Source organism: Lepidochelys kempii, chromosome 3 (assembly GCF_965140265.1).
Source record: "Lepidochelys kempii isolate rLepKem1 chromosome 3, rLepKem1.hap2, whole genome shotgun sequence".
Lineage (NCBI taxonomy): Eukaryota > Metazoa > Chordata > Testudines > Cheloniidae > Lepidochelys > Lepidochelys kempii.
In genome coordinates, this window is record NC_133258.1 from 194,298,017 (window position 1) to 194,442,195 (window position 144,179).

The 144,179-nt window shown below is 42.5% G+C and overlaps 1 protein-coding gene across 3 annotated transcripts; it reads left to right on the forward strand.

Annotated features, from left to right (window-relative positions):
• Positions 1 to 33,892: 33,892 nt before the first annotated feature.
• SPRED2 (sprouty related EVH1 domain containing 2) lies at positions 33,893 to 116,171 on the forward strand. 3 transcript variants are annotated; one of them, XM_073339468.1, is made up of 6 exons: positions 33,893 to 34,329; positions 88,580 to 88,757; positions 89,741 to 89,909; positions 92,645 to 92,709; positions 113,806 to 113,955; positions 114,616 to 116,171. In XM_073339468.1, the coding sequence occupies exons 1-6, from the start codon at positions 34,283 to 34,285 to the stop codon at positions 115,267 to 115,269; spliced, it is 1,263 nt and encodes a 420-aa protein (XP_073195569.1). In that variant the 5' UTR covers positions 33,893 to 34,282; the 3' UTR covers positions 115,270 to 116,171. The 3 variants fall into 3 exon arrangements, with proteins under 3 accessions (XP_073195569.1, XP_073195570.1, XP_073195571.1); XM_073339469.1 differs by having other exon boundaries at positions 114,619 to 116,171; XM_073339470.1 differs by lacking the exon at positions 33,893 to 34,329 and adding an exon at positions 72,513 to 72,610.
• Positions 116,172 to 144,179: the final 28,008 nt, after the last annotated feature.

Here is a 144,179-nt window from a genome sequence, read left to right on the forward strand (position 1 = left end):
TGGATAGACAGACACTTGCTCAGGTGAGTAGCCTGTGCTGCCCCTCAGGCCACAACATTCAAACTGCTATTTTTAGCACGCGAGCACAAGCATAGCTAGCACGTGTCTGTTTTACCAGGCTGGGCACATTCCCAGCTGCAGTGTAGATATACCCAGAAGTTCTGTCCTTCAGATCAGATGTTAAACTGTTGCCTGTTCTAACTACCTCCAGCAGCTGTTGAGGTGGAAATTAAAAATGTCATCGTGACTTTAAAAAGAAAAAAGGATAACCTTAATCCTGATGCTTTGGCCAACGTTGGCTCTCTCAGGAAAATGGGTTCTAATTAGAGCCGTGTTAAACTTTCACAACTAAACCTGAAACCAGTTAGTTTGTTTTAGGTTTTTTTACAAACCTAAAAGTCAGACCAAGTTTGCAAGAACTGGGCTGCGTTTCAAGTGAATCCATGCCAACGTATGGTTTTGAGTGGAAACCAGGCTCAATTCAGTAGTTTCACAGTGTTTTGATCTGAAACCAGGCCCGATCTGGCAGCTGTAAGTGAGGTTTGCTTTGAGATTTCGTTTCAAACTACAGAAATTTGCATGAAGCTCTGAAAGCCAAAACCACCACATTTCCTCTAATGTCCATGACTGTGGGGACCATAGAGCAGTGGTTTTAAAAAAAAATTTCTGGCGACTCAGTTGAAGAAAATTGTTGATGCCCATGACCCAACAGAGCTGGGAATGAGGGTTTGGGATGTGGGAGGGGGCTCTGGGCTGGGGCAGGAGGTTGGGGTGTGGGAGGGGGTCAGAGCTCTGGGGTGGGGGTGGGGATGAGGGGTTTGGGATGCAGGAAGGGGCTCCAGGTTTGGGAGGGCTCTGGGGTGGGGCAGGGTTACCTCAGGCAGCTCCAAGTCAGTGGCGCAGCAGGCGTGCTAAGGCAGGCTTCCTGCCTGTCCTGGCACCGAGGACCACGCTGCACCCAAGAAGCAGCCAGCAGCAGGTCTGGCTCCTAGGCAGAGGTGCGGAAGCGGCTCCACGTGGCTCTCGCCCGCAGGCACCGCCCTCCCCCCCAAGCTTGGGGCAGGGGCAGCGTGAAGAGCCCAGTGGGCCCCACCGCCACCACCACCTAGGAGCTGAACCTACTGCTGGCTGCTTCCAGGGCACAGCGTGGTGTCAGAACAGGTAGGAATTAGCCTGCTTTAGCCAGGCAGCACTGCCAACAGGACTTTTAATGGCCCAGTCGGTAGTGAGACCAGAGCCGCCGCAATCCAGTGCCTTACATTCTGTGACCCAGTACTGGGCCGCAACCCGCACTTTGAAAACCACTGCCCTAGACGAATGAAAGGAGGGAAGGGACACACACAATGGATGCCACGATTGCATACCCAGGCACTGCACTACTAATGCCTACATGCCCGTGTAAATTGGCATGGTTCCATTTTTACACTAGCACAGCATTTGTAATAGATTTTCAGAATGTTTGAGTAAAGAAGCTGTTATACCAACCAAATTCTGCTCTATATAGTTGTCTGCTTATTTTTTCCTTTTAAAAAAATCATTAAAAGAAATCTGTTTCTGTGGGTTTAGTACAGTTGATTTTTTATCAGATTGCAAACAAAGCTATAATGGTCTGGTATCACGGGCCATAAGTTACTTTCATTCCAATGAGTTAGACTACTGTTGGAGAATAGATAGTAATACACCATTTACTTCTAAAGAGAAGGCACATGCCATAAGACACACACATTGCTGCATTCTCTTTGGATTTGATCTCATCCTGCTCAAAACAGATGTATGCATGTTTTATGTCTGTTTGTTATTTTTAAATAAAAATTTTTGAACATTTTAAAAAGTTTTGTCAATAAGATAAATTGCCATAGTTGACCACGGTGGTCAGCAGTTTGTAAAGACAACCTTCTAAGGCCAGAAAATTAAACAAGAGTAACATGCAACAGACGCTATTATATAATAATATAGCACATTGTTTCAAAAGGTTATTTCACTCTACAAAATGTGAAGCCTTCCCATACCAAAAACATCTCCAATCTCTATGTCCTCCTTAACAAGGCTACTGCTGGGCACGGTGCAGAATTGGACCTTAAAAGATTTTAGTGAAAATTCCTAGATGAATGTAGATTTTAACGTATAGCAGCAATTAGCCTGTGCTTCAGCATTAAAACAACTAGGCCCAATCCCACAAAGATTTTAAACACTGTGAATAGTTCCAGTGACTTCAGTGGATTGTGTGTAATGTTAAGCACATGCTTAAGTCTTTGCAGGACCATGGGCCTTAGTTATTAACAAAACAAATACATACGTAATTTGCACTTATATAGTACCCTCCATCCTAGTATCTTAACATTTAAGTAGACTAAACTTTGTAAAATTATAGTATTTCATGACAAAAATGTGAGTGAAAATGAATCTTTGTACAGAATACCAAAGAACCATCATGAGATGCAGCTTTGGTTAAGCAGGAGATCTCCAGCTGGCACAAAGCAAGGGAACCTTATTCAGCCATGAATATTTCACAAACCGTCAGGAAGCCACAGGGACGTTTTGCTCATTGTTTTCTATAGTGGTTTTAAAAGGAAAACGGATCATAAATAAGATGGGCTTAACATAGGAACAGTTCTTTAGTCAGTCAACTTGATTCACCTCTGCGGGTGCAGGGGAATAATTTACTCCCTATGTACTCCCCTTAGGATGACCAGATAGCAAGTGTGAAAAATCAAGATGGGGGGGGGTAATAGGCACCTATATAAGAAAAAGCCCCGAATATCGGGACTGTCCTTATAAAATCAGGACATCTGGTCACCATATCGTCTCTTGCTGTACTTGCTGGAGCAGTTATGCCCAAGGGGCAGTTCATCCACAGAAAAAACTCCAGCCAGGGACCCATATAAGCCTGTCAGTGGAAGCTGACATGGGAATCCACTAAATCAGTGGATCTCCTGGGAGTCTTGGTTCCACCCCCTTTCTCCATGGCCCGTGACAGCCATCTTCAGGTCCTTATCAGAGCAGTGATTGCAAGGAAGCAGTGTTTATCTGTGTGCTATCCCTCCAAGTGGTCTTTATGTCCTTAGGGACACAGCCTGAGTTCTGCCAGAAGAAGATGGTTGAATCCAGGCAATGAACAGCCCAGTGCTGCCAAAAAACATGAGTAACTCTATTCCTTGCCAGACAGAAGGCAGTTTGGGCTGGTATTCCTTTATTTATCATTCCCAAATTTACAAGGCTATGAGATCTGTTAAAAGTGTAAATCATCGCAGGCAAATCAAGTTAGGGAGGAATTTCTAGATGCGAATAATGATTGCCAGAGACTCCACAGCAATCTGCACACTGAACTACTTGAAAAACAAGCCAAATTCATCCCTGATGTAATTCCTCTGAAAAAAATTACATTCCATAAGGGGTAAATCTGGCCCACTCCTTCTAAAGACACATGCCATGCTGTAATCCAGTTTTGGATTTAAATTTTAAGTAACCCTCTCAGACAATACCGTGAATTAGAAGACAAAACTGTTTTGAAGAAATTTGTGCTAGAAACACTGGTTACAAAAAGAAAAGGAGGACGTGTGGCACCTTAGAGACTAACCAATTTATTTGAGCATAAGCTTTCGTGAGCTACAGCATGCATCGGATGAAGTGAGCTGTAGCTCACGAAAGCTTATGCTCAAATAAATTGGTTAGTCTCTAAGGTGCCACAAGTCCTCCTTTTCTTTTTGCGAATACAGACTAACACGGCTGTTACTCTGAAACCTGGTTACAAAATAAAATTATTCCATCTGGGATGCAGCTAGATGACTTTTTGTTGTTACTGTTTTATGCCCTTTGGGATATAAACTAAGTCCCCATTCCAATGATAGAATAATGCATGGTGGGAGCCCATTGCTTCATTACAAAATAATGCACCAGAGTGGATCAGAAGTTATCCAGCTCCAGTCATGAGGACTTAAAATTTAGAAAAAAAAATAAGTTATCTTAAAACTATCTATGTGCAGAATTCCCCTCCAGTTTCTTCTGTTTGGAGCACGCAACATATTATTTATTTGATGACTTATAAATATCACACATTACCTAAGTACATAGCGCTCATCACAAAATACAGAACTAAGAACTCATCATGATCTTGGCAAGTCCCAAAGACACGTGCTCTCCTTGCAAATTGAGCACCATCCACATCAAACTCTAGCAAAGTACTTAAGGTGATCTGATTGTATATTCAGTTTGATCTAAATATCTGTAAATCCTACCTTTAAAATAATCCAGAGGTCAATTACAAACTTGATCAGATAGGTACAATATACCTTAGGCTTGCCAACATAGAGCTCCAGCAGACTTCCAGAGTGATCAGGCTCTTTCACTGAGAATGCCTTGCCATCAGTCCTGCAGTGTTCAACCCCAGAAAGTAAAGATTTGCTTTCTCCACTAGCTAAAGCATCCAGGCATAAGCTGCTGGGGCATGGGTGGCCTACCTAATGGGTGGAAAAGAACCTTGTTAAGTGGTTGTGGTGGCAGTTTGGAGCACTGGTGAGTCAAGTATTGACCTGAGGGTGAAGCCAGAGTCAGGGTCACGGAGCCAAGCCAAAAGGGCAGAACTGGAGTCCGGATCAGAAACACCAAGCTAAAGGGTAAGCCGGAGTCAGGGTCAAGAGGCCAAGCCAAACGTCAGAGTCTGAGTCAGAATCAAGGCAGGGAAGCATGGACTAGAACGAAGCTGGCATGAGTCAAGGCAGAAGGAGTACTGGAACAGGAAGCGGAAGAAGAAGCGAAAACAAAAGCAGTGCAAGCACAAAGCTACTACTGCAAGCCTCAAGCAGCAAGCCGCAGGCTTCCCTGCCCAGTCAGGAAGCGTGACCATTTGGAGAAGGCTCAGTGGGCCCAGCTGAGCTTGCTGGGTTGCCTAGCAACCAGGCTGGGAGCCAGCTGTCTCCTGAAACCAGGTGCCTTTCAGCCATAGCCCCAAATATGGCAATCAGTCGCACTCCAGCCTCGGGCTACAAAAGTTTGAATTACTGTGACAAGGTCTGTGTCAGATCCTGAGGCCTCTGGGCCACCCATTAATGAAAAAAGGCACTGCATGCCACTGCTGTCCCCTGGGAATCCAAGACAGGCATAGCTATGATGCAGATGCCCAAGGGCCACAAAGTTATGGGGGTCCAACCAGCAGAGGCCACTCTACCTTAGACACCACCATTGTTATGCCTCCAGTCTACTTATGGGCAGACAGGGCTCAGAGGGGCAAAAGCAGTCCCCATCCAGTCAGAGTAGCCCTCTTGCCCCCTCCCCAGCCACTTCCAGCCCCCAGTGTGAATAAAATTGTGCCCTTCACTCCTCAGGCCCTGACTGGCTCAGGGCTGGTTCTGGCAGGTCCAGCCTGTACCTACTGCTCCATGCTGGGCCCCTGCCCTGACTGCTGCTGCTCCGGACTTGCACTGTGGCCACTGATCCAACAGCGAGGAACTTATCCAGAAAGGCGCAGGGCAGGGGGCAGAATGGGGGGGCAGAAGGCCAGGCGGTGGGAGTGGGCTAGGCTGAGGATGCAGAGGACAGGCAGACTGGTCTTGCGGAGTGTGGGGGCCAGGCGGGCTGGACTGGGAGGTTCCTCCAGGGCACGAGCCCTCTGATTCCAATTCCACTGATCCATGACACAGGCCACTAGGAGTGGAGGAAATTGGGGGGAGGGTTGTGGGAGGGAGGGGACAGATGGGGAGCAAGTCCCTGTTCCCAGATGTTGAAGGAGGATGCCAGGGGAGAGATGGAGGAGGCATATGGGGAGTAGCCCCTGATAAGAATTAATATCTTTTCACTCTGTTATAATGTTTTTCTCCTAATGCAACTAGATTCACTTTTGCACAGTAGCTCCCATCCAACATTCTGACATGGAAAACCATTGTCAACTTGGTCTGATCAGCCAGTTAAATTGGATTTATGGAGTGGCCCAAAATAGCTGAAGCATACCCACGTGGGGTAGGATCAAATCCAATCCTAACAGTGTGTGTATTTTAGAAGTTCTTAGAAGATGGTATTGATATTAGTGAGGGCTGGCTTTTTATCTAGCTCAATTAACATTTTGATGATATGGAAACAGACACACTGTAAGTGTCTGACTTACACAGTAATGTAAAATGGACTAGGTATCATAATCTTTGAAAAGTCCTGAGGATGTTATTATTTTAATTGTTTTCAATTGTATGGCAGTATGAATCATTGTGTTTGATTTCTGTGACACAGAGACCACATCCTCAAGAGTGGTCTGTAAATTTGTGACAACACTTGTTTGCATTTGGTGCCACACCATTGGTGAATGCAAAGCTAGTGCTGCCTGTGGTCATATTGCAAGTTTTTCCATCGGCAAAATTGTAGGTTCAGCTATAAAGATTTGGGGCTTGATTCCCCATTACATTACTCCTCTTTTACAGTGGTGTAACTCCAGACATTTAGTTCCAGTACAGTTGCACCAACTTGAAACTGGAGTAACACACAATGGTGACTCAAGCCCTTGGGCTTTTTGACTAACTGTATGTCTTGCTACTTGATTTAAAGTCTCAGATATAAAAAGTGAATTATTTGTATTGCTAGAAATTTACACACTGTTTTTAAAATGTTAAACAACTGAGTGGAGCTGCTAAATCCAAGAAGCAAAATTAAATTAGTGAGTAAATTGCAAATTAGCCAAAAATTGATGGTTTTCTTAACACTGCATCAGACGGGCCCACAGCATCTTCAGCTACCAGAGACAAAATCATGGAAGATTTTGGCAGCCAGTGTCTGTGTTGAAAATGTTTTAATCCTGATATCCCCAAGATAGTCAAACTTGATAGTGTTCCAGGAGCAGACTCTGGGTCAGAATGAAAATATTTATACCTCAGTAGCATCCACTGACATCTTACTGACTGATTGCAGTGAAGTTGAAGCTGAGTTGTCTAAAGAAAATCCCATTGACAAATCAAAATTTAGTGCAGAAACTTTAAGTTCAGAATAGAAATGTTTTATTGAAAAACATGGCCTTTTTTCTCAACCTCTGAGGGACCATTCCCACATGACTCAGACAAATCAATGCTTTTCAGCATCTTATTATGAAACCAGGTGTAACGGAGTGCACTCACTGTATGGGACCACCCCTTAATCAAGTGTGCGTGTCTGCTCTTTTTAGCTCGATTTCTCCACTCACGGTGCTCCCTGCTGGCCGCTGCGCTAATCAGGCAGGTCTTCGATGACAGCTCTCCAGCCAAATCACACACAGTCCATGTGCAAAGCCAAACAAACCCCTTTTAGGGCACAAGGTACCCCTCCATTGGTACCCTCCAGCTGAGATACTCCTCTCAAACTCAGTTCATGGACCCTAGCTCTCCAGCTGAGTCAGTCTCAGTTCAGCCCCCTTCGGGGGGAGGGGGTGGTAACAGTTCCAAATGCAGCACATCCCTAGGCCTGTTTAAACTCCCTTTCTCCAGGTGTAGCTACTTCCCCAGTGGCTGATGGGGGGTGACCCAGAGCCAGCCACTACTCCAGGCCCCGACCCAGCGACCCTATAAATAACAACCACATGCCACATCCCTCTAACTAACTGCATTTCCCTGGGCCACTTTCCAACGGCCCTTATCTTTCTCGAGTCCCAGCAGGATCACCTTTCCTGCTCTACTGACTCGTGGCCAATAACTGCTTGCCTTGGCCCTCACAGCTCCTGTAGCCAGCCAGGAGCACTTCTTGCTTCCCCGCTCCCAGCCAGCAGACTGAACTCACTCTTTCCCTGTAGCTGTAGCTCCTTTTATACCAGCCTGCTGAGACCTGGTTGGCTGCTTCCCTGCAGCCTCTTTCTGATTGGCTGCGTCCAACATCACTCCCTGTCAAAGGCCTGAATCAAACAAACTAATTTGGTTATGCTATTCTCCTCTGCAGGACAACATTTACTACCAAACTCTGTTGGCTTTTCAGGGATTCAGGGGAAAAAACATCAGATGACTTGGCCTCAATAAGTGGAATGATAAATACAGTGATATGTGAAACATAGAACCATAGGACTGGAAGGGACATTGAGAGGTCATCTAGTCCAATCCTCTCCAATCATGGCAGGACTAAGTATTATCTCGACCATCCCTGACAGGTGTTTGTCTAACCTGCTCTTTAAAATCTCGAATGATGCAAATTCCACAACCTCCCTGGGCAATTTGTTCCAGTGCTTAACCATTCTGACAGGAAGTTTTTCATAATATCCAACCTAAACCTCCCTTGCTGCAATTTAAGCCCATTGCTTCTTGTCCTATCTTCAGAGGTTAAGGAGAACATTTTTTCTCCCTCCTCCTTGTAACACCCTTTATGTACTTGAAAACTGTTATCATGTCCCCTCTCAGTCTTCTCTTCTCCAGACGACACAAACCCAATTTTTTCAATCTTCCCTCATAGGTCATGTTTTCTAGACCTTTAATAATTTGTGTTGCTCTTCTCTGGACTGTCTCCAATTTGTCCACATCTTTCCTGAAATGTGGCGCCCAGAACTGGACACAATACTCTATCTGAGGCCTAATCAGTGTGGAGTAGAGTAGAAGAATTACTTCTTGTGTCTTGCTTACAACAGTCCTGCTAATACATCCCAGAATGATGGGGGTTTTTTTGTTTTTTTTTTTGCAACAGTGTTACACTTTTGACTCATATTTAACTTGTGATCCACTATGACCCCCAGATCACTTTCTGCAGTACTCTTTTGTAGGTAGCCATTTCCCATTTTGTATATGTGCAATTTATTGTTCCTTCCTAAGTGGAGTACTTTGTATTTGTCCTTATTGAATTTCATCCTATTTACTAAAGACCATTTCTCCAGTTTGTCCAGATAATTTTGAATTTTAATCCTATCCTCCAAAGCACTTTCAACCAGTGGCAAAATAATGAATGAGTCAGTCTAGGGCCCCCCTCATGTGCACCAGAACTTGGGTAGAAGTGCAGGGGGAACCACCACTGGAACTGTGGCCCTTCCCCCTGCTCCTCCTCTTCCCCCAGGGCCCCACCCTCTGGCCAGGCCAGAAGTCGAAGTTGATAACTACTCTCTGGAAATTAGTTATGCACACACCTTAAAGTAGCTCCATTTAGGTTGTATTTCCCTAGTTTGTTTCTGAGAAGGTCATGTGAGACAGTATAAAAAGCCTTACTAAAGTCAAGATATACCACATGTACTGCTTCCCCTCATCCACAAGGCTTGTTTCCCCTATCGAAGAAAGCTATGAGGTTGGTTTGACACGATTTGTTCTTGACAAATCCATGCTGACGGTTACTTATCACTTATTATCTTCTAGGAGTTTGCAAATTGATTGCTTAATTATTTTCTCCATTATCCTTCTGGGTACTGAACTTAAACTAACTGGTCTGTAATTCCCCAAGTTGTCCTTATTTCCCTTTTTATAGATTGGCAGCATATTTGCCCTTTTCCAGTCCTCTGGAATCTCTCCTGTCTTCCATGACTTTTCAAAGACATCTGACTGTCACTTCATAGTTTGCTTAGTGTATGATCAGTGGGGCTTACATAGGACCGTTGACAAAGATCTCAAATTGAAAATAAGGAAAAGGGGCCAGTTGCTTAAGGCACAACCCCAATCTTATCATTAATACACCATCACTTTATCTATGTCTAATCTTGTATTTAGAGGTTGTAGAGAGGTCACTGCTGAGGGAAACAGCAGTAATTTTTTGTCTGTTGTCGAACTATCGGACAAATACAATCCTGTTCATCATACGGAAGCCAAAAGGCTCAACAATTTACTTCAGACCAGAAATTCCAAATGAAATCATCCAGTTGCTATCAGCCCAGGTTACAGAAAGTGTTGTCAGGAATGCTCCATTTTACCCAGAGATAATGGACATGACCCAGGATTTATCCAAAATCAACCAACTAAACCAAGTTTTTTGGTAGGTTACCATAGAAAAAGATGAAAAAGGCAATCCTTCCAAAATAAATATTAACAAGAGTTTTCTAGGATTTCACAGAATAAGTGGTATATCAGGTGCTAATCCTGAAAGCAATACCAGCAAGTATATTGAAGATAGGTCTACTACTATCAAAAATATGAGGACAGGGATATGATGGCACTGCAAATATGAGCAGAATCTATTGTGCTGTAGAAGCAAGAACTGCTGAGAAAGTACCAAACACAAGAGACGTGCACTGTGCTGCACACAATATGAATCTAGTGTGAAAGGATTCAGTACGGACAGTCACAGAATTTCAGAATTATTATGATTTAGATGAGTGATTACATACTTTTTTGATCACAGCATCAACTGATGGACTTTGTGCTCTTCCTTTGCAAGTGAATCCAACCTAACTCTGAAAAGACTTTGTCCTACACATTGGTCTTCTCGTTATGAACTTCTGCAGACAGTAAGCAAAAATGTGTAGATGTAGTCTGCATATTGTGTTCATGTATTTATGGATGAGATAGATAAGTTCTCATTTTCCAAGAGGATAAAGATAAGCAAAATTTTAGATTTCGGAAATGGGTCCCTTACCTATTTTGCACCATGGCACTCTTGGGCCTTATTACGCCCTTGAAATAAGAAGAGTGATGGATCTAATATGTCCTCCAGACTGCAAATGGTAAGAGCAAGTCAGACAAATATTTCTAATAGAAACCATATTGCAATCAGTTACTCTGGATGTTTCCTTTTGCATATCAGTATAATTGCTGTCTTACCTGGGATAAGTGTAAGGCAGCTTGCCCTTACCTATATCCTACATCTGTCAGAACCGTAGGAAAGCAAGGAGACCACAGTATCGGGGTTCAATGAAAAGGTGATGCGGAGCTGAGTAACATCTGCATTCTGATGACCCTGCCAGCCATCTCACTGTCTCCTCTCACAGCTTCACAAACACATCGAATAAGAGGGATGACAAGAACCCTGTGGACTCCACATGAGAGGGCCTGTAAGGAAAAAGGGTACTCAAACTATCCTTTCACACCACACAGAGAGGAAAGAATGGCCCTGCCTTTCCCATCCATCTCTGCAAGGATCCTGCAGGCAAATTAACAAAACCTCAAGGTCAGTGGTATCAAAGGTAATGATAGCTCTAGCTATCAGACTACTAAGAGCAGAGGTAAGCAAACATCCGGCCTGCGGGACCGTACTTGAGCTCTGGCCGGGGAGGCTAGCCCCCGGCCCCTCTCCTGCTGTCCCCCTCCCCTGCAGCCTCAGCTCGCCGTGCCGTCAGCACTTTGGGATGGCTGCAAGCTCCTGCCGGGCAGCGTGGCTGGCTCCGGCTGGGTCATGCAGCTGCCAGTCCTGCTGCTCTGAGTGGCATGGTAAGGGGGCGGGGGGGTCGGATAAGGGGAAGGGGGTTCTGGGGGGCATTCAGGGGACAAGGAGCAGTGGGGGTTGGATTGGGGGTGGGGACCTGGGGGGCGGTTAGGGGCGGGGGATAGTCAGGGGGTGGAAAGTGGGAGGGGGCAGAGAGAGGGTGGGCATTTATTGGTAGAAGATCAACCAGGAATAACAATACCATCTCCCAAGCACACCCACATTTAAAAATCAGACTGACAGAAAATAGAGGACAGAAGACAACTGCAAGACTAAGATGTAAGTGCCGCTGCTCCAATATCCCTTTTTCAATAGCTTTCCCCCAAACAGAGAAGGTGTTAACTGGCAAGATTCTTACAGTCAAGGGTATATTTTTACAGCTGACTTAACCCAGGCTCTTATTCGGGTGTTGTCCCAACCCCTCTCCCCATCCACACACAAATCACTCTCACCGTAGGTAAGTGGTGCTTTCAACCCAGGCTAACTGGCCTGTTCTGGGCTTGTGGGTTAGAGCCCAGGTTCTGTTTTCACTGAAGCTGGTAACTCACCCACCCAGTGCCTTCCCACAGTTCCTCCACGACCCAGAAGAACAGTCAAATTCTCCCACAAGTGACTGGGAAAGAATCAGAGTGACCCAGCTTATTGCAGCCCAAAGAATCATGGGATAATATGCCTCCAGAAATCCTAGCAGCACACAAAGGTGAGTGCGGCACCAGGATTCAGTTATGGCTATGCAGTGTGGCTGCTCACATCTGAGCTAGGCTAGCCCAGGTGCTGATTACCTGAGTTTACTCTGCAATGAAGACATACCAGAAGAAAGGGTTTTATTCAGTGCTGGCTCTTTAGGGGTGGATGGTACCATATTCTCTTCACTTCGTTTCTGATGGCCTTTTTCCCATTTCCCTTTAACCTTTGTTTTCCTCCTTATCCCAGTAGTGGCCACAGCAAGTGGTAGGGCTGAGCCTGCAGGCAGCCAGCTGCTCCCTCCCTTGATCCCCATTGTGTGCGCAAACACTTACCTCCCACCCTCTCCTGTACATTGATCATAGTTTCAAAGTGAAAAACTACAGCACTGCAGGGGGACTGTCACAGAGAAGCATAATGGTAGGATATAAGCAAGATTCTTGTGGAAGTGGAAAGAAAAATGCGTGTCCTCTTCTCTTCTCCCTTTCAGTATAAAAAATGGGGACCCTTTACTATAAAGGGAAGGGTATAAAAAAATAATGTTTCTCTCTCTGTGATCCACCTTCCTCCAACCGCCACCGGCTCAGAAATACATGCAAACCTATTCACCCAGGCTGAGAACCTGTGGAATCGTTCCACAGATCAGAACCACCTTCTTCCTCCCAAAGTCCACAGGCTCAGAACAACTTCTCCACAATACACCCACAAACGCCTCCATGCTTAGAACACTTCCTCGCCATCTTACCTGACATCCTGCACCCCCAGGTACAGAATCCCACCCCCACCCCCAATTTGTTGCTGAACTTGTATTAGCTCCACAGAAGTCTGTATTCCATGTCCTGGGCCTGCTCCCTCTGCTATTGGCAGTATAAGGACTAGAGACTTCAGGAAGCCATATAATTTGCCTCTTTGGGGCAAAACTGAATTAGTCCCTCAGAAACCCATTTTTATTCAGGATGTTCACCTCTTACGTAAATTTGCCCTAACTTGTGAATCAAAGTCTTGATCCATATACAATTTTTACATGGGGCACGGTGAATGAATGAGAATGGCACAAGGAGTTGGGAGAGCCTGAATTCTAATCCCAACTCTGCCACTAACTTTTTGTATAGTTTTGGCAAGTAATTTAACTTCTGTGCCTCGGTTTCCCCATCTATAAAATGGAAATAAGCTTTACCAACCTGGCTGGTCGCTGTGAGGATTTGTTAATTTATACAGCAGACTGAAAATGCTAAGTACTGTTTGTCTCTAGACTATTGTTATGCAATGACCTTTATTACCCTTAATTTCAACATCTACCAGTAGGATAAAGAAATATTTTTGTAATCTAAATCTACCTAAGATGTGTGCCTATTTTGTGAGGTTATTCTGCTCATAAATGCCACCTGCAGCAAGGCATCTAGAAAAAGAAAACAACTGTTTTTTTTCACCTTTCACATTTGTTGCATCCTCTTCAGTGGGTTTCCGGCGGTTTGCTGTGGCCCCACAACAGACAGTTGCGCTCGCAGTACCTGTAGGTGTATGTCTTTCTCACTTTTCCTCATTGAGAGATTTGTCTAGAAGATAAAAACAAGCTCAGGGACGTCCTATGATTCTAACTGTGGAACTTCTCTCAGACTGGGTCAGTGCAAATGAGGGAGATTATGGTGACATTTGAAAGGTCCTATTGAAACACACACCCCAAAATTTTCCATCCCCACAGAAAGAGGCAGCAAAACCTTAAAATGAATCCTGAAATGCTGGAGCCACCCCTACTCCACCACAAATGAGTGAGACTTGCCTGCAGCTCTGTGACTACATGCACCATGGCAAAACTTACTTTCACTTCCACACAGCAGACAACACGCTCACCATCTGGTCTCAAAGAATAGGGAACTCCCTTACACCTTACAGAGCATACACACAGAGAAACCATATGCACACAGCAACCTGAGTACCACACAGTCTCTTATGCATTTATCCTCACAACACCCCAGTGGGGCTGGAAAGTATTATCCCCATTTACAGATGGGAAACTGAGATACAGAGAGGCTAAGTGATTTGCCCAAGGTCACACACAGGAAGTCTGTGGCAGAACAGAAGCTTAAACCTAGGTCCTAGACTAGCACCTTAACAACTGGTCCAGTCTCCTCTCCTTAACCTAATTATAGAGACCGCAACCTCTCCCTCTACTGTTCACACTATACACATCCAAACTAAAAAGAGACAACCTGATTCTCCTCTCCCTTAGACTAGTGTAAAGCCAAGTAACTCATGGTTGTATTTTTTTCAATTTTCTGATTTACAGAGATTGAAAAACGTTGGGGGGGGATGTTGGTGTTTTTATTTAAAAAAAACAAGAAAATTATCTTTACACACACACACACACACAACAAAAGAAAATGAAATTTAAAAAAAAATTATTGGTAAGACACATTTTTACTATTTTTGACCAGCTCTACCTTGAACTAGTTCCAAGGACTCAGTGAGGGAGTAAATCAGGACCCCAGGAAACTTGGAGCTTCCCAATACAACTGCTCAGTCTTTCAAATAAGGCATAGGATGAAATTCCTCTCTTTTTTGCAGAATACGGAAACGAAAGGAATAAAAAGTAAACCTCCTTGGAAAGGGTTTAGGTCCCTCTTTCCATTTCAATCAGAGACCTCACCTTCCATAGGCAGCTTCTCAGAGTAGAGCTCTGGCTTAGATGGCATGGAGAGGAATCCCTAGGACGCAATAACAATAAGGAATTCCAAATGCTGCTGCAATGGAAAAGAAAGACAGTCCCCAAAAAAGGAAGGGAGAGGAAAAAGATCTATAGCACATTCCAGTTCAAGGCTCTCAAGGTACTTATCAGAACTGTGGTTTTGCAGATGCACACAGCAGAACAGCCAGAGTAGCCAAGGTAGTTAGTTTCCGTCAATGGTGGCAACTCCTGTATTACCTTTTTCCCTGGTCTTACCCAGCACAGCCCCTCTATTGAATCTGGCTGAACTGTGGCTGCTGCGAATTCGAGACATGAGAGAATATTGTATCTACTCAATTAGCACGGGGGACTCTCAAGCTGTGAAAATTTAAATGAGTGATCGCAAATGTCTGATAATTGAACAGTATTGCAAAAATCTTTCCTCACAACAGTGAGTTACTTTTAAAGACGGACTTAAAATTAACCCAAAATGAGGACGTCTCACCCAACATGAAATGAAACTTGGCACGTTTGTTTGCACACCAGAGCACTGTAACAGCTTATTGCACTCTGAAGATGCACATTTGGAACTGGAAAGGGGTCATGGGACTTCAGTGGTATTTGTTGTTAATTTGACACAAACTCAGAGAGAGACTGACAGAGAGAGTCAGAGGACTCCTGATCTGCAGGGTTATATTGTTTATGGCTATGCCTAGACAAAAGAAAATGTGCTGATGTTATATTAAAAGTCAGATTCTGGTCTCACACTTGTATCAATCCAAAATAAAAAAAGTCAGTGGAATTATACCAGGGTACATGAGATCCGGTCCCAATTGTCTAATTTAACCTACAAAAGCAGAGGATTCATAGCTCAAAGAACTGGAGCTAAATCCATTTTCATTTAGGGCCAAATTGTCAACCTGTTATTCCCACTGGTGCAGTTCTTCAACACCGATCAGAGTTAGGGCTCCCATTCAGGGTTTAGTGATTTAGGCTGGGATTTTGAAAGAAGCCTGAATGTCACTGGATTTTGGGTACCTAACTCCTGTAGGCCCGACTGAAAATCTCAGCCTTGATCTTCTTTGCAATTAGATGCAGTGATTACAATATCTTTTATATTTCAGTGTGGTTTCCCTTTAACTTGCCCAGGTGAGTTTGTACACTATAGCATATTACAGTATATTCCAACCTAAAGTAATGCAAAGTGGTAAATGTTATAAAACCTTGAAAGCTAAAGAATACAATAGAAAAGTCAACTAAACGTAACTGTAGAGGCACAAACATGATACTATAAAGAAGTTTCTTGATGCATTCTTCATAAAGACCTTCATTACAAAGATTACATTTAAGGAGGGAGATGGTCTGTGTCTTCCAGTAAGGTTTAAGTTTTTAAAAAGAAAAGTATTACAACCAGGAGTCTAGGTTTTATGCTTTATCCAAATTGCATGTTGGCACCAGTGCAGAGGAAGGGGCTCATGTTTAAACAAAGAGAACTGTAAGTGAAAACAGTTATTTGGAAGGGGGGAAACGTGTTTATTCTGTGCGGAGTTATTTAAACACAAAGAAATTAGGAGGTAGCAAGATTTCACTACAGTGGGATGGAAATGCACAACGGATGTGCATTACTTGGGCCAGGTCAAAAAGAATACAGCCCTGTCCAATTTGATTGGGCCCTTTTACTGCCTTTTTCTTGATATGATCAATATAATGATAAACTAAATAGATATGAGAGGAGAAAAAACAGTACAATATTTAGGCTTGGAAGGCTCGGATTTTACCCTACAAATGTTGCTAAGCACCCACACACCTACCTCAAAAAAATGACAGAAAAATCTTCATCCTTCACAAAAATTTACAGAGGGGGGAATTTTTAGCAATTATTAAACTATCACTTATAGGCAAGGAAGAATCCCCAGCCTATTATACATAAACATGCCTTGAGAATGAAGTGAAGGTGAAGCCGTGACCTTGTGGATAGGACACTGGACTAGTACTCTGGAGACCTGGGTTTTACTCCTGGCTCTTCCACTTGTCTTCTGAGTGACCTTGGGCAAGTCTCTGTGTCTCAGTTTCTCCATCTGTAAAATGGGGATAATGATACTGCCTTCCTTTGTAAAACGGCTTGAGATCTACTGATAAAAAGTACTAGGTATTATTACATATGTGCTCTGATTATATCAGTGGTGGTGTAGTATTATCCACTATACCTGTGGGTGCTTCTTTTCAACACATGATGTTTGAAAACTAAATATTAGGAACTTGCTATTATGCAATTCAATCGTTAAATAAGATGATCTTATTTTGGAATAATGTATTTACTGTAACACAAAGTCACAACAAACCTTCTGTCACTTTCTGCTGTATAACTAGTCAAAGTAAAGAATTTACCATTATTTCAGCGGCTCTTATAACAGCATATTTAATAAAAAGAAAAGGAGGACTTGTGGCACCTTTATTTGATTTATTTATTTGAGCATAAGCTTTCGTGAGCTACAGAACTAGATCCATACCCCTTTACCTTTAATGTAGTTTACAAACGTTAAGGGCCAGATTCTGATGCTCTTTACTCAGTGGGACCCCACAGGCGCATTGATTTCATTGGAACTAATCATGGCATAAAGCACTACTGAACATGAGTAAAGAACCAGAATTTGGCCCTAACTAGTTAATTTGCACACCATCCAGCGAGGCAGGTCAGATAAGGAAACTGAAAAAGGGAAGTTGAGTCCAACATTTTCTAAAGGTGGCCACTGTATTTAGGCCCCCAACTTGAAGTCATTTAGAACTCAGCACCTCTGAAAGTCAGATTCAAGATGTCTCAAGTTGGACACGCAAAATCAGTGGCCACTTTTGAAAGTTTGGTCCTGTGGCTATGTATTCACCGCAGAGAAAGGGGTGTTTTTACATGGATATAGCTATCTTGTAAAATCCTAGTGGAGCCAAAGCACTGTAGTCTTTACCTTGATGTAATTAGTAGAGTTAATACCTGGTTGGGGAGGGGGGGGGCAGGTTTACAGAGTTGACCTTGACTAACCACATCAAGGTAAAATTTACCTGTGCTTGTTCTCGTTTGGATTTTACATCGAGATAGGTATAACCTTTGGCCATAGAGGGAAGCAGTGTCAGAGCCCAGGATTCCTGCCTCCTGGTCCTTTGGTCAGACCACTGGTGCCCATCTCTTTCTCAGTCCCCTTGTAAGATCTTTTGGAGCTGGCACAATTTAGTATTTTGGTAGAATCAGAGAGGATCCAAATCTTGTTAGGACTGAGTGGCAATTGTTTTATAGGGTGCATTTCAGTGTCCGAGTTTCCCAAAGCACACTACACAGCAATACATAAAGAGCTGTTAGTATAATGACTGTGCAGGCTAAAGGAATGTGTACTAGGCACACCGCACTTAGAGTTACGTTGATTCCGTCACTTCCAGCTAACTTTTGCGCTTTGGTTTCCTGTGACACCGCAGCAAGGTACATGTGGTGCAGATCTGACAGAAAAGAGCAGAGCGGGAAGTTAAAAACTGCAGAGAAGCCTCGATTATGTGATATGTCCAATAAAAAAACAAAACAGATGCCCTTTAAGAAAATGATCAGTCACTAACAAAAAACCCCACCTTTTTTTCCTAAGTTCTTTGTTTTAAAAAATTGGTAGAATACTTGGAACAATGGGCAACATATTCTAGTACTGCTTCTGGCAGTTGTTTTGAGCCTATAGGTTGCTGAGGGGTATGGATCTAGTTCTATCAGTAACATGGAACACCTGAAAATGAAAGGCTTTACAAAGGGAGGTCCCTAATTTTGCAAAGATTCATGTGCGTTTAACTTTAAGCACGAGTGATCCCCTCTTATGTCAACTGCAGTATTCACAGGCTTAAAAACAAGCATATGCTTAAGCCTTTGCAGATCAGGGCCTATGATTTTGCAATATTTCTCAGAATCTATGTTCTCAATTCTTGAAATAAATTCTTTCTTCTAAAGATCTTATCCAACTCCCAGTGACTTCAGTGGAAGCTGGGTCAGACAAGTATTGTGTATGCTCTTTCTCTGTAAATCAACCTCTAGATGTAGTGATGACTGACAATTTACAAAGCTGCAATTGGACAGATATCCTCAACAAATGTGTATGAAATGCATGATCTTATCTTCCCAAATAGGAAAAAATGGGGCATTTATTTGAATGTGATAATGGCAGTGTAAATGTTGTAAAATAAAGCACATGATTTGAACTAAGGGAGAGGGGGACGGGGAGAAATCTAATACAAAGTTACCCTACCATGGATCAGTGTGTGCACTTCACAATCCCTGATAAACTGTGCATCAAGCAAGAGGATTATCTAAAAATCATACACTCTGTAAAATTATTCAAACTATGGAAACAAGTCATGACAAATATTGCTGTTTTCCAGCATATTCCAAGTAATTCTTTTCTATAACAATAAACATTCAAATTAAGGCAAAAATCATCACTTATTACAGGAGTGGGATGATGTTAGCTTAACTTTAAATGAGAAAAAAAACTTATTTTAATTGCCACTTCATCATGTAGGCCACTTTAAGACTGTTTTAATTCACAGATTTTTCAAGCCATAACAGACAATTATGATCATCTAATCTAATCTCCGATAACTTTAAATCAGTATCAGTCTGGGCTGGGATTGAACCAGAAACCTGGCCTAATCCTCCCAACCTCAAGCAGTAGGGTTGCCAACTTTCTAACCCCATAAAAGTGAAAACCCTAGCCCCACTCCTTCCCTGAGGCCCGCCCCACCCCGCCCCTTTTCCAAGGCCCCACCCCCACTCACTCCATTCCCCCTCCCTCCGTCACTTGCTCTCCCCCACCCTCACTCACTTTCTCTGGGCTGGGGTACGGATGAGGGAGGGTGTTAGGGCTCCGGCTGGGGGTGCGGGCTCTGGGGTGGTGCCAGAAATTAGGGGTTCAGCGTGCAGGAGGGGACTCCAGGCTGGGACAGGAGGTTGGGGTGCGGGCTCTGGGGTGGGGCTGGGAATGAGAGATGTGGAGTACAGGAGGGGGCTGGAACCAAGGGGTTTGAAGTGTGGGAGCGGGCTCAGAGCGGGAGGTTGGGGTGCAGGAGGGGACATGGGCTCCAGGAGGGAATTTGGGTGCAGGAGGGGGCTCAGGGCTGGGGTTGGGGGACAGAAGAGGGTGCAGGCTCTGGGAGGGGGCTCAGGACTGGGGCAGGGGGTTGAAGTGCAGGAGGGGATTTGGGGTGCGGGCTTGAGCCTCAGGCGCTTACCTCAGGCAGCTCCCTGGTCTCCAGTGCAGCAGGGCTCAGGCAGGCTTCCTGCCTGCCCTAGCTCCGTGCAGCTCCCAGAAGTGGCTGGCATGTCCGGCTCCTAGGTGCAGGGGCAGCCAGACAGCTCTGCACGGTGCACACTGCCTGTGCCCGGAGGCGCCACCCCACAGCTCCCATTGGCCATGTGGTTCCCAGCCAATGGGAGCCGTGGAGCCAGTGCTCGGGGCGGAAGCAGTGCGTGGAGCTTCCATGATTGCCCCTGCGCCTAGGTGCTGCAGGGCCATGCCAGCTGCTTCTGGAAGCCATGTAGAGCCAGGCAGGGAGCCTGTCTTAGCCCTGTTGCACTGCCGACCAGACTTTTAATGGCCCGGTCAGCAGTGCTGACCAGATCCGCCAGGGTCCGTTTTCGACCAGGCATTCCAGTCGAAAACCGGACACCTATCAAGCAGTCTAGCCACTCCCAAGATTGGAAAGGCTGAGAAACATCACTTAAATCCTTAATGTGGAGCTTAAGCAGTTAAAAGGTGCTCCACTGCACTGAGAAGAACTGCAGCCTTACTGTTTTTGTAATACTGACTTCCATTTCATGCATTCATTATATTGTGATGGAAGTATGAATCAGGGTGTGGCTGATGTTCCACAGTCTTCCTGAACTGATGGTAAACATGTGAAAGGCCACATATTCTGTTACTGCAAATGAAAGTAAGTCAATACCTAAGTACTAGATCTATACATCTGTATCCATCTGTAAACAGTGAACATGTTTGTGTGACTAAAATGTTTGTGTATGCTTATTGTGCCAGATTCGTATGCGGTGATCGACTTGACAGGGCCTCCGTAAAAGAAGTTGGGACTGTTCAAGTTCAATATACTGGCAATCACCACAATATTGAAGGAGCATGTGGTTATTTTTCATTGGAATTCTTTCTGCAATGGAAGCCCCATTTACAAATGAAGTCAACAGGGAGGGAAGACACCAGGGACTGAACCACAGGGGATTGTCCTATCTTTGGGGCAGACAATGATACAAGTAGAAGGCAAGGAGACACCCCTATATCTTGCACCAGAGGTCGTACTTGGACAGTAAATTTACATTAATGAAAATTGGGTCTCAGCCAGGCTTGGTTGAAACGCTGAAAAGACATTTGGGGTGAGTTAAACTTTCTTAGGCAGAAAGTTAAGTTTAATCTCTAGAAGGTGTGTTATGATCTGGTTTGATATGGAACCTTTCTGTTTCCATTATCCTTTTCCACTATCTTTTAAATCTTAATCTTTGACGATAAAATTATGATTGTTTTCACTATAAATATAACTCAGTGCTGTGGTGTGGTGTCATTGAAGTCGCTGTGTACACTGGTCCTTTGGGACAGCAAACCTGATACAACTGTGAGTCTTTAGTGGATAAAGAGCTGAACACCAGAGGAAAACCCTTAAAAGTTGCTCAGACTCTGGGGTACACCTCTTGTTAACCTGAAAAACAAAGTAAGGGCTGACATTGCCCAGAACAGATTGTTTGGGTGGCTAATAGACTAGAGGTGTCAGAGAGCTCACATCCAGTTAAGCACAATCATGCCTTCCTCTTGCTGGAGGCCGAAGGAGGGCAGGGGTGGGGGGGACAAGATGACTCACATTCCTGGGCACTGTGAGAAAGCATCGCAGTCATTCTTTGTGGTACCCTTGAATTCTCCTTTCAACTTTCTTGTTTTATGCTGTGACTTATCGATTTCAGAATCATGCAGAAATGCAAAGAGTTTAGCAATCCATTCTTTAGGCACTGTGTATCTCAGTCTTTCCAGTACACTCCCAAGGCTGGACATTCGATTGCTGTACACCTGCCCAGTCCAATTTGGGATGGAGGAAATGTTGCAATTGAAAGTACTTGTAAATATCTCTTTTTTTTTTTGAGCTTCTATTGTGTTAACTGTTCAAATGATTTCAAGTTTGAGCTCTGAAAGCACTGGTCTAAGTGAATCAAAATATTTTGCTTTCATCTAGTTATACCATCATGGGGAGGGGTCAGGAGCATAGACTGAGGCCATGTCTACACCCTGGGCACTACAGTAACATAGCTACAGTGCCGTGACTATGCTGCTGTAATCCTGTAGCACAAACACAGACTACAGTGGCAGGAGGGGTTTTTCCATTGCTGTAGGAACTCCACCTCCCCAAGCCAAGGTAGCTTGGTTGAAAGCAGCTTTCTTCTGTTCACCTACCTGCGTCTACACTGGAGGTGTAGCATAGTGCCGTAGCTATGTTGACCTACATTTTCAGGGGACCCCAGAGGCCTAAATGGTCAGAAATACATGCTAGATAGGGCAGGGAGGCTCTAGACTTAATTTCTTAAGTGTTTCCAAACAGCAAAGGTGTTTTTAACCTTTGTGTCAGAAGAACATATTATAATATTTGTAGAGTTTATGCACATGCTTAACTTCATGTCAACAGGTCTACTCATGTGCTTTAAGTAAGGAATGTGCTTGAGTGGGGCCCTATTTGGAAATTCCCAGCAATACATGATGTTGTAGCATTAACTGTATTTTACCTAAGTCATTAAACAACATCTTTACTATAACCATGCATGTAAAACCATCAACAGAAAAAAAATCCACTGTAAAATAACACACAAAATATATAAAAAAAAGGAGGACTTGTGGCAGCTTAGAGACTAACAAATTTATTTGAGCATAAGCTTTCGTAAGCTTCAGCTCACCTCATCGGATGCATTCAGTGGAAAATACAGTGAGGAGATTTATATACACAGAGAACATGAAACAATGGGTGTTACCATACACACTGTAACGAGAGTGATCAGGTAAGGTGAGCTATTACCAGCAGGAGAGCGGAGTGGGGGGAGGGGGAGACCTTTTGTAGTGATAATCAAGGTGGGCCATTTCCAGCAGTTGACAAGAACATCTGAGGAACAGCGGGGGAGATAAACATGGGGAAATAGTTTTACTTTGTGTAATGACCCATCCACTCCCAGTCTTTATTCAAGCCTAAGTTAATTGTATCCAGTTTGCAAATTAATTCCAATTCAGCAGTCTCTCGTTGGAATCTGTTTTTGAAGTTTTTTTGTTGAAGAATTGCCACTTTTAGGTCTGTAATCGAGTGACCAAAGAGATTGAAGTGTTCTCCGACTGGTTTTTGAATGTTACAATTCTTGATGTCTGATTTGTGTCCATTTATTCCCGCCCCGCTGTTCCTCAGACGTTCTTGTCAACTGCTGGAAATGGCCCACCTTAATTATCACTACAAAAGGTCTCCCCTCCTGCTGGTAATAGCTCACCTTACCTGATCACTCTCATTACAGTGTGTATGGTAACACCCATTGTTTCATGTTCTCTGTGTATATAAATCTCTCCACTGTATTTTCCACAGAACGCATCCGATGAAGTGAGCTGTAGCTCATGAAAGCTTAAGCTCAAATAAATTGGTTGGTCTCTAAGGTGCCACTAGTACTCCTTTTCTTTTTGCGAATACAGACTAACACGGCTGCAACCCTGAACTCAGTCCTGTGGTAGTCTGCCTCTTCTTGTGACTCAGCCTTCCAGCCACATCACTTTTAGTCCCACCACTTCTGGGGTATCAATATGCCAAACAACACTGGTCATCAAATATGACATATTCCTCTCTTCCAGGGCTCTTTTCCTGTTCCACTTTTTTGTCAGAGTAGTGCCCCTCCGCTTCTTCTCCCTGGAGTCTCTTAATCAAACTCAGAAGGGAAAGGCAAACCACAATAAAAGCAACTTCTGCCCCTTCCTCATGCTTAAACTTTTAATCCATCCTGGGTCCTCCCCCAGCTCTCTGTTCCTCTGCAGAATGCTGGCTCTCAAGCGTTACCACACTGGAGCCTTGCCTCTACTCTGGATCCTTCACTCCTATCTACCCCCTAGGCCATCTGTTCATCAGTTGGGTTTCTCTCAGACCCAATCCAGGATTCTCCTTCACCCCTGCTTCCCTCTCCCATCAGGCCCATCACAGGGAAGTAAATTCCCTTGAAGCTCCTCTTCAGTTGAATGTCTTCCTGGATTTCTTCCCTGGAGGCCCAGGTCTTGCTCTTTTGTCAAGGCTCACTAATGTAGCATTCGCTATCCCACAGTTTCTCTGTATCTCTCGAGTTTCCACCCTCCATTATTCAGAGGCTGCCGCATTCTTTGTCCCTCTTACAGCCTCCTTCTAATCTGTGCTGCCTTTCCTTATACTCACCCACCTAGCTCCTCTCCAGCTTGCCTTCATCTTTAATTAAGCCCGGCCCAACCTCCAGGTGCAGACAGATGGGTTAACTGGCCTCTGAGGCCCACATTAACCCTTTCAGAGGCAGGATACTAGTATGGTGTTAATAACCCATCGCACAATTCCATTCAAGAGCAAAGAACTTTAACACTATCTGTGCCCCAAGGACAACATGTCATGTGCATCTAAGATTAAGATTTGGGTTTATCGTCTTCTGTTTACATCTAAAGCAAGTTATGCACATGAGAGAAACCATCGTGTAATGAGGGGAACAGATCTCTAAATGTTTACTACTCAGGCTAGATCAGAGTTCTTAATGGGAACAGGAGAGAGAAGTGAAACGGGTTTTTTTTAATAGCCTAAAAATACTTTTTAAGCATAAAGCAATATAAAAGAACTTCATAAGAGAAGTTAATGAGTATTTTCCATCCATTAACAAAACAGAACGCAATAAAAACCTAACAAGAACTTTAGGACTGCCAGATCTCATGCAAAGCAGCAGCCTTCAGCAATGTGGGCCATATCTCGCTCTCCCACATGATGTTACAACTCTGTAGAGCCTCTATATCCTGCAGGGCTGCTCTCTGTTTATCTCAAAATTACACATTGGTGAAGATACAACACTGCTGACTATAACTCTGTTTCCTTTCCCACTGGCAGGTGACAAAAAATCCTCAACATACATGCTCACCTCCTAGGCCTACACTGATCCAAAGGAAAATCTCAACCAAAGTGAAGAATCTATAGGTTATATTTCAAAACATTACAATCTAAGGAATGCATCTACACTGAACTGTTCGTGTTTGCAAGCTTAGATTATTTGCTTTTGCTATAAACCCTGAGAAGCGTCACTGAAAAACATTGATGCTCGTTCTTGTTGCTTTTAAAATACAATCGGCTTCCCAAAGGACTATTCTGATGGATAGATTCAGGACTATAGGGTTTATTCCTCACTCATCCCAAGTCACAGAATGAGTCAGTGACAAAGCCATTTAAACCAGAATATTCAACTTGGATGTTTAAAGATAGGTGCCTAAACTCATATTTAGGCTTCTAAATAAGTTTCAGCCCAAAAGAAGAACTTCTAAAAAAGATGAGAGTATGCAAAAGCAGGAGGTTAGAATGGAAGTCTGAAAATAACCTTAACTATAGACTTAACTAATAACTGTATTATTGTAAAAGATGACACATTAAACCAAAGCAACTATAGGAGCCAGCTAATGCTACAACTAAGTTTGGTGAATTCCATTTTCCTGTCAAAAAGGATCAGTTTGGAATACACTATATTCTTTAAAGTAGTTACAATATAACTTTGCATCATAAACTTTCCTTAAAAACCAGAATGTAGAACAGTCATATCATGCAGCTAGACACTAAGCTGAAACTGCTGTCTTAAAGTACTCTCACCAATGGCTAATTTTCTGTACTGGAATGATCACATCACAGGGAAAACTGCATTCTCTTTGTGTGAGTAGTAACACCGTATGCAACAAACAATAAGGAGGGATATACAAATAGAATATGTAACCCTGAGAGACACTCAAAATATCCAATCTTTTCTATGGCTTAGAGCCACCATTGTATCTTTCAGATATTTCATTCAGAAAAGCCAGATGTTTGTAAGTCATTATCCATGGGACCAGCATGGTAGCTTCAAATACCACAAAACTATCATTTAGTATTCATAAATATTAAAGGGATACTGAATAGCTATATATTTCAAGTTGCATAGCAGGGGAAACAATTCAAAGAATAGTTATGTTAATAACAATCAAATTATTCTGATAGTGAGACCAGAGATCAAATCTGAGATCTAGGGGAAATTACTTTTATAATGAGTTATGGTACAAAATCCAATTCTTAAGTCTAAGAGGAGTCCATATCTGACCATTATGTATTTATTACAAACAAAAGAATTACATTAAAAGAACATTAAGTTTGCAAAGTTAAGCATGAAAGAGTTAGGAAATGCCAGAATTAAGGTTGCCCCCACAATCATAATTCAGACCCCTTGTGCATATGCATTATGATTAAAGCTACGTTTTAGTCACAGGTATTTTTAGTAAAAGTCATGGACAGGTCACGGGCAATAAACAAAAAGTCATGGCCCAGTGACCTGTCCATGACTTTTACTAAAAGTACCTGTGACTAAACCTTACCTGCGGGGAGGGGGCGCTCCTAAAGACTGCTGCTGGGGGCGGGGCAGCGCGGGGTGATGCTTCTGTTGCGGGGGGCAGCCCGGGGCCCATTGCCACTGGAGGTAACCCAGGGCCCCCTGCTGCTGGCGGGGGGGATCGGACGGGGCCCCCTGCCACTGCTGTGGGGGACGGCCCGTGGCCCTCCCGCTGCCGCCACCAGTCCGGGCAGGGGGTGGCCCGTAGCGCTGCTGCCACTTTGGGTGAGGGTCAGCCAGGGCCTGCAGGTCTGGCCGGCGACGGCCCAGAGCCCCGCCACCGCTGCTCCTGAACCGCTGCTCCAAGGCAGTGCCAGGGACCAGCTACTTGGGGCTGCCGGAGCAGCGGCCAGTGCAGCTGACCCTGGGGCTTCCCCAGCTGCTGGGGTGGTCCTGGGGGGTCAGTGCACCAGCGCTGCAAAATTCACGGAGGTCACGGAAAGTCATGGAAGCCGTGAATGATTTGCAGCTTTAATTATGACTAGGCTTAGCAGAATTCAATTTTAATATTTTGATAACTTCAACAGATATCAAACTTTATTTTAAGTGTTTCTTATTTTTATCTATTTAAATTTTCACAGTTGCAGGAAATTAAGCTGGTTCAGACATTTATTTCATGCCATTGAGATTCAAAACGTTAAAGCTTTATGACCACTAATACACAACTTGTCAACACCATATGTCAAAATATACTAAGTAAATAACTTTGTCAAACTCCAACAATTTCTCAAGTAGCATTTTTCTTACTTTGCCTATCTTTAATTTTCTATGATCATCAATAGAAATATTTTTTCTTCAGTTTGTGTGTACAGTGAAACTGATATTTATTGACATTTACAGATACGTACAAGTCTAAGACATCCATGCCTAATTACGATACACTATTTTCTCCACATGACCCCTGTTATGTCTTAGTTCTATCTTCTATACTCATTCTGGTCCTGCAGCAGTTAACAACCAAAAACTATTTTCAGTAATCTGCTGACATCATCAGTACTTTTGCTATACACAGACATTTTGGCATTAAAAGGTGTAATAGAACTTAACGGCCTTTGTAAACCCAGCAACCCAGAAACACAGTGGGGAAACGTGCTTTACACATAGGACAAGGACCAAATCATTAAGGAAAGTACGTTTGTTTTCTAGCTTGTAAGAGGATATTTACAAATGACAGAGAGCAAAAGCAAAAGTCAGCACTATGAAAAAAATGGTGACAAAGTAATTTTAACTTCTACAACGTGGTGAACTGACAAAACAAAGGTTTCAGAGTAGCAGCCATGTTAGTCTGTATTTGCAAAAAGAAAAGGAGGACTTGTGGCACTTTAGAGACTAACAAATGTATCTGAGCATAAGCTTTTGTGAGCTTATACATTTGTTAGTCTCTAAGGTGCCACAAGTCCTCCTTTTCTTTTTTGCGAATACAGACTAACACGGCTGCTACTCTGAAACCTGTCATTATGCAAGGCACTGAATTTAGCTGTATGATGAAGTGAGCTGTAGCTCACAAAAGCTGATGTTCAAATACATTTGTTAGTCTCTAAGGTGCCACAAGTACTCCTTTTCTTTTTGACAAAACAAAGCGTATGATTCCTACAGTATCTCTACAGGACTGTTTTGTTCCTTTTAAGGTATTAGACACTATCATCTGATTCTTAGCTCACCTACACCACTGTAAACCAACTGAAATAAGTTGACTTAAACCAGCACAAAACTGGTGTAAGAATGACTTGAAATAGACCTTGCAAATTTAATCAACTTCTGCCTGTGGGGAAGAGAGGTTGTGAAGTGCGTAATGAGCCAAGTTTTCCAAAAACGGCTTCCAATTCTGAGCCTTCAAATAGTTGTTGGCACAAATTACGCCATTTAGATTTGCAAGCACAATCAGGTAGTTGGACATGTACGTGCCACGATTTCCACTCACAATTACCTAAGACTGATCTGACTTCCCTTTAAAATTAAGTTCAATGTATCTGCTAAAAAGAGGTATTTCCCATTTAGAATAAGAAGTAGACTTTGCAGATAAGGAGTTTCCACAGGACAGCAGCCAAAGATGACCTTCTTGGAAATAAAGCTTAGACCGGACGGAAATATTTTTTTTCCCACTACTAATCAATTATGGTGGAATTTTGGTTTTTCATTATCACCTTTTGTAAGGGTCATTCGACTATACAAATTAAATCTTATTTTCCAAAAATCAGTTTCTACTGCTGCTCATGTGTTTGTCCCTCATGTATATTTATACTTACTGGGTTTTCACTTGTTAGGGGCAAACTGAAAATGACTTTTTTTCTGTTTTTTTCAGAGCTAGGAAAGGATTTCACAATGTATTTGCAGACATTCAGTCGCATGTAAAGAATGATACCATTTTTGTCAGTACCCTCTTTAGCCAAGAACAACACAGCGGACCTGCATAGATACTGTTATGCAGGAGGGTGCTGGCTACCGGAAGATACATAGCTCATGCTGTTAGCTACCTTTAATCCAGGATAAATGTACAGTAAAAAGCAAATATTGTAGGCTTCTTTGTGGAGTAAGAAAGCTGAATCAATAACCATCAGCAAAGAGACCAGACCACATGCAAAGCCAATCAGAAGCAGGGATACGTGGGCAAGGGGTTCCCCAGGGGCTGATTGTAAACCCAGTAGTTGTGCGTGTCTGTGAGAAGCAGAGAGCTAGGAGAAAGCAAGTGGACAGTGAGAGAAGCATTGGTATCATGACCCTGAGACAGCTCCTTGGGGCACAGGACCAGCTGGAAAGCAGGCATGGATTTCTGTGAAAGGAAACTGCCTCCTGTTGTTTGTTCCTACTGTGTTCAGTGAAACAGGACTTTGTGTAGATTCATTGTAAATACATGGAATAGCATCAAAGGAGTACCTAACCTGGCAAGGAACTGAATATTGGCTAATTGCTTGGGCCGAGAGGCAACAGTATTAAAATGCTTCATGGAAATGGCTCTTTGCTTCTAAGATGGGCAAGTTGCTTCTTTGTCCATGACTTGAGAAGGATTGTATGGGAACACAGGACTCATTCTTTTGTCCCTCACTTCTAACGATAGCATGCAACTCTCAACAACTCCTCTTCTACAGGAAAGAAAGGAAGAAGGTTGCCAGATGAGAGGAGCTGGCGATTAGTCTGCCGATGGCAACTCATGGGAGACACACAAAGCATGGCACCAGTTAAAGGGGGGGGGCACATGACCTCCCCACGTGACTCCACCCTGCCCCGCCCCCAGCCTGGGGCCTCCACGCTCTCCCCATCCCCTCCCCATCCCACGTTACCTTGGGGGTAGCCTCTATCCACCCGCTGCACTCGGTATTGATTTCAGCAGATACAGATATCTGAATCGCAGGGCTCTCCCAGGAACCACGGCAGCTAAAGAAGCAGAATGTGGAGCCGCCGGGTGGCCCCACGCTGGCAGCTCCTCTGGCGTGGCTGTACCACCCCCAACCCTGTTCTCCATTGTGGCTGTACCATTCCCAGCCCTGCCCTCTGGCGGGGCTGTACAAACCCCAGACAGGAGACACAGCTGCATGGAAGGCCTGGGGGTGGGCCCCAGCGGCCCCACATTCTGCTCTTTTCACTGCTGTGGTTCTCTGCTGAATGTGCCCCACCCCAGGCATCTGGAGGGGGGCATGTAACCCTTCTTGCCCCTCCCAGGTGTCGCCCACCTGCCAGTGGGTCAGGGCCACACTCCTCTCTCCTGCCTTTTTGGGTCTGGAAAAGCAGCTCCCCTTTACTTGCAGCTTCTCTCTCTCAGACATGCATGACCTTGCCAGCCCCCAGGGCATTCAGCTGCAGCTCCTAGCAACAACAGGCATCACACTTTCAGTCTTCATAAAGCTGGTTCCTAGGGGATAGTGGAGTTGAGGCCTTGCCACATGCTAACAGCTGAAAATTTGCGTGTCAGCTTCCCAGGGCTCTGACACGTCCTATCCCAGACATTCATCAGCCCCTTTCCTGTTAAGAAATCAGGGTATTGGTGTAAAACACAGCTAATAACTGGTTATTTCTTTACTTTAAAAAACCCCTGATGGTAGGGGTGGTTAAACCTAGTCAATAATTTAAGGCATGACTGGGAGGTTATTTATGCTGCCCCAGGAGCAGACCAAGGACCAAACTATGGCTGAGAGAGTTACAAATGGGGCCCTAGTTCCCCCCTTGCTGCCAGTAATCCACAACCAACTCTATCTATTCCTGTGGTTTACCTCTTCGCTGGTTAGCTATGCTGGCTGGTGTGTTGAGGGGATGGGAGAGCAATCCGGACCCTGCCCACTTGTGTGGGAGGGGGAGTAGTAGCAGCTAAGCAGAGGCCAGTCTACACAACAGTATAACCTGTGATGCAGGTAGCCAGTGCAGGGGAGGAAGGAGGTGACTTAATCCCTTTAATCCCATGTGCAGGTACACAAGGTTAGCCACAGTCTTGGTATTTAGTTCAAGATCACTGAGACCCACGCTACAATGGAACTATTTTGTGCCTTGCATGCCACACAAGAACTCGTAGTGCAGATTGGAACAATAATATAACCCATGGTGTCAGTGAACTGGAGAATAATATGTCCTAACTATGGGCCTGATCCTCCAGACACTTGCCAGGTATAATGCCTACTACAATGAGTAGTCCCATTCAAACCAATAGGACTATTCATGGTAGTAAGCACCATGCTGGTAGCAAGTGTCTGCAGGAGTACACAGTAATCATGACTTATTTCCCTGTGTAAGAATCTTTTTAGAATACACTTTTGGGGAAGATGCTTTATAATTATTATAAGTGTACAATAAAGTGAGTTATAAAAACAAGTAACAGCAAAAGAAGAGAGAGACTGAACAGAAAGTGAAATGTCTCTTTGTTGCTGTCTGATTAGATGTATAAACAAGTTTCTTCAATTAAAAGTTAAGCAAAACATGTTGGAAGGCTCCTGGAGGAGCCATTATAGTACATTGTGTCTGTGTATAGCCTAGCTTTTATAGTACAGGCTTTTGATTTAATCTATAAAGTAAGTACTTTATTCTGTAAAGTGCTTTGAGACCCTTGGAAATACAAAAACAAACTCCATGCATCTAAAGAAGTGGGGTTTTTACCCATGAAAGCTTATGCCCAAATAAATTTGTAAGTCTTTAAGGTGCCACTGGATTCCTTGTTGTTTTTGTGGATACAGACTAACACGGCTACCCCTCTAATACTTGGAAACACAGTAGAACTTCAAGTTTACAAACAACAATCTTACGAAAAACCAGTGATATGAAGTATTTTTCCAAACAGGAAGAAACAAAATACAGAACAAATGTGATGTTGATGAAGAACAAGTTAACATCCCTCACGTTCTGATGCCTTCAATGCACTGGAAATCGATTTGCAGTGGTTTGAAGAACTGCAAGAAAGTGATGCACTGGAACTTATACACCATGCCTACTGTAATTGTGAGATATTCAGTTTTATGAACACCTCAGTCCCCAATTGGTTTGTAAAATAGAGGATCTGCTGTAATAAGGTGCTATATTTATATAGTGCTGAAAATATGGAAGTAATATAAATATATAACATTATTATTCATTCTTTTACAATGCCAGTATCATTCAATGCAGCTTACAGACTTGTGTGAAGACAAGTACCAAGCATTACTATTATGATAAAGCATGACGCTGCTTGGGGGAGAGTGTGTTGAACTCCCCCAAACCACCTGGCACCACAGCAAAGAGCTCCCTGTGAAGTGAAATGAAGGCAAACAGAAAACAAGACAAAAAATCAATGAAAAATGCAAAAACAAATCAAATGCATGAAACTAACATGAAGGGATTTGATTTACAACCCTAGGAGCAAAGAGAGTGAAAAAAAATCCCTTATCTCCCGCATTACCACTTACCAGGGTGTCCCAGCCTGGGCACAGCTGCCTAGAGCTATAGCACATGCCGCAGTCCCTGAGCACAAGGGGGTGAGCTGAGGACAGAATCGCTGCTCCAGCTCTGTTTGCATGAATGGCCTTTGCGTTTGGTGGGCAGGAGCAAGAGCCTTCCCCATTCATATCTGGCAGCTCCGAGTAGGGGTATTTGGGAAGGGAAAATAAAAGGTGCGCCTTTTAACTGCTTTGAAACACATGGGTGTGGAAGACATTCCTGCAAAGATACTAAGGGGGTGTGTGTGTGTGTGTGTGGTGGGGGGTGGGGTGGGGGGGACAGTTACAGATATTGTCCCTTAAAATAAGCATAGGGTCTGAGGCTCCAGGGAATGGGATTATAAGAGAGAGATACGTCCTTAGAAGCTTGGATTATATGGGGTATCAGATGTGTTATTGAAGGTTATGGGGTTATATGAAGGCAGATGCATTTTTGAGACAGAGCTGTGGTTATATAGGGGCAGATGTATTCCTGGGGTCTTGGGTTTCACGAGGGATCAGATGCATTATTGAGGGGGCCAGGGTTATATTGTGGGGTTGAGTTATATGGGGTATCAGATGCATCAAGAGGCTCGATTTATACAGAAGCAAATGCATTTTTGAGACAGATGGGATTGTATAGGGGGCAGAACCACTACTGCGCGGCTGGGGTAATATGGGGGATCCAATACTTTACTGAGGGGCTGGGGTTATCTGGGGACTCAATGCAGTACAGGGGACTGGGGTTATATGGGGGATCCCATGCAAAGTGGGGAGGGCTCAGCTGGGGGAGCCCATACAGTCCTGAGAGCTGGGGATGTCTGAAGGATCCCATGCAGCACAGAGCGGCCAGGCTGGGATGATCTGTGGGGAGTCCCATACTACACAGGAGGCTGGGGGTACAGGGTAAGGTTAAACAGGGGGGAATCCCATGCAGCACGGAGGGACCCATCCGAGGTTACACGGGGGGATCCCATGAAGCATGGAGGGACCTGGGTGGGATTACCTGGGGTGGATCCCATGGTGTACAGGGGGCTGGAGATACAGGGGGATCACATACAGCACAGAAGGGCCCAGCTGAGGTTACACCGGGGCATCCATGCAGCACAGCGAGACTCTGCCGTGGTTATCTGGGGGACACCATGCAGTATTGAGGGCTGGGGTTCTACAAGGGATCCTATGCAGCAGGAGAGGCCCCGCTGCCATGGGTGCGAGGGAAGCCCATGCAGCGGGAGGGGCCCGGCCGGGGTTACACGAGTGGGGGGGCGGGCGAGCCCACGCAGCGGGGCGGGCCCGGCCGGGGTTACACGAGTGTGGGGGGGGGGCGAGCCCACGCAGCGGGGCGGGCCCGGCCGGGGTTACACGAGTGTGGGGGGGGGGCGAGCCCACGCAGCGGGGCGGGCCCGGCCGGGGTTACACGAGTGGGGGGGGGGGCGAGCCCACGCAGCGGGCGGGGCCCGGCCGGGGTTACACGAGTGGGGGGGCGAGCCCACGCAGCGGGCGGGGCCCGGCCGGGGTTACACGAGTGGGGGGGGGCGAGCCCACGCAGCGGGCGGGGCCCGGCCGGGGTTACACGAGTGGGGGGGGGCGAGCCCACGCAGCGGGAGGGGCCCGGCCGGGGTTACACGAGTGGGGGGGAGCCCACGCAGCGGGAGGGGCCCGGCCGGCACTACGGGGAGCAGAGGCGGCGGGCGGGGGCTGGCGCAGCGCCGCCCCGTGCACGCCGAGCGCGGCTGGGCCCGGCCGGCCGGAGAAGGAGGTAGGAGGAGGTCCTAGTTCGCAGACGCGTCTCCGCCCCTCCCCGGCTCGCTCGGGCTCCGCAGTCCCCGCGCTCCGGCGGGCGTGGAGGCTGCCGCGCGGCGGCGGCTTTGGCAGCGGCGGGGCTGCCCGATCACGTCATCGCTTCCGCCCAGCTTCCTCCTGCCGTCGGCGGCGGCGCGCGCCTCGGCCATGGAGTGACTGAGGCGGGGATGGGGCTCGCGCGGGGCCGCCGGCTGCACCCGGGCGCCGCTGCTGCTGCTGCTCCTCGTGCCGCCGCCCGCTGACCGGGCCCGCCCCGAGCCCCCGCCCGCAGCCGGGCGGCCTCCCCCGCAATGTGAAGCCCGGGAAGATGCGGAGGCGCAGCCCGGCTGCCCGCGGCGGGGGATGAGCCTAGAGGTGGAGAAAATGACCGAGGAAACCCACCCAGACGAGTAAGTGACGGGAGAGAAACACCTGGGGGGGGGGGCAAACTTACGGCACTTGTGCGTGGAAGGGCTGCTGGGGGGTACCCCGGGCCAAGCCAGCGGGGGCGGTGCATGCCTGCTGTGCCCTGCAGCCATGCCCAGCCTGTGCGCCCCCCCCCCGCCCCCCTTTGCTGGTTGCAGGGCCCCTGCTGGGTGCGCTGGGTGCACGGTGCGTGTCTCTGCAGCCTTTGTTGCTGGCGGGGAGGGGGCAGGAAGGTCCCGCGGCCGGGGAGGCCCAGTGTGTTGTCTGTGCCTGGGCCATATGAACGGTCCTACTAACCCTGCCCCCCCCCCCCCGCTCCCGGCTCTCCCAGCCTGGTTCTTGGAAGCCCCCGGCCCGTGCCTCCAGCCTGGGCAGTCCCCTCCCCCGGGGTGTGCGCGCTGCAGCCCTCACATCCGCCATTTCTTTTTTCTTGAATCGCCCTCATTTGCATACCACATTTTCATTCATAAAAAAAAAAAAAAAAAAAAAAGCCCCGTCCAGACAGGCGAGGGCCTGGCGCGGCGTGCGGGGCTGGCCGCTGGCGGAGCGGCCCCGCGGGGCTGCCGCGGAGACCCAGCAGCGGCTTGGGCCTGGGGCGGCGGCGGTCCCGTGCGAACGGGGCGGTCCGGGGCGCCCGGCGGAGCGTGCCTGGCCTGCCGGCGGGCCCTGCAACAGCCCCGCGGAGCCTGCCCTGGGGCTGGGCTCGGCCTCCCCCGCCGGGCTCGGCCTCCCCCGCCGGGCAGGGTGCACGGCTGGAGGCGGGCAGGGGCAGAGCTCGCCTCTCCCTGCCCCGTGGGCCGGCTCAGCCAGTGGCGCGGCGGCGGCGGCGGCGGCTGTTTGTGAATAGGACGGTTCCCGTTATTGTCACATGATCCTGGCATTCACAAATCCGGTAACCTTCAGCCTGTCCCATTCACTCGCTCCGGCTGCCTGGTGCGCGGCTGCTGCCCGCAGGGCCTGGCGGGGAGCGGCTTTGCCTGGCTAGGAAACTCTCCCTCTACAGAAAAAACAACACTCGTGGGCCCCAAACCACCTCCTCCTCCATGCGCTCCGCTGAAGGGGAAGTGACTCAGTTTTGCAGCATAGGCGAGGTGCGGTCGATGTCGAAGGTGTAATCTCGCAGGCGTGGGGAGCATATTGTTACTGTTGCCCCTAATTTGGGTGGCCATCAACGCGTTTGGAAGAGCGGTTCCTGCCTCTTCGTTTGCGTGAAGATTGGTGCAGGAATGCGGTATCCACACTTGACTAGGGGATTCCACTGCAAATAATGAACCTTGCCCATCATATGCAAGGAATGGTAGTAGACCTAAATAAAAGGTTAAATGTCAAACCATCAAATAACATTGGACTCTGCTTAAAAGTAATTGGTGTGGGGAAATGCCTATTAAAAGTGCACTACCCTCTGCTTTCCACAGCTTACAATCTTTGTATGCATATTTAGTAATGAGTTCTTCAGACCCATGCCCTCACATTTTGTCCAGAAATCTTGATTTGACATGGTTGAAGAAAAAAGGAATTGTAGTATAATTTATTCAACTGTTCCATTGTGGCAATTATAATAATGGCTCGGATTCTGCAGTCACTTACATGCATGTTTAAATTTACATAAAGCACATGTTCTTTAGTGTTTGCAGGATCAAGTTAAGTCTTAGGTATGTAACCTTCCTGCAGTGCAATATGGCAGTAGTCATCAATAAAATGAACAAGATATTTAATTTAATATACAACTCAGACTGTTAGCATGACATTTCTATTTCAATAGCAACAGAGTAGAAAGAGCTGAACTCCTCCAATATTGTAATGCTTTTTTCTTGTTCTCCAGTTAAACCTGTCAGTGTTAACAGTATTTGCAAATAAATAGATTAATACTTCTACAAGATTGTTTTGTGGGTAAATGCTGGGAATGCCATGTTTGCATTTATTTCATAATTATTGAGAAGACTGGTCTCAAAAATAAATTAACAAAGATGTTACTGCAATATTACAGAAACCTATTTAAGAGATGTACTCACCAAAACATTGTTCCTGGCTATCTTTTTCTGGGTTTGTCAGACAGAAAAGTGAGTCTCAGCATATAAAATGGATATATGCTCCAGTATTTGGCATTAGCCCCATACTTAAAATACCCAGCTGCTCACAGGTACTTTAAAACATTGTAAAAAATGTACAGCTTTATTCCTGTTTACAATAAAAATGGTAGTTCAGTGGAGTGTCAAATGTTATCACTATAACTAAAAACCGAACCAACACTAAATCAGGTTGAGGCAGAAAGAGTGGTGAAGGAAATGGCTTTTAACTTCAACCCAGGTGTTAAGAGGGATTATATTTTTCACATTTCTCAATGGAGAAGCTGTAAACTATATGCATAGCTTCTGAAATTGTGATCGGCTAGATTAATAATAAATTATTTTGAAGTCTAGCAGACTATGGCAATTCTTCCACGTAAGAGTCCAGTTTATCGTATGCATTTTTTCCAGTAATTAAGTTAGGTTTAAAACAAACAAACTCTAAGGTGGGTTTTTTAGTAGTATTACAAAAAATGGTTGCCACGCTTTCCAGCCTATTAGGCCACGTCTAAGCACAGTTAGTCTGTAGTGGAGAAATTAACTTTCTGGTTTACAGTGGATTAAGGTGGTTAGTGGTTATGTATTTATGCTCTTTTATCTAATTAAACAATATTGTACTTTTTATGGTATTAGAAGACAGAGTATTCTAAGTGCATTTGGGGGTTGGTGCCAGGATGGATGTTGATTTAAAACAGCATATTACAAAATTGAGAGAATTCTGTTCAGAAATCTGATGCTTTGTTTTTCAGTGGTTCATTTTGATTTGTTTTAGAATCATTTTCCCCTTTAACTGTCCCACTGTTTAGACTTACATTTCGGTCACGCTTTTAAAAAGGAAACTAACTCATGACTATTTTATTTTGACAGGGTTTTTTTGCCAGGGGGCGGGAAGCAATGCCACACTAGTTTGCCCTGGGATCGTCACAGTTTAACCAAGCAAAGCTGTCCCTGGCCATTACTTAAATGTGTGATGTACAAGAAAATCTCATGGGCGAGTGGAAGTGGTGCTGGAGCCTCAGTGGGCAGCGCTCTTTAGTCTGAGTTACTGTTGAACCAGTTTCCCCGTGTAGTGCTAATTGTCATCATGGCTATTGGAGGTGCTGCCTTTCAGGTCAAATGTAAAACAAAGGTCCTGACCACTTGTGGTCGTTAAACATCCTGAGCAAGTATTTGCGAGAGTATTCTTGTTTGTTCTGGTGAAACATGGCTTGATGCAGTACAACTCAGGCAGTTTACATTATGACTTGCCTCAATATTCTCTGTAATTTCCTTTATAAGTAATTCTTCACCTCCTGTCCTAAACTGATGGATAGTGTTGCTGAAGTAGTGACTTGTACGTTGTTTTTCACTTCAGGATAAAGAAGTAAGGACCAATACTCTGATCAATTTCCTTAAGCTCGCCGAACAGTGGTAATAAGCTCTTCTATTTGCCCTTGATATCTGGCTCTGATTTGCTTAGTTATTCTAGTTTCACTGAGTACACTACGAGCAAATGTAACTAGATTACAAAAATGGCCACTGTTGAGATGAATTCTAAAACAACCTTTTTCAAGGTAATTTTTTGTTTTGTTTTTGTTTTAGTGTATTGAGCTGAGCAAACTTTGGAACAACTCTGTAACCATTTGTAAATCCAAACTGAGTGTTTGAAACATTAAGATCAATATTTGAAGGTGCATTTGTCATTGCACAGAATGCCTCTTTCTGCTTCTAGAGCTTTATTTCTGTCCCCATTCCTTTCCCCATCTGCATATCACCACAGTACTTCTAATTCATGTTGGTGTTAATGGGCTTGCGAATATTTAATAAAACTTAAACCTAATTAAGATGTAGTGTTGAGTGAGTTGAAGCTAGGAGATATATAAAAAAAAAATGTTAAATTCCATGTTCCTCTGGGCCATTCCACTACAATTGTCTTTAGAATTGAAGACTATAGGTTAGTTGATTCTGTGTTCTGTACAGATGTTAATTTATTTTCAAGAAATGGGCAGGTAGTATGTAACTCAAATCCTAAATGCACATTGCTGGTGTTGTGTTTACAGGTTTCACTGGGAAGAATATAAGATTCCATCAGAATTTGCATGTACAAAAAGATTCAGTTATATTTAATGCTACTTTCATTGAGCATAATGCATACCCCCAGTTCCAGAAGAAGTCACAGGAAGTAATTAAATGGAAAAGGTCAGAAAATGAGATTTGTTTGTGTGTAGTGTTGTTTGTTGTACTGTGTCAAGATAATTAAGTTAGTCTCGGGGCTTGTCTATATGGGGACACTCAGGAAAGTTAAGACAAATTAACTTAAAATGTGAAGATATAGCACATTAAACCCTTGTGTCATAAATATAAAGAGAAGGGTAACCACCTTTCCGTATACAGTGCTATAAAATCCCTCCTGGCCAGCATCCTGTTACCTGTAAAGGGTTAAGGAGCTCAGCTAACCTGGCTGGCACCTGACCCAAAGGACCAATAAGGGGACAAGATACTTTCAAATCTTTGGGGGGGGAGGCTTTTGTTTGTGCTCTTTGTTTAGGTGGTTGTTCTCTCTTGGGACTGAGAGAGGCCAGACAGAAATCCATCTTCTCCAACCCATCCTAATCCAAGTCTCCAGTATAGGTAAGCCAAGCAAGGCGGATTAGTTTATCTTTTGTTTTATGTGAATTTTCCCTGTGTTAAGAGGGAGGTTTATTCCTGTTTTCTGTAACTTTAAGGTTTTGCCCAGAGGGCGATCCTCTGTGTTTTGAATCTGAATACCCTGTAAAGTATTTTCCATCCGGATTTTACAGAAATGATTTTTACCTTTCTTTTTTTTAATAAAATCCTTCTTTTAAGAACCTGACTGATTTTTCCATTGTTCCAAGATCCAGGGGTTTGGGTCTTTGATGATTTTGTAACCAATTAGTTAGGATATTATTCTCAAGCCTCCCCAGGAAAGGGGGTGAGTAGGGCTTGCAGGGATATTTTGGTGGGGGAAGAAGTCTCCAAGTGGTCCTTTCCCTGTTCTTTGTTTAAAACGCTTGGTGGTGGCAGCATACTGTTCAAGGACAAGGTAAAGTTTGTACTTTGGGGAAGTTTTTAACCTAAGCTGGTAAGAATAAGCTTAGGGTGTCTTTCATGCGGGTTCCCACATCTGTACCCTAGAGTTCAGAGTGGGGAAGGAACCTTGACACCTTGTGTGGATGCTCTCCTTCAGAAATAAACTGGCCTTAGCTCCTCCACCAGGCACCTGTAGCTTATTCATGGCATTAAGTTGGCTGGGGAGCAAATAGTTTGTGACTCTGATTAGAAGTGTCAAAGTTGCTTTATGGAAGTCTGTAGCAATTGTGCCATGGTGCGCTGACCTTGCAGAAACTTGGTCCTAGAAACAGTAGACACATCCCAAACTTTGCAAATATGACTAGCAATCCTCTTGAAATGTTTCAAATAACAGTTTAAAGTGGAATATTAACTTTGCATTGGCATGTTTTGCAGCTGGTTTTATTGTCAGGGCATGGCTACACTTGCAAATGTAGAATGCTTTGAGTTAAACCAGCCTTCAGAGTGCACAGCAGGGAAAGCGCTGCTGTCTGTCCACACTGACAGCTTCAAGTGCACTGGCGTGGCCACATTTGCAACACTTGCAGCGGCATTGGGAGCGGCGCATTATGGGCAGCTATCCCAGCATGCAAGTGACTGCAGTGTGCTTTTCAAATGGGGCGGGGGTGGAGTGTGACAGGGAGTGTGTTGTGTGTATGTGGGGGAAGAGAGAGTGGGTTTTTGGGGGGCTGAGAGCATGTCAGCATGCTGTCTTGTAAGTTCAGACAGCAGCAGACCTCCCTCTTCTCCCCCCCACCCCGGTGCGCCTCTCACACACACAGAGCATTCCACACTAATGGTTTGCTTTGTCTCAGAGCAGAAGAACAGCCAGCTGTCAGAAACGGAGCTTTCAAAGGGCATATCAGCATTCCTGGAGCAATTCAAAAACAACGATAAGAGTGGCCACTTGACTTAAGGGGACTATGGGACGTTTCCAGAAGCTGATCAGAGCGCAGTAAAGCAACACCTCGTTCACACTGGTGCCGCGGCGCTCCAGCGGGGGCGCAGCAAACGTTATTCCACTTGCTGAGGTGGAGAACCAGCAGCGCTGTAGCCGCAGAGTCAGAGCGCTCTGTGTGCCTTGCCAGCGTGGACGGGTAGTGAGCTAGTGCGCCCGGGGCTCCTTTACTGCGCTGTAACTCGCAAGTGTAGCCAAGCCCTTAGATACGATCCAAAACCCACCCACCACTGAAAATAAGAGCAATAAATCATCACTGTGCTTACTGTGAATACTGAACATAGTGAAGCGTTAAGGTTGCCCTTTAGAATTAGACTTGTCTCATTTTCATAGTAACTTTGTCTATTGCACATTACTGACTGCTTTCTCCTAGATGTAATAAACAACTGATTGCTTTTTTTTTTTTTTTTTTGGTCATGAGTACAAGCTGTGCAGGAAGACACTGGCCATACTGTGTGTCGTGACATCATTGCTTGCGCTTGGGACAGGAAATGCAGGCTTGCCAAAATGTAACCATTCACTCTGTGGCCTAAAAATGTAATATGATTATTTCTGAGGTTTATACATTACTTTAAAAAATACTACAAGTAACTAGCTAATGGATTCAGTTACATTGAGAACTAACTGTTTTCAAGGGACGTTCTTAATGAGCTGTGATAATTGAATCTAGCACCTTCTACTTCCTTATCCCAGGCCAGGGCTTTAAAGGGACTCCTAGGTTTGTTTATTTATGTATTTATGCTACATCCTGAATGGTTTATGGGGAGGATATGTGGCACATGGTCAAGTGAGAAAGCAAGAGGAAGAGAAGTCAAGACAACAGGGGAGGAACAGAGCTGGTAGAAGTGCACCGTATTTCTCACCAGAGGTAGCACTTGACTCTGAATTACAGACAAGGTCAGCTTACAGAACAGCAAGTTCAGGTATTGGGAAGCTGAAGTGATAAGGGAGAATCAAATAATTTGACTTCAGTTAGACAAAAAAGTCCATAGTCTGTACATCCTTTTAAACTTTTTTGTTGTTTCTGGGCAGGTGTGGTTCTCAGGTTGACAGCCCTGGACCTAGAGGTTGTTTGCTACTTATAAACCAGTTGCAGCCCAGGCAGTGGCAATGGACCGCCCTGCAATGTGCCCCATTCCTGACCTGGCAAAACAGCCACTTAGGGCTGAAAGGTTTATTTCCTCTGTGGGTTTATTAAATCCTAACGTTGCAAACAAGAGTCTCCAATGTAGTGGAATGTTTTTAATGTAGCTCTCTGAGAGCTGGATTTAAATTATAACTTTGTGTGTTAGGCCAGCAAACCACCATTGGATGGCACTCACTTGTAGTCACTCAGACTGAGCCATATTAGAACCAGTGGCATTGAGACAAAAGGCAACTGAATGCCACTATAAATCCCTTGAGCCATCCAATTATTCTGCTTCCCAACACTCACTGTCAGGTTTATTAAATGAACTCTACTCATCATCTCGCACTGTGCTGGAGGAGAGGAAATTATCCTCCAGTTGGGTAAAACCTGGGAGAGGAGTCGTCAGGCAGTTGAATACCTTTTATATCTTCAGAGGGACTGTTGCCATTTAGAACAAATCCAAAGCAAATGGTATAAAACAGGGACTCAAGCCTGTCTTATTCTGGGTGCACTCAACTTCCACTGAAGTCAAGGGATTAAGAAGACTTGTAGCCTTGCAAGGCTGCACCCTATATATCCTTGTATCTTGGGACCAGATTCTGCTCAAGAAGATATGTGCAGCTCCTGCTGACTTCAGCGGATTGGGCATGTTTGTTAAAAGGCAGAATAATGCCTTCCTATGAGAAACTGAAATTTACATGAATACAAGTTTATGTTATGGGTACACACAGAGCTACATAATCAGAAACTGCAGGTGGAGTCTTTGTTACGTAACCTATTTGCTGAACAAACTAGTGAGTCTGTGTATTTAAACTGCCATGGTAGTGTAGACAGCAAGAAATGATGGTATGTAAGCTCTGATGTGAGGGTATATGTTTCATTTAGTAGAATCTATGAAATGATGAGTGAATTTCTAGCCTACCTGGCGTTGCATCTTGTGCACAGAGAGCCAGAAACACAATACTTAGGCTAGTTATCCATTTAGTTGAGGTGAATGGATGGCTAATTCTCTTGGTTTTCTCTGCAAGTCTTTCATCGCTGGACTGCTATTAAATATTTAGGATTGAAATGTAGCAAATAGGAGTATAAGGAGAATCCTTGCACTTTTATTTCCTTTGCCAAATAGACTGAAATGGACTGAAAATGGAATCACCAACAAATGTACACTATGCACAACAGGAACTGAAGAGGGGGTATTGTAACTTTTCCCCAGTCATAAGGCCTAGGGAAAAGAAGAGGAGCAGCTCCCAGCTGCAGAACCAGCCACTAGAAATGAAGGCCCTCCTCACTCCAAGTGAGAGCAAAGGATACAGGGGCATCTTCCAAACTCTTAGTCTGTGAAGTCAGCTCCTTACTTGATTTTGGGACACTTCTCCCCCTCCCCCCCCCAATTGTTTTTCCTCAGACTCCTCCTGCTTTTCTTCCTTGATACCTCTGCTTTCTGCCTTATCCCTTCTTCCATACACTCTTCCTTCTTTCTTCTCCCTTCTTCTTCCTCTTCCTTTTGCCTTTGCATTTGTTTGGTCTTACTAATTCTCACCCCCAACCCCATTTAAAAAGAAACACAGTAAGGGCTTGTTTACATGGGGAAATTGACCAGCATGGCTATACTGCAAGACTTATAAGAGTTCTGCTCTATCTATACTGGTTTAACTCCCTGTGTGGACACTGTATTCTGAAATGAAAGTGACTTTATTCCAGAATAATTCTTCCACTATAGCTGCGCTGGAGGATTTCCCTATGTAGAAAGCCGTAACGTTTGTGCCAGATATCACTTGGATAATTTATGTTCTGCATCCCTTTTCTTTATGAGGGACTCCCACTGAAGTCAGAGTCTTGTGCAAAAGCTGATGGCAGCTTTTAAACATCAGTAAGTACGATGTGAAAGTGAAGGTCCCCATCCTGCAAGCTGCTTTGTACAGACAGACCCCTGCACTTTTTTGGAGCCCTATTGCTGGATCAGGGCCTAAATTTGTAAGAGAATTCTGCTTTGCACTTGAATGCATGTGAAGACTTGGAAACATTTAGATTTTAATAGTAGTATTGTTCAGAATAAAAAAATATGCTTAGAGTTTCAAATTAGTCTAAATTCTATTAGAAAACACCCCGGACTCTGTTTTTTGTCATATATTGAAATGCGTAGCATCGCTTTAATAAACTATTAGTAGCTGAGCAAGATTAGTTTCCTGTTCAGTAATTTTATAATATTGAATAATTTAACTGCCAATGTACTTATTTAAACAGGTATGTGTAGTAGTTACTGTTGTGGGGAAAATATTGTTTTCATTTTTATTAAAATTTCTTTAAATTGTATTCATGAAGTCTGATGATGGCACTGAAGAGTCTCAAACGCTAGAGGAAATCTCTTTTCGTTCTTCCCCAAACAGCTGACCAAGTGCCCTCTGTCTGTGGCCTACAACACCAGTCTGGTTCCTCCCTTGCCTTCAGCATTTGTAATTGTACTAAACTGTGGCTTTATTATCTGGATTAATGCACATTGAGGATTAGATTGATACCATTAACACCACTTCACTTGTGACCTAAAGGTTATTTTAAACTAGAGTCTCCAGATGAGACTATAGTTCACTGACTCATATGGTATCTTTTTCTTTTGTCCTTATGCAGTGGAAAAAGCAGTTCTAAAAAGATCACCCAAACTCAAAAAGGCCACCCGTTCTCCCTTCTGCTAGGGATTCCTCTTGTATGTATTTATTTTTTTTCTTTTAAACACCACTCAGAAACAGGCAGAGTGGTCTGCATTGTGAAAAATCAGTAATGAATTGTTTCTTGCAGCTGAAGTGCTGCCAAACAGCATCTATAGAGTGGTCCCTACTGGGTGACACCAAATGTTCTCTATGAGCGGTGTTTTAATGCCCTATCACATTGCTTCCATAGCTGACTATATCACGTGCTATGTTCAGTGAAAGCCAGGAAGGTAATTCACCCATGTTTTCAGTATATTTTTTTCCATTAACATGTCTTAACAATTTGGTGCTCCTGCATTTTAACACGTGGAAAGTAATCTACCTGTTTATGTGGTTTGTGAGCAGAAAGGTATGCCCCAAAGCTGCTATAAGGTTACTAATACTTCAAGTTACAACATATAAAGAGGAGTGTGTTTTGCCTCAAGTTGAGACAAAAGTGAGTTAAGGTTGTGACTCTGTTGGCTAATGCTCCGATATTAGGTTGCAGCAGGGGCAGGCCTCAGTGTATTTCCTCTTGCACATCCTCTTCTCCTTTGGCAACAGGACTTCTTCCTAGTGACTTTAGAGTGGGAATTGGCAGCCCACAACACTGGAACTAAAGCTGATAACTCTCATAATCTTTAAAACTGCTTTTCAAAGCACCAGCTAGACATTTGTCCTATATTGTTAGCCAAGTAGTGCAGTGGAAGGATGCTAGGAGGCATCCATAGGGTTAATGAGAGCATAAATTCAAACATTCCTGCATGGCTTCTACATGGGCTGTTGCAAGCTATTTACAAATAGGCTGACTTTTAAATGCTTGTATGAGGGTAAATAGACCATCTTGTCCTTTGAGCCCTAGAAGTTTATGAAATCATTTATTTAATTTTAAGGACTCTGTTAAATGTATAGAACTTTAAATGTTCAAAGTTTGGTACCGTATTTCTAAGATTAACTTCATTGCCACAGCAGGCTTGCTCTTGTATTACCAACTCTGTCTCTTAGGTAGGAAGCTAAGACAGAGGCTAAGTGACTCTCCCAAGGCCACCCAGTGAGTCAGTGGTAGTAGTTTGATTCAGACCGTAGTAGTTTGACGCTTAATATTTTAGTGGTGCATGCTGGTGCTTTTATACTTAACAATTTGTAGTGAAAACTTTATATTTCAGGATTCATAACTATGCCATCATAATTCACCCCTGACTAAAACTTGGCACAACAGGGTAGCAGGCTAGTTGTATTCTTTCACCTGTCCTCCCCTTTTTTACATGCTATTAAAATGAGACTATTTATTTTATCGGTGGCCGGAGGGAGGCAGGAGGAAAGGTAATAAATTATGTTGGCATTTGTCCTTTTTGTAAGGAATACTTTTGATACTCTTTTGTATTCATATGACTTAAATCAACTTGGTTTTAAAATGAAAGTTGTCAAATAATTAGTCCAAATAAAATCAATTAAATTTAGAAATAAGAGATACTGTCAGTCAAATTAGTTCAAACTTTAAATTTTGTAAAAAGTAAGCTTTTATAAAGTGGCGATTAGTAAAGCTTCCAGGGACATAAATCCTATAGAAACAGTTATTTTAAAGAAATAAACTTTTCCCCATCATGTTTTCAAACCAGAGATTGTGGCATTGTGCATGAGAACCAGAAAGTAAAATTGATTAGAAACTGACTTCACAAAAGTGATGAAGACAAATCTATTTTCATTGTCCCAACTGACTGAAATGCAGAAAGTAAGCTAATAGGAGACAAGACAAAAATAACAGAGACTTTTAAAATGCTTACAATTTTAATAATGGAAAGTGGTGGTGGTTGTAAGGAAATTTTGTAAATCATGATTCTTATTTTCCTTGAAGACGTATATGTAAATAAAGAAAGATAGCTCCAACTAACACTTAATGCATATGAGTGACTTTACTTAAACAAGTAGTTCCATATCTCAGCAGAACTACTTAGTTATCTGCAGGATAGGACTCTGTATTACTGAGACCTGCAATATTGTATGTATGTAGCATCTTTCTGAGTGGAGTCTGATATACACACTGAGGACCAAATGCTGCAGGAGGTCATAGAAAGATTCTCATTGTAAGCACTATGTCTACTAGTGAGGGTTTTGCAAGACTGGTTTCTTTTTAACATTCTTCCATGTACTTACATAAACTATAATAGCTCTAAAGATCTTATCACATAGGTGAGGTGCCTTTTAAAAATACTTCCTAAAAACAAATTACACAGTAGACCTCAACAGCTACTTCTGAGCCATTAGTCAAGTTAGTTCATGTTTCTACAAGTTCTTCCTGTATTTATATAATTTGCATCAGTTTAAATGTAATAAGTCATAAAGTTTCTGGGGATCATCACTCTAGTTATTCTAGATGGATTGCTTTTTCAAAAAGAGGATTTAAAAACATAAAGATAATTAAGTGAGACACAAATCGACAAAAGCAAAAAATAGAAGGGTGAGACTCTATCCTTGTGTCTGTTTTGCAATCCTTTTCACACAAGAAGCTGTCTTTTGTACCCCTCTTGCAGAGTGTCGGAGCCTGGGCTCCAGCCCGAGCCAAAATTTCTATGCTGCTATTTTTGGCCCTACAAGTCTAAGTCAGCTGACCCGGGCTCTGAGAGTTGGTGCCACATGTTTTTATTGCAGTGTAGACATGCGCTTAGTGTATGTGCGCCAGGGGATCAAATAAAAGTTGCCTGACATTTCCAGACTTTTGAGTGGTTGGTTACGAATAACCTTAACCTTTTAAAATAGCTTTTTGCTATTCAATAATGTATACAACTAATGACTGGAAGGGGGAACAGTCTCCATTAATGGGCCAGGTTCCAGTGGGGCTCTTGATAGTTGTGGCATCACTTGGAGCTGGAGCCAGTGAAACATAACTTCGGAGCATCTGTAAAAGAAATCGGTGTGCCTGGGATTTTCAGAGGTGTCTAGGGAGTTAAGTTAGCCAAGGGCCTAACTCCCTGAGGTGCCTCTGAAAATTCCAACCTGTATGCCTCGACCTTATTGGTAATGACCAGACTTAAATTTTGTTGCAGATCACCTTTGGTAAATGCCTAAAAACAAAATTCCAATGTACCTGCCCCTCCAAAATTGCCTGATAAAAGTACATACTGGAAAAGAAGTACACCTTTTATATATCAAACTGAAATGTTCATAAAGAAGCAGACCTGTCAAATACATTGTAACCATTTACTTTTAAAAAGTTAATTCAAAAGATTATTCATTTAACCAGTTTCTAATTCATTTTTCAAAATAATAGTAGCCAAGAATTTTCCCCAAGTTAATAACTGTAGTGAATTTGGAGATATGTTGTTTATTGATAACTTAAGATCCATAAAGTATTTTGTATTTATGATAGCTTGGCTATGGCTTTTATCTCATGTGCTCTTCCCTTGTGCACGTGCACACATATATATGAGATGCTAAACTAAAAATAATTTCAGTAGCTCTGGACCAGTTCGTGATTATTCTCGCATGCAAGAATAAAGCTAGCCAAATATACCAAATTTCAGCACTTTAAAAGGGTAGTACAATTTCATACTGTCTTGCGTCCTAGTCTGAATAGCATTCAGATATTTAATAATAGCTTAGTGAAAAATAATTCTTGTGGGCTTGGCATGTTGGGGATGTGTGCACGAGCACTCATATCACTATGGAAGTATAGGCTACCTTTATCAAGTTATTAGAGGAACAGCTTATCCCAGCATGCTGTGAGGTCAGAAAAGAACACATGCAATAAATATTTCATTGCTATATTTTTTTATATACACTATCTTCATTTGATGGGAAGAATACAATATATGCGCCTTGGAGTCCATGCAGCATAGTTCAGATGTGGCTGTTTAACTTAGTTCAAAGAGAGAGCTTTGGGCATTTGATCTGAGCAAGCAGAACACTGTTATAAACCAGCAGTGAGCATGAGGGGTAACTTCCTTCTTAGATGTTACTGCTACAAAATAATATCCTTGGTGTGCATATGCCCTCTACTGATGTTGGTGATATAATTGTTAAATGACTTTATTTTCCTGATTACACCGGTGCCTTTGAGGTGTATTTAATGTGGATATTAAAGTGTGGGCAAATAATAGTGTTACACCAGCAACCAATAGATTCTTGATATCTGAATAAAATACTTGAAGTAGAAACTGCATGGATGTCCAGAGTACCTAATAGAAAAATATTCTGTATGTTTCTCAAAGGGGAATAATTATCCTTAAATAATACTTATAATGCTTAGTTCTGGTCTGCACTAAAGAGTTAGGTCTACCCACCTACATTGCTCAGGGGTGTGAAAAATCCACCCCCCTAAGCAACACAGTTAAGCCGACCTAACCCCCATGTAGATAGTGCTAGGTTGATGGAAAAATTCTTTCGTCTGCCTAGCTACCGCTTCTCTGGGAGGTGGATTACTTATACCTGGTTTCATACCTGCCAGCTCACCCTCCCACTTCATCAGCAGCCCACTGGGGACCCTGGGCTTCCAGTGTCTGCATCTTCAGGATAGTTTGCCCTCAGACCAAATTTCAAGTAGCAAAGTCTTTTGTGAAAGAGGTTACTTTTTTTCCACTCAGGTCTAGCCACAAACCTTAAAATAGAAATCCCACAAACATATCTTATGAAAGTAAACCTTGCCGGAGAATTTAAGACAATCAGCTAAATGTCTTGCTTATCTGTGCGTCTGTTTGGCAAGCATGTTTCTTCATGAAAGGCTGCAGCTGTAGGCAAGGGTACACAGAACTCAACATAAATCCATGGCACTATAGAGCAGCAGCCTGCTCATTCTGCAAGTGAATTTGCTGGGAAGATTGTTTTGTGAAAATACGAAGAATAGCATTCCACCCTACACCTTAGTGCAACGACTGAAGATGAGAAGGGGGACAAGCCCCTCAACTTTTTATGCTACTGAAGTCCTCTTCAACATGACTGAAGGACCCCATGCGTTTTCATTATTTCATTATTCATTTCAACAGAAAATAGTCTTAGGCTCCTTAGAATAATTTTCTTCTAACTTGCTGTGGTGTTAATGATTTTCATGAAGCAGAGAAACTGCCAGCCAGCACAGCAGGGGTTAAAGAAAGCCTTTGGGCCCAGCTAGCCCCACTCTGCTATACCTGCAGCCGATGCCAGGCCTGGAGGGGGAATAAAAGAAGGACTTTCCGTTCAGGGCTGACTGGCGAAGAGGCAGAAGCTGGTTGTCTCTCTGCCTGAAGGGATAGAGCACCGGTGCCTGCCAGTCAGGGCAGCCCCCTGGAAGTAAGTACTGGTTTCCCAGCCAAGGGAGGCTACAGAGGAACCCCCAGCATAGGGAAACTGAGTGAGCAAACCACAGAAACATTGTGAGGCTTGCCCTCGCCAACTTGCAGCTGTCCTGCCCAAAGTAGTCTAGGACCGCAGCAAGGCATCCTCTGGTCCCAGAGGGAATCCTGTGGGAAGCAAGCCGCCCTGCAGCTTAGACTAGAGGGGCCACACCCCAAACTGAATAGACTGGTAGGAAGTAGCCCAGGGCAGCAGATTTTGACTCCCTGCCCTGGACGCCTCCCTGGGAGAGGGCCCGGGTCTCCCTCCCCTCACCCCAGCCTTAAAGGCTGAAGCCAGTCAGCCAGTAGGGGGCTGAGAGCCAGGTGAGCTAACCACTAGACTGCCCGGCCACCCAACTCCTGTTACAGTGATCAACATTACATCTTTTATTGTCTGTTTCTTTGTAATGTGAACTAGCATGCAGTATGCTGCTTAAGTTAAGAATGGCACTTTCAATGACTGATTTATAATAACAATCAATACGTAAGTTATTTCCAAGGACAATTTTGATAAGGGGTAAAATTTTTAAAAGCATGCAAGTCCCATTTGCAAAAGTTTAATTGAAAGTCAGTGGGACTTAGATCCCTTTTGAGCTCAAAACTTGCTTCTTTTGTAGGATTCCAAATTTCCAAAGAATGAGTGAACTTGCTGTTTAAAAAATTTCACATGGAGCATATGAGAGCTAGATACCAGGTGTTTGATTTATTTGGAACAGTCAAAGTGATCTTTCACATTTTAGTCATCTTTGCCCATGTTTAGGTGGTGTTTGCTTCGGGTAGGGAATTCCTTCATACTCCAAAATTTTCACTGGGACATTTTCATCTGGTGCTACTTTGACTTTCTTGGAGGTCAAGAAGTCTCTCTCTTTGATCTGTGTAAAACAGTAACTCTTAGCTTCTGTAACCTGGCTGTGTGCAAGAGAGACTTCTGCTACTAACCAAAGTCATGCAGACTGTGGTACAGTAGAGTAGCCTAATGTTTACTCCTATCTTCACTAAAGGGGATTCTTGCTTAAAGATATTGGATATTAGTTTGTTCCTTTTTTTTTTTTTTAATTGGCTCAAACTACTATACAGAAACCAAGCACTTGGCAGGATTTACCCTAGCTCAGACTGCCATTTAAATAAGATTCAGTATGTCCTTGTTCATACTCAACCAAGTCCCTTCCTTGTTCTATGCCAGTAGTCTGGGTTGTGTTTTTCTTTGCAGTGATTGTGGCAGCTCAGTGTTGTAAAGCAGATGCTCAAAACTGCGCTTACTGTGCTCATGTAGTCACCTGCAAAGATATTCAAGAGCACCTAGAGGTGCACCCCTTGCATGTGGAGAAGACAGTTGTTTAGGGGCTGACCATGTGACGGTGGCCGAGAGCTTGTGTCCAAAGAGGATGCCTCCTTTATATTTCGTAAATGAAAGTTAAATGGAACAAAGTGTTAAGAATACTTTGAAAGTGGCATTAAAACTCATCTTGAACATAGAAGAATGCTGGATCTTCTTCTCAGGTAAAATATTATACATAAAATATTATGAGGTGAGCAGCATGGCTGCCACCAATCAAAACACAAGCTATAACCAAAAAAAATAAATAAATCCATATTGTGTAGAGAACACTTTACTTTCAGATTTAGAATGAAGAATTAGGTTAGTTCAACGCTTTCTACTGAACAGAAATGCCTGACGTTATTGTCTGAATGTAAACTTTCCCCAGAACTGTTGAATGTTCTATAGATACTAGTTTAATTGTTGGCTTAGTCACTTTCTTTAAATAATGACATAGAATGTGCCGTGCATTTGAGTGACCGTTTTTTGCTTCATGTAGTGTTACAGGCCATGAAGCCAAGGTCCAACTAATTTTCATAATCTGAAAAGGGCAACATCTCTATGCCAATTTTTTATGGTATGTGCATGTAACCACCAAAGGGGTTAAACTTGATCCTTAGCAATCCACTGCCTCAACCTTATTTTGCTATTAATTAAAGTCCTAGGTACGCTGTGAAGCTTGGCACACCCTCTGCATGGTATCCCTTACTGTGCCTCTAATCTGTTCTTCTCTGTATGCAAATATGCAGATTCACAAGAATCCTGCTATCTCAGGGCTAGTCTACACTGGAAACACTACAGTGACACAGCTGCAGTGCTATAGCACTTCAGTGTAGCCACTTACTAAAGTGACAGGAGGGATTCTCCCATCAACGTAGTTAATCCACCTCACCAGTAGGTGGTAGCTAGGTCGACAAGAATTCTTCCGTCAACGTAGCACCAGCTACACCAGGGGTTAGGCCGTCTTCACTATGTCGCTCAGGGTGTGGAATTTTCTCACACCCTGAATGACACATCTGGGTCAACTTAACTTTTGAGTGTAGACCTGGCCTCCGTATTGTGGCAAAATCTTGGAGCTTAATTCGCCCACCCTTGCTGACAAGATGTGATATCTTACTATGCGGATAGCGTTATTGAAGTTAATGGCACCACTTGCCTAGTATGGTGTGCTATACAATGTGAGTAAGGGTGGTAGAATGAGGCCTGGTCTGACTTCAGTAGAAGTGTTCCAAAGTATGCACAGTGGAATATTAGAAATCTGGACTGTGCCTTAATCTTAATGATCATAAAGGTTCATTATTTAATGCATACCAGTCATGATACGGGCTGACATCTGCTAAATGTGTCATTCAAACTTGTGAATTCATTGAAAGTATCTCTTTAAAACAGGAGGAGTTGTAATAATCACAATGGAAACCTTGCCTGTTTGAAATAATTAGTTGCCTCAGGCCAGATACAATAGTAACTGGAAATATTTACACACGTATGTTCAGAGGAGTCGGTACAAGAGAGTGGCATGGTATTCCATGTCACGATACTGGATTCAAGTCCTGCTACTAGTGAGTTTGATTCTACGGGTTCTTCTCTCTGTCATTTGTGCACATAGCAGCATTGGTTGGATGCATTTGGTAGGCTTTTCTCTGGAGAGGTAAAGACCTGGAATGACAGAGATTGTGATCACATTATTTACAATAGTTCTTTTTCCATCTTCCAACTGCTTTACAAACAGTCAAGCCTTCAATAACCCTGTAAGCTAGGGGATTCCCCTCTTTTAGAAATGGAGAAAACTGAGGAAGAGAGACTGTTACTTGCCCAAGCTTCCAAGGGAGTTGATATGAGAGCTATGATGAGAATCCGCAAAAAGAAAAGGAGTACTCGTGGCACCTTAGAGACTAACAAATTTATTTGAACATAAGCTTTCGTGAGCTACAGCTCACTTCAAGCTTATGCTCAAATAAAATTGTTAGTGTGAGCTGTAGCTCACAAAAGCTTATGCTCAAGTAAATTTGTTGGTCTCTAAGGTGCCACAAGTAATCCTTTTCTTTTTGTGGATACAGACTAACATGGCTGCTACTCTGAAACCTATGATGAGAATGTAGAGTTTCCTGGCTCCCAGTCTTGTGCTCACTCATCTACTTTAAGTCATTGCTAATTACTCCAAATATTTAAAATAGTTCAGATGTGTCATGGTTTTGTCACAAACAGGTGAAAGTGGAGACACCTGAAGAAGGAAGGTTGTTCTGTTTAAAATGGCACTTTGTCCATAAGTTTAGAGTTGCAAAAGCAATGAATAAGTCAGTGCAGGAATGACAGGAGATGCCAACCCTTCTCTGAATTTCTTTCCTTTATTTAAGCTGAGTAACTACCATCACAGCTGGTATCTTTGAAAGTTAGCTTGTATTTAATAATTTAGTGAATGTTATAGCCACAAACTGTAGACCTTGAATTTTGGTTTGGGGTTTGTTTTTTTGGGGAGTGAGGGAAGAGGGGAATTCTCAAAGGAGTAAACCCACACATATGTGCAAGACATTTTAGGATAAAATCGATACATACAGATACTTTGTAGGAATGTGGGTTTGTGATCCATTCAAGGGCATCATCAAAATACTAGCCTATACTAAACTCCTATATGTGCATAATCAAGAAAAACCTCTGTTTTCTGTGTGTAGTAACTTCCCATTGTAGATTTGCTTTCACTTTGTTAAAGCCATTTGCCTGAAAGTTCTAAATATGGTAAGTGGTGAATGTCTCTTTTTTCCCTCCAGTCACAAAGCAAACAAACAAACAAAACCCTGTGGCTAGTTGTTGTGTTTTTCTGTATGACCACACTTCAGATGAAATCATTCAGTAGAGAGCAACTCTCTCTAGTCCCTTTTTGGCCCTGATCTCGAAGCCATTTTCCGTGTTCTGGACTTGAAGCCAATAATTCTGTTATACAAAGGCATATTCCCAATATTTTTGTCTGACTGGGGAGTGGCTTGCCAGATCCAAATTTTCCTGTATGGTAATAAGCTTCAGTTCCCAGCAAGCCCTTTGGCTACATTCAAGTTTTGGTACCTCAAAGAAACCATTCAGGTTTACAAACACAGAATGAGTTCCCTAGACATGTCAGTGCTTGATATTGTAAAGATCATTGTTCTAATTTAGGCTAGTAATGACTGATACACATTTGTCTAGATTCCAAACCTGTGCTTTGCAAGCAAAAGCTATAGGTATTTTGGTTGACTTTTTCTTTTTTTCAGCTTTCTGTCATGTTGACCAAATATTTTAAGCTGATAATTGAATCTAAGATAGAGTTTCCCTTGAAAAAGTATAACACAGATAGGGTTGCCACAGATGTACAATTAGTAATTTGGAGAAATTCAAACACTCCAGGAATTATGTGAACTTTACATGAGGTTCATGTATGCAGCATTTTGCATAGACCTGCAAATGTAATCAGTTTTGTCATCTGGGTCCTATCCGCAGCATGCCATAGAAGGTGCTAAAATGTGAATTGGGCATGTCACAACTTCAGAGCATGCTGCAGATCCCTCTTAACCATGAATTTGGACAGAATAATTTTGTTTTAACTCAGAGGTGTGCTGAATATGTTCCCTCTTTCTCAAATTAAACACTAATCCTCCCCACCCCAAATTACTCCCACTCTTGGAGTTTCACCGTCCTGAAAGATGTTCAGAACACACGTTGAGTTGGTGCGGTATTTCAGTTAACTATTAAGTTCTTCAGTGTGGTTTATGTTCTGATTTAAGCTTGAAAAATCTACTTGCCTCAGGTGAATAACTTGCCCTAACAAGCAATGGGACTTGAACCAAAAAATTAAGCTGTCATTTGATATAAGATAAAATTTAACCTTGCAGATATGAACAATATGAACCAGTGCAATGACCTCTTCAGCCAATGCTATTTGCATTGGTTGGCCAAACACCAGCAGATTGAAATAAGACTCTGGTCAATTTAACTGCTATTGCTTTCCAGAACCATGTGAGCAACTGTGAAACTGAGAAGAACCATGTCCATTTCATGCTGCTGTTTGGAAAAACTAAGAGCCGCTTCAGAGTGAGGAACTGAAGGACCATCCAAAAAATAAAGGCTGGAGGAATTGTAAAATGGGGGAGATCCTGTCCAGCCCCAGCAGGAGTAGCCCCAGGAGTCTGGAAAGCAGGAGAGAGACAACAGTCCCTTTTAATAGCTATAGAGGGTGGGTGGAGCATGAAATTCTATGAGATACTTATTTGTCACATACGGGAAAGAAACAAGAAGCCCCAAGCAGGATCCAGGGGCAGCATTTTTGGTACCTTCCTCCTTAGCAGTATTTGCTGGTCAGAATGGTGATGGGCTTCTCATCAGTGAGTTTTTGTGACCTTTGTCTTTGGCATCTCCCTAGTTATAGATTTAGCCTTTGAGCTAGCAGGTGTCCAGCAAACTTTTCATGCCTTCTATTTAGATCAGTTATACTCAGACTGAGGCTCGCGAATTGCAAGTGGCTCTTTAATGTGTCTCCTGCAGCTCTTTGCAGCACATGATATTAAAACACTGTGAGATTTAATTATTCACCAATATAAGTTATTCACCAATAAGGATACTTTTATTGTGATACTAACTAATTGTAGCTGATAAAATAATTGTTCTCAGTCATTTTGCTGTGAGAATATGTGTAAATAGTAAACAAAAACAATGAATTCATACTACTGTGACTCTTCTGGGTAATGTTGATTGCCAGTTTGGCTCCTGAACCACTGAGGTTTCAGGCTAAGTCTACACTACGGACCTTACAGATAGTCTCCTGCCAGCGAAATTAAAACCACCTCCAACGAGCAGCCTAAGCAGGAGACATCTCCACACTGGCACTTTTGTCGGTGAAACTTAGGTCAGTCCGGGGTGTAGTTTTTTTCACACCCCGTCCGACAAAAGTGTTACTGACAAAAGGGCTAGTGTAGACATAGCCCAGTATTACTGACTTGGATCATCATTATGACTTAAGTTGGCATGAATCTGACTAGTTTCCCTGTAAGTATGTGCTGGTGTCAAATACTGATTGACTTAATTGTTTGTTTTTTCTTTGTCTCTTAGACTTAGGGGTTCTCACCCTTTTTCTTTCTGAGCCCCCTCCCCCACAACATGCTCTAAAAACTCCATGGCCCACCTGTGCCACAATAACTAGCTTTCTGCATATAAAAGCCAGGGCCGATGTTAGGGGGTAGCAAGTACGACAGTTGCCTGGGGGCCTCATGCCACAGGGGCCCTCATGAAGCTACATTGCTCAGGCTTCGGCTTCAGCCCAAGGTGGCAGGGCTTAGGGTCCTGGGCTTCAGCCCCATGGGATGGGGCTTCGGCTTTCTATCTTGGGTCCCAGCAAGTCTAATGCTGGCCCTGCTTAGCGGCCCCCCTGAAACCTGCTCTCAGCCCCCCAGGGGGCTGGACCCCTAGTTGAGAACCACGTAGGCTTTTTAAAGGCAGGGAGAAAGGTGTACAGTGACATTTGAAGGCAATTGATTCCTTAGAAATCAGTATCTAAACTGTTTACACAGAACAGATGAAGGGAAGAATGGTTTATTGTGGCTTCATGGACATAAGGCAACCACAGCTGTACAGAATCTAGAAGCCATGAGAATCTCCAGAGGAGTTGGTCTCTGATAAGCAAACTGAGAAGCTCTTTGACTAGCCTTTGCTGAGAGCTCTCTTTGAGAACCATGGTGAGCGCAGTGTATTTTTAAAAATGCATTTCTAGGACTTTCTGAATGTAGCTTTGGGATAGTGCACACAGGTGAAAAATGACTGTGGTGCGGAAAGGTTGTCTCTGACAAAGCCTTTCTCCAGCTATTCAGAAAGTTGCTAATAGCTTTTAATCTTTTAAATGCTTTTTTTTTTTTAATGCATTAAAAGGGATTTGAGGGGCCATTGTTGACTCTAGCCTGAAGTACCTGATGTGCTAATTATTGGCAGGTGGAGGGAAGAAAATGGAGACTGGCCCCCTAGTGCAGTGCACACTAATTGGCATGCAATACGCTAACAAGACACAAGGTGGGAGCCCAACTAATTTAGTACCAGTCACTTGTTGTGAAGAAGAACTGCACAATTTCTTCCTTTGAAGCAGGTTGGTAACCTGAATATTTTCTTTCCCATCTCCTAGAACAAATAAAGATGAGACCAGAAATAGGTGGACTTCAGCTGTAAAGTTTTTTGCAGGGAACAGAGAAAGGTTTACAATAAATGTTTGTAAGCAATTTAAGTATTGTTCCCGCTTGCAAATCTCACATTTTTAAATTCTGCTCCCCTTAGTAAACCACTCGCTGAGGATTATTTGATTTTAATAGTTTTAATTTTAGGTTGGATTTATTGCCTAGTCCCATCCTCCACTTCATAGCATGAAACAAGCTCTCTTAGGGAGGATGGAAGTTGAGAAGACTTTGACTTGTGTGAGAGCAATGCCAAGGAACTGACTCTTTGCTAAGATTCTTTGCTTGTGGAACCAGCACAATACCTATATTAATTCTCTTCTCCTACTGCAGGCTTGAGGGAGAAGGGAATCTTAACTGTGCGGTGTAGAAAGGGACCTTGGCAGTCCAATGAGTCTGACTGTAAGGGGACTTCCGAATATTGGGTCGGAGGAACTGCAGTGAGTTGGAAGTCAGGGTATTCAACAAACCTTCGGGAACAGCGTTGCTGCTTATGAAGAACCACCCAGGGATCTGTGATAGTGCTTTCCTCTTGAGCTGCTCCTGGCAGCAGGCTGTGAGTAGCCACCTCTATGCAGTACTGGCGAATCTCCAGCATCAAGCCCACTCACTTGTTCCTTTCACTGGTGGTTGCACTTGTGCGCGCTCTCTCTCTCTCTCTTTCTCTCTGCAAATACTTCTGGAGGGAGGAGAATTGATAATAGAGAAGCTAGTGAAAGTGGATGAAGCTTCTGTATATTGGTATAACACACCAATTCTCATCCTGTTGGGAAGGGAATCGTTATAATGTATGTGTTGGCAATACACAAATTCCCAAGGAAAGGACTGTGAGTAGAGCCTAGAATATCCACATATAATCCAGTAAAGCATATTGATGCTGAATCTAAATTCTGAAAAACATGGTTTTAAAAATTATGTACTGGCTATTTAAATATTTGCAAAATGTGGTTTTTTGACACAGCATTGGCATTTAAATTGAGAACAAAATGAGAGGTTTAGTGCTCTAAAATTCTGCTTCTTGGGGGAAGATACTGATATGATTTTAACATAACCTGATAGAAGAGAACCTGTTTAACAATGATTAGCCTGGTACACATTAAAGTCAATAGTGGCTTATTTTTGTCCTGTGCAAGTGTATTAATTTCACTGATGCTCCCTGTACCACTGCAATGTATCAAAGCACTGAGGCCAGGCTACTATTTCTATACTTCAAAAATATTAAGTTCTGTTAGAGGATGCTCAAATTAGAATTAATGAAACCCTTGTGAAAAGGGAAGGGTTGCATGTCGTGTAGAGAGCATCAGTGTTTTGGTTTTTTTAATCTCTCCTATGTTTTGATTCATGACACCCTTTTCCTGAGCAAAAAGTAGTGCAGTTTCTCTGTTTGCTTACAAAATTCACTTCAACATTGACTACCTAAGGGAAAATGAAGGTCCCCTCCCAAAGGACACTATCAACTTGAAAATCACTTTCCTGTAGATTTTGAATCTGCTGTTAAATTGTAATGCCTAAGATTAGTGAAATATTTTTTTCTCTCTTGTTTTCAGTTGGCTTACTTTGTGCATCAAACAGCATTGGTGGGCAGTCACTTTCCACTGTCCCGCCCCCGGCCAATTTCTTCCTGGCTGAAAAGATCCTTATAAATATCAAAAAAGGAGCAGAAAAACCTTTACACATTTTAAAGGGATTTTTAGGCTATATTTAATTTTATTTATTTTAATGCCAGAAAAGGGAATTTCTTAACATTTTATTGGGCATGTTATAATCAAAGTAAGGTCACATCTGTCCTTGTAGTGTAGGTGTTTTCTGCTTTTTTCTACATGTAATTTAAAACTAAAACAAAACTGTATGCACAGATACGGAATGCTCTCCCAAGTCTAATTTCTCAATTCTTCCTGCTGCTAGGAAAGAAGACTCCCACTGGCTTATGACAGAGATAGGCTTCCTCTCCCTCTCCCCTGCCCTAACCAAATGATCAGATATGGCAGTATGCTGGGGATTGGGGAGGGAAGGAGAAGCCAAAGAGATCCAGAGTGCTATACAGTATTTCACAGAGGGCAGCACTCCCATGTTTTCCTCCAATGAGAGCTGGAGAGGAAATAAGTTAAGCAAATTACCTCCGGTCTTGGTTCAAGACATAGGGTGCAGTTTTCCTTGCCCTCAGGTACCTGGATTCTCAAGAGGAGAAGATGGAGGGTCTGGGGAGTAGAAGTCTGCTGGAGCCAAATTTTTAAGGCCTACCCAGACCCTCCCCCCTCATCCACCTTCCGAACCAGAGTCAATGCTGCCGCCTCCTGCCTGTGGGGTCAATGTGGCTGCAGCTGTATGTGTTAACTGAAGTAAATGTGAGCACGCTGGGCAGGTTTGCTTCACTGCATGTCAGTTTCCTGACCCCCTCAGTGGCACTCGCACTCCCTTCTCCTGGGGCTGTCTTGGGATTTGAGCGGGGGATAAGGGGCAGGGTTGAGGGATTGTCGTCTCTGTCTGGCAAATGTCTGAGAGACAAGAGGGCTCCTCTCTCTCCACTGATACATATCTTCATTTGCTGCTTCCTCCTTTCGTCAGCAGGTGCACGAGGTGGTTTTTTGGAGAGGCATGACAAAGATTGTGTTTGTACCACCTTAATCTCAACTTTAAGGGTTGCCCTTTTTTTTTAAAAAAAAACAACCTAAACTTAGCTAACGATGTTGGTGTGTAAGGCAGAACAGAGCACAGCTTGTAATTCTGTAGTGGCTGGGCAAGTCCTAACCCAGTAAATATTTAACTGTCAGGAAAGCAAGCAATATTAAATAAGCCATTTTTTATTTTAGCATATCATTTTTATTTATTTATTTTGGCTTTTATTTTATTTATTATTTTATTTTAGCATTTAGCGTATTTCCCTGGGTCAGGGTGCATTTACATACTTTAAAAAAGCAGTCTTGGGGGAACAGCTATGTAAAATGAGTATTTTTAGAGTCACTTTTCAATTATAACTCCAGCCCTATTTTTGTGAGAAACTAAGGGTTGGTGCAAATGAACTGTATATTTGCAAAATCTCTTATTTAGTGACAAAGCATGAGGCAGAACAAAGTTTCACTTTATACATGCATCAGGTCATAAAGCAAATTGGCATAAGCAGAATTTTGTAAAATAATTATTTGACCTGTAAACTGAAAACACTTGACAGTGAATAAATATTGGGGGCACTTCATATGCAGTAGGTATGGAATATGGAATGGGACTTAGTTTCTTGACTATAACTATACTCTGAAAGGGGCACACTTCGAAGTTTTACACTGTGTTAAGCTAGTTAGCGGAATATTTATTTTGAGAGAACATTTGAAGTTGTTTACTTTTCATACCTGTTAAGGTATATTACAGCCAAATCTTTATTTCTGTGTTAGTTTGGCTATTTTTAATCTCTTTTAAATTGCAGCAATAACTTGTACAAGTTGAGGTATGTAAAATATAAATACTGTGGTGTGGTACTTTATAGTTTGGGTACCAAACAGTTATTTAAGTTGTGTACACTAAACAATTGTTAATTTATGTTCGTAGTTTGGTTAGAGTGCAACTCCAACTGGAATACTGCAGGAAACGAATAGTTAATTTGGAGATATAGACTGTATTAAAGATGAAACGGCAAAGCCGACACAATTTGAGTTATTCTCCAAAGTAAGAGAAGAATGTCCCAATTCAGACTGTTGAATGCTTTCAGTACAAACAAGTTGCAGCTGACCTACAGTATTTAGGAACTTCCTCGGCTTTGAAATTCTTTGTCACTTCCTGCTTTGGTGAAGATGTTCTGGAATTCATCATTCTCTAACATCAGACACCAGGAGTCTCACTATAACCAAAGAAACTTGGGGTGCCCATTATCCACAAAATAAATCATTTTGCCATTCATTAATGGCACTATCTTCGGAAACAAGAAGATGGCATTGTGGATCAGAGAAGAGAACATTTTCTTTGAAAGTAAGATCAAATTTTTCTATGCTTACTGCGCTCCATTGTCAGGGTTTTACACATGGGCTTCACTCCTCTTTATTTTAGTTTTCACCTTAAGTTTATTCTTAAATTCTCAGATTTCTTGTGGCTCCCAGATTATATGAAGGTTCACTTGATACTTTAAAATAGCTATTGGAATAGAACAAATGGATGTGGGTTTAAGTTGTTTGGGGGTTTGTGATTAAAAACAACAAAAATGTATACAGCAGCACAGGTCATCCAGAACTGCACTATTCCTCAGATGTACTATGTAAGGACAAGTTTAATTGTTTCAAAATATTTATTTTGTATATAGTTTACTGTGTGTCTGTTGGATTCTTGTAGAAGACAGTAAATACATGCTTCAGAAAAGGAAGAAAATGTTAGTGTTAGCAATCAAATATAACCAGGTTAGCTTGTGTGAAGCAGACTTAACCATTTTTTGGCTTTCTTTCTTTTTAATTGATTTTTATTCCTTTCTTTTAATATTATAAATCTTTTAATCGCAGGACTCTTTTGGTGATTTGCCACTCAGACAATTGCCTGTTGCCCTGATTTCAGGCAGTGCCTAAAGAAGCCCTATCCCCAGTTATCCCAGTTTAAGTCCATCTTTCTTGCAGCACCCTACCGCATTGTGGGACATTTTCTAAACCAAAATGACTATTGGGTGAACCAGTAAGGCAATACCAAACAAGTTAATTTTTCAAATAAAGAATGTGTGTGAAATGAAGTGATTCTGTGTGTAGAATGAGTTTAGCTTGTCTTTATTTGCTCATGTGCAATAATTGTCTTTAATGGAAACTTTTACCTTAATTGCACAACTTGTCATGACTGGTCAAATCTGTGGCTATAGTACCAAACTCTGACACTGCATCTGTAATACAGCATTTACCTGAGGAAAGCTGTCAACAGATTAGTAATTCAGCATATTATTTTAGGAAAAGCCAATGGAAAAGGAACCCTATTTTGTTGTATTATCATCTATGCACCTTTAGCTACAACATTACGACTTGTAAAGGTTTCTAAACTAGGTGAATAGCAATATCTGTGGCTAGTGAGGTAAATAGCTTGTAGATTTGGAACGTGGCCTTTCTGGGCAAGGAACAGAGGTCTGTGGTGGGCTTGTGTAAAGATGCTTTTGTTGCAACTGTCCTTGTATAGAGTAGTAGGACCTGCAGCTGGGAGGGTTTTGCCAATATCTTTAGCTTCACAAAAACAAATATTCACTCAAAATAACATTTAAAAAAATAAACTTCTACTTCTTCCTATTTTCATAGTTAGCTTATTTCCTCAGGCATGGTTTTGTCTCCAGTACTGTAGATTAATAATCTTCAGAGGACCAGGACTTTCCTAGAAGTATTTCCTGTACATGCTTATCTGTCTTTATCAAATTAGTTTTTATTAGTTCTTTTTTAAATTTTGCTCTGAATGATAGGAAATTGTCCATAGTAATAAAGCTTTTTGCTAGAAAAATCTCAATGAAGCATTGTTGGTGGGTTAAAGTGCCTTTTGTATGTTTTAGCCAATGGCATCCTTTAGGACATCTGCATGTAGCCCCAAATTCCAGAGGTCACTATCTTTGTGTTAGTTTTGGCTAGCCACTACTTTAGCTAAATTTAATATTCAGTAGTAAGTGCAACTAGAATCCTTTTGTCTGCACACTGCCTGGTTCTGCAGAAGGGATACTGCTCCATCTAATATCAGCTCCAAGACTGACATGATATTTCACTGGAATCATTGGTTGGAAGGGCCTACATAAGTGAGGTATTCACTTTTAATCAACAGTTTGTACTATTGTACTAAACCCAGACCCCTTGTTTTCTTGAACATCTTCAGTGAGATGGGAGCAGTCATTCTCTTAACTATGCTATTAACTTGTTCCCCATCCAGCTAAACTAAGCTCAGTTTTTGAATAGATGTCTTTTAGTCCCCCTAAAATATATTTATGTAGGGGATGGGGATCAACTCCAGAATCCACTACAGACCCATTATGTAACTTTTGATTCAGTCTTAATGATTCAAATTGTGAATGTGGTTTCTGTATTCTAACCCAGAATTGATGGGTGTGAAAATCTTGACTGTTGACTGGCTGCCTCTGCCTTGACTGATGGGTTTAAGGAGAAGTCATAATTTTGGATTAGTGTAACTAGACCACAGAAACAAATTATCTTCTTTGGGGAGAGGAGTAGGCTTCAGATGCTGCTCTCAGGAAAATCAGTTCTCAGCTCCACTGTTGAACAGCTCACTGTGTAATCAAGGACTATAAAAACATTCTCCATTTTATAGAGGAGGAGAACATGCTAGCTAATGGGATGTAGTACTGTTGAAGGGGCTTGTATGTGCTACAGAAAACACTGTGGTAAAAAACGTGGTTTTAAAATTGTTTCAGTTAGCATGTTGTTTGCCTCCATTGTAGATGGGACATAATGTGGTGTTTTTATAATTGTTCTGCTGTCTTTCACAACACCTTATACTTAGATGGCTACTGGACAGTGGAAGATGCTGTCAAACCAAACCCACAGCCCAGCATATTCGAGAAATGGGGATGGGAGTCCACGACTTAAAACTCAAGATATTGGTAGTGTGATGGGCTAATTAACCTGGAGTACAGTGACTTCCCAGCCTTTGCTGGAGATCAGTATGTCACTCTTCATCTCTGTGAGATAAGTGAACAAGTTCCCAGAACATTTCCTGCTGGACTTTCCGTGGATTGGCATCAGCTGTAGCCTTGCATGAAGCTTGCCTATCCCATCTTTCTAAACAGTGTAAATGCCATGGTGATTGAGCAAATGAAAAGCAGGTTAGTGGCCAGTTTGAGAGAGTAGAAAGAGTTGCTGCCTCTGAATAAACAGATGGGCTAAAGCTCAACACAGAATGCTTGGACTTAAGAACCCACATAGAAATGGGGAAGGATTCCTGAACTGTTCATGTGGTTATGCAAATTCCATTTGTGGATGAGTAGCTGGCTTTCTGCCTAGACTTTCTGTTTGGAATTGAACTCTTGCATTAAGCACCAACTTCTTAAAATCGCTAAATCCATTAAAGCTGGGTTGATCTGTTAGGCCTCCAGTAACTTACACTTTTCTTGGCAACATGTTAAGTTTCTGTGGCATGTGCTGAATTACACCACTATCCCTGATATCCCAGTTGTAGTGACTTATCTCCTCCTCCACGCTGCACTTGCTGTGGAGAAAATGTGGGTTTGAAAGTTTGCATTGCTGTGATGCTGGCACTGGTAAACGGGCAACTTACTCTGGATAAAAAAGGGATCCTGTCTGGCTTCCTTTTTATCCAGTCCTTTATAGATCCTAATGTTTAATACTGCCAAGAACCTCCAGATTTTCTAATTACATGGAAATCTGATGTGGACTTCAGACATAAGGAATAGATTTTTATTAGTTGCAGATGGTAGCTGAAGGTAAAAAGGCATAATCTTTGTGGTTTTCTTCTGCTCCTGTACAAAACAAAATTACTCTATTTTAGACATGTGACCTCTGAAGCAGCCCCTTATATTAAATACTGGAAGCATCACTTGGTTAGATTCAAGGAGATGTGGATTTGGTACAGGATGTTAATTGTATCGGCAAGTGAATTATGATGTCCAGTCCCCCTGTTAATTATTCTGAGATGTATATATTAATTATTTTAAGAAGGCTAGCATATGTATATTACCATGTAATTACCAACAATATGTACTCTCTGAAAATTCATTTCTAGTGGATGCAGGACTTTGGATAATCCACTTGGCAGTTTGTGTTTGCTTAATCACCTTGTTTCTGAGCCAAAACATCCTGTTCGAATACTGGGCATGGACCTTCCATCTGTGTACGTGACCTCACCATGGCACCTGGGGAACACATTGCCATTGGATCAGCCTTTTTAAAAGATTTTGTTTACTTTATGCATTTTAACATTTTAACAAGGCTGATCTGTTCCTTTGATGCATGTTCATTATGCAGAGTGAAGTACTGACCATTTTTATTCAACTTGGTGTGTAACCTCTGGTGTGATTTATTTTCATGCTGTATCTCTGCATTTTCCTGCTGGGAAATTGATCCGAAAGTGTGTCCATTTCAAAGTAGAACCGTGTACCTTTTAAGTGTAGAATTTTCCCTTTTGTCATTCCTCCAGTTCCAGAGACAATATAGACATAGTGTAACTGGGTGAAGCCCCGATTTTTAGCTTGTGCACAGAAGTCTGTTTTGCTCTTTCTGTAAAACATTGGGGAATATTATGTCACCATTACCTGAAATAAATCTGGATTTGGGCAAAATTTGGCAATTTGGGGTCCTATGTTGGATCATATTAAAGAAGTTCTGTATTAAAATCACAAATGAGTTTGATTCCGCATAGTCTAAATTCCAGGGTATTATTAATTAAGAGGTCTCTTGGTTTTTGGTACTGTTTCTCTCCCTCTGTGTGTGAAACTTGCAAGCTGCTAATTGTGTTAGTACGTTCTAAGACAGAGTCTGTTCTCAAAGCAATTCACGGAGAGAAAGACTCAAAGCAATACTCTAACAACAGAAACAGCACCCAGAGACTCCCCGCCTTTTCTTGTATTAACAATTGTGATTTAAATAGAGATAGAGGGTGTATGTGGATGGATGCTTGGTGTGGATAATAACTGAATGATCAGGGAGGTGCCAGCCTAAGAATCCAGTGTCCATCAGCTGAAGAAGGCGTCAAGTGGAAATAACCAGAGGACCCCCGGAGGGCAGACTGGAATCCACCCAACAGCCTCAAGAATGGGAGAACCAAAGAACAAGATAACATCTGGCAGCATGGAGCCATCAGGAGTGTGCCATCTGCTGATTGATTCAGCAACAGCATGATGAAGCAATTCCCATAGACTGGCATAGGAAGAAATTCCTATAAAAATAGACTCTAGAAAGTGAGAACTTTGGGGTCTGATTCTGCAAACCAACTTCCAGGAGCATCAGATGAGCATCTGACAAGGCCCTGCTCCCTCCTCATGTCCAGGCCACCTGGCCAGTGGCTTGGCATGAGCAACTCTAAGGCTGGTAACTATGATAACAACCTTGCAGAACCTGTGTGTGTGTGTGTGTTTGTATGAATGAATGTGTGAATAAATATGAGATTGAATGGAATGTTATAACTATAACTAACTGCTTACTATGATTCTTTCTGTATTCACAATAAATGTATTTTGTCTTTTTCCCTTTAATAAGATCCTGCTGGTTTTTAATTTATTGGTATAACAAAACATTGGGGAATATTATGTCACCATTACCTGAAATAAATCTGGATTTGGGCAAAATTTGGCAATTTGGGGTCCAGATAAGCATCCATTGTTCCACTAGCATCCGCTAAATACATGTGGTTTGGATATACCCACAATTAGGGCAAGTGAAATTCAGGTAGGAAAAATGGGCAAAATGAAAATGTTCAACATTTTGTGAAATTGTCAGCAAAATTCAGCCACACATTCTAGTCACCATCCTAGCAACTATTATTTTTGGGTGAATGGGGTGACAAGTCAGAAGGTAGGTAATCCCCACCCTCCTGCCTGCCTTTGAGTTAAGTTTATCTTAAAAAATTTAAGAAGGGAGGGGGGAAATCTCACTTCTGACAAGCAAGTACCTCATAAGGAAAGTCATAGGTTGCCCTCGCTGGTGCTGTTCTCACAGGAAAATGGAAACCACAATGTTGACAAAGGGTGGACACAGAAAACGTCATTGTGTATATTCTGAAAAATACTGAAGATTGGTGTGGTTAGAAGAAAAGCATATGTTATAAACTGGTGCTTTCTTGGTATGGAGGGTCTTCAGTTTGGTGTGTAGTATCCATTTAAAACGTCCAGTTCAGAAACGGCTAATAAATACATGGAATCTGGCAAGACGCTAACTTTTCTTTTCGTTTTCAAAGAAAACAAGCAGAAAAACAAATCCCTCTGACCTCCGGTTGAAATCTTACAGCATTCTTTAAAATATCCATCGCAGCAATAATTATTATGCACAAAATTGAAGAGAATGTAAATTCTTTTATCTTTTTATCTAAAAGATCCTAAATCTCATACACAAACAAGTAAATGTAGCTGTCACAAATTGCTGAGAGCCATTGGCCTCAATAGTATTGAGGTGGATACTTTTAAACAAATACATTTTGTTGCCATGGTTGTCAAGCAAGTGGATTTTTCAGTTTGAAGCTGCAAGGAATATTACCTCTGCAACTTGTCATGTCATCTGGACCCGTTTATTTAATAACGGGGTGTCCATCTACATTAGATCATGGAATTGTCAAGTATGTCAATACCCAGGTGTTTGAAGGAATGCCTGCAATCGTTTCCAGATTCGTAGACTAGAAGTGGACAGGAAATGTTGGTACAAGCCCACCGTATATGACACTGTTTGCCTTTTGGTACACACATTCTCCAGCATCTGTTGATGTACTGGTGGGGGGGGGGGTCACCTTTGTACTTGTGGTTACCATTTAGTAGTGACATTATACTGGCATATGTAGCATATTTAAGCAGCCCAAATATATTTTCACATGAAATGAAACAATTTGTGAAGAGTAAAACTGGAGTTGAGCACACTGCTGATTTCCAAACAATCACGATTGCCCTTTTTTAAGGGGAGACTTCTTGTGAGAACCCTGTACAGTCTCCTATAAAGTTTCTAGGGATCATCTAAAGAGAAATGGTTGCATTCGAATGGCCAAAGCTTCTGTTGTTTTTAAAAAAAAAAAATCTCTTCAAGGGTAGAAAACTCTGAAAATAATAAAACACAGGGAAATCCAGAAGTTCTCAAGCAGTTTCTCTTTTACTTCCTTAAAGGAGAGAAACTCGTTTCCTAAGAATTAGTAGTACTCTAGCTCTGAGTTAAGTGTTTACTTCACCAGTAACATCATTGGTCTCAGCTTGTACCATTGTACTGGTTTGACCTGAAGAGCCCATTTGATTTCTAATGTGAAATCCTTCTGAGCCTCAGGTAGGGAGGCTCTCAAAAGACAGTTTTAAAAAGTGTAATGGCCTTTAGCTTCTTTCAGTATCCTGACAAGTAGGAGACAAGATGTGAAATCTTAACACTGTTGAAGTCAATGGGAATGTTTACTATTGACTTCATTACGGTCAGGATTTCACTCTACGATCCTCAAGGGCTGTTGTCCAAACTCTCTCAAGTTTATCGAATATGCAGTTTACTTTGACTTTGCTCACCTGGTTTTCTCATCCTAGTTTTGCTGGTCTTTCACTGTGGGTATTTTGTTTACACCTTTAGAGTAACAGGGTTCAGGAGCTCCCAGCTTTGGGGAAAATTTTCTGAGACAGTAGAAATCAGTCTCCCATTTTCCTCCTCTTTTTCTCCCAAACACACGTACCATTCAAATCTGTTAGATATAACCCGCTGCGTGACCATGTGTTTTCTCACCACTGGCAAGTGGCAGGAGGGAGTGGTGTGGTCTTCTAACATCCCCCAGGTTTGCTAGCAGGAAATTGCCGCTAATTTTCAGTTTGGAAGAGCAGCCAGTTTGGTTTGCTGTCATTCTAAAACACCTGAATTCCAGAATATTTACAAGAATTATAACATTTGTGAGCATTCTGTCAGTGTCAGGGGATGAAAAACTGTAGCCCTTTAGAGCTTTAGGGGGAATAGGAAACACTTCCATTGTCAGAATGCAACATCACTTCCTCTGCTTCCCATGGTGACTAGATCGCAGTGCTGCCGCTGTCTGGAACTCCTCTTGTGTGGAGCACCAGGGTGGTGGGAAGAGCATAAAGTGGTGTGACTGTGAGGTTAGTGATAGGGTAGTTTCAGGCCTGCTGTTATTGTCCAGGGACTTCGTTATAAAAATATTAAAAAATTAAGTTTGAAAGCACTTGCTGCTGGTCGTGTGTGAGGGAGTGGAGAACAGGAAGAGGCCACTGCTGCTGAGGTATCCTTGCAGGAAGTAGAGGGAAGGAATCCTTGATACCTTTTTCTTCGTCCAATGGTGGTACCAAAAATAAATATTTGATTTCCCTATAACAGCTTCTAGTTAAACTCCAAGGCATTAGGACCCTCTGCGCTATGAAATGCTTAAGTAATGACATTTAATGTAGTGGGGGAACTGTGAGTTGTAAACATTGTCTGGCCCTGACTCTGGACAGAATCAAAATCATGTTATAACCAGGTTTAAAAAAAAAAATGCTTCACGCCTGATGTTTATAGACCATTTGTCTCTTATGAAATGCTTTGTCTACGCTATGAAGCCTAGTTGCCTAATATACGTAGGGATATAACTTTGGAATAACATGGCTGTAAAAGAACAACCCTGAGAGAATTACCTCATTATATTAGATCTAGTCATTTTTATAGTCTTGCTTTTTTTCACCAGCAAATTAAGTGTGTAGCATAGTGGGATCCTGCTATTGGTTGGGATGTTTTCAACACTACCCGACTACAAATAAGTAGACTTTCAACTGTTTTTGAGATAAGCATACTGTAAGATTTGACATGATTTTTAAGGGTGTAAGACTAGAGCATTCTCTTCCCATCACTGCTCTGATCACAACTTTTGAGTACAATGTGACTTGGAGAAAGGTTTCACTGGAAATCTTTGTGGGCAAGGAAGGGTGTATGGAAGTAATAGGCACCCATTAAATTCTGGAGAGAAAATTGTTCAAAGTGAAGACTTTAAAGGTTGTTTAGTACTCCTTTTAAGGTGCGCTTTCTTTTAAAAAAAAAATGTCTTAGACATACAGATAAAACACAGCACCACTGGACAAGTGACCCATTTTTAATGTTTCGCTGTTAAATGTTAATCCTGTTAAAATTACTTGTTTTTGTTTTGTTTTTTTTAAGTGGTTGACTTCCTTCTCCTTAACTGTAATTACTCCAATAGCCACAGGGAAAATAGTCTCCTCTTGCCCAGATCACTGCCTCAGCTCTTTGAACTGGGCTTGTTGTGGGCATATAGGCAGTGGAACACAGATGTAGTGCCTTGTTAACTGTGCAATTGTAATGTTTACTTTAGTCTTCTAGTAGCAAAACTATGTGTTCCACTCCAAATTAGAAAGAATGTCCATATATTAGAACAGTCACACCGTAGTCCAAGTCAGGAAGCATACTAAAATGTTAGAGGATAGTCAATGCAGCACAAAACAAGTGGGAATACATGCATTTAGTCTCAAACACTGGTGGGTTGGTTTTTTTTAAGGATTGTAGCGCTGTTGCCAAACTGGGAGCTGAAGTTTGGGTAGTATATCTTCAAACCTGGAGGGTATTTGAAAGAGAGACAAGCTAGGCTGATATTCCATTACAAGCTACATAATATTCTGTATTTTATCTCTGCTTTAGAAGAATCTTTGAAAACCAGATGGTGCAGCAAAATTAACTCCCTAGTTTTTTGTTTCACTCTTTTGGCTTTCACACTTAGGTTTCTCTGATCCTCGGATTAATGGATCTAATTTTAGAATTCAGTTTCTTTGAAACAATTCTTAAACAGAAAAGAAGTTTAGCCAGTATTATAGTCTGTCTTTCAGGAGCAGCCCTGTAAGGAGACTATCATTCAATCTTCCAGATCTCCCCTTTCTCCAAGGAGACATAACCTGTGCCAGCTCTATATTTGATTCAAGGTATATCTCCCTGGTGCAGCTGCACTGCCCAGTGCATTGGTGGGCCAGAGCCACCTTTCTAGGAATGGAGATAGTGGTTCTGCAGAGCCTGCTTCTTTCCCTACCCCCATCGACCTGGGAAGCCAGAACAGGAAAGTAAAGCATCAACTTACACCCCTGCACAAATATGCAGGGCAGGCCACCATCTGTTTGTATATAAGGAAGTTGTAAATATTCGCACATCAAGATATACCATGCCACTGTTGATCTTTCATGAGGTCATACCTTAATTGTCCCCCTTTTTAGTGAAAACAATTACCCATCAAATTTAAGGGCCTTTCTACACTATGAACAGAAGAGTTCGGGATAGGGTACAACACAGTTGTCAGTTGACCTAGTTACAACAAAGTTAAAATGTGTAGTTCCTGTTTTGTGCTATCCAAGTCTCTAGCAAGGCTTGGGAATATGATTAGAGTCCTGTGTATGCTACAAAATAAAGCAATGTTATAAATGGGTCACCCTGGCATTTTCACTTGTCCTGCATAGAGACTGCTGTAGTTTAAAATAAAATGTATTTTTCTGTTCTAAACATCTTTCATTTCTCATAACTTTGTCATCTTTTGGACTGAACTCTCCCAGGCTTCTTAAAAGAAGCTTGTGCAATATTTTTGAGTTATGCGAACATCAAGGGGAAAATAATTTTGCCTTATGTTCTGATTACACACTTTGAGCTTGGATTACTCAAAAATGGCTGAAGCTGGAATCTTCAGACTTGTCTGTCTGTAAGGAAAATTATTCATTCATAAATCAGGTCACTACTTTAAAGTTATAAATATTTTTAGAGCTGGAATTTTCACAAGTGTTAAACATGGCAGGAAAAAAAAATGCTAAAGCAGTTCTGTAGAAGCATTGTTGTTTTCAGAAAAAAAAAAATGGGGCAATTTAAATCCAAAGAAATGTGTGTAACTTTAAGGGTGAGTAAGCATGAAAACCCCAATTCACTAAAGCCCTTAAACATGTTTTTAATTATAAGCATGTTCTTAAGTCTCATTGATTTCATGCTTAAAATTAAACATGTGCTTAAGGGCTTTCTTGTATTGTGACTTTAAAAGTTACATGTACTGTATATTATATAATAAAGACAAACCTAAGTAGTAATACATTCTATTCTACATTTAATAAGAAAAACAGGAATAAGAAATGCTACATGTGATATGTGTGGCCAACACTGTGGTAGAAACTTTTGGGAATTTCCTGACTTGAGAACTTCAATGTTAACATTATGCTAATTCCAGTTTCTTTTGCATTTAACTATATGTGGTACTTGGAAATACATTGATCTTGTTTACACTGCAATTTGTAATCACGTTAGTGAACACGTACTAAAACGCTATTATAAATTGTATCGTAGACCAGCCCATTGATAGGTGCAGATTGCTGCTTACAGAAGTGTCAAGTAGTTAGAACTTTTAGGATTAACATGATATAATGTGAACATTATTCAGCATAAACAGCTAGCACAAAGTGCAATTTGGAGTCACTAAAGAGATTATACCTGCTTTCAACTTTGAACCTCTTTGTAATTTGGGACAATTCACTGATAATGATTCTGTGTAATTTCTGACTGATTTTAGCAGTGTGTTCGTGAGCTATTATGAAATTGCTGAATTACTAATTAATGGTAGCTACAGAATTTTCTTTAAAAAAACATAGCATTGAACTGGGATGGCAAGGGGGCAGAGATCTTCAGTCAGTTCAGCGTGCCTCAATTCTGAGAAGCAGGATGTTGAATATGAGTAATGATACAACAGGCCAATAATATGCAGAATAACCCTCTGATGACTCATCTAGTACAATGCAGTATATTTGTCAAGGAGACTGAATCATACATGGGGGGAAGCCACTTTTCAGGCAGCCAGCTGGTACTCAGGTCAGCAAAAGACGATCCATTTTATCAGAAGGTTTATAGTGGTAATAATGGTAAGACAGAGCACCCTGGGTATAAAATGTAGAAGAAATGGCATCTCCCAGCAGGTATATGTATTCTCTTGATACCTATGATTTCATTTTTACATTTCCTTTTTCTCTGCCTCCCCTTTCCTCCTCTGGTTCTCTTTAATTCTGTACATGATCTGTAAGTAAATACTGTGTGACTTCTTCTAAGGAACATATATTTTTTCATTTATGCTTAATATGTCAGTTTTCATAAGTAATATCAATCTTTTAATCTTTATCCTTTCATAAAATTCTGAGAGGAAAATAGATGCTGCCTAGGAAACAACTTGTCTAGGTGGGTGCCCCCTCTTCATGGGCAGTAATTGATGTGAGGGGTTAGGAAGAGAAGGAAGGTGGATTGAATTGTGCATGCTATACTATGTTTATATAACTTAGGAGCATAATTTTTATGATTTATTTACCTGGAAAATACTTAAATTGTGAATGTGTTCATGGTATATATCCTTTTTTATTTTTTGTGGATTAGAATGAGCTTGTGCTGAATTACTGAAATAGCCTTCGTGTATCTGCAAAATATTCTTACAGATTAGTCTGTTATATTGTAATATATGTACTAAAGTGAAGATTTCTGATTGAAATAAAAGATGCATTCTGCATTCACCAAATGAAGCCGAATGAAAAAAATATATTTTACATGCACTAAAAGTATTGTCTGAATTGCTGATTTGTACGTTTCAAACCTGTGTATATACCACATTTATCAATCATCTAAAATTTGTAATGTATCAGATGTTTAAGGACTAATGGCTATAGTTGGAGACAGACGTGTTTTTGTGTAAGCTTCCCCATGCCGGTTCACTAATATGGCTGCATCAGGACCAGAAGCTCTAGCCTCTGAAACTGAAAATTGTTGGGAATAAGGAGATGACTTGATGTCTGGCGTACTGAATTTCTGTTCGTTTGCGGTTGTGATACCTATGTACAGGATCACAAGAAAAATCTCATTTGTAAAAGACAAGGATCCAGTAGAAATGGCACAGGACTGGGAGTCAGGAGGTTAGGGTTTTCTGCCCAGCTCTTCCATTGACTTGCTCTATGATCTTGGGCAAGTTGCATTTTTTTTCTCTGTACCTCCATTTCCTTATCTGTAAAACGGGGCCGTCTTGAGATGAAACCCCCCATAAGTGTTTGTTAGCATTATTTATTATTTTTGCTGATAATTACTCATTCAAACCATGTCATTGCTTGCTTTAGTTTAAGCAGAATAAATATAATGGGATTTTTATGATCGGTGTGTAGCAAAGGATGAAAGTAGGTAAGGCTGGTTTAAAAATATTGTAATTCATGATGCAATTCTTGAATTGCCTGTTTATTTGGCTGGACATACTAAATGAGCACTCTTCATTTATCTTGCATATGCTATGAAACAAATGCCATCTGTCATGCAATAACATGCTAATTACAACAGGGGATAATAGTAATGAGCAACAGAAATCTGTGGGGAATTTTGTTGAAATCTACAAGGATTTTCTGCCCAAATCAGCAGTGGTCTTGTGTAAAATCTGGGATATCTTAGTTTAGATTTTTCTCTTCTACTCTGCTTGTCATTGCCCTTGCATTTTAATATGAGACAGGGTGCATCATTCAAAAACTATTAGTTTAAACTGAATTTCTTTTGCTGCTTCTTGAATGTGTGTCCCAGAGTTTATGTACAACTGAAATGATTAATTGAATAATTAGTCTGTTTAAATGTAACAATTTGGTATTTTAAGACAAGTCTCTACACAAATAAATAATCTAATAATCCATTATTACTGCCACAACAAACACTGAACGAAGTTTCAATGAGAATCTCTCTAAAACAGCTTTGAACAGTAGTTTGACTGGTATTATAAAATTGTAACTATGCTTTAAAACTGACCTTACAATGCAGCTAAAATTTCCATATGGTTTTCTAGATCATCATTGAAGCAAACAATGAGCATCACAAATTTAGTAAACGGAAACTTACCATATGTACTCGTTCATAAGCTGAATTTCTTTTAGTAAAAAAGGGAAGCATCAGAGAAGGGGGTCGGCTTATGAACGGGTATAGAGCGGGAGAGGTAGGACACAGCCCTTCCCCGCAACGGAGGGGGCAAGGAGAGGTACCACAGCCAACAGAGCCAGAAGGGAAGAGGCAGGGCCAGAGTCTCTCCGCTTCTGGCCACGCTGCTCTCCCCTGACACCCAGCTTCTCCCCCCTCCCCCCCTGAAAAAAAAAATTTCCTCACCAGTTGCTGTTCTGGCCCATCAGGTTTACTTAGGTTTACCTCCGTGCCTGCGGACGCTCGAGGTAAACAAACCATCTTAGCCCACCAGCAGCTTATCCTGATGGCCTGGGAGACAGAGTTTGCTGACTCCTGAATTATAGGGTCGGCTTATGAATGGGTCATAAAAATTTTCCAATTTTACTTATCCATCTTGGGGGGCTTAGCTTATAAACAAACCGGCTTATGATCGAGTATATATGGTACTTGAATTTCCTCAAACTTCATTTTATTCTCTGTTTTGTGTTACTCTAAACTGACAATGTGTGAGAGGAGAAATATCGCATTGAAAAAGAGTCTCTTAATTGAGTTTAAAAACGTAAATGAACACTTCATTTGCCACCATTCATGCCAATATACCTTTCACTGATGTTCACAGCTTTGTTCTTCTTACTCACCTACTCACAACGCTGCTACTAGGCCTTCTTCAGAGCTGCTTCTCTTCAGTCAGACACTCAAGCACTGCAGCTAGGGAGACCAGGTGTCTGGTTTTTGACCAGAATACCCGGTTGAAAAGGGACCCTGGAGGCTCCGGTCAGCTCTGGCGACTGGACTGTTAAAAATCCAGTTGGCAGGGCTAAGGCAGGCTAGTCCCTACCTGTCCTGGCTGACGCCACGCTGCGCCCCGGAAACAGCCAGCAGGTCCAGCTCCTAGGCTAGGGGAGGCACGGGGTTCTGCGCGCTGCCCTTGCCCCAAGCACCGGCTCCGCACTCCCATTGCCTGGGACCGGGCCAGCGGGAGCAGGAGGAGGTGCCTGTAGGAGACAGCGGCGCATGGAGCCTCCTGGGTCCCCCGCCTAGGACCCGGACCTGCTAGCTGTTTGCTGCGTGCGGTGCCAGCATAGGTGTGGGAAGTAGAGGTGCGGGGCGTGGTTTCCACGGCTACGCCCTGCCTCCCAGCCACTGGCCCTGGGCTCAGGCCTCTGCTCGTGGGGCCCGCTGGCCCCTCACCCAGGGCTCTGGTCCTGGGGCCCCAACTGCTGCCCCCAAACCCGGAGCCCTGCATCTGGCCTCACAGCTGGGGCTCCGCTCTTGGCCCCGCGCATGGGGTCCCGGCTGCTGGCCCCTGCCCAGGGCTCCGATCCTGGCCCCAGACCCGCCCCCAGCTGTGGCCTTGGCCCCCTTATCCATGTCCAGGTCCCTCTCTCCCGGAGACACAGCCCTGTTCCAAGCCTCAGGAAGGGGGTGTGTGTGATGGATGGGGTAAGGGGGTTGGCTTTCAGCACCCCCACTGCTAAAAATGTTCCAGCACCACTGGGTGCCAGGACAAGCAGGCAGCCTGCCTTAGCGCCCCTCCCGCCCCCCACTGCGCCACTGACAGGGAACTGCCCAAGGCTAGCCTGAGCCCCAGCCCTGAGCCCACCCGCCAAACCCAGAGCCCCTTCCTGAACCCCAAACACCTCATCCCCAGCCCAGAGCCCAACCCTGAACCCCAGCCCAGAGCCCTCACCCCCTCCTGCACCCCAACCCCCTGCCTCAACCCACAGCCCCCCCCACACTCCGAATCCCTCTGCTCCAGCTTAGAGCCCCCTCCTGTACCCCCAATCACTCATTCCCCTGCCCCACTCCAGAGTCTGCACCCCCAGCAGGAGTCCTCACCCCCTCCTGCACCCCAACTCCCTGTACCAGCCCAGAGCCCCTTCCCGCACCCTGAACCTCTCATTTCTGCCCTACCCTCTGGAGCCCGCAGCCCCAGTAAGAGCCCTCCCACACCCCAGCCCAGTGAAAGTGGGGGAGAGCGAGCCACCGAGGGAGGGGGAACATAGTGAGCGGGGGGCAGGGCCTCGTGGGAAGGGGCAGGGCTAGGGTGTTTGGTTTTGTGCGGCTAGAAAGTTGGCAACCGTAACTGCAGCAGTTCCCTTGCTCACCTATTCTACCAGTTCAGTCCCTTTTTCATTTACTTCCCACCTACATGTTTAATTTTAGCATATAGGTTGGTGGTATCATAGTATCCTAGAGCAAATGGCAGGAATTCACAATGCCTGCTCTGCAAAGCATCTCAAATCTGTCTTCAGGAAGACCTAAAATAACTACAGTAGAACCTCAGAGTTACTTAACGCCAGAGTTACGAACTGACCGGTCACCCACACATCTCATTTGAAACTAGAAGTACGCAATCAAGCAGTAGAGATGGGGGGGGGGGAAGAAGCGAACACTGTACAGCACTGTGTTAAACAGAAACTACTGAAAAATACAGGAAAGGCTAAAAAGATGATTTGACAAAGTAAGGAAACTGTTTGTGCTTGTTTCATTTAAATTAAGATGGGTAAAAGCAGTATTTTTTTCCTCCATAGTAAAGCTTCAAAGCTGTATTAAGTCAATGTTCAGTTGTAAGCTTTTGAAAGAAGAACCGTAACATTTTGTTCAGAGTTGTGAACATTTCAGAGTTATAAACGGCCTCCATTTCAGAGGTGTGTGTAACTCTGAGGTTAGCAGGAGGCTAGCAGCATTATGAGTGCAGAGTTAAGGCTGTTAGGTTGACCTTAACTGTTGAATTTGCACACTTTCCACTTTTCAGATTACTTCAAATGTTGGAAACCTTTACTTTGAATGTCCAGGCATTTAGCTGATAAGGATGTATTTCTTAATGCTCTTACTACCTTTTAACTCAGATTGACCTTTCCTTCACTTCAAAAGAAAGGATTGAGTGTAAAAGATCTGGATGACTGCTTGCCTGCCTGAAGCCTTTGAAGCTATAAGAGTCTTTTCTGGAATTCCTCCTTAGGTTCTTCTGATTCAGATTCCAAAGTTGTCCTTTGGTGACAGTGATGTTGAAAGACTTCTGGCTCCTGGACTTTATTTTCTTCTGCAATACTTTGTTCTTGCCCCATTGGCAAGACTCTGATGCCTCAAGAAATTAAGACTTTCTTCATTAGGACCAGAGCCAGTGGGCACATTCATCAGCTTACACCTTCCCCCCCACCATCTGGTGCAGTCCAAATAAGGCCTTAACACTTGAGTTTAGTTTGATATCCCTTGCCTCATGGTGAATTTTAGTAACGGAAGATGCAAAAAGCGCAAACATTTAGTAACAAAACCTCCCCTTGCTTTCCATAAGCTGGAGGGAAGAGAGAAGAGGTGACATCCCTCCCCCATGGAAACCTCTCCTGACTGCTATAGAGAAACACAAGCTGGGTCTTCCTTGATCCTGGGTCTTCCTTGATCCTCTCCTGCCTAGGAGGCAGGAACCCAGTTATCAGTCTTCCTATAGGTCATAGAATCGTAGGACTGGAAGGAATCTAAAGAAGTCGTCTAGTCCAGTCCCCTGCACTCATGGCAGGACTAAGTATTATAGAGCTCCCTGACAGGTGTTAACCACCAGTGGTTAACCACCCTGACGGTTAAGAAGTTTTTCCTAATGTCCAACCTAAACCTCCCTTGCTGCAATTTAAGCCCGCTGCTTCTTATCCTATCCTCCAAGGGTAAGAAAAACAATTTTTCTCCCTCCTCTTTTTAACAACCTTTTATGTACTTGAAAACTATTATCATGTCCCCCCTCAGTCTTCTCTTTCTCCAGACGAAACAAACCCAATTTTTTCAGTCTTCCCTCATAGGGTCATGTTTTCTTGACCTTTAATCATTTTTGTTGCTCTTCTCTGGACTTTTTCCAATTTGTCCACATCTTTCCTGAAATGTGGCACCCAGAACTGAACACAATACTCCAGTTGAGGCCTAATCAGCGTGGAGTAGAGTGGAAGAATTACTTCTCATGTCTGTCTTAGAACACTCCTGCAAATATATCCCAGAATGATGTTTGCTCTTTTTTTGCACACTGTTGACTCATATTTACACTGTTGACTCATATTTAGCTTGTGATCCACTATGACCCCCATATTCCTTTCCACACAACTCCTTCCTAGGCAGTCATTTCCCATTTTGTATGTGTGCAACTGATGGTTCCTTCCTAAATGGAGTACTTTGCATTTATCTTTACTGAATTTCATCCTATTTACTTCAGACCATTTCTCCAGTTTGTCCAGATCATTTTGAATTTTAATCCTATCCTCCAAAGTACTTGTAACCCCTCCCAGCTTGATATTGTTCACAAACATTATAGGTGTACTCTCTGACATTATCTAAATCATTGATGAAGATATTGAACAGAACTGGACACAGAACTGATCCCTGTGGGACTCCACTCAATATGCTTGCTCCTGTGACTACAAACTCCAGTTTTAAAGGGACCGTGACTGTTATGAGGGCACTGGGGTTGGGCATGTGCTCCAACATCTGGTGCACTGTTACAGTATTTTTAAAAATAATCTTCAGGGGGGCATGTGTGAAGGGGAATCCGTCCTGAAGAATTACATGCTGTTGTTTTTTTCGAAGAGGTCCAAAATGCTAAGGACAATCAATTTCCTTTTAAGAATCACAGTATAATGCTAACCTTAAAAATATTTCGGGACTTCAAAAGTACTTAATTGAACCAAAAGCCACATCAGATTTAAGAGGAGATGGAGGAGGAGGAGACATGGCTGTGGTGAATCACGATCAGCAGCTGGGGGCCTATGGCAGAGGTCTTCATAGAAGGGCAGGGAAGGTACAGCCACCAGGTGGCCATTAATCCCTGTAGACGGTGGTTAGTCAAGAAAGCCCCACAGGCGAGCAGAATGACTGTTTCACCCTTTGACAGGACCCCAGATCTGAGTGGGGCAAAGAGGTCTGAAGCTCCCACAGAAAAAATCAGCTTCTAGCCTCAAAAATCAAGCAGGCACCGTGGGGTGCTCTAATGCAGGGGAAACCAATATGGAGAGGCGCATAAAAGTTGAGGCAGCCTCTGACAGAGTGTCCAGTAACTCATTTGGACTGTCTAGCCCCATCTGGCTCCTCAGGGCCACTATACCTCCACAGTCACTTGTGAGGAAGTGGGAAATCTGCTCTGCAGTCAGTGTGGGAGAGTCCATCAACTTGGTGCCCTAGAGTTGATTGTACAAACAGAATAGTATGTAGGCCTTAAACAAACCCAGCAATTAAGGGCAGTCTTAAAGTTTTTAGAGGCCAATAAAATGGGAAGAATTTAAGCCACTTCTGGTTCCTCTAGTAGTTTTACTCTAACAGTAGAAGTCTGCCCTTTATCTAACCTTAATGGCATTCAATATACTATAAATGGAAGTTAATCAAATATTGTACGTGCTCTGAATAGATCTCCTGAAAAAAATGGCTGCAGCACAATAAAAGTAGATGGATGTATCAACAAGATCCTGAGTTTCTTGCTGCTCTGAATGCTCACATAGGATTTGTAAATTATTATTATTTAACTATAGAGAATGAGTTGCTTGCAACTAGTCAAGGCCATAATGCAGTTACCTGAAATTATATTGCAAAGAAAATAAACAGTTTGCATGCAGAAGAGTTTAGATACTTATATGACCCAACACTATATTAGCTGAACACCTCCCAGGTATTTATCTATGCTGTTGTGGAATAGAAAAGCATCGCTGCTTCCATTTTATGGATGGAGACCTTAGGCATAGAGACATTAAGTGAAGTTTGGCAGAACTAGAAGTTGACCCCAGGTCTCCTGAGTTCTATCTCAGTGCCTGAATAGTGGAACCAAATAATAATTATTGTCCTAGGTCTTTTTTAATAGTTAGTATATCTGGAAATAGTGACAGTGCTGTGTCTGGTGATACATGAAGGAGGAGAGCCTGTCCCTGCTCTAAAGAGCATACAATGTAAATGTGACCACCTGGTAACAGCTGTAGACGGAATTCCAACTGACTGTATTAGGAGAGCAATTTAGTGTTCTTCCTGTCTCACAAGCTGGAAAGTATTGTCCGGCAGTGTTGCTTTTGCTATGGCAAAGGGGGATAAAGATCTCATTTTCAGGGCGGAAATTAGATTTGTCTCCGGATGAAAAAGCCTGAGTCCCCTGAAGTTACAGTCTTTAAAATGGAGAAGTCATGTCTTTCTCTATAGAACCTGCATTTATCTATACACTGCCCTGGACAACTGTAGAAAACAGGGATTTGGGGCATATTTTTGAAATGTATTTCTTTCATCGCATGTTGGTTCCTTCAGTTCGGATTCTTATCAATTATAATCTTAAGTCTTTAAACAACCATTTTTAGCTGCTATAACATTAGTCCAGCCACTTGTCATTCAAACCAGTCTACCTGGCTGCTCTATCACTTGTCTGCAGTCAGGTGAAAATACGTTTAATGTTCTCTTTTTTTAGTAGTTCACACTTTATACCACTATTCTATTGAATTGTATTTGTTACCAGCTAACCTCCATATTCAGTTTTTCTGTGTTCTTCACTCTATAGTTCGGTCTGACTTAATTCGTGTCCGTGTCCACGTCCCTGTGGCAGTGTCCTTGGGATGACTTTTTGGCCTTATGCAATTTCCAGATGTGGGGCCTGATCCAAAGCCTATTTGAGTCTCTTCATTGGTTTGAGTAGACTTGGATCAAACTTCTAAGACATTCCTGGCTGATGACATTGGGTACAATCCAACCAAACCAACTTCCACAGAATGATTCAGTAGTGTAACCATCAGTGACAGTTAACAAAGTGTCTGTCTTTTCCCACGTTCAGTGTCAGATTGAGACATCTAGGGTATGTCTACACTACGAAATTAGGTCGAATTTATAGAAGTCGATTTTTTAGAAATCTGTTTTATATATTAGAGTGTGTGTGTCCCCACAGAAAATGCTCTAAGTGCATTAACTCGGCGGAGTGCTTCCACAGTACCGAGGCTAGAGTCGACTTCCGGAGCGTTGCACTGTGGGTAGCTATCCCACAGTTCCCGCAGTCTCCGCTGCCCATTGGAATTCTGGATTGAGATCCCAATGCCTGATGGGACTAAAACATTGTCGCGGGTGGTTCTGGGTACATATCGTCAGGCCCCCGTTCCCTCCCTCCCTCCTTCCGTGAAAGCAATGGCAGACAATCCTTTCGCGCCTTTTTTCCTGAGTTACATGTGCAGACGCCATACCACGGCAAGCATGGAGCCTGCTCAGCTCACTATCACCATATGTCTCCTGGGTGCTGGCAGACGCGGTACTGCATTGCTACACAGCAGCAGCAACCCATTGCCTTGTGGCAGCAGACGGTGCAATAGGACTGGTAGCCGTCATCGTCATGTCCGAGGTGCTCCTGGTCACCTCTGTGAGGTCGATCAGGAGCACCTGGGCAGACATGGGCACTGGGACTAAATTTGGAGTGACTTGATCAGGTCATTCTCTTTAGTCCTGCAGTCAGTCCTATTGAACCATCTTATGGTGAGCAGGCAGGTGATACGGATTGCTAGCAGTCCTATTGTACCATCTTCCGCCGAGCAGCCATGAGATGTGGATGGCATGCAGTCCTTCTGCACTGTCTGCTGCCAGCCAAAGATATAAAAGATAGATGGAGTGTATCAAAACAAGGAATAGATGAGATTTGTTTTGTACTCATTTGCAAACCACCCCCTGGCCCCCGTCTAGGGGACTCATTCCTCTAGGTCACTCACAGAGAAGGTGCAGCGAGGTAAATCTAGCCATGTATCAATCAGAGGCCAGACTAACCTCCTTGTTCCAATAAGAACAATAACTTAGGTGCACCATTTCTTATTGGAACCCTCTGTGAAGTCCTGCCTGAAATACTCCTTGATGTAAAGCCACTCCCTTTGTTGATTTTAACTCCCTGTAAGCCAGCCCTGTAAGCCGTGTCGTCAGTCGCCCCTCCCTGCGTCAGAGCAACGGCAAACAATCGTGCATCTGAGTTGAGAGTGCTGTCCAGAGCAGTCACAATGCAGCACTCTGGGATAGCTCCCGGAGGCCAATACCGTCGAATTGTGTCCACAGTATCCCAAATTCGACCCGGCAAGGCCGATTTAAGCGCTAATCCACTTGTCAGGGTGGAGTAAGGAAATCGATTTTAAGAGCCCTTTAAGTCAAAATAAAGGGCTTCATCATGTGGACGGGTGCAGGTTTACATTGATTTAACGCTGCTAAATTCGACCTAAAGTCCTAGTGTAGACCAGGGCCTAGTCAGGGAGCTGTTATACACTCAGATACAGTTGCAGGCCTTGGTACTAAAGGTTGTAAAAGAGCCACAGGTCAGAATATCAGCACAGATGTTTTAATAAAAGCCATATGATTCACTTAATGCCCCCACGAGAATGTAAATATGAGGGGGAGGGTAGTTTAAAAATACTATTCAAGCCCAGAGTTTTACTAATATTTAAAACTGAAGAACATGGGAAGCTTGTCAATGACGAGAGAGAATTATCTGAGATAATGGAAACATGCAACCTTTAAACCATAGAAATCTGAAATATTGGTGATTGGAATTAGTCGTTAAATCAAGCAAAATCAAAATTAACAAATTTTAGAAAGTTCCTAGCAGTGCTGTTTCAGGAAGGGGAAAGGCTCTGAATTCTGACTAGAAAGTTTGTACTAGATTGTATAGAAAATGTTAGTCTGAGCTATAATACACTCAAGAAGTTTAAAAAAAAAGGAAACAGGCCATTTGTTCTATGGAAGAGTATTTTTAAGATTGTGTTCGTGTCTCTTTCTTAAAATAAAGGCTGAAATTCCATGGATACTCCCTGATAACACTAAAGGATGTAATATAGAAGCAGTTAAGCCCAAAATAGAAGGAATGCAAACTTAGAAAAACCAGAGGAAATTGGGGAAGAAAGACAAATAGTTAATCTTGAGTAATCAATGCGTAGAGATAATCTAATGCATAGAGAGAAACTGTATGAAAAACAAAGCACAGGAGTAGAGAGTTCAAACATTACCATAGAGAATGTTTTCTAGAAGCCAGTCAATTTTTTGTTTGAAAAGAATGTAGCATATGTAAATTGGCCACTTGGTATCCAGAGTGGAGCAAATCAATTTTTTAAAAGTTACTGTGAATCAAATTTAGAAACTATTTTTAGTAGAAGCCATTGGCTGCATAACACATTTTACTGGGAAAATACTAATGTCTGGATCAGACTCTGGACATGCTCATCTGACGTTCTGCTATAGAAGGCTTCAATGTCTTGAGGGCTGGGAGCAAGATTTCTGAAGACATCCCTAGCCACTTAATCTCCGTTCTACGGCTGCTTTGCATATCAGTCAGAGCTATGGGCAGCAATGCAGGCATATATGACTTTATTAAAAGCAGATGTCCAAGCAAAGCCGCTTATGACAACATCAAAATATGTTGGAAAACGTCGTGGAGAGCCAATGAAAAAGTAATGGCAGAGGCCCAGGGCAAACAGAAGGTGAAACTCTACCTTGTACAGGGCTGTGTATAGGGGAATAAAAGCCATACTTAAACCATTAGACAGTCCTTACGAAGATGTATTGCATGCAAATCCAATAAGAGAACCAAAAGTCCAGTAGATAAATCTGATCAAAAGGAAACCGTTATGGAGAGACTTTTCTAGAACTCTCCATCACCACAAAACAGACTACGTAACTCCTGATATACCCAGAGGCTCCACTGTGTGGCAGACTCCTATGTTTTGCCAAACTTGATAGGTCTTCCAGTTTCCTTAGGATACTCTCTGTTTTTGGGTGACTTCTGAAGATTTTCTGAGTGGGTGGTTGGATCTTCTAGGAAAAGAGGAGTTCTGTTATGAACTCTGCAGGGCAACAGCATAGGCATCGATCCATACCTTTATCACTATCATAAGCTAAACTGTCAGGCCTCTATGAAGGCTTTCGTCAGAAGATAGATTCTGCATGATACAGCCAGGTAGATCTCAGATCTCTGCCTTTCTGCTCTGGGTACTGTTTTTGACATACCAAGTGACCAAACTGAACTGGGGGGTGCAGGAGAAAAATAATATTACTTGTCGCCGTTTCTTTTCTCCTGTTTCCTACTAGTCTCTGTGTGCATCCTGTGGCTAAAATACAGAACAGTGCTAGTTGGGGGTGTCTTTTAGATACACTCCTGTCTTGGAATTTGCTTTTAGCATACCTGTGACAAGGCAAAACCCCATCACAAGATAAAAGGGGTTAGGAGACAATTAGTATGGCTGCCATATGAGGAGAGATTAATAAGACTGGGACTTTTCAGCTTGGAAAATAGACGACTAAGGGGGGATATGATAGCGGTCTATAAAATCATGACTGGTGTGGAAAAAGTAAATAAGGAGGTGTTAATTTACTCTTACTCATAACACAAGAACTAGGGGTCACCAAATGAAATTTAATAGGCAGCAGGTTTAAAGCAAACAAAAGGAAGTATTTCTTCACACAGTGCACAGTCAACCTGTAGAACTCCTTGTCAGAGGATGTTGTGAAGGCCAAGACTATAACAGGGTTCAAAAAAGAACTAGATAAGTTCATGGAGGGTAGGTCCATCAATGGCTATTAGCCAGGATGGACACGGATGGTGTCCCTAGCCTCTGTTTGCCAGAAGCTGGGAACGGGCAACGGGATGGATTATTTGATGATTACCTGTTCTGTTCATTCCCTCTGGGGCACCTGGCATTGGCCACTGTCGGAAGACAGGATACTGAGCTAGATGGACCTTTGATCTGACCCAGTATGGCTGTTTTATGTTCTTACGTTCTAGTTACATCTATTGCACTGTGCTGTAATTAGTTGCTTCTCCACTAGAGAGGTGGGCCTAAGAGGCATCAGGTAATGGACACTTAGGATTCATCATCTGAAGGAGCTAGGTCGCCTGTGAAGGGGCCTGGGTCTACAGGAGAACAGATCCCTCAGGGAGATTCTGTCTGAGGGGCTAGTGGTCAAATACTAGCAGTGAAAGAAGAGTCTGGAGTTACAAGAAGGGTGAGGGTAGACGAGGAAGGGTTGATTTTTGAAGAGACTTTGGGTAATAGTTTGAACTTCTGTTACCTCTGAGTTGCATACAAGCAGACTGCATACTGGGGATCACACCCTGTATGCCCATCACACCGTCACGCAAGGGGGTACACTGGTGTTGAGGTCACACCATAACAGTACCAAAGGACTGCAAAGTGAACCAGGTGGTTGATCTGTAATAAGCCTTATTATTACTTATTAATAAGTAAGAAGTCCTCCTTTTGACTTTTATTTTTCATAAATCATTGCATTAATTTCACTTTAGTGTTTAGAGAAAGTCTTTATTGTACCAAAGTTTCTCATGCTATTTCTCTGCTGTTCCCCAGTGGCCAGACTGACTTAGTTGTGTATGTAAAATCCATAGGATGCAAATAAGCATGAAGTACTGGTTGGTTTTTGGGCGATGGTAATTTTGGACTACATGCAAAGCTTATTTTTAAACATATTTTTGAAGTTATTTAAAGTGGAAAATAAACCATTAAAGGGAGAGGGAAACATGAAATAAACAGGATATTTATTTTTAACAAATGTTTTCCGAGTCATGTCGCTAAGCTAAAAGCAAGACCACGGTTGTTGACTTACTAGATATTAGAGCCTGGCTGCATTTGAGAAATGCAAGTGATACATCAAACACCAACAACTTTTAATGAAATATTAACTGTGTGTTGGTAAATTTTAAAAAACCGGTTTACTACATGTATAAGGACGAATGGTGCTGCCTTTCTATTAACCTTAGCCGGATCTTGTCAAGTTTAAAGAGATACTGTCAGTTTGTTCAGATGCCAAGAACTTTCGCAAAAAATAAATTTCAAGCCTCATCCCTCAGGTTGAAGTCTAACTATTTTGAAAGGCATCCTTTGGGGATGCTGCATAGATTTACCTTCCTTTTTATGGACAGTATGTTTTGGGGGCTGAACAGGTTGTGTCATTTACTAGTACAAACTTTTGGGTCTGTTTGATTTGACAGTGTGTTGAAAACTTACTAGATCAAGTAATTAGTTTTCTCTTCTGTATTTTCCTACCCTTGTGCAGTGGGTCAATTAATTTACAAGCATACTCCTCATTAATATTCCCCAGTAAAAAAAAAGTGAGACTAGTGCAGGTCCACAAGGCTCACTAATGTGCTACAGTGTCTCTGTATGAGGTGATCAGATGTCGGTTGTAGCATCGGAACCGATTGTGAATATGCTTGTTGACTGTTGATGTGCATGGTGACTCTTCAGTTTCAGGGACCTGATGGCCACTAGAACTATCCTTAGGATCAGTCAGTACAACTGGCCACATGCTAGACATAGAGGGTTTTTGACTCAGATTGGTGGTAGATGGGGTAGTAATTACGCCTTTGTCCAGGACTGACCTCTGCCACCTTCTGTTTGGACTCTCTTCCATGATGTGTGAAAGTCTTGTTTTGGTTGCCGGCTAAGACTGGTGAAACTAATGCATTTATGGGTGTCTCTCGAAGGGAACGCTCTTAAGGTGACAAGACTACTCTCCTTTTGCTTTCAGTAACATCTCTAAATGGTGAGACAAGTCTAGCAGTGTCAGAAATCCTCAGATTTCCTTGATTCCACTCTTGTTTCAGGCCTGGGTATAGTATGGAAATTGCACTGGTTGATCTGCTCCTTGTCAGGTATCAGCACTGATTCTCTTAGCTCTGTGAGCTGCTTCCAACGCTGCCCATGAGATCTTGGTGGAACACTATGTTCCCTACGGGGTAGGTGGAGCTGCCTTAGAGTTCTTGTGTGATCCTAAAGATTAGTGTTGGGCAAGTTGTTCCTGTGCCCAGAGGGCATGCTTACGTGGGATATTGCAAGGTTCATTCTTTCTCTCAGGGAGCATGTTATGCTAGTTGCAGATGAGTTTCCAAATGTAATTTAATGTGTTCAGAGTGGGAGGTAGCCCTACATGTTTTGGACGCTGGTATCTGACAAGTTCCCACTCTCCCTGTGTGATACTTCAGCAGTTGTGATCATGGGAGACACTAGAGCTAGAATCCTTTCCCCTGCTCAAGAGGGGACTACTGGCAGGATGCTTTTCAGCAAGGAGTATTCAGCCCTGGAACTTTCTTCTCTTTGTAGCCCAATAGAGCCCACATCTGTAGATCTGCGGGGCATGTTGCAAGGCTTGTCTCCCATTCAAGGTCTTTTCCCGATGTGCTGGGGTAAAAGGCTTCAGGCTTGATTGTGGTGTGTTGAGCTCCTGAAATTAGACTGGGCAATTACTGCTGTTTGTATAGTGGCTGTTTTGTATAGCAACTGGCAGTAAAGAACATCTGCTATAAACACTTTCATATCTACACCTCTACCCCGATATAACATGACCCAATTTAACATGACCCGATATAACATGAATTTGGATATAACGCAGTAAAGAGCGCTCTGGGGGGCGGGGCAGGGCCGCGCGCTCCGGCAGATTGGCGCATCAGCGTGTCTGGCTCCGACACGCTGCTCTGAGCGGCGTGTGAAGAGTGCCGGGCCATGGCTGAGGGGTTGGATAAGGGGCAGAGGGTCTCGGGGGGTGTTCAGGGGACAGGGAGCAAAAGAGGTTGGATGGTTTGGAGGTTCTGGGGACGGGGCAGTCAGGGGATGGGAAACGGGGGCGTGGGAGTCGCGGGGGGCCTGTCAGGGGGCAGGGGTGTGGATAGGGGTCGGGGCAGTCAGGGACAGGGAGCCGGGGGCGGGGGAGTTGGATGGGTCGGGGGTTCTGAGGGGTCAGTCAGGGGGCGGGGAGTGACTAATAATAACGGAAATGTTCGAGGCCAAAGCACATTCGATATAACGTGGTTTCACCTCTAATGCGGTAAGATTTTTTTGGCTCCCGAGGACCACATTATATCAGGGTAAAGGTGTATCCTCAGATAAAACTTGAAATTGCTCTGCAAGTACCTGGAGTCTAGATCCGTACTTTCTAAATACTGCAATAAATAAAACTCTTGTAAGATTATATGTAATCTCACACCGTTATTTTTGTTGTTGTTGTTACAGTGACAGCTATATTGTGCGAGTCAAAGCTGTGGTTATGACCCGAGATGACTCCAGTGGGGGATGGTTACCGCAAGAAGGAGGCGGACTCAGTAAAGTTGGCGTCTGCAAGGTCGTTTACCCAGAGGGCAGCGGAAGAAGTGGGTTTCTAATCCACGGGGAAAGGCAAAAAGACAAACTGGTAATAGAACCTAATTCAACTTTTGTCTGTTTTCTTAGGAAAGCTACCCAAAATCAACATATCTTTAGGAGTTTCAAAACCGAACAAAAAAAACTGGGAAGCAATGCCAGATTGTGCAAAGTAACCCCATCCTAATTCAAATGAACAATAAATTATCATGATCTGGTTTTTAGGTTGCCATGTTATCTCCTTGAAATAGCAATTGCATGTTGAACAGCAATATGTAAAGTCCACCTTTAATTCCTAAAACATGAAACTGACACATTTATTTTTCTAAGACCTGATAAGAATATGTGAGAAGTGAACTGAAGTGTAAAGAATTCATGAAGCCAGTCACGTTGTACTGAGTAATGCAGTGCAAGCCTTTAAAATGGCAATGAATTATTTATGCTGCATGCTATTCAAGGTAGAGTAAGAATGTGAGGACAAGTTGTCTTTTTATGAATTGACAAGCTCAGTTCCTTCCAATATTTTTTTTAGAAGACTTCTTTTATTGCACAAAATAAAATGAATAAAACTTATATTCAAATATGAATTGGAAGTTTAAAAAAACAACTGTTGTTTTAATTCCTTGTTGGTTAGTTTTTCTTGTTGCTTCTAGGATACCCAGTTATAAAATGGAAAAGCTTAAAAATCCACCTCTTGCAAAGTGGTTTGGTACAGGTTTAGAATAGGTGTTTGAATAAAAGTGGATAGTATAGTGTAGATTTAAGAAGGTCTTGTTGTCAAGAGAGCTGGGATTTTTAAAGTGATTGTTTCACTTATAACTGCTTTTGACATGATTTTATATTGAACGATATTCTCTCACCAGAGTAACAGATTTTATATTGAACGATATTCTCTCACCAGAGTAACAGATTTATAACTTGCTTGTTTTGTGTTGGGGAGATTGTGGGGCAGGAGATTCTGGTCTGTACTAAAACAGTGACAACCCTGCCCTTCAAGTATAAATGTAACCTTACTTTTGTGCTGAAACTTTTTAGGTGGTATTGGAATGCTTTGTAAAAAAGGACTTGGTCTATACTAAAGCAAATCCTACATTTCATCACTGGAAGGTTGACAACAGGAAGTTTGGGCTCACTTTTCAAAGTCCTGCCGATGCACGAGCATTTGATAGAGGAGTGCGGAAAGCAATTGAAGACCTCAATGAAGGTACTGAAGCTTGTATCAGCATTCTGCTTGTTTCTTTGCAGAGGAGAGGTTCCAGAGACAGGACTCAAGCTAACTTGAATGCATTTCTCACATTTCTTACTGCGGTCAGCCAATTAGCCTTTAAAATAAAGTTTAGTTCTTGTTCAGCAGAGAATTAGATTAGTAGCCTCTTGGGGAGGGAAGGATTTAACTCAGGCATTTCTTCAGAGTTTCCCATCCCTATGTACCCTCATCCATCAAGACCTAAGATGAAAAGATGCATTACTTATAGCTGTGGATCTAACTATAGCTAGCAAAAGAACAAAGTACCGGTATTTCACATCTTGTCTTTTAGGTCACTTTTCTGTACATGCAGCTAATGCTGCACTGGAAATTATTTCATGATATGTTTTTGTTGTGCTTTGTTAAATTATCGTATGAATTCCTATGTGGACTTGAATGAATCATAAGGATTTTTTCTTCGACAAAATTAATTATGTTAAATCTCAACTTAATTGGAGAACTGTAGTGCTTGAAGGCTTCATATTTTTTATCCCATCAAAAATTTTATCTTAATTAAAAAGAATGGTACATACTTTGAGGTTGTTATAAACATTTCCTTTTTGCATTATATTGCCATCAAACGAGAATCAAAATGTATCTTCAAATCAAAATTATCCTGTATTTTGTTCTCATTTCAGTGAAAAATAATTAATCAATTATTTGATACGTAGGTAGTTGTGATGCCAACGCTATCCTTTTTTTCTGAATGACTGGAATAAATATTAACAGTTGATTAAGTTTAGGATATGTTTGCAAAAAATCTAGTTCCTTATATTTTGGGATCTTTAATTTTTGAACATTTTTAGCTGTCCCATCACAAATACATGGCACTCTAACTTCTCGTCCATGCCTTATCACTCAGTTCCCTCCGTTAAAGCAGACCTTTCAGTGATGCTCCACTGAGAGGTGAGATCAAATTCTCAGTGGTCATTCATGCATTATGTGCTTGACCCTGTGCCACGGAAATCCATGGGAGTAGGATTAGGCCCTATGCTTCTGAACTGTATTCCTTTTCTTGTTTGTCTCATATAAACTGTAAGCTCTTTGGGGCATTAAATGTGGTATCTTCTATAATATAATTCACACTGAATCTCAATATATTAATAATGTATATACTCTGTATTGAAGGGAAATGGTAATAAAATGGTATTTGAGGACATTTGTACATGGCAGCAACTCCTAACTGAAGATGTATTGAAGTAGAGTAGAATTCAAGATTCAAGTATAAATTTAAAGCTGTGTGGCTATTTTTTAGCTACTGTTCAAAATCAGTGCATCTGTGTTTATCACATTAACAGAACAGACTAAGCCTGATGGATGCACTCTTACTTAACTTCCAAATAGGGCTATCCAAATTAAAACCAATAACTAGTTCTCAAAGTTCTGGATTTGAGTCACTGTATCTCAGTACTGTCTATGAAATCTGGTCAAATTAGCACAACCAAGCATATGCATTTGAAGCTTCACTGCATTCAAATATTCTTATAAGCAAAACTTAATCCTTAGCTTGTTTCTTGAAGTATCAGAACTACAGAAATTCTGTTTGGTATTAGTGATGTTGTACAGCTCTGGAGTCATGGGAGCTGGGCTTTCAACCTGAATATGTATGCACATTGCTCATTAGGTGAAAATTTTGCCTTTAACTCTGCATGTCTTCATGAATACTCAACTCAGGTTAGCATGCCACAAATAAGATTAACTTCTAAAATCTTTCAGAGTTAATGTAACTCATTGTCTGCCCCAGTACAAACAACTTAATTAAAAAAAAAAAAGTTACTAAAAGCTCAGCACTCATAAGCAGTAAAAAAAACTGTGTGCGATGTGGGAGGGAGAGAGTTTTGGTACAATAAAGTTTGGTGATTATTCTGGCTTAATATTAAAAGCCCACATACAGAGTTTATTTTTCCCCCCCAAAATGTAGAGAATACCGCAGTGTCCCTTTTTAAATGCATAAAATGTTAAATGAGATGAAGGAAGGATTCTTGGATGAAATTTGCAAATTTCATATTAAACCCTAATAGTTACCACAAGGTTAATCAGAAGCTCCTCAAATTAATGTATTCTTCTGCCTGTTTTTGTTCGTTCTTCTGTCAGTTCTTACATGTTTTGTTTACAGGGGGGAGGTGAGAAGGAGAGAGAGAGCTCTCTGACAAATATCTTTTAAAACAAAAATTCTTCAGGGTAGGTCATTACTTCCTGAATGCTAAAGATTGACTCCCTTTCTGACTGAGCTTTTTTGTATGTTTTGTTTGTTTTAGTAAAATCAATAAGTTTTCTGACTTCAGAGGTCAGATCCTTAGCTTGATGTAATTCAGTGTAGCTCCATTGATTTACATTAGTTGGAAGATCTGGCCCTAAATGTTCATTCATTATACTTTTATCACATTTTGAAAATGAAAATACTATATGATTGTAGGTGCTTATCATTATTCTGCCGTGACCTAATAGTACGGGTAGCCATAGGAACTTTTTCTGGTTGTCACCTTTCTAACCTACTTAGCAATAGACATACTTTTCTTCTTGTTAATTTGGTACCACTTTCTCACTTCATAATTTTATTGTGTGAGTTCATCTGGAGAATGTAATGGTCCATGATAATCCCAGTGGTCAAAATCCAAATAAAATCCACCAATTTTTAATTTAAAAATATCTGATGTTTAGAAATGTCATATATTTTAATAATGTTTTTCTAGGATCTACTACTTCCTCTTCAACGATCCACAATGAGGCTGAGATTGGTGATGATGATGTCTTCACAGTAAGTAAAGTTAGTTTGAAATTGTTCTCTTTTGCACTGTGGTTCACTTGATCAATTTTGAATGGCCCTTTTTTCATCATCATGATTTTCTTTAATGTCTGTAAGTGATATTTCTCTGTTCATCTTCTGCCTTCCATGGCCCAAAAGAAGATTCAGCCTTCTAAAGTCCTCCCATTGTCATCACTGTAGTATCGCATGTAGAACAAATGTTCGTAGTGTCACAGAGCTGAGTAGATAATGCCAAAAAAATAAAATACAGGTTTTAATTTAATTTTCAAATGACTTGGCTTTGGTGGAGTTCATGTTTTGTGTTAGCTGTCTGCTAGTTTTAGAGACGTTGAGTGTTACCGGCATGTTTCTGGAAATCAAATTTTGAAGTCATGTTTGTGGTTACTCATGAAAACTGAATTTTAAATTTGCTTGTGCAAGCATTAACGTAAGAAGTCCATCCAAGCTTATTCAAATTGGGGAGCAAACCAGATCTTGTGACTTACTGACCAATAGCAACTACATAACAGTAGAAAGTCAGCCATTCATTATTATTTGTTCTTGTTTATAATGGTAGTTTCTTATTTTATTTTGTAGTAGCATCAAAAATGTGTCTGGAGCTTTCCTAAAAGACAGTGTCCCTGTCCCATCCATAAGCTAAAAAGGTTGAATAGATATATAAAATGAAATTTCAGTCAGGTCATGGATATTATTCCATGGGCAGAAAAACAGCTAAATTAAGATTATTTGCTCAGATTATTTGCTCAGCTCCAGTAATGCGCATACCCACCTTCTTTACATTGTAAATGAACTGTTTGTTGAAAAACATTGGAGAAAGCAGAGGGTTAAAGGTGGATATCTTCAGAATCCAAAGTAGATGTAACAAATATACTTTAACACTGCATTTCATTGCTGTGAAAGTGTGAAAATATTTCATTTATTTCTCATTTCAAAAATGTGCTTTTTCTGCGTATCTAGGATAATGGAGGGAGGAAATGGAGCAGGAAACATTCAGTTAAATCCTGTGAATGTCAGGCCAGGGGGCTGGGGTAGGGGAGGGGAGAGCCCAAAGCTGAAAGGTAGCTCAAGATGAATTTAGCTGAGCTTCCATTAGAAGCATGGTGTGGGTCTGGACAGGTTTCCTGTAGTGTTTTGACCAGATCCTCTTGACAGTTGGCATGTTGTTCACATCTGTTCTTTTGTCACAGTTCTAAGAGACAAACAACAGCAGGCAGGGTTAAAAGGTGACTTCCTGTGCTCCAGAGCAAAACTATCATTAGCAGCTGCTTCCCAGCTACCTGCCAGAAGTGATTTATAGAATCCGAGATGGGAGAGGGTAAGGCCTCATTGGAGCCAGAGTACTTTACTCTTTTGTAGTATTTATCCAAGAGTTACAAGATCCTTGAAAACAATGTTCTGGTGCCATTTGAAATGCATACGTCTCTTCAGGCTTGTGTATTGCGTTTGAGCCTTTGTTGTAAAGTGGAGGTACTCAAAACTTGTCATGCGTACAGGTCAGCTTTGTTAGCCGTGTTAGAGATGTTGAAGCTGCCAAATGAACGTTCCATTTACATTTCTTTAAGTGCTTTAAAGGGAAATGTGGAAAATAGCTAAGGATATTCGTCCTAAAATCAGTCCAATTTGTTGAGGGACCAGATGGATCCATGGAAGTAACTGAGGCCTGAAAATTCCCATGGTTTTGTCCATAATATTTAGTTTTGGGCCCATGTCTAGATTCTAGGGGAATAGAAAGTTGGGGTGCTTTGTTTTTTAGATAGGAACAAGTGTTGGCAGTAGTTTAATGTTTGTGTTAGGAAAGCTGGATAAATTGTGCAGCAGCTACTTTAAATATACCATCAATCCTCCATTTAGTGTTCAAAGCCAGAACTGAAAAATAAACTAATTTTTTTCCCACTTGACTCCCAGTGAAGCACACATATATAAGGTATCTGTAGACATATTATTATTACAGTGATGGGTTATTCATGTGCATCTTCAGATTTGTTGCGGGGGGTGGGACCCGAGATTCACCTCTTTCATATAATTACAATTACACTTGAAACAGTCAAGCTCCATGATGTACTTCAGGCTACGTTTATTGATAATCTTAGCATGCAAATAGTCAAAACTTAGCTGTGATCAGCATCCACTTAAGATGAATGGTGGAAGTTTATGCCTCGGGTTCTTCTGTTTCAACCTGTCTGGCAGTTCTATCAACAAGATAATGTGTTGATTTATGTACTAAAAGTAAGGTTGCTAAGTCTTTGGGTTTCCAAGGGCCATGGCCATTTTTCACTAATTGTAGGTGGCTATGCTTTGGGTTGTCTTTTGTAGCTGTTGATAGTCTCTAGAAGGCTGTTTCTGTGCCACTCTGTTGACCGTAACGTTGAATCTCCTGTAATCCATAGTACAGTAAAAGTTGTTTTATCCAGCATGTTGGGGGAATGGGAGGAGCCGGTAAGTGAAAAATTCCGGTTAACTAAGAGGGAGGACGTTTGGGTGTGGGAGGGGGCTTCGGGGAGTGGGTTGGGACACAGGAGAGGGTGCAGGGTGCTGGATCTGGGTGGCGCTCACTTCAGGTGGCTCCCCGGAAGCGGCGACCTGTCCCAGCGACTCCTATGCGGAAGTGCAGCAGGTGGCTCCGCACGCTGCCTCCACCAACAGGCGCCACCCCCACGGCTTCCATTGGCCATGGTTCCCAGCCAATGGGAGCTGCGGAGCTATGCTCAGGGTGGGGCAGGGGAAGCGTGCGGAGCCACCTGCCTAGGAGTAGCTGGGACAGGTCGCCACTTGCGGTGAACCACCCGAGGTGAGGTCTACACTGACAGTTTAAATTACCAATGTAATTATATCAATGCAAAATCCCTAGCATAGATAGGCACCAAAGTCTGATCCTTTCAGCGGACACCACAGGATAATAGTGCTTTTGTATGCTTAGTTCTGTTCACTTCATGTAGTGGTAAATAATATGGCTGGAAGTAAGTGGAGGGGGTGGGAACGAGGGAATTAGACCTATAATTATTTGATAAATTTTCCCTCCCTCATTGAAAACCAAAGCCATACCTGAACAGAAAACAAAACACCCCGAAAGACTACATAAACTAATGACTGGCTTGCAGGTAAAATGCATGTTTTAAAGATGAAACCTTCATTTAGGTTCAACGGGTATATAGTAGTATTACTTTAATTCCAGACCCTCACTAGAATCCATAAATGTTTTCCATATGTTTGCAAATAAATTTCACATGCCCCTGTATATTATAAATTTTCCTCTCAAGAGATGCAATCTGAGTAAGGCTAGCCATCCATTCTGTTTCCATTGGGGGAGCGCTGTCTTTCCAAGGATCTGGGATTGTTCTGTTTGCCTTCACTAATCCAGTCTACATGCAGACTGCCTTCCTCAATTAAATGTTCTTCAATTCGGAAGTATCACTTATACTTCAGACACAATGTATTCTGTGCTTCTGCAGCCACAGAATTTACAGCTGAATCCTCCATCCCTTGCTGGAGAACTATTTTTCAAAATCTAAGCTTTCACTTTTAAAAATTAAAATAAAAAAAAGGTTTTCTCCCATATGATTATCAACTGAAAAACGAGAACTTTGTCCACTGAACGATGGAGTGTGTCTTCCTGAGTCTGCAGAATGTGTGAAGGAATAGCTCTGAGCAGTGTAAACAGCCCATTGAAATAAATAGTGGTTGTTAATTCTGAAACCTGTTGACAATCTTAGCAGAAACATTGGTCTGATCTGTGTATCGTATAAATCCAAGTAGCCTTCCTGTGTGCCAGAAGTGGACCCAGTGACAGAAAAACTCTCTAGCTTTCCCCTTGACAACTTCCTCAATGTAGTTCTGTTTTATAAATACAAATATCTTTCTCTCTTTTCTCCCCCCTTCCACATTCAATTGTTAATATGCCAATGTAAAATAGTTACTTTGGTATCAAATTCTAACACATGCTACAGTACTGACTATTTTAATATTTAATCAAAACCTCTCCATTTAAATGAAACTGCTGAAGAATCTCCAATCTGCTACACCAGAGTCCTGCAGAATCTATAATCTAAAGAGGAACGATGGTGGTTATACTTGCAGCCCTACCAAATTCATGGCCGTGAAAAACGCGTCATGGACCATGAAATCTGGTCTTTTGTGTGCTTTTACAGAAATTGACTGAGGAGACCAGCATTTCTCAAATTGCGGGTCCTGACCCAAAAGGGAGTTGAAGGAGGGTCACAAGGTTATTTTAGGGGGGTCGCTGAATTGCCACCCTTACTTCTGCGCTGCCTTCAGAGCTGGGTGGCCGAAGAGCGGTGACTGATGCCTAAGGTCCCAGCTCTGCAGGCTGCAGCTCAGAAGTAAGGGTGGCCATACCGTACCTTGCCATCCTTACTGCTGCTGGCGGCAGCTCTGCCTTCAGAGCTGGGCTCCTGGCCAGCAGCTGCCACTTTCCAGCTGCCCGGCTTTGAAGGCAGTGCTTCTGCCAGCAGCTGCACAGAAATAGGGGTAGCAGTACCGCAACCCTCCCTACAATAAACTTGCGACCCCACCCCTCCTCTTTTTTGGGTCAGGACCCCTACAATTGCAACACCATGAAATTTCAGGTTTAAATAGCTGAGATCATGATATTTACTATTTTTAAAATCCTCTGACTGTGAAATTGACCAAAATGGACCGTGAATTTGGTAGAGCCCTAGTTATACTGCTAGCCTAGGACTCTGGACAGCTGGGTTCAATTCCCTGCTCCCACACAGACTTCTTGTGGGATTGTAGGCAAGTCTTTGTGCTTTAGTTCCCCATATGTAAAATGGGGGTCAGAGTATTCTCCTATCTCAAAGGGGAGTTGTGAGGATAAATACATTTTAAGACTGTGAGGTTCTCAGATACTACAGTGAAGGAGTGAGTTGGGGAACATACAAATACGTTAGATAGAATCCTTGAACTAGAACATAGGTCCAGCCTGCTGTGGAATACGTTGGATCTTTCACTTAGTATACTGAACATTCGGTTGAGATAGCCCTAAAGTACGTGTCGAGAATGATCCTTTTTTCTCTTGCATTTTCTCAATAGGCATGTATAATCACAAATTCCCATAGCCCGGGGATAAAATTGTGAGGTTGTTGGGTGTTTATCACGTGGTTTGGCTGCTGCTAATAACCGTTTAGGTCTCAGACCCGATTACCTGCCATGTCATTACAGATTATGTCAAATGTTAACACTGCAGGCTTTTTTTTTTTTTTTTTTGCATCTCTCATTGTTTTATAATTTAAAAAACAGATCTCGTCCCACTGCCTTTCCATGAAACCTTTCCCCTACTTTCATCTCCCATGTGGGTCTCAAGTGCACTAAGGCACCAGTTTTAAGATTCATAAGATTCATGTAAGTTGAATATGCACTAAATCTGATTTTTCTTGCTAGCATGTCAGTTCACACTCAGAGAGTTCTTGTCAAGAACCACTGCCATTTTTTTTAAAGAGATAATACTTAGAACCTCATTAAAGAATTTGTTACTGGCCACAGGATATTTTTTTAAGTTGTATTTAAATTTGGAATATACTTTTTTTTTTTGTCAGAAAACAATGTAGTCTGTTTGTTCTGGGGGAAGGGACTCTCTGTGGACAACGCTGAAGGGTGGTAGGATTCTTCTGTCCGCACCAACTCCTGCATTAGTTTGGACAGCAGCTTGAGCAGCAGCAGCAGGTTGTGGCTTCCCTTCACAGGGCTATGAGATAGTGGCAGAAAGGCAATGTGCTTCTTTACAGGGCAGGGCAAAGGCCAAGAGGACTAGACAGTTTCCACCGTCCAGCTTGACTCTTCTATAGGCTGGGCAGAGTTCAGGGAAAAGCCACAACAGTGAAATCAGGTGATATGTTGCCTATGTTCTTACTGCTGCTTAGCAACCAACCGTAGCTGCTGCTCCTGGTTCCTGTTGCTGTTCTGTATGTATGACTGTGGGCTCAGAACTCCCACCCACATCCTCTGAGGTTGGCTTTTGGGCTCGCATGCAAACCACAGCTGTTCCGTTTGGGTCGAAAATACCAGCTGAGAAAAGTGAACCTGATCCCCTCCCCAAATCCTCATTCAAAAAAAAAACAAAACCTCTTTGCTTTATCAAAAGAAGAAAAATGAAAGACTTAGAAGTAGATAAGATATTTTTGGTACTTAAGTATTTTGCATTAAACAAAACTTATTACTGTGCATCAGAACCCATTACTTGAATGCCAAACTTACACTGGCCAAATGTTCCTGTATCTTAGTACAACTCTCATCCTTCCTGCCTCATCACTTCTTCCAGATCTCTGTCTTCATTTGTTCCAACAGACTGATCGCTGAATTTTACGTCCCCATAATAAGTCTCATGTACAGTTTGGTGATAATTCTTTTCTTTCTATTGACACTAAGATGTCTTGTGTTTTGACAATGCTTCCTACCTCTAATGGAATCCTCCTGAATTGCATACTGTCAAGGTTCCTTCCCCACTCTGAACTCTAGGGTACAGATGTGGGGACCTGCATGAAAACCCCCTTATTTTTACCAGCTTAGGTTAAAACTTCCCCAAGGTACAAACTATTTTACCTTTTGCCCTTGGACTTTATTGCTGCCACCACCAAGCGTCTAAAAAATATATAACCGGGAAAAAGCCCACTTGGAAACGTCTTTCCCCCCAAAATCCTCCCAAACCCTACACCCCCTTTCCTGGGGAAGGCTTGATAAAAATCCTCACCAATTTGCACAGGTGAACACAGACCCAAACCCTTGGATCTTAAGAACAATGAAAAAGCAATCAGGTTCTTAGAAGAAGAATTTTAATAGAAGAAAAAGTAAAAGAATCACCTCTGTAAAATCAGGATGGTAAATACCTTACAGGGTAATTAGATTCAAAACATAGCGAATCCCTCTAGGCAAAACCTTAAGTTACAAAAAGACACAAAAACAGGAATCTACACAGCTTATTTTCTCAGCCATTTAAAGAAAACAGAATCTAACGCATATCTAGCTAGATTACTTACTAAGTTCTAAGACTCCATTCCTGTTCTGTCCCCGGCAAAAGCATCACATAGACAGAGAGAGCCTTTGTTTCTCCCCCCTCCAGCTTTTGAAAGTATCTTGTCTCCTCATTGGTCATTTTGGTCAGGTGTCAGCGAGGTTATCCTAGCTTCTTAACCCTTTACAGGTGAAAGGGTTTTTCCTCTGGCCAGGAGGGATTTTAAAGGTGTTTACCCTTCCCTTTATATTTATGACCCATACCCTGTGGCAGAGATATGAGAGAATATTGAGATGTGTGGGTGGATGAATAAGTGTTGAATATACAGAACTTATGACTTGATTTTTCTTATTCTCCTCTATCTTGGGGGTTATAGTGGATTACACATTGAATATGACCGAATAATATGGAGTATTTGCATAAAAAGCTAATATACCAGAGTGTATTATCAACAGGAGTATCATATGTAAGACATGGGAGATAATTGTTCTGCTCTGCTCAGAGAGTAGAGCACCTGTGAGGAAAAGATTTTTGGTTTTTTGGGTTTTTTTAAAGGCATGTTGAACCTTGAGAAAAGAAGACTGAGAGGACCTTCTAACAGTTATCAAATATATTAAGGGCTGTAATAAAGAGGCCAATGTTCAGTTGTTCTCCATGTCCACTGAGGAAGGACTGGAAATAATCGTTTTTGATCTGCAGCAAGGGAAATTTAGATTAGATGTTAGAGGACAGTCTTTTTAAGCTGGGTAAGTACTGGAATAGGTTACCAAGGGAGGTTGTGGAATACCTGTCACTGGAGGCTTTTAAGACCACCTTAGACAAACACCTGTTAGAGATGGTCTAGGTATACTGGACCCTGCCTCACCATGGAGAGGTGGACTATCTGACCAGATTAATTATGCTACTAACTAGTCCTGGGCAATCAACAGGGAACCTCCACTAGTTGGAAAGATTTTTACTGTAGGAAGTCACTTCAAAAATTAAATCCCTTGTTAAGTGTGGGACCTTCTCTCATTCACGTCTGTGTCATGTTAAGGCATGATTCTGCCTTTGTCCACAGTGTTTTGGGTTTTTTTAGTAGATAGTTTGAAAAAAGCTACATTAAAATTAAATTTGCTGCCAATACAATCAAGTTATGATTTCTTCTGAAGCATTTGATACTGGGCTAGACAGATGATTGGTATGAGCTGAGATGGCAATTGCTATGTTCCTAAACTGATTAAACTACAAGAATAATCATATAGTTCCGGCTATAAAGTATCTATATTTCCATTGCAGTTTGTAGATTAGAGAGGATCAGTCATAAAATCTACTGTGGTGAAAGTTGCATAGATATGTAGTGCATAAAATGGATTCATTCTAATATATTTAACTGATCTCCCCCTCCTGCCCCCAATTTATTTACATGTAGCAAGCTCAACCCTTGGGGGAAATGGTTGCAAGGTAGTGGTTTTTAAAATGTGACTAAGATTTAGTTACTTTTAAAGAAAAAAAAAACTTAAAAAGCAACCAAATTAATATCACTGGAGAGTGAAGCTGGATTTTGTTCCAAGAGTATAGGAAAATGGAATTGGTAGCTCTAAAGTGTTCTGAACCACACATCCTCTGTTGTATGAGTTTCAGGCCTTAAAACAATAACTTCCATCCCTTTTCACCAAATCACCCTGCCATTTCACTGTCTGTGAATTTCACCACACAGTTCTGAAAATGTTTTAGGGAACAGGTGAAGTGAAAAGTATTCTCCAAACACCTCAAAGTGCTTGACAAAGCACTTACATACCAGTGCTTCAGTAACTTTATGTGGGCAGAATGGTCTCTGCAGTACCATACTGCTAAACACAAACTACTAAAAAAATAAAGGGAAAGCAGCATTTTTCTTCTGCATAGTAAAGTTTCAAAGCTGTATTAAATCAGTGTTCAGTTGTAAACTTTTGAAAGAACAACCATAATATTTTGTTCATCGTTACGAACAATCTCCATCCCCAAGGTGTTCGTAACTCTGAGGTTCTACTGTATGTGTAAAGAGGCACATATAGCATTTGTTTTCAATGCTGAATTTTTCAGCAAATCTGTAAATAATATCTACAGTCCACACACACTTTCTAGTAATGGATTCTGCTAACATGCAGTTTTTCTATAATTCATAGTAGTTATTAGTTGTGCTAAACTACTTTTCCTTTACCTAAAAGAAGCAATTTCTGTTGCCTCCAGTTCCCTTCTCTAAAAACAGTTTTATAGTGCATTTCCTGGCTCTCTATCTTCCCATATACATATGCAGTCAGGTTTGCAGTGGGACAGTGATATATCCTGCAGGAAATTGAAAAGTGGTCTCTTGCAGTGATGTAAGTTTCCTTACGGTTGTATCTTGCCAAAACATGTAAGCTTTGTAATAAGATGTGCCAGTTAGGCATCATTTTATATTGTTTTCCTTTTTTTTTATTTAACGGCCAGCGTGGGAATTTGGGGGCAGCTTTTTAATGAGAAACGCCCTGCCAGCCCCATGAGCCTAGCACCTCAGGTTAACGGACGATGGCAACACTATTTCATATGATGATTGTTTTGGTTTTGTGCATTACATTTAATTGCTTTATTATATATAATTGTAATGAGAAGCAATCAGGTATTCTTCAGAATACCAAGAACCATCACACGCATAATGCTCCTATATCTGAGATTTCTAACCTGAGAAAAATGCATCCTCCTTCAGATCATAAAATACATCGTTTGGGCTGTGCTGTGAATGCTGCCAGAGGTCAAAATGAATTGAACAGTCGCTGTTTTCAAAGTTGCTGTCTCTCGCCTAGGTGAATAAACCTGTGTTCTGAATGAATGTATTATAGCAAACTCACACTTTCATATATCACTTGAAAGTGTCTCGGTTTCTCTAGTTTGGAAAAATAATTTTGTAAGGGCAAATGTCTGTATTGAAATGACCCTACTTAATTCTGAGATCTAGCCTCAAAACACTTTCGTGTTAGTTTTAACACCTCTCTTCATGCAAACCAAGCAGTGGGAAAGGGTATTTCCAGCTTGTCTTAGTTTTGTGTTTCTTTTAACACTCTTGAACTCAACCAGTGACAATTGAAAAGGGCACGCACTCACACAGTCGAGCTTCACACTTGATTTGTCACAAGGTGATCCTGAATGATGCTTGTTGACAGTGGGACTTTGAATTTGAAAACTGCAGTAGCTAAAACTTTATGAAGCTGTACAAACTGCATACAACCGCATTTGCTCCAACCCCTCAGACAGAGACAAACACCTACAAGATCTCTGTCAAGCTTTCTTACAACTACAATACCCACCTGCAGAAGTAAAGAAACAGATTGATAGAGCCAGAAGAGTTCCCAGAAGTTACCTACTACAGGACAGGCCTAACAAAGAAAATAACAGAACGCCACTAGCCGTCACCTTCAGCCCCCAACTAAAACCCCTCCAACGCATTATTAAGGATCTACAACCTATCCTGAAGGATGACCCAACACTCTCACAAGTCTTGGGAGACAGGCCAGTCCTTGCCTACAGACAGCCCCGCAACCTGAAGCAAATACTCACCAACAACCACATACCACACAACAGAACCACTAACCCAGGAACTTATCCTTGCAACAAAGCCCGTTGCCAATTGTGCCCACATATCTATTCAGGGGACACCATCACAGGGCCTAATAACATCAGCCACACTATCAGAGGCTCGTTCACCTGCACATCCACCAATGTGATCTATGCCATCATGTGCCAGCAATGCCCCTCTGCCATGTACATTGGTCAAACTGGACAGTCTCTACGTAAAAGAATAAATGGACACAAATCAGATGTCAAGAATTATAACATTCATAAACCAGTCGGAGAACACTTCAATCTCTCTGGTCACGCAATCACAGACATGAAGGTCGCTATCTTAAAACAAAAAAACTTCAAATCCAGACTCCAGCGAGAAACTGCTGAATTGGAATTCATTTGCAAATTGGATACTATTAATTTAGGCTTAAATAGAGACTGGGAGTGGCTAAGTCATTATGCAAGATAGCCTGTTTCCTCTTGTTTTTTCCTACCCCCCCCCCCCCAGATGTTCTGGTTTAACTTGGATTTAAACCTGGAGAATGGTCAGTTTAGATGAGCTATTACCAGCAGGAGAGTGAGTTTGCGTGTGTATGGGGGTGGGGGGGATGTGAGAAAACCTTGATCTATGCAGGAAATAGCCCGACTTGATTATGTAAAGAGTTGTCACTTTGGATGGGCTAGCACCAGCAGGAGAGTGAATTTGTGTCGGGGGGTGGAGGGTGAGAAAACCTGGATTTGTGCTGGAAATGGCCCACCTGTTGATCACTTTAGATAAGCTATTACCAGCAGGACAGTGGGGTGGGAGGAGGTATTGTTTCATGATTTCTGTGTGTATATAAAGTCTGCTGCAGTTTCCACGGTAAACATCTGATGAAGTGAGCTGTAGCTCACGAAAGCTCATGCTCAAATAAATTGGTTAGTCTCTAAGGTGCCACAAGTACTCCTTTTCTTTGTACAAACTCTGACGCCCCAACCCTCCAGTTACACTGACAGGCAAGTTCTGAGGTGGATGGAAATGAGGATGGAGAAGGGGGCAACTTAGCTGTCTCCAGCCACTTTCAGTTCATTTTATGCTGCATAAGCACTACAAGCGAACTTGGCAGACTGGAGAATCCGACTTTGTAACTCTATCCAGTCTGTCTCTGCTATTTAAAATTACCCAAGGAACCTGTGCACTATGTAGACAGACAGAGTATAGTTAAGGGTGGCAGTCCAAATCTCTCTGACCTTGTTGGTTTGTTTAAATAATTGTAGGTCTGATTTTAAGCACAGGGTTTTTGGAATGGAGAAGAAGAGGTTGTATGGAAGCTTTCTATTTTTATAGTAGGTATGAGAGAATAAGGCAGACATCATGTATCTGCTTGGAAGATTACATCATGTCTAACAGCACACTGAGTTTGTTTAGATTTAGCCTTTGGGTTTGTCTAAAACAAGATTTTTTAAAAAGGTGTATTTTTAAAATGTGTTAGCTAACACATTTTAACACTGTTGTAAGCAGGACAAGTTTTGTTTTAGCATGTGCTAGTTGGTCAAGGTGAACCCTAGGCACCCCTTGAGGTTCACCTCAACCAACTGACACACATACAATGTGTCCTGGATACTCTAGTGCAGTGGTGCTCAAACTTTTCCTGCCACACCCCCCGTTACCAATAATGGAATCTGTCCACGCTCCCCCTCCATTACTGCACAGTTGGCTCAGCAGAGGAGCTTGGGCTGATGGCGGAGCTGGGGGCAGAACTGGGGATAGGGGAGAAGCTGGGCTGGGGGGGAATGAGGGCAGAGCTGGGGTGGGGGCAAAGCAGGAGCAGAGTGGAGCTGTGGCTGGGACCGGAGCTGGACCAGGCTAGGGGCAGAGTAGGGGGCGGGGCAGAGTGAGGCTGGGTGGCACTCCCTCTTTGCCCCCAGTGAGGGCTGGCCCAGGCTCCGCCGTGCACCCCCACACAAACGTCCCTCTCCGCCCCCCTAGGGGATGCACCCCACAGTTTGGGGACCACTGCTCTAGTGAATTAAAACATGTTGGCCAACACATTTCTGAAATACATCTTTTTATCCTAGTTTAGATAAGCCCTTTGTGTGGTGTTGCTAAAATGTATGTGGGTCACAGCTGGTTAAAGTAATAAATCCCATTGCTTTGTTTTGGGTGGGAGGGTATGGGGGAGGAGAGAACTTTATTTGTAAAATAATTTGTATATAGTTAAATCACTAGACTAGGTTATCTAGGGAGGCTGTGGAAACTCCCATCACTGGAGGTTTTAAGAACAGGTTAGACTAACATCAGTCAGGGATGAACTAGATGTCCTCTTGGTGTCCCTTCAGGAAATTCTGTATACTTGTGTGGACCGTGGCTCAGCAATTGGTCAGCAATTATAGTCTTTTGCCCCTCCTTAAATCCTGCTGAAGTTACCCAGAAGAGTCTATATGATTAGTGTGCATCCTGAAATAAATATATTAGGTGAGTGAGAGTAGAGTAACAGTAACATAGCCAGACTGGTTTGAGTAGCAGCCATGTTAGTCTGTATCCGCAAAAAGAAAAGGAGGACTTGTGGCACCTTAGAGACTAACAAATTTATTTGAGCATAAGCTTTCATGAGCTACAGCTCACTTCATCGGATGCATTCAGTGGAAGTAACAGGAATGATAATAGTTCTACATGTAAGATAGGGTTTATCTGATTCTGCCCTCCGGTCAGGATTCTTTTTAATCTATGAAAAAGGAGAAGGAGTACTTGTGGCACCTTAGAGACTAACATTTATTTGAGCATGAGCTTTCGTGAGCTACAGCTCACTTCATCGGATGCACGGATCACTTCCGATGAAGTGAGCTGTAGCTCACGAAAGCTTATGCTCAAATAAATTTGTTAGTCTCTAAGGTGCCACAAGTACTCCTTTTCTTTTTGCGAATACAGACTAACACGGCTGCTACTCTGAAACCTTTTTAATCTATGGACACAGCTCTTTACACTAATATCTAAACTGTAAAATACACACAAATGTTTTGTTGTCTTTTGGCTCTTAAGATACTTGAAAATTTCAAAAAGTAGTAAAGGCTGAAAACTTCTGTTATGTATTACATATAACTAAGGAAGTTGTTCTCAACAAGAAGATAGGTTCGTAAATGGCGAGCCATTCTTCTGATACGTTAAAACAGACGTCATTAGTTTCCTTGGCTCTGGGGTACGTATTTAGAATTAAGAGAGCTAGCAATCCGTGCAGAGGAGCAGCCAGAAATTTCTGTTTCTTGCTCGTCATTCAGTTCTGCCTTCTGCTCTTGAAGGTGACACACTGAGCCAGCCAAACTTAGCATGTAAACATGGTCTGAAAGAGAGGCAGCCTTGGCAGCCTGACAAGGAGATGATTGACAACTTCCTGTTACCACAGTAAAAAGGATTAGGGAATTGCCTTTCAGTGTATAACACAACAATGTTAGTGAAGCCTGAGGAGAATGCTGGAGGGAAGTGGAATCTGGAATTAGTGGATGAAGCTGTGCCTGGCCTCCTGGCCTCTGTAATTTAAAGTGGGGGGAAGGGAATTTGCCTCCTGGTGCTAGCTTGGACCATCTGTCTTAGTGATGACAGGAAGAGGGTTGATTCAGAACCACAGGGCAAATGACTGCCTAACCACCACTCTTCAGGAGAGAGGCTGTAATTTCCACATGCTCTTTTAAACATAGACAAATCTGGTTTGATTTCCCTTGTCTCTAGTAACTTGAAGAAAACATGCAAAGATTTCAGTCTACTTGGAAATGCACACAGGAGAGTTGTTAAACCAACCATAATTTGGTTTTATTCTTAAATGTTGCAGAAAGTTCTCAAAGGAGAAGGCAAATCTCTTTGTGACGTTTTAATAAAACTAAACAATGAATGTGTTTTGATGAGTCAGCAACCAAACAAAAATTTTTTTTTAAAACCTAGAGCAAACACTTCAATTCAATCCTCTTCTTCTTTTAGTGTGGTCCACTAAGGAAGTGGAAGAGGGTTACTGTAATATTTCATGGTAATCAACTTTTTCTATAGAAACGTATTGCTAATAGATGGAGAGGAAGAATACATGTCATCAGCTTATCTGAGTGTGGCGGACTGAAAATTTAACTCTGCATAGTGTAGAAATCCATTGTAAACGACTGCATCTAATAACCCTTCTCCCTCATCTACCTGCTTCATGAGATTTGTCAAGGGCCTGATTTCCCTGCATCTTGTAAATGTTTTATGAAAATCAAATCAGAAGTGATTATAAGTAGGCGGTTACTTCATCCTCTGCTTATTTCTGCAAAAAGATAAGTTCATAATAAATAAATACTACTGCCTTTTTAAACAAAGCTTAACATATTTGCAAGGCATGCAGTGAGAGAATTTAAAAAGTTTGCATCAGCTGTTGAGTTCTATTTTGGTGATGGATTCCAGCTAAAATAATGTGGACAGTTATAATTAAATAAATGACCCTCTTATTGACTTAAAGTATCAGTTCAGTCTGATGAACTGTGTGCAGCTGAATTCATGGTTTTTTTTAAAAAGTTATAAAGAGCAAACCCTTTAACGTGGGGGTGGATGCACAATTTTTTAGCTCAGTTAACTTGGTTTTGTTTAAGGTTTTTTAATTCCAGGTTTTCTTGGAATGACAGTTGCTATCAAATAGCTAGTTTTGTAGAATTTTCTCGTGTTATATGCTCCTACCAGCAGATGGACACAGAACAAAGTTACTCATTGCTTGTGCGTGTGTGCACGCCCACGAGTGCTCTTTTCCCAATTAGTTCCTCTTGCCTTGGTAGTGTGTATACAGATTTCTGAAAGATAAGCCTGTAAGTAACATTGGGTGTTTAGTCACCTGAAAAGGCCTGTCCTACCATCAGCTCTAAAAGGGGTGTCTTTGCTAATCTTGAAGCAGATCTCTGTAAATGAGAACATGCAGACTCAGCTCTTGATTCTACAGACTGTCATAAGCTGTCACCAGAATGCTCTTTCGAGGCCTGAAAAAATTAATTACTGAAAGTACTTGCTTGTGCACTTACTAATATACTAACGATGCAGTGTGGCAACACTACAAAGCTTGTTACCATGCAGTAAGTACCCCTCCTCACAAGGGCAGGCTCTCCTTCTTTGCACAGAGGGTTAAGTTAAACAACCACCAAAGATTTTTGAAGAGGAAAGGGGTGTGATTTTTAAGGTACATGACAATGTCCATGTTCCCAGTGAAATAATCTAGTTAATCTTACTAAAGAGAAATCTATTAAGGCAGAGGCAAGGCACAAAGAGAGGATGCCCAAATAACGAGAGACTCTCCGGAGTCTCATAAACAGAACTTGTAGGCTGAAAGAACATTCTTTTCTGTCTAGGTTGTTGTACCGCACTCATCACTGTAACATGCGATAGCTTTAGCCATTGCTGTCAGCATAACTTCCCATATAACTGAATAACATCCCATATAACTTTTTTCACTACTCCTTTTATATCAACTTCTTGAAAGTTAGAAAGTGAGACCTTTCCTTACCAAATGTGTCCAGGATATGAGAACATACAAGATGATTATAGATCGTATTAGAATGGTGGCTTTAATTCACAAATTTCTTACTTTAAAATTTGTTGACATTAAAATTGCTTTTTCTGTTGTGAAAACTCTATTCTGTCCTCTGCTTTTAAGAGACATGTCTGACACCTTGTATCAGTGACAATTAGTCAAGAGTATTTAAAGAACACAGAAAAAACTCAGAGCTTTTACTCTATGCACATTTGACACCATGTAGCATTCTAATTAAACTGCTCATGCGCCTGATTCTCATATATACTAAGTCCCCTTCTACCATGCTAGTAGTGTGAGGGAGTCTTAATCAAGCCTTGTACAACATAAGAGAGAACTTAATAATACCAGAAGCAGACTAAGATGCAGTTTAATCAGAAGATTTTGTGCACAGAATCCATGTAAATGTTGCATTAAGTTATGCTGATTTAACACAGCACAGTCATGGGAGTAATCTTGCCACTATATGTTACCACTCCAACAAACAAAAAGGTAATATTAAAACTAACTTGCTAAACTTATATTTTGCTATTTGTATAAATAGTGACTAGGAAACTGTCCAATCATTTAAGAAATTGTAGTCCTATTCCTGTTTTAGAAAATCCTAACCCGGGTTTAGTGTAACCACGGTTATCTGTGTACACTCAAATCTTCTCTGAACTCCGTGGAAAGACAATCTCACATTTGCTTCAGGTTTCTGTGTATTACCGCAGTTGTGTGGTGATATTTTTTAAATGTACAGTCTTTTTCTTAAATCTGTCCTTATGCAGCATCGCTTTCAGGGTTATCCAATAACCACTTACCTTACAAGTTCTTGGCAAAAATGTGTTCTTTGACTAGTTTTGGTTTTTTGTCACTTCAGTTTGCCTGTGTTCACAAGAAATCATTTTATAATTTTAACTTTTTTTAATTTTTTTTTTTTATTCTCTCACTTTACAGCCCAAATTCTCAAGGGATTTTCAACCTGGCCTTTTTACAAGCACAACAAATACAATGTTAGATGTGACTTGAAAATCTGATCCTGCAAAATATTTCTTGGTGGGTGGGGGTTATGTATGTAAAATCTCATTGATGAGGGAGGAACTGGTGTGTTATGACACAAGAAGAAAGTATTTTCTTCTCCCCTCACTTCTACCAAAATCAAAAGTGCAAAGGCACTAGTCTTTTCCTGAGAGCTTCATCCCAACTTGAGGACTTGCTCTTATAAGATTTAACTGAAGGAATCTTGGGAGAATGACATCTCATGAATTCATTGGAAAGATGGTTGCACCCCAATCGAGCTATTGAAATTGTGCACAAACTACACACATTAAAATAGTGTAAACCAGAGGGATTGTCTGCAGAGAAACTGCAGACACAAACTTAACCCAATAGTTGTCTGATCATTTATTTTATGTGCCCAGATATTGTGGTTTTTCTTCCATGGTGTTGCCATTTCAATTTTTTTTTCCCCAATGATCCAACTGGATAAAGAGAGTCATATAAGAAGAAATAGCTTGTGCTACTCCCCTTAAATTAGTGCATCTGACTATAGTAAATACACAAAGGGGTAGATTCCACATAGAAGATCCTCACAGATGTGTAGGTGGTTGGAGGAAGCTGTCAATCAAGAGAACTTGGCATCTCCTGACCTGTTAGGTCTTTGTCCCTCCTCACCAGCCCTACTGCTTAAACAGCCTCTCCCTGGGAGAGCAGGATACATTGTCCTAATGATTGATCACTATTGCTCCTGTTTGGGAATGAAGATCAGTTGGCTCTGCAGCTCTGCACAGGCCTCAAAATTACTCTCTCTAGAGGATGTTAGCTGTGCAGTCATCCTTCTTCACCCTATTGTGCACCCATCTTTTGTGTTATCCTGCAGTGATAGTCTTTTTCTGACACTTTAAGGCAGCTGCATCAGTACAAGTTCAAACACATGCAAAACTATAACTCACTTGACTACACACACACACATACACTCTCTCTCTCTCTGGAGCCTCAAAGAGTGGCTCTCCAAAACACCACTGCTGCTGGTGAGAGGAGAAGTCCCCCCATCCCTGTGGATACTTGGAGGTTGGTGGGAAGAGGAATAACTTGCTTAAGAAAAGGAATGATTAGTTTTGCTCATCCTTCCCAACGTGAAAAGGGAGGCTGCGGAAAGATGTTGGACTGTCTCCATGCATCTTCCTGCTGTCTGAGAATGGTGGTGGCTGGTGGGGCTCTGGGACACTTCAGCGGCAAGCGTGAGATGGGCGGAGAGAAGGGGATATGAGAGAGTGGTTCTGTCTCCACCCACATTCCAAACCAAACATGGTTGATTCAGCAGATGGGATTGCATAACACAGGGAAGTGAGCAAAGCAATGTAAAGCAACACAGAGCATTGGTCAGCTAGTGATGTTTGTTTTATGCTTAAAAAAAAAAAAGACGATGACCAAGCTAATGTAATATAGATTCAGATTATGTTTAGGCTATTATTCGTGTATCTCCTGACTAACTTTAAAAGCATGATTACTTTATTTTGTGGAATCATAAAATCTAGAAAGGCTTATTGTATCATTCAAGAATCATTCTTGACAGTACACTTCTTAGTGCCCTATTCAGTCTGCTTTTAAAAATCCCAAGTGGTAAGGCTTTCATTACTTCCCTTGAGCAACTGACTTCTGACCCTGCCTCAAATTGCATTGCTTCATATTTTCAGCATGAATCTTTCAAATTTCTTTATATAGTCATCCTGTATATTGCATAACAAATGGTGAAACTATTCTGAAAAGCCAGCAGAGGCAAGGTGACCAGTCCAGTTTTGTCACTGTTGGGAAGTAGTCTTTTCTCATCTTGTTCTGTGATCAGTGCTTATCTCAGGATATTACTCAGACACCTGATTAGCCATTCTTGAGCAACAAACACATTTAGTGGGAAATGGACTGTAGTAAATGATTAACACACTGCTCTTCACTAATGACATATATTGACTAGGCTTTTAAAATTGTAAATGACGAAGTCATTTGAAAAAGGAACGTCTCAAATTCTGAGAAGGAAATGTAAGTTAAGCATTTTTTTTTTTAAGCAAACCTACTGCAGTGTTATAATAGAGATCTTTTCACACAGAAACTGGATAATTTGTATTTTCTTCCCCACCAACCGTATCTGACACATTATACGCACACTCCTTTTATAAATGTGGGTAACTCACATTTTCACTTACCCCGTATTTAATAATTGTGCTTGGTGACTTCAGCGTCCATGTGGATAACAAGCCTGAAAGAGCCTGGGATTTCTTGGTCACCAATGATTGTCATGGGACTGTGCCATGGGGTTAGCAGTTCAACTTCTTCAGCAGTCCTAGTGTTTGAGATGAGTGGAGGTAGGGGAGTACTGATATGTATACTCACATTGTGGACAGAGTGTTGCCTCCTTCAGTTTCAGGTTTGACGGTCTACCTTCATGAACTAATGGAACTGAACTGGTTTTAGATGGCTCTGAGGAAGAATATTGATCCTCCTACAGACCTCTCTAGCAATGCTTTGGAATGGTGTAGCACGCTTTTCCGCCACTTTTTGTGAAATGGCCCCAGAGGCACACATTTCTCTAAACGCATCCCCAAGAAGCGTACTGGTGGCATGCAGTGACTGAAGTGAGAGGGAAGACTGCTAGCGCACAAGCAACAGAAATCCCAGCTCGTACATCAGTTGCAGCATAAAATGCTTTTTAAAATCATATGCCATGGCATCATGGGAGGCAAAAAAAATGGTGATGGGCTGTATACTAATTAACAGCTTCATACTCTTGTTGGCCGTGGATTGTTATCCTGCAGGGATTTTTCTCTGACACTTCAAGACACCTGCATCAATACAACTCCAGGCTTATGCAACAGTACAGTGTTTCTCGTTGGTATCTAGGCAATGTTTGTGACTTCTTTTGCCATCCGTTCCTTCCACTCTCCCAGTACTTCTTGGCAGGGATGCCAACAGGTGCAATGAGGTGTTCAGGCACTTCTGCCAGTTTCAGTGCTGATACAATGAAGGATTTCATGCAAGTGGAAGAGAACTTGTTAAATAAATCACACTCTGGATTATTTATGGTACAGGTGAAAAGCTGGACCAGTTTCTGAAACAGGCTCAATGGATGGTCTGCATCAATATGGTGGGCATATTGTTTGCACATCAGATTCAGAGTTCTCAATCAAGATTGCACATGAAGTTATTTGTTATCCTCAAATCTATGATCAAATAGAGATGCTGGTTAAGACCCCTTGGAATTTCTCTTGCGGGAGAAATAATCTTAATATGAAGCTGCAGGTCTTGTGATAGATCTTGATGGCAGTACATGATGTATCACCCATTTGTTGAGATACTCATTGCAACGCAGTGATGCAGTAGTATCAGACCCAAAAAACTTCAAGACTCTAGGCAAGATCTGGGCTAGAAGAACACTGGACGTATCTTTTGAAAATTAAAGAATATTCACTGAATTTTGAGAATGGTGAGAACTTTAAAAAAAACAGCTTAAAAAGTTGATCATTCTATGTAAGTAGTTTGTGACCCATTAGTGTTAGGCAAATGCTTAGAGAACTGCAAAGAAGGTTCCAATTGACTTTTTTTTTAAACCTGCAAAAGACCATTACTAAATCTTCTGCAGCCTGACTATCTAGTCTGTGTGCATAAATCAGTTAGTCACACCTAACATTGTCTGATTGCATCCTATTTAAATTCCTTTAAATGATGCAATCAGCTAATTTTTGCCATCCAGAAGGAGTTATAGCATGAACATCCTGCTTTCTAATGTACATTACAACAAATAACATACCAGGCAAATAGAAATTGTGTTCTCTCACCAAGCACTCATAGGCTATGGCATATTGTATTTTCTGTCTGTGGTAGCAACTTCTGTGACCTACATATAGATCCATCTGCTTTTTTCTAGAATTTAGGGGCAGATTACCTGTATAATGGTGTCTGCTTTTTTGTGTTGCCAATATTGCCAATACCTGAGTTCCTGCATGTATCTCAAAGCTATATGCAGTAATATATGGCTGTATGAATTAATTATCTTTTCCTTCCCTTTTAAAATAGAATGCTACAGACAGCTCTTCTAATTCTTCTCAAAAAAGGGAACAGCCTCTGCGGATACTAGCCTCTCCCACACCCTGCGAACATCGCAGAATTTGCACTCATGGTCACGTTCACGACCAGTATAGCTCTGACCACTACCAACCAGAACAAGTGAGCTTCTTATTAATTGCTGCTTACTTAAAGGGATACTGTGAGAAAAGTTCAAGCATCAAGTTCTTAAATAGTCTGATATTAAGAGACTTATGAATTTTGTTTTTAAAAGTTTTCAGTGAAGAGGAGGTTGGGTTTTTTAAAAAAATTGGAATTTGAACACTCACCTGTGCTGTCTGCAACAGACAACTGCAGCATTGGGCTGGCATGTGGATTCTTAATCTGGGGCTCTGTCCCTGTGGTGGTTACAAATATGTGCATATTGTACATGTGAGAGGGGGCATAGTGAGCAGCATGCCTTTCCTTATGTCTAGATGGGATGCAGGTTCTGAAGCTATTTTCTGTTGCCACGTAGGGTCACAGCATGTAAAAGCTTGTTACCACCATGCTAGTGTAGAAAGTGAGGCACAGTATAAAGTGAAAGTGGTTTGTCTATTTTGTTAATCACAGTTTAGTAGCATACAAAAAAAAAAGAAAATTAAGTTAATTTTATCATTTTAATAATGTGTGTGATCAAGATAAATTTTAAAAAAACTAAGAAAACAGTGATTAAAATTTATTTCCCAAATGCACTACTGATGCTTAGTAGCACTTGATCAAAAATGTCAAAAGTCTCTGCCAGTTCTTGATAGAAAAATTAACTGTTTGCCTTTTCTCCAGCAGTCAATACAAAGGTCCTATCGACACGTCAGCTTTCCAGATGATGATGAGGAGATAGTGCGCATTAACCCTCGGGAAAAGATTTGGATGACAGGTTATGAGGACTACCGCCATGCCCCGTCGCGAGGGAAGTACATCGACGCTGATGATGTGGACTCGTACGTACGTTTTGCCAAAAGTGATGCCTCAAAACACGATTACAATTATCCTTACGTAGACAGCTCAGACTTTGACCCGGGTGAAGATATAAAGGGTGCTGCGATAAAGACTCAGCCTGTCAAGTTCAAACCAAGACGGAAGGAAGATGGAGAGAGATCGCGGTGCGTGTATTGCAGGGACATATTCAATCATGAGGAAAATAGGCGGGGTCAGTGTCAGGACGCACCAGACCGCGTCAGAAGTTGCATCCGTCGAGTCAGCTGTATGTGGTGTGCGGACAGTATGCTGTATCACTGTATGTCTGATCCAGAAGGAGACTATACAGACCCTTGTTCATGTGACACCAGTGATGAAAAGTTTTGCCTCCGGTGGATGGCCCTTATCGCCTTGTCTTTCTTTGCCCCATGTATGTGCTGTTACTTGCCCCTTCGGGCTTGTTACCACTGTGGGGTTATGTGCAGGTGCTGTGGTGGGAAACACAAAGCAGCTGGATGACTACACACAAGTTTAAATTGTGTTATGCTTTCCCTGTAGTTAAGGAGCACGTTGGTTTGGAGCATTCAAATCCTTTATATTTTGATGCAGCCTGTGTGCCCAACAGAGTCCAGAAACCACTTGGATCATTTATGTTTGGTTTTTCATGGGCCACTCTGCATTGATTTGCTCTTCAAGTGTTCTAACAAACTAACCTACAGCATAGACTTTTGTATTATTAATCTGTAATCGAACAGAATGTCGTGTACATGTTTATATTTTTTCAGTTAAAAGGACTCTGAGATATGAACTGTGGATGGTGGTGGATTTTAGAACATCTCTAATATGGATCTGTCTTGCCGTAGCTTGCCTTGAGCAGTACCACCTAGACGTAGCAAGCATCGGCACTTTGAGAAATATAGTGTAATGGAATGAAATCCCACCCAGAAAGTATTTTAACCTGCGATCAGTTATTGTATGTATAGAAGGTGTTCTAGTAACAAACTTGTACCACAACACAGTATTGCTGTCACTGTTTGTTTTCTAAAGCCAAAATATTCATGTAAGCTGCAGTTTCTCGTTAGAGTCCATAATCATTTCTTTTGTCAGACATCTTAAATTATTTCTCTGATGTTAAATTTCAAATATTAACTGAATGTGGGAAATGAGCCTTAATTTCAGTTAACTTTTGAGAATCTGAAAGTCCTCCAAACTGCATTCATTTCAGATCAATACTTGAAAGGGAAATTTAAATTTAGGCTTTTTTCTTAAATAATTTTGCAAATAAAACTTTAGTTTTGGAATTCTACATAACGGGAAGGAGCTTTTCATTACCCTGCTATGTCTTTATTTGAGAATAAAACACTAATATTTCAGCTGAATAAAAATTCTTCTCGTTATGCAAAGAATTAACAAGATAGCCAGTGCAACCACAAAAGTAGTAGCATAACCCATTGTGATTTTGAGAAACATTGAACAAGTGGTGGATTATGCAGAAAAAATATATTTTTAAATTAAATTTTGGTCTATAGAATAAATACATGTGCATGAGAATTTTACATTCACAATGAAATCCACATGTTAGAGTAACTCGGAATATGTATTTAAAATAAAAAGCCTACATATAACTACCACTCCCATTTCCTGACCCTGTAAATGCTTATGCATGTGCTGCTTTTATACATGTGAGTAGTCCCGTTGACTTTAGAAGCACTTACTCACAGGTGTAAAGTTCATCATATGAGTAAGTGTTTGTGCGATTGGGGCCAAAGTGTCTCCTACACCCTTCTCCTCCCTGCTCACCACCCAGATACTGAAAGTGGATCCAGAGAGTTGTGTTATGCATACAGCAAGATGAGAATACTTTAAAAAAAAAATGTTACTGTCATGTCTTGTGTACAAGGCTTGTAATTAGCTGGGAAAAGAGTATTTTTCTAATATATTACAAGGAATAGCCAAATAATTTTTATTAAAATAAAAAACAAAAAAGATTTAGATCAGTTAGCTATAACTAGCATAGTACAATCTGAATATTTTGAGGCAGCTAGGGATTGGCTTGTCAAAGCTGGCACTGCTGTTCCTGCCATAATTTTTTTCTGCAGTAAATTGCCAGTGGATGCATGCCCCTTCCCTCCCTCTTATTGCACATTGACATCAGTCTTAAAGGAAAGGAACTTTTTATTTTTGCCAAATAGATTTAAGAAATGCTTGCCATTCTTTCGAGTTGGAATGTTCCTCTGAGAGTTAATCACAGCTTTTTGTAAACCATCCATTAATTATGCAACGTGCTTATAGACTGTAGAGTTTGGTAAACTTAATTTGCAGCAGTTGCTGGGTTTAGGTTAAAAAAAAAAATGGAATGATAATAGAAAGGGAGGGATTTTTGCTCTTGGTGTAATGTGTCTGGGTTCACTGAATGGAATATAAATATTTTGTGCCTGATCGCAAATGACAAATCTCTCAATGATGTCTAGTAAACATCAAGCCAGCCTCATATAAACAAACATCTGTAAGGTCTTGCCTCTACAAAGCACAACACTACGAAGAGATCTTACAGTTTTTTGTCAAGTCTCTATTAAGTGCCCCTATTTATTTAACTAAATCAGACATACTCCAAGCCTTTATGTATGTCGTCTTTTTAAAAATCCCTCTTCCTTACCCCTCTTGGTTTTTGTAATACTTGTAGATCTTGTTACACATTTTCTTTGGATTGTGAAGGCAATGGTGTAAGGGCACAAGGGTAGAAAATGGAGGCGTTCTTTGTAAATATTTCTCATTGGTCTCCACACTGCAGCTGAACAGTGTGTCGTGTTTTCCCAGTCAGCTTTGCAATACTGACATCAATCATTTGAGAGACATTCTCCAGATTTTATTTTTGTATCTGTGGTAACAAAACATTAACCAAAATTTTTTTCGGTTGTGAAGAGGTTTTTTTCAAGCTATTGCTCACATTAACAAATGAAAGTGCCTGAAGCCTACATCCATAATGTATCTGTATACTAAAAGTTAAAACCCTGTTGTATTGATTTTTTATAAGCCTTTTTACCTCTGTGTAAAAAATATATATATACACAAGTGTATGATGTACATTTTAGTTAACTTCTTTTTTTATTGTTTCTAATATGTATGATCAGCATAGTCCATGTAAATATAAATACATCGTATCAAAATGCTGCTGCTTACATTATTTGCAAATCTGGAAACGAGACCGGGACCTAGCATTGTTACAAATACGGGTGACTCAGAAGAGAGAACTGATCATGGGAGGGGAGGGGATAAAGGAAGAATTTTTTTTTTTAAGCCAGGCGAACACATGATGCCAATTCCTCCAGTTAGCGTGGGATTTTTGATTGCATTCAACACTGGCCTAAATCTGCATCCAGTGAGGTCAATGGGGATTTTTTCCTCTTGGGCACCTGATGCTCTATTATAACTGAGTTCCTCATTTTCCAAGGATGGAGTTTCCTCTCCCTCTAGTCTAGAGTGACAATGTACTGCCAATGGGTGGAGCTGTTCAGAGACTTGGCTGTCTCCCAGTGCCTCATCTCCACTCAAGCAAGAGATTCTCCTAGGACTGTCCTCTTTGTGTCTCCAGGCTTCCTATTGTGTTTGGTTTTGATTTTTCTGTAGCAGGCCCAATTAAGATCACAGGAACTCTGGGTCTCCGTCACTGTACAGCAAGGTGACACATGGCAGCCTTGGCTGACTCCCAACCGTAGCAGTGGTGGAAGGCAAGCTTTGAACTGTTTGGGGTGGAAATTCAGCAGCAAGGGATCTGGCGTTTTGGAAGCAACAAGCTAGAGAGCCCCAAACCCAGCCAAGGACATTTGCTGTTCTGACTGGGGTGAAATACTGAGTCCAGGAGTGTCACTAAGAAGCTGGTAAGTTAGAAAGTTATGGAAAACCCACAGCACAGGAACACACACCCCCACCACCACTACCCTTTTCAGACTGCCTCAGTAGCCAGATTTTTTACCCCAATAATTCCAGAAAGGGGTTTTATCCAATCTTGCCTGATCTCTTGAAATCCCACCCCCTCACTGATTCTGTCAGCCCCCTCCATCTGAGGGCCGCTCTGACTCTTACAGACTCTGAAACCAAAACCAGAGTTTACACCAAAGAAACCCAAAACACACACATTCAAATGGCTCAGCTTCCCTGTATTTGGTACCAGTTCCCATGACATCATGATCATGGCAGCCTGACGGGTTTCTCCGCTCCCTCAGATGTGGGCTTCTGCAGCACAGCTTAGCCCGCTATTGTGCCACTTTCTTTTCCCCACTCTTTCCAATGTATTTCTCCCCCCTCCGTCTCCCAGTCAGAGAGTCTGGCCCATTCTACCAGCCTGCTGGTGCAAATTAACCCTCAATTCCTGTGGCTCCCTCAAGTGCAGCCTTGTTTTTCATGATGTAGCCCATACTGCTATCCTTTTCGTTCCAGCATATTTTCTGTTTGGCCTCCCTGTGGACAGTGTGGTCTTACCCAGCCTGCCATTTTTGTTTGCTTACCACACCCACTGATTGCTTTGTCTTAGCAATGCAGCACAGCACCCCAGCCCATACAGCTAGCTTGCATGTGCCACCAAAATAGCTTGTCTCTCCCCAATAGAAGGTCCAATAAAAAATATTACCTCACCCACCCTGTCTATCTAATATCCTGGGACGGATATGACTACAACACCACTGCATATACCAAAATAGCTGGAATCTGCAGGTAGAAGATTTTCTCTTTCCAGTTTCCCTTTGTGTATTCCAATTTGGCCTAGCCATCCATCCTGTTGAACCTGACAGCTTTCATCTAAGCCACACTGCTGAGTATCTAGTTGCTCCTACCATCAGCCTGCCAGTTCCAGTGGACAATCAGAAAGGCTACGATCCGACGCTAAAATCCCATTGTTAAGCGAGGAGAGCACACCGTTGTGTTGTACAGGTGTTTTTAAAACCACTTCCGTGACACTTTAAAGCTCATAGAGCATTACTGCATGAGTAAGGGGCTTCTAAACTGCGCTCACATAGAACAGAATCATAGAACTGGAAGGGACCTCAAGAGGTCATCAAGTCCAGTTTTCTGCACTCAAGGCAGGACTATATTATAGACCATCCCTGACAGGTGTTTGTCCAACCTCTTAAAAATCCCCAGTGATGGAGATTCCACCACCTCCCTAGGCAATTTATTCCAGTGCTTAACCAGTCTGACAGGAAGTTTTTCCTAATGTCCAGCCTAAAACTCCCTTGCTGCAATTTAAGCCCATTGCTTCTTGTCCTGTTCTCAGAGGTTAAGAAAAACAATTTTTCTTCCTCCTCCTTGTAACAACCTTTTACATACTTGAAAACTGTTATCATGTCCCCCCTCAGTCTTCTCTTCTCCAGACTAAACAAATCCATTTTTTTCAATCTTCCCTCATAGGTCATGTTTTCTAGACCTTTAATAATTTTTCTTGCTCTTCTCTGGACTTTCTCCAATTTGTCCACATCTTTCCTGAAATTTGGTGCCCAGAACTGGCATAATACTCCAGTTGAGGCCTAATCAGCGCAGAGTAGAGAAGAAGAATTACTTCTCGTGTCTTGCTTATAGTACTCCTGCTAATACATCCCAGAATTATATTTGCTTTTTTTGCAAGAGTTACACTGTTGACTCATATTTAGCTTGTGATCCACTATGACGCCCAGATCCCTTTCTGCAGTACTCCTTCCTGGGCAGTCTTTTCCCATTTTGTATGTGTGCAATGATAGATTGTTCCTTCCTAAGTGGAGTACTTTGCATTTGTCCTTATTGAATTTCATTCTGTTTACTTCAGACCATTTCTCCAGTTTCTCCAGATCATTTTGAATTTTAATCCTAGCCTCCAAAGCACTTGCAACCCCTCCCAGCTTGGTATCATCCACAAACTTTATAAACGTACTCTCTATACCATTATCTAAATCATTGATGAAGATATTGAACAGAACTGATCCCTGCGGGACTCCACTTGTTATGCCCTTCCAGCATAACTGTGAACCACTGATAACTACTCTCTGGGAATGATTTTCCAGCCAGTTATGTACCCACCTTACAGTAGCTCCATCTAGGCTGTATTCCATCTAGTTTGTTTATGAGCAGGTCATGCGAGACAGTATCAAAAGCCTTACTAAAGTCAAGATATACCACATCTACCGCTTCCCTCCTACCCACAAGGCTTGTTACCCTGTCAAAGAAAGCTATCAGGTTGGTTTGATTCCCTTGTCTTTCCAAAGGGCAGGCCACAGACTGGGACAGCAGCAAAAGCTGTAGCTGTGGAAACAGCATTCTTTACAGCTGTGAGACTGGGATGCCCAGTAGACTGGGGCCTCTGCCATTTCTGAGGTGGTCAGTTCACGCCTTCTGTAAGATGCCTTAGTGTACTGTAACCAAAAAAACACCCCAAAAGGGTATATGAGACAAAACAGGAGTAGAAGGAGAGTAAAAAACACCTTGGTTTCCACCGTTTTTTCACTTAGAACAAAGCTTTCTTCCATAGCTTTCAAGCCTTCCAAATCCAATTACAAATCCGTATCAGACTGATAGGCTCAAAACTACCTGAGAGAATCTCTCCATAGACTTTCAAGTTCCTCTCCTTCCTTGGGAAAAGTAAACAGGCAATTGCAGACTTTATTTCACCAGAAACAGTTACTCCTTTTCCTGAGAACTATTTGTGTGAGAGAGAGAGAATGCAGGGAGAGGGGGTTCATTCAAGACACTGGCTAGCTGGGAGAGAACAGACAAGTTCTGCCCAGTATTGTTTCTCTCCAGGCTGAATGACAATGTGCAAAGCCCATTTCTACATGAAGTTCAGACCATTCTGTTAAACTTCGCTTCGAGATTGGGGGAGCCTGTCCTCATGTGCCAATTTGCCAGTGCTACCTGCGCTTTGCCTTTGGCTTCTCTCCCCTCCTTAGCTTACCAGTCTACCAATATAGCTGATGTCCAGTCTATGACTGAAAGCTCAGAGATGACTTGATGGCCCACCAATACAAAATATTATCTGTACATACTGACTGGGCCTTCCAACTGTTTAAGTCCCTTGCCTTCATCTATTTTCAGAGGTGTTCCCTAGTGTCCTCTCACTCAGATCTGGCCTGCCTCTGGACATTCTAGCAGACATTCCTGGTTCTAGTACAGTTGCCCAAGGAAATATTTCACAGTTTGTATTTTTTCTGGGAACTCCCCAAGTACTCCACTTACTTTGAGACAGTGATTGGATTAAAATCTATTCTGTGATGGCGACGCACTGCTGTATTCTACATGTGTTCCTGATTGTCCATGGAATTTCCAGAATCAGGAACCTTCTGCATCACTGAGGGAGCTTTAACGGGCCCTATTCAATTCAAGGTACATGGTTGTCCCGAGAAACTCATCAGAACAACTTCCTACAGTAGCAAGCAGCTAAGAAGGTGCTTTTCCCTCTCAAGATTTCCTCTGAATTTGGTTGCCATTCACATAAGAAGCAACCAATAGTGCCCCCTCAGGACACATTAAGAATCCTGAATGAAGCAAGGGAAATTTTCTTGCTCCTAGAGCAGGAAGTTTTGTTGATTTATTACTTATTGTTTGTTTACGGAAGTGCCCACGCTATGCTGGGTGCTTACCAAGCCCTCACTAAGGACAGTAAGAGCAGCCTGTAGGTCACCTGACTAAGCAGATGCCAGTTGGATATATGAGAATAAAACTAGTTATTTTATGTTGCTTTTCATTCCTAGATGTCAAAGTGCTCTACAGATGAGGTCAGTATCATTATTGCTATGTTAGTGATGGAAAAATGGAAGGAAGTGACTTGCCTAAGGTCACCCGGCAAAGCAGCAGTTGTGAATTGAACCTAGCTTTCCTGAGTCCTAATCCAATGTCCGATCCACTAGGCCACACTGCCTAAAACCATTGAGTCCTCAAGCAGTTATCAGTTATGGTGGCCCAGGCACCCATAGTCTCTGACTCCTAAATACATTAGCTAAGCACCTTTGAAGCTCCTGGTCTGTAGGTAATTTCTATTCCAGGATTCTCTCCCTTCAGACCTACAGCACTTGAGTTTCTTGTCAAAACCTCTCAGTTTACAGGAGAATATTCAGGATAGTTTGTGGGCTTCCTGCTCAGATCTAGAAACTGTCCCCAAATCTGGGCATTTCAAGGGATTCTGAGAACTTGATCTTCATGGTGCTCTTGAAAGGACAAGAATCATTGTGTTTCAACCAGAGAGATACTGGAGTTGCTCTTAGAAAGGCTCTTTATTGGGGCTGAGTCTTGTTGCCTTCTCCACTTCTTACCCTTTTGTGCAGCACCCAAGACACTGTCAGGAGAGTGGTAGAATGATGTGATGCTTTAGGTAATCTCTGAACCTTCTTTTTTTAAATATATGGAGGGATTTTCCCTGTACTTTCTGTTAAAATACTGTCCCCATTAGCAATTGCATTGGCCAGGAGAGGAACTAAGTCTGAGGTCTTACCCACCTGCAGTCCTTATGTGCAATTTTTATCCCAGATGAGGTGATTCTGAGGCCTGCACCTTGCATATGGTGGGAAAGGGAGAAGAAAAGCAAAAGTTAAACAATAAAAGCTCATCTGCAGATAAAAACTGTTTTTCCTCTTGGCTCAGTTTTTTATTGATGATTGTTTTGGAGATTGGTTTTACTGCTGGCTACTGTCCGGTTGTAACAGATCACAGAGCACCCAGAGCTCACAAGGGAGAAAAGTCAATTTGACTTATCATAAATTTTTCTCTCTCTAAAGTGCGCACTTTGTTGCTCTGAGAGACATAACCCAGGGCATCCTCTAATCGGGGGGGAAATATTTAAATACTTCCTTTTTTTCCCTTACAGGGGTTTCCTTTAGAAAGAAGGAGAGATGGAGACATCTTGGGCCCTATATGTATTCCAAAAGCGGGTGCACATGTGTGTCATGCGCCGGAGCTGTATGTTTTTCCTCAGCAGTGGCCGTTAACCTGCACAGTCGTCATATATCACCATGTGTTCCATGAGAGGTTATAGGAGGCCATGCCCTCTTACCGCATTGTGGGAATTGGAATCCCCTCTTCACACTTGTAGCTTTTCTATATTAAAGAAAAACCCTCGTGTAGGCGCAGTTATGCTGCAGAGTTTATTTCATCCAGTGAAACTAGTGTAAACCGGGACTAGCAAAAGAGTGCTGTGTCTACATTAAGAGAGTTTGCTGGTATAGCTGTAACCACAACCCTTTTCCAGCGTACGCTAGAGTGGCAATCAGGTCTCTGAACAGTACCACCGGCTGTTACTACATTGTGAAACTAGAGAGAGAGGTTTAAAAAAAAAAAAAGAGAGGTGCCTCCATGCTTGGAAAAAGGGGATCCAGATGTAATGGATCACAGAGTACCAAGTACTCAGTTCAGAGACAGAAAAATTATGGGTAGGTGAGTAAATTGTACCTTTTGCCATCTAATTCAATGGGAGCAGAGTTAGGCTAACACTGAGCACTTTTGAAAATACCAGCTGTTTTTCCAGTAAACGAATATTGAAGTGACATACAAGAGTGCCAATTTAATTATTTACATTATTTAATTCGTTGTCATTTGTTTTTTATGCCTGAAGAGTAACGGAACTGTGGTCAATATTTTGTGGAATGGAGTGTGCAATGGGACATGCTCTGAACTAAATGTCCTTTTAAAGCATTTCAAATAGCCCTTTTTGAACAAAGGCATGCTACCTAAGTCTGCATCCATCCACAAAGCAGAGAAACCTTTTAGATGTATAACCTAACTGGCCTGACTTACGGCATTTATTGCAGCTTTTCAAAGATTCTAGGTCTGATTTTGTTAACGTTTTTCTGTCTCAGCCCACACAATCTCTGCAGACCACCTTAGTAGTATTTGCAATGTGAGTCAGGACTTGTGTTTAGCAGGGCTATCATTGCATAGACGATCCTGTGGCCTGCATTGCCGTTAACCCCACAAACAGGGAATCTATGCTTCCTGGACTGAGGACATGGTTACTCTTAAAAGGCTGCAACTCGCAGTTCAGCACATTCTGTCCCTGTGGTTCTGGCATGAACTCTTCAGCTTTGTTTCTTGGGCCTTTTGGTACAGCATGTTTTCAGGTGGCCTCATGACATGAGATTTCTTTCCTCCTTCCTTGCTTTGACCTTTACAGGGCCATATATATCCTCTCTTAGTCTCTGTTGTCCTCTTCCATAACGTCAACCTGTGACTCAAAGAAGTAACTCACTTTCTGAAGATTTACTACTGGAGTAACTGAAATGTTCCAGTCTGTTAAAAAGGCATCACCAAAAAGCTGGAACATGCATTCCCCCAATCCATGGGACATGCATCCATCATCAAGGCACTAATGTGTCTGCTTGGTATTCTGTATATGTGAATCCTCCTAAATCAGGAGATAGCCCTCCACTATAGGAATTCCTTCTAGCCATAAACATTCCCCACACATTTTTATGTTAGGAGGTACCACCTCAACAAGTCATAGTCAGGAAGAGTGTGATCATATTGTTTACATTCAGAAATACAAGCTTCCAATTCTAAGCCCAGACCAATAACTGGAAATGCCCTTTATCTGTGTTTCCACTTTTTGTAGGATTCCTTTTCGATTGTTAGATTATTAAAGAACTCCTGATGGAGACTTTTTGGGCTCTTACTATTCTTCCTATAATTTCCTTTGCATTGGGTAGTTTGCTGTTGTGCCTCTTATATTGTCTCTGAGAAACTGCCAGCTCTTCTGAACTCCTTTTTCCCTTAGATTTTCTTCCCGGGGTCCATACCTACCACTTCGGATTTTGTAAATAGTCTTCTTTTTTGAATTTTTCCATCCTCCTCCTTCTGCTACTCTCACTTCCTCCTTTTCTTAGAATCATAAAATCTATCATTTCATGATGATCACTTTCACCGTAATTGCTTTCAGTCTTCAGGTTCACATCCAATTCTTTCCTGTTAGTCAGAATCAAGTCTAAAATGTCTGTCCCCATAATTACTTCCTTCACCTTCTGAAACAAGAAGTTGTCCCCAATATCTTCCAAGAACTTATGGGACATGGTGTGTTATGTTGTTTTACCTTTCCAACGGATGTCTGGTTACTTAAAGCCCCCATTACTACCAGATCTTGTCTTTTGGATATTTGTTTTGTTCTAGAAATGCCTCATCCACCATCTCTTCCTCCTGATTTGATGGTCGATAGTAGACCCCCTACCATGTTTTTTTTCTTTTGCCCTTTTATCTTCACCCAGACACTTTCAGCTCATCTGCTTCTCCCCTCCTTGACCTCAGAACAAGTATATATATATTCTTGAAGTATAATGCAACACCTGCTCCTGTTTTTCCTGGTCTGTCCTCCCTGAACAAGCTATACCCTTCAGTACCAATATTCCAGTCATGAGATTTATCCCACCAAATTCAGTGATGCCAATTTAGTCATAATTTAGCTTAGGTACAAGCTTACCACTATTAAGCTAAATTCTATACGACTATACAATAAGTAATTATTCTTGCCCCCAAAAGCGGTGAGTCTAAAGGGTAATTTAATCAGAGTAGGGATGTGTATAGTACACTGAGTTGCAATTGCTGAGTTCACCACTCTCCAATCAAAATATCACATTGCAGTTTGGTTTTAGGGGCTGCTTTATCTGTATTTGATGCAAAATAATGTACAGGTTTATTATGCATACTTACTAGTTATTTTTATCATCAGACGTTCAACAGCAACCTTTAAGTGACGTTAAATGGGAGAAGAAGTCTCCACGCAGGTGCTGGTTCAGCTGTAAATAGGTCCTTGTTGTGTAGCAATCCACAGTCTGACGCACCTTTTGTTCTACACCCTTGTTTTTATTCTATCTGGTTCATTCATGAACCTGTCTCAGCTAATCAGCTCAGGATTCAGTTTAAACCGTCCGCAAGTCCTGCTACTGAAATAAGTGAGGAAGCATAAGGGGGTCAGTTTAAGAGTTTAAAATGAAGTGGGAGACTGAAATAATAAATATGAAGGGCCTGACCCCAGCTCCCCTTTAGATCAATGGGATAAGAGCACCATTTCTCTGCCTAGCATGAGGAAGATTTTTTTTTACAATCCAGCTAGTGCAATATATTACATAATGTTTAGTTTATAGCACGATTCTTGCCTACATAATATTATTGTTCCTCACATGTTGCGTTTGTGCTTGTGTAAAAAGTTCTATACCATGCTGCAACGGGGCACCTGCCCCGCACCGGCCCTGAGAGAGTTAAAACCAGCCTAGGGAGGCTGAGCAGCAGGCAGCCAAAGGAGTGGATGCAGGGGAAACAGCCAATTAGGGCTGTGGCTGCAGACAGTTAGGGCAGCATCTGGATCAGCCAATCACGGCCCAGCTGGCCCATATAAAAGGAAGCTGCAGACCAAAGCGAAGGAGTCTGCTGCAGAGAGCCCTTGGATTGGGTGTGGGGAAGAGGGCTAGCTCAGTGGTTTGAGCATTGTCCTGCTAAACCTAGGGGTGTGAGTTTAATCCTTAAGGGGGCCATTTAGGGATCTGGGGCAAAAATTGGGGATTGGTCTTGCTCTGAGCAAGGGGTTGGACAGGATGACCTCCTGAGGTCCTTCCAATCCTGATATTCTATGATTCTATCAGATTGTTACCTGGATTGGAGAGAAGGGAAATCAGCCATGAGACGGCTGGAACAGCCAGAGGTAGGTAGCTGTTTAATACATCTCTCTCCATCTATACAACCTCTATAATACACCCAAGGGAGGTTTCTTCTTGGTCAGATTCTTAATGTTGCCTGATCATTAAGTATTTTAGTTGAATAATTTCCACACCACACTGTTACCATCAGGGACAGAACCCTTTAGCCAGGAGATACAAAGCTCATGGCTGCTTTTTTTTAGAACCTAGTAAATAATAAAAACAGGTTTGTAACCAACTAATTAATGTGTAGGTGGGGGAATAAGCCTTCCTCCAAATCATCCCTGTCTGCACACATCCATTGCTCTTTCAGTATAACTATACCCGCCTCTCTCACTCTGCCACTGATTAACATGGTTATGGTTGTTCCCACCTCTTGCAACTTTCCAGGAGCCCAGGATGCTTTTCACCTTCTCATCACAGGGACCAGGAGCTCTGACATTGTTATGAAATATTAGGTGCTACTTAATACTAAATTTACTATTGGCTCCAGCCAAGACTGGGGCCTTATTGTGGTAAGCACACATAGTAAGAGACAGTCCCTGTCCTCAAATAGCCTATCTAAATAGACGAGGCAGATAACGGAAGTGTTATTTATCCCCATTTCACAGGTGGGGACCTGAGACCTTAGCTATGTCACTTAAACTGAGCTTAAGTGACATAGCTAAGGTCATACAGGAAATCTGTGTTAGAGCCAAGAATTGAACAAAAGTAGTCTGCATTCTAGACTAGGCCTTAACACAAGACCATCTTTCCTTTCTTGCTAGCAGGCTTTCTGCTTGCGAAGTTTTGGGTTACACAACCAACTTTCTAGATGGAGCATGAAACAAACCAATTGTCTCAATTAGTATAGAACACGTAAATCAGGGTCTTGGGCTAATTCCAGCTGGAATGTGAATTGCCAGCCAGCTGTCATGACAGTTGAAGCTTACGCATGAGATAGCCATTAGCATATCCATTGTTGTGTGTGTTCCCAAAATTTATTATGGATAAAACTTGGCTTCATAAATGACCAACCCGTTCTTACAAACAAAGTGGCAGACTCTGATTGCAAAACTAACACCAGAGATGGTTCAATGCCTTCAGCGCATGATGCTTAAAGGAATGAACAACTTTCTAATACCTCATCCTAGCCCAGGATGATGTGCCTTTAGCTGTTTTCTTAACATTTTGAATGATGAGATTAAATTCCTCAATGGCTTGATGGCACAAGTGGAAATAAATATAAAAATGCTTGGCTCTTGACCAGAGACTAGATATTTACAATGGTGGAAACTATGCATGTATTTTTGGTGCGGTGCACTTAAATCTCTCCAAATATTTTTAGCAAGCCTCCCTGCATTCATGCACAGCCAGTCAGTGTCATTCATCTGATTCTGCCATTTCTTGCCTGTAAACAAGAGTTGACAGACTTTGGTCTGATTTCTATTTGATCATTGAGTGCAGCCCACTGTCTATGCAGGGTAAGACAAGATGACAACATCAGTACTTTTGACTGGTGTAACTTTTTAAAGCACTATAAAACCAAAAGTATCTTTGTGCCTGCATGTGTGACTGATAACTGTATACTGATATATCAGTAAATACACTTTGGAGTGAAATCAACCACTCCAAAGTCAACAAACACTGAGTTAAACTCAGTCTGAATTCTCCCCCTTTTGCAATATAATATACTCTTAAAATGTGGTTTATCCTTAGACCACTATCATATTTGTCAAGTACACAGTGTATTATAAATTGGAATTTCTGTTTCAACATCTACATTTGTTAAGTTATGATAGTATTCACAGTTGACCAAAATATATTTAAGGCAAGGGATGGTTTTAATATTGAGCTTTCAATCTCAATGGTGCATTTCTTGACATTAGAGTTCTTGATTTCTCTACCAGAATGCTGCGTTAATGTCGGCTTATTTGGTTGAGTTTTTGGATGGAATTTTCTTGTTCAGTTTTCTAAAAAGAGAAGAGGGTGGGGACATTTGCCAATGGAATTTTCAGTTTCTTGATCCTGAAGTATCAAGTCTGACAACTTTCCAAATCCAAGTCACCTTTACATTTGAGACCACCTAAATTCAGATCACCTTTAGCTCTGGGAGGATTCAGACTCTGGATGCATTAAAAATGCAACCTGTTTTAAAAGTTTACATAGCAAAATTCTTCTGCCCTCATGTGACATTTCTGACTTCACAAGCACAACTTTAAACTTCTAGTCTCTACTTATTTTTCTTCAAATGTGGTTTATTAAGAATATGAAACAAGCCAAGGTAGAAAGTCCAAACTTCAACCGTGTTTTGAAGATGTTCTGTTGGGAGCATAGTATTTTTTTAAAACACAATGTCCTAAGTCCATATTTAGGCAACTGACTAAAGATCTTGATTCAAAAGTGCTGAGCACCCTACAGCTTCTATCATGTCCATGCCCAGCCCTCCTCTCCCCAGCAGGTGCTGATGTTCAAAGAGGAATGGCTAGAGATTAGCATTGCTAAGGTTCAGGCTGCAAAAAGAAAAAGGTGAGGGGGAAATTGCTACGGAGGCAGAATCTTGAAATTATCAAAATGAGCTGAAAACGCATGACATGGTGAATCTTTTAAAAAACGAACTCCAGCTGCATGGCAGCCCCTTGTGGCTTGACAACAATGAAAGAGGCTTCCCTGCAACAGCCCCAGGATTGGGACTCACCAAAGGAGCTCTCTGCTTGGTTAGGGTGTGCTTCAATGAATGTGAATGTGTTGAGGAAAACCCCAGATCCGCACTGGCCTTTGGCCAGGCTTAACCCCAGAAAAGGGAAGCCTTCCAAAGGGGAAAAGGAAAACACGTTTATTTATTGATACCGTGAAGCAAACATCTGTCACCCAACTGGAAGGTATATCAGCCTAGTTCTCTCTTGCTTGTTAGCTCAATGCTGAATGGCAATTATGGTTGTTTACAAGTGGACAGTAATAAGCAACAACACAGCTACTAAGCTGTGGTTATGCCAGGAAGTCAGTACATCTTGGGTGTACTGGTCCTGTGCATTCAACCAGCTGAGATGAAGGGATGTTCCTGAATGATCTTTTGGCAAGGAATTATAAAGGTGCCAGATTAACGCCACTGGAAAATGGCTTCCTCCATCCACAGCATGGGTAGCAGTCATATACCATCCCACGCCCCTTCCCTGTCTGGCCAAATGTACTCTAGAGTAGGGTGTGTGAATGCATATCCTCCCTGAGTGCTAATTGGAGTGGAGTGCTTTGTGATACAGACATCTGTCCCACCTGTGCGTCTAACAGGGTCATACCCTATGGGGAAGGGACACTAGACGTCTGGGAGAATGAGGGTACATCTGCTCGGCAAAAAAATAAAACCCGGCAGGGAGTCTCAGAGCCTTAGTCAACTGAGTCAGGCTTGCAATGTAGATGTTCCTGCTCAGACAGGAGGCCGGACTCTGAAACCTGGCAAGGGGGGAGGGTCTCGGAGCCTGACCACCAGCCTGAGTCCAAACGTCTACGCTGCTATTTTTAGCCACATGGTGTAAGCCTTGCAAGCCCAAGTTAGTTGATCTGGGCTCTGAGATTCACTGCCAAAGGATGGGTTCGGTTTTTTTTGGTTTTGGGTTTTTTTTTTTGTTGTGTAGACATACCCTGCGGGGGACTGGCAGATTGCCGTGCAGAAGATGGAGGAGAAAATGCAGGATCTCGGGGAGTTAGTGGCAAAACTATGTCAATTTAATTTAAAACTTAAATACGCAGTAAAGATACAAATAATTTACTGAGCAGGTGTTTTCACAGGCTTTGAATTTAGTTTTATTTTTCCCAATGCAGGTGGGAGAGGGTCAGCAAAAAACAGCACATAGACAAGGCTGGAGCTGCCATTCCCCATTTATCCCTGGGACGAAATCCTAATCCAACTGCAGTCACTGGCAAAACTCCCATTGACTTCCATGGGGTAGGATTTCACTCCTGGGATTTGGTTTGGATGCCACGCCCCTTGCTTTCTCTGTGGTCTCCAAGCCCTTCTCCCAAAGAGGCGCATTCACTGGGAACTCCATAAGGTGAACCTCCCACAGTTTCCTAGGCCTTACGTTCTTCCCCACTTCCGATGGGATGTTACCATGGCTATGGACACCGCCCATGAAAAGGAATTTACATCGCCCATAGCACATCAGCTTTAAAGATTTGTGTATGAAATAAGAGCCACCGTCCGCAGCTGTGGAGTCATAACTCCGTGGGTGATAACAGTATGCTGCTACGAGAACATCACACATTCCGCATGGTTAGGAACCAGCTGCAGGAAGAGAATGCACTGGGAACCAGATGGAGCTCGGGTTTAAGCACAAGTATGTTTGCAAGCTAAAATTTCAAAGAGAAGTGTGGAAAATGCAAGAGAGAAAACTCCAGGTCCCCTAAAAGCCACGCTGTCAACTGATATCACATCTGTCTGCAAAGGATGTACCTGCCATTGTCGCTCGTAACACCTGAGCTCGTGGAATGAATGTGAGAGAGTGAAATTGTAGAACAAAACAAAAGAGATCAGAATGTTGTTGATATTTATCCCGTTTGTTCACACTGCATTTGACAGCACTTTCCTTATAGACAGTCTCACCATTTCAGTGTTAATTTGGTCAGTTTTCCTTGTCCTCATGAGACTTTCAAATACCACCAGGAAAGAGAGAAACACTGTAAAACAAAAAGAAGCCCTGATTTAAAGACACACACATTGGCAGGAGCATTCAGAGAAGGTGTAGTCCCTCAAACCACTTTAAATTTGTTTTTTGTTTGTTTGTTTTGTTTTAATCTGGTTAGCTTTCAAGTTGACAGTTTCTTTAAAACACTATCCGGTGAATGAAAGTCTAAGCACACGAGGGTTGCTACATGATGGCAAGCACTGAAATGAGCATCCCTGAAAGGAGCTTGTTTTTTTAAAAAAAAAAAAAAAAAAAAAAAAGGGGTAAACCCCTTCACACAACTTAGATCTGAAAAGGTGCCATCCATGCTGAGGTTATTGCAAATTCCTGAAGGAAGTGGTTGTAAAGCTGTGGCATGTAGAGGAGTAGAGAATCCAGATGCTGAGCAGAAACAGTTTTTGAACTCACAGAAAATTAGATACCTTTCTAGTGGAGCAACTGCCTTTTGTGACTATCTGAGCTTTTGAAATAAATCTTCAAGAAGGCTCAACATGCAAGCCCCGGCTTCCTAATGGAAGGACTGTGATCTACAGATGTGACTGACAGTGCTGAAAGTAACCAGGGAGACGGGTAGTGAGAGAATGCTGCTATGATCTGTACAGTGCTGTGAAATGGTGGACTTGCTCTGTTACACTGCAACTGTCATGGGGAATAAAGCTAGACCCTTATGAATGTGTAGGTTCTGTGTGATAGAGAGAGAGAGGCCTCTGTTGTAACGAATATAAAGGAGATTCCTACAGATGTTATCTTCCCACTATTTTGATGCAACATCTTGTTGAAAATGTCACTGCAATCCTCCCTAGAAGGGAGGTGTGCTGGGAATGGGCTAGCATTTATCTTTATTAGCTAGCTGTACCAAACATTCAATAGTGTGGAACATAGAAACTGCCATGCTGGAACAGACCCATGGCCTATTAGGCTGGGATCTTGTCTCCAACTGTAACCAATAACTTCAGAAGGAAGATGCAAGAAACTCCTTGTTAGAATGACCTGCCCATAGAGGATATTTCTTACCAAGCCCAGGCAGTTAGTGGTTGGTTTTTGCTCTGAAGCACAAAGCTTTATATGACTCATAATTGTGTCCCCTATCTACTGTAACAGTGATAAAGAGGTTGTTCATTGAGCACAAAACACTTACAATGTATGTAATTCCTCCACACCACAGCAAAGCAGCCCTTCACCAAGGGACACGAGCAGTGTTGGAACAATTTGTATAGTAGGGGTGCTAAGAGCCATTGAACACAACTGTAAATTATATGATAGAAACCACGTCAAGCCAGGGGGTGCTGCTGCTGCATCCCCAGCACCCCTAATTCCAGCATCCCTGTGGAACACCTTTTGTGGGGACTTCCCCAGTGCTGGGTCATCCTCTGACAGGAACCCTTTTTCTTCTTCAAGTGTTTGCACATATCCATTCCAATATAGGGGTGTGTGCACCCCAAGCACAGTCACCAGAAATTTTCCCCTCAGTCGGCTCTGTTGCCGACTGCATGCTTCTAGTGCTGGTATAAAGAGCCCTGTCTGCCTCCTCAGTTCCTTCTTACCACCCAGGATGGTCATTAGAACTGGGATTACCTTACTTTTGTAAGTCTTTCTCAGTGGACTTTGTTTCTTCTACATTGTAGATAGTTGTTGTTTATAGTTATGAAGTATTCGTCGTTAGTGTTCTCTGTGATTAGCCAAGTTCTCTCGGCACCATGCCTTGTTTGCTGGGCTTCAAGCCTTGTGCCTCCTGCAGCAAGGCCATGCCCCTGAGCGACCCACACTCCAGCTGTCACAAGTGCTTGGGGGAAGCTCACATCAGGGACTGCTGCAAAATTTGCAGGGACTTCAAGCCCTGTTCTAAAAAGGATTGGGAGGCTAGGCTGAATTCCTTTGGAGCCAGGCCATTCCAACTTGGTTCCGAGCATCTCTGCATCCATGAGAAGTGCTCTTCCTGCCCTCCAGGAGTCTCGGCACTGCTCTCCATCTCCAGTGCTGAGGAAGAATCAAAAGAAGCTGTCAGCTGAGAGAGGATGTTCCCTGACCCCGAGAAGGGGCAGGCACAGAGTCCAGAGTGAAGTGCAATCCTTGTCAGGCCACTCTGCAGTTCTAGCAGCTCAGTCTGCACCTTTGTCTCCAGCCCATTTGCTGGACATCCCATCGGCACTAGAAGGTCAGCGCGGTACTCGTGGTATGGCAATACCCTCAAACCCAGAGTCCTTTGCTGTGGCAAGAGACCTCCTCTCTCTCTCTCAATACCGGCATTGACAGCAGTGCAAGAGTTGGTGGTATCAGTGCTGAAAGGCAGAAGAATACACAAGGCTGCAGCCTACCATTTGGCACTGAGGCCCTTGGTGCTGTCTGAGAGGAAACCAGCCATGATGGCTCAGTCCCACGCTTCCCCTCCCCAGCACCAGTCAGGGCCACTCCTCCATGGTCGCTGGGCACAGACTTCTCATCTTCAGAGTCGGAGGTGTACTCCTCTCATGACAGGAGTTGATCCCATCACACCTCACGTCAGTGCTACCCGGTGCTGGACCCAGGCCAAGGAGGGCTGTCGATCTCCAGGGCATTGGCTGGTACCCATGCAATGGCCATTCTGGAATGCATGGGGTTTCCCTAAATGCAGGGGCTGCAATCGAGGTGCTCCTGTTCGGTGGCCTCTGAGGGAAGCATTCCTCCCCTTCAGGCAGCGCCCAATCCAGACTCCAGTACTGAGGCCAGGAGTGAGCACCAGGAACCAATGCCAGGGGATCTGGTTGGTGCCGAAGGTGAGGAGGAAGGCCCTCTGTCGGTGTTTGGCAGCCGCCTCCTCCTCTTCTCCTGATGAGGCCGTGGCAGGAGCAGGCAGGTCACCCTCCCTCAACGACTATAAGGCCCACCAGGAATGCTGAAGAGGGTGGCCCAAAACCTAGGCATACACATAGAAGAGGTTAAGGAGTCCTCCGACTCCTTGGTGGACATCTTGACCGCAGCAGGCCTGTCAAGATTGGCTCTCCCTCTCAATGAGGTCATCATGGTCCCAATTAAAGCCCTGTGGCAATCCTCAGCATCCCTACCTCACACGACCAAATAGGCCAAGAATTACTTGGTCCTGGCTCAAGGGTATGAATTCCTGTATACCTACTCTGGTCCGGGATCTCTTGTGGTCTCTGCAGTCAATGAGTGTGAGTGGCAAGGTTTGCAAGGGGTGACCCCTACAAAGCAAAGGACACAAAGTTGGACCTGTTTGGGGGGAAGATCTGCTCAACTGGGGGCCTGCAGCTCATGAGCGCTTGTTGGTTAGCGATCCTGAGCAGATACAACTTTAACAGTGGGATTCCTTGTTAAATTTTAAGGCCTCATTGCCCCAAGATGCCAATTGGGAGTTTTCCAGATCCATGGCTTCCTCAGTCCTCCTGCAAGAGGTTCCTCCCGGACCTTCCCTTTTGAGGGTACTTTGCTCTTCTCAGAGCAGACAGACACCCAAGCCTCAAGGATGCCAGAGCTACTTTGAAGTCTCTGGGCTTATACACCCTGGTGACTTCAAGAAAGCAATCTAGCCCCAGCAGTCCTCCCAGTTCTTCCCTCTGCCAGCCTGGCAGGACTCTCAGGAAGAAAAGCAGGGGCTTCAGGCCCTCCACTCCCCGTCCTTGACATCAATGCCTGCCCCTCCCCGACATTCATGGGGCTCTAAGCAGGCGTTTTTGATGGGGCATTCGAGGATGCCGTACCAGTCGGACTTCAGATGCAGTTTACCCCTTGTTTGTGGACTGCTTGTCCCTCTTTCTCTGGGCATGCTACAGAGCTTTGGGTACTAAGCATGGTAGAAGTGGGATGGATATACCTTCCAATTCAGTTCTACCTGCCCTGCTCCACTCCTCAGAGAATTCTCTCAGGAGCAACTTCTGGCACAGGAGCTGCAGTCGCTCCTACAGGTGTGAGCTGTGGAAGAGGCTTCATGGAATTTAAGGGGTAAGGGGTCCTACTCCCATTATTTCCTAATCCTAAATGCCAAGGGAGGTCTCAGACTTACCCTGGACCTGCTCCAGCTCAACAGTTACCTCAAGAAGCTAAAGTTCTGCATGGTCTTGTTGGCTTCTATCATCCCCTCCCTAGATCCAGGGGACTGGTACACTGCCCTTAATTTGAGAGACGCCTATTTTCACATTTCAATTTTTCAGGGACACAGAAGGTTCCTCAAATTCATTTTAGATCACATGCACTACTTATTCACAGTTTCCCCCGTTTGGCCTGTCAGCAGCCCCGCGAGTGTTTACAAAATGCATCTCAGTTGTAGCGGCCTTCTTGAGAAGGCAAGGGGTGCAGGTGTACCCTTACCCCAGCAACTGGCTGGTCAGAGACCAGACCAGGGCTCAGGTGGAATCCAGCGTTCACTTCATCCAGTTGACCTTCTGGGACCTGGGCCTGCTTGTAAATACTCAGAAATCCATCCTTACCCCAGTACAGAAGATGGAGTTTATCAGAAGTGCTCGACTCTGTCCAGGCCAGAGCCTTGCTCCCAGAAGGGTGGTTTCAAGCAGTTGTGGCACTCATGGTGATCCCTGAGGTGCACTCAGTTATGACAGCCTGGAGTTGCCTGAGGCTTTTGGGCCACATGTACTTATCTAGTGCAGTACATGAGACTACGCCACAGACCTCTCTAGGCGTAGCTAGCTTCAGTGTGCTCACCAAATTGCCACCATCTGTATATGGTCCTCACGGTTCCTCATTTGGTTCTTGCCTCCCTTTATTGGTGGCTGGACCCACTGGTGGTTTGCACTGGCATTCTTCTCTCACAGCCCCATCCATCACTGTCCCTGGTCGCAGTCGCGTCAGCACTGGGCTGGGGAGCTCACTTGGATCCCTTCGGAACTCAAGGCCTTCGGTCCCTGGAGGAGCGCTCTCTGCTCATCAACGTCAGGGAGCTTAGGGCAGTCCGCCTGGCTTGCCAGATGTTCCTGCCTCATGTTACAGACAAAGAAGTGTCGGTTCCCACACACAACACGATGGCCATGTTCTATATAAACATGCAGGGAGGAGCTCTCTCTTCCCCCCTGTGTCAGGGGTCAGTTCAGTTGTGGGAATTTTGCTTAGCCCATTCGATTCTCCTTGAGGCCTACCTACCTACCAGGAGCACAAAACGAGCTAGCAGATCACCTCAGCAGATCACCCTGAATGGTCCCTTTGCTCAGATGTCACAGAGGTTGTTTTCCAGCAGAGGGTGACTCCCCAGGTGGATCTGTTCATGACAAGGCACAATAGGATGTGTCACCAGATCTGTTCCCTTCTGAGTCACAGCCCCAGGTCCTCCGCAGACACTTTCCTCCTTCCATGTTCTATGCATTCCCTCCTATTCCGCTAGTACACAAGGTTCTGCTGAAGATCATCCCGATAGCTCTGACTTGGCCCCACCAGCACTGGTTTGCCACTCTGCTGGACCTCTCAGTGGCGTCACTGATCCCACTACCTGTTCATCCAGACCTGATCTCTCAAGACCACAGTTGTCTGCTCCTACCAAACCTCAGGTCCCTCCACCTGACAGCCTGGAAGCTCCATGGCTAAACCCTGCAGAACTAGCCTGCTCAGTAGGTCTGTGAGGTTCTCTGAGGAAGCAGAAAGCCCTGCACCAGGGCCACTTACCAGTTGAAATGGAAGCGGTTCTCTGTCGGGTGTTCCCAGAGTGGTGTCTTACCTACACTATGGTCATTGCTGTTCATTCTAGAGTACCTACTGCACTTAAAACTGCAGGGTTTAACTGTTTCATCAATTAGAGTCTACCTGGCAGAGATCTTGGCTTTTCACCCTTGGGTGAATGACTGATCCACTTTTTTTTCAAACAATATTTCTAACAATTTCCTTAGAGATCTTAAGAGGTTGTACCCTGGGTGCAACAGCCAGTCCCCCCTGGGACCTCAACCTGGTCGTATCAAAGCTTGCAGGCCTCCTGTTTTGGCCAATGGCAGCATGCTTTCTGCTATACCTCTCCTGGAAGATGACCTTCTTAGTGGCTCTTACTTCAGCCAGATGAGTTTCAGAGATCCGGGCCTTCACTTCAGAGCCACCCTACACTGTTTTGTTTAAGGATAAGGTGCAGGTGCATCCACACCCTGCTTTCCTTACAAAGGTGGTCTCCCAGTTTCATAGCTAACAAGCAATCATCCTGCTGGTTTTCTCTCCAAAGCCACATGCGAACAGGGAGGAGCAGAGACTCCACTCATTAAACGTTAGGCATGCACTAGCCTTCTACATAGAAACAACCAAACCGTTCTGGAAATCCACCCAGCTTTTTGTAGGAGTTGCAGATAGGATGAAGGGTCTCCTCATCTCAGCTCAGAGAATCTCACTGTGTATCCACATGTGCTACAAGCTGGTGGGTGTTCCACCTCCATCTGTCCTAATTACCCACTCCACAAGAGCACAAGCATCTTCAGTGGCGTTTCTGGCACCGCTCGCTATTCGGAGCATTTGCAGAGCAGCGACTTGGTGGTCGGTGCACAGATTTTCTTCTCATTATGCCATCACTCAGCAGGCCAGGGGCGATGGCAGATTTGGTCAAGCTGTATTGCAGTCACCGTGTCCATGAACTCCAAGCTCACTACCGATACAACTGCTTGGGAGTCTGTCCACATTGGAGTGGACATGTGCAAGCACTCAACGAGGAACAAACAATTACTACCCTTTCCGTAACTGTAGTTCTTCGAGTTGTGTTGCACATGTCCATTCCAAGACCTGCCCTCCTACCCCTCTTAGCAGAGTTGGCCAGAAAGAAGGAACTTGGGGCGAGAGGTTGGCAGGGCCCTGTATACTGGTACTATGTCCGCATGGCACCAGAAGGCCTGAGAGCCGACTAACAGATACCACTGAGGGGAAAAATTTCCGGCGACTGTGCGTGGGATGTGCACACACCTACATTGGAATGGACGTATGCAACACCTCTCAAAGAACAACAGTTGCGGAAGGGTTAGTAACCGGTTTTTCCCAGCATGCTTTGCGACAGCTAGCCCTATAAATTTGGCAGCACGAAGCAGCTGCAGCCCTAAAGCTGCCATTTTGCAACTGGTTGTGGCTGTTGTGTTATCATTATTCTTTTCTCTCTCAGCTAATAAGTGTTCTGAAGTTCTGTTATGTATCTTCCAGTTTTCCCTGCTAAGAGTGGTACATTCTTATTCTTGTATAGTTTCCCTGTGTGCTCTTGGCTGCCAAAAAGGACACACAATAATCCTAGGTGGGCATATGACAGTGAGGATGGAGGAGCATGTTTGTTTGATCATTTTCAGTGAGTATGATTAGACCGGATTCAAGGTACTCGTTTTCTGGGCCTCACCTATCCCTTAGTTTCAGAAATAATTGTACCATAGACCTGTATCATTATCAGGGCCACATTTAGGATCCTAAATAAAAGTGGCCTGATTTTGAGTGATGCTGAGCATTCACAGCTCCCACTGAGGTCAAGAAGAACTGCTAGGTTCTCAGCACTTTTTAAAATCAGGGCTGCAATCTTAGTCTGATTGAAATCCGTGGCAAATCTTTCACTGAGTGAAGCCAGGGTTTCACTCTAGGCCTGGTATTTGGAAACTTATCTAAATATTTATTTTTTCTAAAATCCTGGCCAATACATACAATATAGAACAATACAAAAATGCCTCTGTTTATTTTAGATTTGTGGAAAGCTTTTCTGTACACTTTCTCCTCCCTTATAAACCAATATGAAAGGACAACTTGTTCGTAACCTCTGCAGCCTGAGAGACCATCACAGTCCCTGTACAGTATAAGGGCCAAAGTTGTGATCCTGCTTCCAAATGACATCAGCAGAAGATCAGCCATTGGTTTTGATGAAAGCAGGAGTAGATGATTATTCTTGCTTGACTAACTCATGAAAGTAGGTCAGTTGAGGTATAGTAGAATATCAGGGTTGGAAGGGACCTCAGGAGGTCATCTAGTCCAACCCCCTGCTCAAAGCAGGATCAATCCCCAACTAAATCATCCCAGTCAGGGCTTTGTCAAGCCTGACCTTAGATATTTTTAAGGAAGGAGATTCCACCACCTCCCTAGGTAACGCATTCCAGTGTTTCACCACCCTCCTAGCAAGAAAGTTTTTCCCTAATATCCAACCTAAACCTCCCCCACTGCAACTTGAGACCATTACTCCTTGTTCTGTCATCAGCTACCACTGAGAACAGTCTAGATCCATCCTCTTTGGAACCCCCTTTCAGGTAGTTGAAAGCAGCTATCAAATTCCCCCTCATTCTTCTCTGCCTATTACCTATTGTTTAGCCTGTGGAAATTGGGTAATAGAACCTGATAGAGCTTGAGTCATAACAAATCTATTTCAGGGGTAGGCAACCTATGGCATGCGTTCCAAAGGCGGCACGCGAGCTGATTTTCAGTGGCACTCACACTGCCCGGGTCCTGGCCACCGGTCCGGGGGGGCTCTGCCTTTTAATGTAATTTTAAATGAAGTTTCTTAAACATTTTAAAAACCTTATTTACTTTACATACAACAATAGTTTAGTTATATATTCTAGACGTGTAGAAAGAGACCTTCTAAAAACGTTAAAATGTGTTCCTGGCATGCGAAACCTTAAATTAGAGTGAATAAATGAAGACTCGGCACACCACTTCTGAAAGGTTGCCGACCCTTGCTCCATTTGCTGTTCTACCACTGACTGAATGCATGACTTTGGAAAAGGCGAAGTCTAAAAGTCCCAAATAGATCCACTAACGTTGGAGCCCAATTTGAGACCTAGATCCTGGTTTTCTCGCTGACATTAACATGAGCGACAGGCGCTCAGCGCCTCTGGAAATCAGGCCTGGATGTATCAAGCTGAGCACCTAAACTTAGTGACATTTTGAAAATGTGGGCCCTATCATCTGTGCCTTAGTGTAGCTCGCAGTATAATAGTGCTAGTGATCATAGAATATCAGGGTTGGAAGGGACCTCAAGAGATCATCTAGTCCAACCCCCTGCTCAAAGCAGGACCACTCCCCAATTTTTGCCCCAGATCCCTAAATGGCCCCCTCAAGGATTGAACTCACAACCCTGAGTTTAGCAGGCCAATGCTCAAACCACTGAGCTATCCCTCCTCCCAGTACATTGTGTAAAGCACTTTCATCCAAGAGTCTGAAAGGCCATATACAAGTTGGGAGGTTTTAAATCGTATACTCTGATGCAGCCTACGTGATGGAATGTGGAAAGTTTTCCCAGTCTGGAGAGAGGCACATATCAAGTAATTTTCAGTCTAGCTCTGGCTGCAGGGTTAGCCACATGATCTGATAATTCAACCTCCGAGTATAGGATGTATCACTGAAGTGTTGTAGGTGGATGATTTGCTTTTGTTTGTTGCCAAAACGAACAGTCTGCTCATATATTTTTCCATCCCGTACCTCATCTTTCCATTAACTGGGAGAAGTCTGAAAGTCAGTGATGTCAAGAGATTTCCTTCGGCTTTCACATCAGTAATGAGAATTATACCTGGACTACAGCAAGCTTAAGATAGTTGGGTCTTGCTGTTAGTAACAACTCAAACGCGAGAGCTCCACTGAATCTGGTCCAAACATTAGCACATTGACACGTTCGAGTAGGTCAGGTTAGCTGCAGTTTAGCTTCAGAAGCCTCAGAAATATGTTCTCACATAAAACACCTCTCTACACCTTCAGGCTTTGATCACTTCTGATTTCACAAGTGAGTCCACGTAGTACCTTGGATGGTGCTCACCAACTAAGTCCAGCAGTGTCAGGGTTTGGGAAGAGATGCTTCCCTTTGAGCTGCCATCTGGAACAATATCCTAATGTGGTCTAGGGGGACTCTGCAACTGGAGGTTGGTGTTTTCTCAGAGGAGATGTAAAATTGAGGTCCTCACTACATGAGGTCATTTATGGCTGAAGGTGCCAAACATGCTTAACTTTAATGCCCTATGAGTAACCCCCCTGGTGTCAATGGAACTCTTCATGGTGTGTAAAGTTAAGCCCAGGCATGTATCTTTGCAGGATTGTGGCCTACATTTGAAAAAGTTGCCTGACTTGCAAGCTGAGTTTACACATAAATTCCTATTGTTTGTGCTTATGCAAATTGGACTTTTGCATGTGCACTTTTTTCAAATGTGGGCCTCCAAATTTCAGATCCCTCTTATTTGTTTTGCCAAAGTTTAATTTATATGCTTACGTTTTCAAAGGGAGAATAGCATTTTTCTTGTTTCCTATCCTACACTGAGATATACTCTTGCTATGCACCCCAGAGGTAGCTGCATTTCCATGCTGAGTAAAGTTATTATATATCATTTGAAAAGTGGTTTTGGGTTGAAAGGTAATATATCTGTATAAAATTTCATTTAAAATAACATGGTTTCCTCCCAAGTTTATACACTTTAAATGTATTTCCTTTAAATGTAAATACTTCTGAGATGTATTTGAGAAGGAGGAAGATACCCATACAACTTCATATGAAGCTGTGGAAGACACTATATACCACAAGTGATGCTCTAGAAGATCCTATTTACACAAGCTTTGCATCGATGTCAGGACCATGGCAAGGCTTTACAACGCTTCTTACAAAGTTGGCTTAGCTCCTGTCTGTACTGTAAAACAAAACCAGGAATTAGCCAAACTGTGGTACAACATGTTGCAAGTGACTCCCCTCAACACGTTTGCATTTGTATTGTACTTAGGTCCAAAGGCAAACATCACGCTAGAAGATAGGGTTGCCAACCCTCCAGGTTTTGCCTGGAGTCTCCCAGAATCGGCAGAAGTCTATTGAAAGCAATCCAGGAGATTTTAATAAAATATTTTAAGAAAATGACATTGTCATGTTGGGGTGGGGGAAATCTCTCAGAATAGCTTTAGTCAGAGTTGGCAACCCTACTAGAAGATGATGCTGGAATAGGTTTGGATTGGGTGTTTAAAACCTAGCCCCGTACATCTGTTCCTACTAGTTTGCAGCACCCAAGAGTATGCTGGGTTCCTCACTGTACAGATGGGATTACGTAATCCCTGTCTCTCAGATCTTGCAAACCAATCCCAGTGTGACTCACTGAAGTAGGAGAGGGGTTGGGGAAGTAATGACAGGAAAACACTAATAAGATTATTTGGCTATTCGGTAAAGGCTACTATGTAGCATGATGGAGTAGGAAGTGTATTTAAAAAATATAAATAGCTGTCTTAAAGAGTAAATTTCTCATGAGGAAGGATGATCTCTGGTTAAGGCACTGGACTGGGACTCACTCAGGAGAGCTGGGTTCAATTTCCAGCTCTGTTATAGACTTCTCATGTGACCCTGGGCTAGTCACTTAGTCTCTCTGTCTCAGGTGCCCATTATTTAGATTGCAAGCTCTTCAGGGCAGAGATTGTCTCTTAATTGGTGTATGTACAGCCCCTAGCACAATGGGGCCCTGATAATTATTAATAATAATAATGGGTGTCTTCATTTCAGTGCATTACAACAATTTATGCCTTCATTTCATAACATAGGGAAGGAGGAGTGTGTTTAAAGTCCTCTGTTGAAAACACCACACCTTCACCAGCTTTTAATTCCTCAAAGCAGTCTAATCCTGAGGTTAATGTAAAGAATCCAAAGATAATGGTGGTTTTGTGTTGACCTAGCTCGTGGGGTACAGACAGGTCTATTGTAAGGGCAGGGGAGTATCCATATAGGAATGGTGTACGTATGCCAGTCTCCCAGGACTGGTGATAACAGAGTCAAGAAAGGGTTAATGTCAATTCTGTGTGAGTTCAAGCAAACTATAGGTCTAAATATTCATAGCGTTCTTGACATGCCAAATCTATGTTGGAAACCAGGAGCCTAAGACATTACAAAGCTGCTTTTGCACACAAGTCTATTAAGAATGCATCATGACAAGGGAAAAGCAAAAATACTGCCAGTAGTAGAGAACTTAATGTGACTTGGCTAGTGCTGTGCAGGGCTAAATTGGAGCTAACCTCCATTAATCCACTTAAATGGAATGGTGAACGTGATCCAGCAAAAGCAGTAATCCTCTCTCAGATTGACTAGACTCATGCTGACATGCAGAGAACTGGGGTTTGTGCCAGATAGTTGGCTAGGTGGGACTGCAAAGGGGATGTGTGGGGACGACCAGCCATATAAACTCTGGGGCCTGAATTTCCCAAGATAGGTGCACCTCTGCACCCAGATGACTTAGCCCAGAGGTGTGGGCAGGTC

What these genes read in the sequence shown, in the direction of transcription:
- SPRED2 (XM_073339468.1), top strand. Translation starts at nt 34,283, where the DNA reads ATGAGCCTAGAGGTGGAGAAAATGACCGAGGAAACCCACCCAGACGA. An exon ending in AATTGAAGACCTCAATGAAG is followed by an intron (nt 89,910 to 92,644) that starts GTACTGAAGCTT and finishes ATGTTTTTCTAG; the next exon opens with GATCTACTACTTCCTCTTCA. An exon ending in GTGATGATGATGTCTTCACA is followed by an intron (nt 92,710 to 113,805) that starts GTAAGTAAAGTT and finishes CTTTTAAAATAG; the next exon opens with AATGCTACAGACAGCTCTTC.